Consider the following 144,179-nt stretch of genomic DNA (forward strand, 5'->3'; position numbering starts at 1 on the left):
TTTTCCATTTTATTTTCCATTGCATTGTTTATGGTGCTCCATTCAATATTGCTTCTCTTCTGTTCAATTCAGTTCAGAATATATAGTTGGTATTTTCTTGAATAGGTGAGTGGAAATGGATGATTTAATTTTCTTTTATGTGTAATGTAGGATAAGCATATAGAAGCACATTCAAGCTTCACTTTATAGATATATAAAATAAGGAGTCTTTTTATTCAGAAAAGCAACACATCATTCATGGCTAACTTTTAAACCCCACATAAAGCCATGTGGATCCTGCTGTGGTGGGTGTCCTGCCCTCCCTACCTGAGAAGTCACTGTGCCCATCTGTGTCTTGTACAGGACACCCAGAATCTTCTTCAGAGTCTCTTTTTCCATCAAGGAGGACTGAAATCTCCCTGTGCTCAGGCCAAGCAGGGAGTGTGCAGCATGCAGAGGAGCCCAACACTTCCTCCCTTACACCCTTTTCCACCACCGCATCCATGCTGCAGCCCTGCAGGCCCAATAAGGCAGAACCATGAGGGTGCAGCAAAGACTCTGCCACATCAGCCCCAGGGGCCTCAACTCCTGGGTCATGGCCTCAGCCTCCACCAGGTTCCAGGCTCTGCCATGGATTGGACATTCATAGTGGACCAGACACTCCTTCAGTGCCTTTGGGCAAAGTCCATTTTCCACAGCGACACTTCCATTCTGCAAATTTTGATTCTTTCCTTTGTAAATGAGGCTGAGACATTGGAGACAAAACCCCACACATTGGCATTACTTTTTGTTTTTCTTTCTTTTCCTTCTTCTTTTTCTACTCCTTCTCCTTCTCCTTCTCCTTTTCTTCTTCTTCTTCTTCTTCTTCTTCTTCTTCTTCTTCTTCTTCTTCTTCTTCTTCTTCTTCTTCTTCTTCTTCTTCTTCTTCTTCTTCTTCTTCTTCTTCTTCTTCTTCTTCTTCTTCTTCTTCTTCTTCTTCTTCTTCTTCTTCTTCTTCTTCTTCTTCTTCCTCTTCTCCTTCTTCTTCTTCTCCTTCTGCTTCTTCTTGTTCTTCTTGTTCTTGTTCTTCTTGTTCTTCTTGTTCTTGTTCTTCTTGTTCTTGTTCTTCTTGTTCTTGTTCTTCTTGTTCTTGTTCTTCTTCTTCTTCTTCTTCTTCTTCTTCTTCTTCTTCTTCTTCTTCTTCTTCTTCTTCTTCTTCCTCTTCATCTTTGTCTTCTTCTTGGTTTCTTTGATGCTTTAAGGATATATTTAGAGGTGTATTTTGCCAAAAAGCTTTCCTTGTCTTTTCATTCCCCAGTTAACTGAAATTTTTACAGATTTCTACTGCAGTTCATACCCTATGTGTTTGAACACTCAGAATCCATTTTGCAGCTTAGTAGAAAGAGTGAACCAAAGCAGAAACTGAACTTGGGGACATTACTGTGCCTTCCAATACCCCAACTCATATCTTTTTTTACCTCAAAATTATGGGCTTCAGGAGCAGCTGAGGCTGTCACAGACAAAATGAATTTCCTGCATTTATATCAAACAATCTCAATTCCTCTCAAGCACATTGTATCAGGTTTCTTATGGCCAAACTTGAAAAATTCTTTCCAGTACATGCGAGGCTGCCACTGGTCCTGAAATCATGATGGAACTTTCTTGTAAACACATAGTCTGATTTACACCCTGGGGGCAGAATCTAAGAGAAGCACAGATGGCTGGCACAGATAGAAACACCTCAAAGTTGTCAAATAATAGCAGCAAAAAGCAAGAACCAAGTTGTTGAGCTTTCACAATTGCGTGATGGAATCATGTGGTGGATTTTGCCCTGGGTTTACTGAAGAAGCTCAGTAAACCTAGGTGCTGCCTGGATCCCCCTTCCTTCAGTGCAATACAAACAGAAAGTCACATACATGCATCATTTATTTGCAATTTTTCTATTGCAGCTATGAAATCTGTATTCATGAGAGTCCACATTTCTGCTATAGCAGACCCACCCAGGGGAATTACCACCATGTCTTGTAAAGGGTCAGTTTATTTCTACAAAATGCTGAGTAAAGTTCTTGGCCTTGATTTTCCAGATGTGTGCATTTTCAGTCATTTCTAGAAGGGAAGCTAAATGATTTAGTTTGAGTAAACTTAAAGTGTGTTGCTGTGCTTCTGTGTGACGTCCTTGATGCCAGAGCTGACAAAGGCAATGAGTAGGATTGCTGGAGATTTAGCTGCAGAGGGACACACTTTGAACAGCTGTGCCAGGTAGGGCAGCCCCTCACCTGACTGGCCACCCAGGCATCCAAATGCCCTTTCCCAGTGTTGTCCCTGGCTTTGGGAGGTGCCAGATTGGAGATGCCCAGAGCACTGGCTGGCCCTGGGGAAAAGTTGTTGTGCCATGAGTTTGTCATTCTTAGCCCTGCACCTCTGTGGGTCTGGGGCCAGGGCAGGGTTTCACCCAGCTGCGGTGAACAGCATCCTCCAGACAGCTCTCCTGTGCATGCTTTAAATGGAGTCTAGGGAGGGTCCCAGTTCCTTCCTGCTTCAGACAGGACTGTGAATCAAACACTTGAATATTTTTGCAGCATTCTGTGGCCGGAAACTCTATTCTTCGTCCTAGGTGTTCTAGGGAAGTCTGTGTAGAGCTCTGATGGGAGCTGCAGGACAGGACTGTGTTCAGCCCCCCATATTCTCCCCATTTTTGTTCAGCACCTGCCTTAAAAGATTCCAGTGGATGGGGAAAAAGCACATCTCATGGATGTGTGTCTGCATGAATCAAGTTTGGGAGGCTCAGTGTTTTCTGTGCTTGTTAGTCATGTCTGGTGATTCTCTGAGTTAGAAAAATTTGTCATTTCCCTCACAAAATGGACTCATGAGACCTCTTTCACACTTGTAATAGAAACCATTTATGTGACTATTGGTTGTAAAGAAAAGTTTCCTGTTGTGGTTTTTGCATTATTGTTGTTTTTCAAATGCAATGAATCAGCCCTTGGTAGCTCCCTTTGTATCACTGAAATCATGGAAAACTTTTTCTGACATGAAAAGATGAATACATACACAATGGTCTCTAAGTTTTTCCTGTAGACTTTGTTTCTCTAGTATTTTCTCTTCTATCAAAGAGAAATAGCAGGCAGTCTCCTCCAGGAATGTTTGGCCAAACAGAATCTGATGCACTGATATGAAAGACCCAGGGTAGTAAATCACAGTGAGAGAAAGGTGAGCAGGGTGGTGACTAGCAGGAGAGAACAGGGGTATGGATGGGTCCAACACTGAGCAGAAAGCTGGAACTCGACAAATGTGAAGACTGTACCAGTTGATGATGTGCTTATGTGTGACTCAACTGAACATGTGGAAAGTAATGAAATCTTAACTTAAAATTAAAATTATCTTAGAATTTAATGTTTCAAAGAACTATAGATTTAAGAGTAGAAATGAAAACTGAGAGAAATAGAAGAGGTAAAGGGAAGGGGAAGTGAAGGGCAGGTGCTTTGCAGGACTGGAGCCCTAAGTGGAGCTAAGGACACCTTCCATGAGCCAGGAACAGGCCTGCCTTAGAATTCCACCAGACAGGGTATCTGCCCTTGATTTTCAGGTTGATCCCAGAGCTAGTGAGGTCATTGGAGGTGGAGCTGGCACAAGATCTCTAAGTAGACCTTGAGCTCAGTTCAGTACCAGCCCTGCTTTAGAAAAATCACCAACCATCCTTGCTCCTTGCAGGCCGCAAAACCTCCCAGGGCCTGTCAGGGACAGCTCTGTGCACAGTGCACCCCAGGAAAGCTTCCCATTCTCCCTCACCCCACTCTTCTGCATGCCTCTGGGTTGCAGGAGTCCCCAAGTCTGAGAGTCTTTCTCCCTTTAAAGTGCCCCATGTCCTCCTCAGAAACCAACAGACCCAGACCAATTCCTTCTCACTGTAGTTCTCATTTTCAGTGAGCTATGCTTGGCTCAACTCAATCAGATTAGGCTGGGCTGTTTTTCACACCTTGCTCAGCAGCACCTGCCAGGAGCGAAGAAAGGAAACTCTGATCCCAAAGAGGACAAGTGTAAGCAGCACTACAGGTCTGTCCTCCCTCCCAAACTGTCCTCCCAGGGTATCCTGTGCGCTAACCATAATCAGCCCTCACTTGCTGTCCGAGGTCCTTAGACAGTGCTGTGACCACCTGTCCTCCACTCTGCAAGAAGCCTGAAATGCATCTCCCTTTTCCACCCTTGTGGCCTGTTGCCTCTGTGAGAATGAGAGTGGAGTCTGCAGTGTTACTCTAATCATGGGTGCTCCAAAGGGTGCTGCTCTATAACTATCTGAGATGTGAGTGGACAGTGGGAGTGCATCCTGCCTGCCTTTCCTCCACCTTCAGTTCATATACTGATGCATCACCCCATTCTGTGAGCCTCTGTGAGTCTCCCTTTCCCCTACTTATGTCCCTGGGTACAGAGGCCAAGAAGTTAGGCACATTCACCATAATGTGGGTAGTACCTGGTCTGATCTCCAGGGTGACTGTGTGGACTTCATAACATGGAAGCACAAGAGACCAGTGTTTGTATCTGCTCTGGTAATTGCATCATGTTCAATGCCTGATGATTTAAGGTACCCACCAGCTCCCTCCATGATGTCTGTGTGGAACTATGTCATCTGGCATCCCCCAGAGATTATTGCTCTGGATACCATGGAAGCACATGGAATGACTGCCCAGTGTCCTTCAGAGTAAAGACAGCCACTCCACCCAAGTGATGGATCCTTGGCAGGAGGCAAAGCTTCCCCATGGGAAAGGAAAAACTGCAATTAAGCCAGAGTCCCCGGTCTGAGAAGACCTAGTTTTAGACCCAACTCCTCCTTCTTACTTCCCTTGTAAACTTAGAAAAGACACCATGCCTCTCAGGTCCTTTCCAGTGTGTCCCCCTGAACTATGGAAGTCATATTGGCATCTGCTTCCTAGGGACATCATCAGAGGTGAGAGATGACACTTTTAAAGCTTGTGAGCTAGTGTCATATGTACACAGTGTACAGAATAAGAGGTGAAATCCATGAAGGGTTGGGAGGGAGGTGAACACATTGCACACAGGCCTAGATCTTGCTGTATGGTGGTGTAAATGACACTCACCTCCTGGACATGTTTCCCTGGTGGCATTATGTGGGGGCAAAAGTTTGTCAGATCAGCCATCATTATGTTCCCTAAGCATCTCAATTTCTTCTATGAATTGGTGCTGTGGCCTCAGACCTCACACAGTCCAAGCAAGCACTATGGATGCAGATGCACTCCCAAATCTACCAGCACTGTGCCTACATTCACACCTGTGTGAGTCACTACACCCATGGCAAGGGTGCTCAACTGCTGACAGCTCACCTTCTCATGGCCACCTCCTGAGTAGCCCATTCCTTGAGCATGGGTCACACATAGTGATTTTGATCTGGTTTGTATTAGCCAGGCTGAAATTGAGCCCATGTCCTCATGCATAGTAGGCAAGTGCTCTATCCTGAGCTCTCTCCCCAATTCCTTACTTGTTCTTAATAACAGAACATGGCAGACATGATGGGATGTGACTATCAAGATTCACACATAAAATGACTGACTAATCTCCTGCTCTCTTCCTCCTCTGTTCTTCCTTCCTTCCTCTCTGTTTTGTTCTGTCTTCCTCTCCAAATCTCTGAGTGTCTCTGCATCTTCCCTGAGGAGAGGCTCACTCTTTGCAGAGAAAAAGGGTAACAGACAGAGCAGACATCAGACCTCCATCTTAACTGTTCCTGCCTGTTAGTGAGAGAGCCTGAGAACAGATGCTGCCACAGTTGTGCTTCCACTGAGCCTGCAGCCTGGTCAGAAGAAACTATGGTGGGTCCTCCAGCAGCACCTCCTTAATTCCTAACCCATAGAACCTGAGAGAACTGAAGTTTACCTGTTGTACCTAAGTTTGCAGCCATGCATTCATCAATGGTCACTGATGTGCTATAGCAGATATGAGGTTCTGCCCCCACCCCTGCCCCTCCCTCACTCCTCCCCTCCCTTATTCTCCCCAGGACCTCTGTTCTTGCTTCTCATCTCATTCTTGACTAAGAAAAATTTGACTTTGAATCTCTAAATTGTTGGTCCTCTCTCTTCTGCCACACAGACTCAACTCTGTACAGCATCAGGGCCTGCATGTCTCAGGTTCAGGCATCTGTTCCATCTCAGTGAGGCTGTTCGGATGCCCCCATGTAGTGACCTTGACCTCTGTGTGCCCTTGCTTTATTGGGATATAGTGCTGGGTCTTCTCTTCCACTGCATTCTGCAGTGATTTGTCCCTCTGCACCAGCCTTCCACCTTCTGGGTGGCCAGTGAAATATTGTCCTTTTCTGTGTTGGTGCCAGCCTAGTTCAGCCCAGGAATAAGGTGAGAATTTGAGGCATGTAGCTTGAATAAATCAGATCACTTTTCCTCTGAGCAACCCAGTGGGTGCCCATGGGATCACTGTTTGTTCGTGTCTGTGTGTCTGTGTGTGTGTGTGTGTGTGTGTGTGTGTGTGCACAAGTGTGTGTATCCCTTGGGATGCTGCTTGAAATCAGTCCCACATGTTTAGGCTCAGGTCCCAGGATCCTGGGGGCTGCTTTTCTAATGCCTCTAGGAATGGGCTGGGTCCTGTGCTAGGAGGACATTTTCCTTTGGATTTCTCCCCCATCCTCTTCACTCCACCCATGTCCTGTGCCTTGGGACTGGCATTGTCCCTCTCTGGGCACTGGTTCTCAAATGTCCATCTGGAATGGAATAACACGCATAGTCCTTTACTGTGGAGATTCTAGCATTCTTGGGGATGAGGCAATAGAGGGTCACGTGGACATGGGATTTTCTTCATCTGGACACTGTCCCCATCCACGCCTGCCTGTAATTTGATACCATCTCTACTAAGGCCATTATCTTCAGGTTACCTCACTTTGCCATTTTCACATGCAGTTCATTGGGCAGGGCAAGGCCTGGACTTAGAACTCACCACTCACTGCCCCCGATACCTTGCCCCAAACCTGTGTCTCTTTATAGGCTCACTTGGTTCAAAGACCATGGGAAAACTTTCTATCATCCATAGAATTCAGGAGCCACAACTTAGCTCACACTGGGGCATCCACATGCTGAGCTATTTCTTTGTGGGAAAGCTAGTGGCTGCTGAATCAGTGACCTAACCTCTCCTGCTGCCCAGCCCCCAGTGGCAGCACAGTGCAGCCAGGCCTTGAGATAATAACTTCAGCCTGGAGCATTTATAGCGTGGAGCAACCAATCAGCTGGCCTCTGTGAAGCCTGCAGGGGTTTACACCATGTCACAGGAGACCTGTGATTGAAGACTGCACCCCAGCTCCTGAGGAGTCATGGAGAGCTCTTGGGTCTCCCCATCTACCCCAGCCCTGCCAGGATCCTGGTGGATTCGAGTTCTGGGCTGGTTTTTACTACCTGAGACCTGATGTCACTGCTGTTTCCCAGTGCTCATTTCTCCCACTTGTTTGCCTCCTTGACCATTATGTTTCTTTTCTTATGTACACAAGGCCTCATTATTCTTAATTGGGCTTGTGTTCATGTGTCTTGTTCTTTGACTGAACTATTGGATAAGAACTGAAATTTGTAGATGGTGACATGTTGACCCAGACTTTATGCAAATTTACTCTGTCTAGAGAATAGGACATAGGCAGCCGTATTCATGACATTTTGTGGAAATAAACCACAGGGGAATTCAATGGACATGCTGCCTGCGACACTGCAGTTTCTATACTGGGTTATAGACTTGCCTTGGAACACACAGTGCCTCACATTTTAATGGTTGTATTACAACTACAATACTTTACTTTTGTGATTTTTTTTCCTGTTAAGCCCTCATAAATTAAAATTAATAATTTATCATTAAAAATATCTAAAGCATAAACATGAGTGTGACTCTCCCATGGTGCTGCTCTGTAACAAAAGAAAATGTGTTAATTTCCTTCATATGAAATAGACATGAAATGACCTACATGTAATTAAACGTGGAGCAGTTTTGATGTCTATACATCTATAAAGCCAGGAACATAATTAAGAAAACAAAGAATCCTAAGAATTACAAAAAATTCCTGAATTCTTTTTCTATGCCGTGCCAAGAGTCCATGAATACACGAATGAGAAATTGATGCAGTCTGTCTGGATTTTCCCTTCTCAGACAAGGCGAGAATAAACAGTTACTTACAGCAGGGTATGGCAGAGGAGAAACACAACTGCAGTGAGGTGGAAAAGGTAGCAAAGGTAAATTACAAGGACATTGGATGAGTGGTGGCCAGGATCTAGTAGGAAGGAAAGTAAAAGAAAATATATTTTGGTAGTTGAAAGGGTTTGGGCCCAGATAGGATACTGTAGCCAGGAAAGCCACAAATGGAAGCAGGGAGCCCCAATTTCCCCTGCCTCTAGAAAGTTACCTGTGATGCCATCTTCCCGCCCCTGGAAATTTACATATGGTGCCAAACCTAGGACCAATGGGCTACCTGTGCATCCCTAATGCCCGCCTTAGGTTCCACCCCAAACCGAGGTTATTTACAGGCCCCCACACCACGTGTCCGCCTGAGCGATCGCTAGACACCAGCCGTGGGGGTGCCAGTCATCTCTCTCCATGTTCTCAGAATAAAGGCTGCTTTTTATTTTATACTTCTCATCTTTTGGAAATATTTTTCATGTTTTGGAAATAATCCTAAGAGTAGTGAGTTGATGAAAATGTTCTGGAAGAAGACACTGGTGAAGATTTCACAATATGGAGAATGCACTAAATCGTACCAAACTCATCAACTGAAACAAGAATAAACCCTTGAATTTCATTTGCAATGATTCTATCACTGGCAGCCCAGAAGAGAATAATAATAAATAGAATCATAAGTAAGTCTGGAAGAGAGGGGAATGACAGGAGTGGGTCAATAGCTACCTGCAGGTAGATGTCAAGAGATGACTTCTGCTGGGGAGCCACGAGGAGATCCAGCTCTGCAGCTGGTGGAGAAAGGAAAACATGTGTCTGCTCTTGCTGTGGGGCCAGAGCTGGTGAGGGAGCTGCAGGTGGAGCTTGCACGAGCTCTACGGGTGCAAATTCAGCATGCACTGGAATTGCCTCTGCAGTTGCAGGAGAAGAAAACATCACTGACTTTCCAGGGACTTCACAGGGCCAAACCTTCCCACTGTCTGTCAGAGGCAGCTCTGTGCATGAACACAGCCCCAGTAAAGCCTCCCAGACTGCATCCCCACACTGACTGCTGAGGGGATCATGTTCCTGTGTCTCCCATCATCTGGGCACATTGCTGAGTTCCCTAGCACATTCCATCCTCTCAAGGCCACAACCCACATCCCAGGGCTCCTTACCCTGAGACTTAGGTGCCATGGATTTAGTAGGGTCAAGCTGGTCCATGAGAAGCTTGGGATGGAGATAGACCTTGGAGTTCAGCTCCAGTGAGGACAGGAGATGAGGTCCTTGAGCAAACAGGGAGGTAGCAAAGCCAGAGGTCTGGCCTCTCTTCTAACACTACCTACACAGGTTACCTTAGGGGGGGCACATGGGTCTCTAGCCCAGCAAGTTCAATGTCCACTCTCACCCTCTCCCAACTACAGTGTGGTAACGTGGGCCTTGGGATCCCTGAGAGGCTGACAGAATGCTCTGTTGGGGGCAGTCCTTGCTTAGTGGTATGACACCACTCCCTTTTTAGGGAAGCATGACACAGTTTCTCCCTGCCCTTCCCCACTGCAGGTCAGCTCAACAAAGGCAAAGACTTATATCTGCCATGTATTTGCACTCAAGGGCTCAGGGCTGGTGCTCCATGAATACGTGAGAAGTGAAGAGTCATTGATGTCTATCCCACCATTTTGCAATGTCTAAGTCAGGCAAAGATCTGCTGCCCACTTCTCTTGGTCTCTGTAGAACTCCTCCTAGATGGTCTATAACCACTTCTAAGGGAGGCCATGCACATAGAAAGACTTCCTTGAGGTGAACTATATCTGTTCTACTGCCAATGCTGACTCTGTGCCCTGCAAAGAGCATCAAAACTCAAAAGGGCAGTGGTTGCCCTTGTTCTGCTTACAAAATCATAGACAATACTCAGAAAAGTGTCTTCACACAGGGCATCTTCATGTGTATTTTGGCTTGATGACACCCACCCCTTTTGCAGTGATACCTGCAAAAGGGTATCAAGGGTACCATGGACACTTTACCATCCTTAAGAATTCCTGCCCTGAGCATACCCTGAAACCCCTAGAGTGACTCCCCAATCTGCTTTCCAAAGAACAGAACAGTTTTTACCATGTGTGTGTTAGTGAGGGGGGTGGAAGGTGATCCTTGAGAATCAGGACAGCCTCTGTAGCACGTCTTCATGGGGCCAAGGACATGGCTAATGCCTTGCCATGGATCCACCATTTCATCCTCAGTGACCCTGCACTCTGGATCCACTCAGCACCCCACAGTTCAGTGTTGTAAAATGAGACTGAGGTGCTTGCACATGGCCAGGACTTCAATACACAGGTGGCCAAGTCCCATGCGGCTGCTCAATTGAGAACTTAACTTCCCTGTATCTGAACTAGCCCTGGACTCAGTGTCTCTGAGTGGCTGGTGGTTGAGCCTAGGGATGTGTGTTCTGGGCTTCCTCTTATCTCTGTGTGCCTCTGGGTGCCTCGGTGTACCAGTGAGTCAGCATGAGCTGCTGACAGCTGGGTGTTTCCAGTTGAGCTTCCTGAAGCATCTGGACCAAGTGAACCATCCTCTCCATATGTTCCCACGTGGTTCCCTGACACAGGGTCCTGATGCTGGGGCCACTAGCCCTGGGAAAGCAGCGTAGCATGTTCCTTGTTTACTCTCTCAAGCCAGCCATCTATGTAGGGCCACTATCACCAGATCACAGTGCCTGGTGATCAGAGCCTTCAGAGTTCTGTTTGGACTTATCACCAAGGAAGTGTGGTCATCTGCTGGGGTCCACACTTGAGGCTGCCCCTCTGATGCCTCCTTTGTTTTTATTGTGATCTAATCTGTGTCCTCCTTAGAAACAGTAAGTTAAAAAACTAGCAGTAAAGTTTAAAAAAAGTTTAAAAAGTTAAAAAAGTAAAAAACAGTAAGTTAAAAAATGTGTGTGTTTTTAGACTTTTTCATCCATAAGATCCTTTCCCTTGAGGATGAGGTGCACAGTTTCTTCATTTAGAGATTTCTCAAATTTTATTTTGACTGTCTTTTCTGGACTTATGTTAGTTTCATTTCATTATCATTAAGAGCATAGAGATGTTCCCAGAATTCCCATAATAGTTTTCCTTGAAGGATATGAAATGTTTCATGTTATAAGGCCCATGTGTCCAGGAAAGGAGGATTCATAGCAAGTTTTACTCTCACATGTCTATTAATGATCATTTATTCATCCTTAGAAGTTTACCTCAGCCACACACTGTAGTGCTCTGTACTCTGACCTCCTTTGAGGGGGGTGGTGAGGGCCAGGGGAGGCTTTGCAAGGCTGTGGACATCATCACCCTGTGCTGATGAAGGACATATGGGCATCAGTCCTGGGGAATTTGTCTCCTAATCACTGTTTTCACTTCTTGTTCTCCCATCCCAAGCAGACCATGGGTTGGTTAGTTTGCCTTTCCTAGAGGTGATGGCACTGAGCCTGTTCAGTCTCGATGCTCTTGGTTGGTCTCCTTCAAGCAGCATCTCTGTGCTTGGCTCTCCACATACTGCTGCTAATTGGTGGTGGAGCCACCACACACACTCATGGGGCTGAACCCACCAACTGCAACTTGTTCATGCATCTGCCACCCATCTACTGATCCCATTTGCTCTGTTTCTGGATTGGCCCTGGAAAGCCAGCTGCCACCGCCATTCTTATACATGGTCTTGAGTGAACATAAACTTTTATTTCAGAGAAAAAGTACTTAGATATGAAATTGCCAGATTATATGTCTTATGTGTGATTAGCTTACAAACTGTTAAGGTACACTTGGAAGCATTTTTTTAAAATCAGAGTTAGGTGGTTGTTTTCTTCTTGATACTGAGTATTGAACTTATGACCTCAGGTTTGGGCACTTATACTGCTGAACTAAACCTCCAACCCTGTTTTCTTATTTTGTTTTGCTTTGTTTTATCCTGTTTTTTATGCTATAATATGTTGTTATGTTATGTTATGTTATGTTATGTTACACTATGTTTAGTGTTGGTGAGGATTTTGAGTCTCCTTCAGTGCATTTACAGTGCTTTCTGATTTCATTTTGTAAAACTCGCCTGATAAACTATGACATACCACATAATCCTAGGCAATTTAATTTTGGAAAAAAATTAAAAAGTAAACGAGAGCCAGGTTTGGTAGTAAACATCTCTAATGACAGAAGTTACAAGGCTGAGGCAATAATATTGCTGTGAGTTGAGGTCAGCCTGGGCTACAATGTGAGTTCAATGAAAGCCTAAACTTCTTAGCAAAATCCTGTCTCAAAAATAAATAAATCAAAATAAAAAATACATTTAAAAGGTTTAGAAAGACACAAAAATCATCTATAAATCAACAAATCAAATCTTGGTGAATTTTTCTTACATACATACTTTAGTCAGCACACTGAGCATTAGGTTTACCATGAGGTAGACATTGATGTACTGCCATGAAGTTGAACCGTTTCAACTTTTTTGACCTTTTAACTGAGATGAATGTAGTATATGCTACTGAGTATACACTCAGGATTTGCAGAGCATAGTATAAAGAGAATTTGATGGTTCTTTTTATTTTTGTACTAACTTTATATATGGAAGTAGGATTTGAGCAAAGGATTACTGTTTTTTGAAAAGCCTTTCCTGTCTTATTTTAATGTAACTCTAGTACATATTAATAAGGACCACATAAAAGATGTTATTGTTAAGTCTATAAAAGGATAAAATACAGAAGAATAATGACAGAATAACATTGGCTACTGTATTGTGCACAATGATTTCTTAATGAGCTATATTTTCTTACATTTGTAAAATGTGTTAATTTTTTTTTTACAAATATTAAAGCATGATCTCACTAAGATGGTGAGTTTCCCAGGTCAGGCTTAAACCTTTCCTTCTTCAATCTCCCTCCCTCTCCCAGAGTGCTAGGATTGCAGGTATTATCTTGAGTTGGTGATCAGCAGTAATTCTATGCATTCATAGAATGAAATATTGGGCTTTGATCTTTAGACACTTTGCAGAGAGAGTGGATCTAGTTAAGCTATGTACCAACTTCCTAACTGGCAGTTTTTTCAAATAAGTAGGATTGAAAATCCCATTAACACTGTTTGTAGATTCTCTGTTTTGAAACTGTGGTCATCATGTGCTTCAGAATATCACTGCAAAAGCCTTCTGCACTGGGACTGAGGCTTGGTGTCCTTGAAGCACATTCTGCTTTTTTTTTTAATCCCTTATGGAATTTGACGATTGTTTGAAGTCAAACCACAAGAAAAGTGTGAAAGCTAATGCCACTTGGGGACACTACCCTCCAGAAGGCCAGGACAGTGTAAAATATTATTATTTTTTCAACAGTTGGACTTTCCAAGTTTTTTTGTTTTGCACTCAGTTTCTATGGATTGAATACTGAGATTTGCACTTAGCTCCATGGCTTTCCACGTTTAAAATTCTTTTTATTTTCATTCAGGTTCTGGATAAGTGGTTGCATTACTGAGGCTGTCCTTGAATTTCTGGTGTTGCTGCCACAGCCTTCCAGACTGCTGACACTACAAGACACACCACCAGACCTGATTGCATCATAGTGTTGTTAAAAAGTCATTGGCTGAGCATGGAATGTTGAAAATGCCTGCAATGCCTGCACTCAGGAGGCTGAGGCAGCAGGATTCCTGGGAGTTCCAGACAAGCCTGCAACACACTCTGAGTTCAGCTTAAGCCAGAGATACACAGGAAGAACTTGACCAAAAACTGAAAAAGAAAAAGAAAGAAAACTAAAGGAAAGGGAAATGAAGGAAAACGGAACAGGAGGGGGAGGGGAGTGAAAGGAAGGAAAAAGGAGAAACAAAACAAAATTCCTGGTGACTGTATGACTTGGTCTCTACTGGACTGGCCTTTTTAGACTGTGGTCCAGTTCTTGCAGTATAGGACCCTTTTGACTGTTGTCACTTTATTATATATCAGAAAACTCTCTATTCTGTTGCTTCTAACTTTAATATATTTTCCATGGCTATAGGATAGACTCTTTGTCCTTCCATTTGAATTTTCATATTGTTTTTTCTATTTCTAGTAAAATGGCACTGACATTTTTACAGGAATGGCATTTAAACACCTGGTTGCTCTGGGTAGCATGTACATTTTAACAACATGAATTCTTCTTATCCACAATGACAATGTGTCTTTTCTTCTTAGTGCCACTACACTCATTGTTTCAATATCTACAATTTTCCAAGAACAGGTGAATTTGGTTTAAATTTTACATAAGTATTAACTCTTTTTGAAGAGTTATGAAATGAATTATGTTCCTACTATTTCGGCCTGCAGTTTGCTTGAAGCACATAGATATGAATTGATTATGACATATGGACATTGTACCTTGAAACTGAAGTTATTTGTCCATTTATTCTAAAAGTTTTTCAGTGGAGTTTTACGTTTCTTATATGAAACGTTGTGTCCTCAGGAAACAGAGACACCTCTTAATTCTTCCTTTCTGATTTGGTAAACATTTGGGTTCTTATTGTTGACATTTCTTTTTGTTGTTATTTTTTTCTGGCTTCCTTGTTTATGTAAGGATATATTTAGAACTGCATTTTGCCAAAAAACATTTCCTTGTGTTTTCACTTTCTAGTTAACAGAACTTTTTACAGATTTCTACTGTAGTTCAAACCCTATGTGCTTGAATGCTGAGAATCCACTCTTAAGATGGTAGAATGAGGGAAGCAAAGCAGAAACTGAACTTGGGGACACTGCTGTGCCTTCCTGCATTTTGTACAGCAAACACTGAATCATGCCTGTTTACCCATAGCATATGGGCTTCAGTACCAAGTGAATCTGCCACTGACAAATGAGTTTCTTACATTTGCTTCACACAATCTCATTTCCCCTCAAATTGCTAAGCACATGGTCTAAGGATTCTTATACCCAAACTTCAAAAATGATTTCCAGTGAAAAAGAGACTCCTTCTGAAATCATGATGGGATTTTATGTAAAGACATAGTCTGATCCAGACCCAGGCAATCATGAGCTGACAGGGGCGGAGATTGCTTGTGCTGATAGAAACACCTTGAAATTGTCAACCAGCAGCAGCATCAAGCAGGGGAGCACAGCATTGAACCCTCACATTTCAGTGACGGAATCATCTGGTGGGTTTTGCCTTGGGTTTACTGAGGTGGCTCAGTAAATCTAGGTTGCTACAGTGCAGTGCCAAAGGGACGTCATGTCCATGTTGCATTTATTTGGGGTTATTCTTTTGCAATTGTGAAACCTGTATGCATGAGGTTTCACACCTCTGCCATTGCAGACTCACCCACAGGGATTATTTCCATGACATGTAAAGGGTCAGTTTATTTACACAACATGCAGAATGCTGTTCTCAGCCTTGTATTTCTCACAATTGTACGTTTTCAATCATTTCTTCAAAAGGAAGCTAAATGATTTTGTTTGAGCAAACTTCAATTGTGTTGATGTGCTTCTGTGTGATGTCCTTGCTGACAGACCTGAAAAGGAAGTGAGGTGGACCTGCTGGGGGTTCAGCTCCAGAGGGATACTCTGCTTAGCTGTGTCAGTCAGAGCTGCCCCTCACCTGACTGGCCACTCTGAAATCCAAATGCCCTTGCTCGGGGTTGCCCCTGGTGTTGGGAAGCACTGGTTTGCAGTGTAGACTCCTAGCGCACTTGTTAGCCCATGAAAAAGCTTGCTGTGCTATGAGTTTTTCACCCCTAGACCTGCACCTCTATGGCCCTGGCCAGAGTTCCCTCCAACAATCATGCATGGCATCCTCCAAGCAGCTTTCCTGTGCATGCCCTACGTGAAGGCTAGGGAGGGTCCCAGTTCCTTCCTGCTTCAAAAAGTACTGTGAATCAAACTCTTGAAAAGAAATCTTGAAAATTTTTGTAGCATTCTGTGTTGGAGAAACCTTTCTTTTAGTCCTGTGAGGTCTAAGGATGGCTCCGAATATAGCTGTGATGGGAACTGCAGGACGGGACTCTGCTCTGTCCCCAATATTATCTCCCGTGCTGTTCAGCTCCTGCCTTAAAATATGCCATTGGATGGGGACACAGCACATCTCAGTGATTTGTGCCTGCATGAATCAACTTTGGGAGGCTGAATGTTTTCTGCAGCTGTTGGCCACAGGTGGTGGTTTTGAATTACAAGACTTTCTCACTTCTCTCACAAAATGGACTGGTGAGACCTCTTTTAATTGGGTAATTCAAACCCTGGGAAGGTGACGCTATTTCATCATCAATCACAGCACTAAACAATGAACCAATCACAGATGCTAGGTTTAGCTGCCTCTGTGAATTCATGAGGCTTTCGGGGACACCCAGATACAAACCATAACACCTTTGAAAGTAAATCCTCTGAAGATGCCCATGCTCTGGACTAGAAGATAATTCCTTGCCTTAGTCCAGGGTTTAATCTTATTTTATTTTATTAATTTGTTTTTTGAGACTCTCACTGTGTAGTTCAGGCTGGGCTTCAATTCACTATGTAAATTAGGCTGACCTAGAACTTGCAAAAATCCTCCTGCCTCAGCTTCCTAAGTGCCAGGATTACCTACATGTACCATCACACCCAGCTATTGTTTGTTAAGCTGTATTTATTGATTTACTGGAGACTATTCAATTTAGTTACATTTGTTATACTTCAGTATACAAAAATGCTAAGAAATGTAATAAAATTTCAGCCCAATGTAAACAACTTAGCAACTTAGCAAGGCCCTGTCTCGGAATAAATTATGATTAAAAGAGCAAGGAACTGGATTCAGTCTTCAGCGCAGCAAAAAATAAATAAATCTATAAATAAGTAAAACTTCTTATAAAATAATCTATAAATAAATACAACTGCTTAAAAATAAATCTATAAATAAACACAATTGCTTATTAATAAATCTATAGGTAAATAAATCTTTTGTGGGTAGCTCAGATGAGAAGTGTTTTAAAAGCAAATTTATTTCATTGTATTGACATACAATGAACTTACAGGTTTATACTACAAAATTTGATGAATCTTGACATGGACCAGGGATATAGCTCAGTGGCAAAGTGCTCCCTGGCAAGCACAGAGTCCTGAATTTGGTTCCTGGTACCAAAATAAACAAAAGTAAACCTAAAAACTAACAAAAAAATCCTCTAGGAATCTTGTCATACATGAGCCCCTTGAAAATAGTCACCAAAGTGGTGATGTATACATCACCTTCACATATTCCTTATGGCTCCTTATAATTGCTTCCTTCCATCCTAAGCAATGTGTCTGCTTTTTGTCTCAGGGAAACACTTTTTATTTCCCAGAGGTGACAGGTCTGTAATCACACAGGAGGCAGGGTGTTTTGTTTTTGTTTTTGTTTTGTGGGGAGCTGGTAGGTTTTATTCAATCCTCATAGCCATGTTAGTTTTCCTAAGTGCTGCTCCTTGTCAGTGGCTGAGCCATCCCATCCCACTGTGTGGATGAACCACAGATCCTCACGTGTCCATCAGCTGAGGCCCTTTTTGGTGTTTCCAGTTTTGATCTCAGAAATAAAGTTTCTGTAGTCATTCTTGTGTTTGTATAGCTATAGCACTGATTTCCAAGGGGAAGATACTTAGTGTGAGGTTGAATATTTCAAGTCTTGCATATTTAACTCAGAAATTGTTTAACTGTCTTTCAAGTAGTTGTTCAAAGCAAAGTAAAGATTTCTGGCTCTTCCTGTGAGTATTTTTATACCCTGTTCTTTTTAAAACTCTTGTTCATTTATTTCTCAGTCATTTTCAGTTCATTTTATAAAATTTACCTAAGGAAAGTTTATTTCTATAACATAAAATTCAGCATTTTTTGACTTTGGATAGAATTTTAAAGGTGGAAAATACCCAAAAAACTGTATATATGCACGTGTGTAAATCACCTATAATTTTAACATCACAATACTTCTGCTATGTGATGATTATTATTTTCAACTTTATGGGCTTGAGAGCTGTCCAAGAGATTAGTAAAGTGTATTTCTGGGTTTGTTGTACTCTAAGAAAATAGCTTCGTTATATGTGTATTATTACAAACCTGTAAAGTGGCTTACTAAATGTGTTTTTTTATCCTTTTTCCCTAACTAATATGTTAAGTGATCTAATTGATATGTTTAGCAATACTCTCCTCTGTAAATAATTGCAAGAATTTCACTTAATTGAGATGTTAACCAGAGCGGCTCTCTACAAACAAGAAGAGTGGTGTTAAAACAAACTAACTAGGGTTATTAATCACTGTTAGGCGCCTCTACTCTTCACTAAGGAGCTAAAGAAGACTAGGAGACCCACTAATTTACACATTGTTTAAAGTAACCTGCTTGTGTGTAGAGAGATTTGCGTATGAGTTTAACCCTTTACCCTGACCTTGACACATAACCGCCGTTTTCTGTTCTGTATGGCGCCTTATTGCCTTCCTCTCCCCTCACCTATCTATCTAGGCCATGAAGAATTTGGGTTTCTGGTGACCTCTCCCCGACCCGGTGATGATCTGTCATAAAATGAGCCTGCCCCAATTTTAAGAACTGCTTGGCTTAAAAGAAATTACTAGGTAATACTATGGCCCAAACCCCGATCGGTGCTTTCCTTTTGTTCTGTATGTATCAAATGAGTTAGATATCAGATCTTTGTAAAACTCAAGTTCCAGTGTCTCATAACTCGTGACTCCTTTGCACTCACTAGTGAAGATGAACTGTCCTGAGATCATTAACTTCCCCACTTTCTTCTCCAAATATTGCTGCAGATGTGCCACTCCGAGATAATGTCAGTCTGTAGGATGGGAGTAATTTGAGAAACACCAGGGAACTCCCGAGATTGTCAGAGCTAAGTGGACAGCAATACAGATTCCAGACTCGGGTCAACAAGTTTGATGGCTCTGCAGGTTTCTTTGTCTCCCCCAATCCTTTTCCTCCAGCCTCTTTTCAAAGTCCTCCCTTCAGTCTCTGGGGGACAGTCTCCAAATTGGCTCTCGGAGACTGGTCGCCAGGCCTGGAAATAAAGCCTTTGCCACCTAAGTTTTCGGTCTTTTGCCTCCTTGGATTTTATACAGGGGCCCAAGTTATAATAGGTTCATCTGTATGGGTCATGAAGGAATGACGCTAGGTACTCCATCTGGTATTTAGCTCCTTCCTCCCTGGCACTGTCCCTCTACTCTGCTGGCCACCATGGACTGCTTAGAGCACTATACAAGAATGTAAATATGAGATAACAAACTGTAAGAATTATACAACAAAAACAGTGGTTCTCTACTCTGCTCCACACTGACTACCACTGTTGCTGATGTCTTGAACATGTACATTCTCTAACCTTGGGACATCATCCAAAAAAATCTTCCTTGAGTTCCCAAAGCAAGGCAACAAGTGTTCGCACAGTGCCTATGAACAGCCCATGTAACATTCAGCCAATTCTTCTGCATTTCCAAGGAGAACATGGCCCTTTTGTGTTCTCCCCATGACTCTACAGATGGCCATTCTAATCCTACTTTATAAATTCTTTATGTGAGACACATACACACATACACAAATTAAATCTGACCTTCTGGTGAACCCTGACACAAATTGCCTCTACCTACCTGTGCAACCTCCCATGAACAATTTCATGCCTCACTCGTGTGAAAAATCCATGTAGCAGTGCTGTGCAAAGCATGGGTTAGTTAAGAGAGGTGTTGATATGAGGCCCACTGGGTTAAAATTCTGTCAACTCGTTTGTCTCTGGAAAAGGCATTAAATGTTGGTGTCTTGGCTTGCACAGCTATGAAAATGAAGATAATTCCTAACTCCTACTCTTGTAAGAGTTAACATATGTAAAGCACCTCAGAGAGGCCCTAGCCTTACACCTGTAAGTGTTACATATGCTTGTTAGTATGTTTATATTAACATGTAAACATATATTTAAGTTATGAAGACATCAGATGACTGGTACCGAAAGCACTCATTTCTCTGTAATAAAAGAAGGGCAACAGCACAAATAACAATGGCATCTGAGCACTTGCTATATGGTAGGAAACATGGGAAAACTCTGCAGGGTTTTCATTGAATCTTCACAACAGTGCCAAGAGATGAGTATTGCCATTCATCACAGTTTGTTTTTTTAATGGAAAAAACCACCCAATATTTCAAAGCAAAATAATAGAATAACAATAATGGAAATTGAGGCTCCCAGAAGAGAAGCAGTGTACCTAAGGTGTCAGGCCCAGGAAGATTTGAGTCCAGACATCTATAAATTCCAAGCTTCAGACTCAGTCCACTCCTCTGCTTCCTCTCACAGCAAGCCTGGGGCTCAGTCTCCCAGAAGCTCAACCTGCAGCCACACCCAGCATCAGAGAAACCCTAACCCCCACTGCCATGCCCACCGCCTCATTCCTGCCTCCTGGAAGGCTCTGCACCTCCTGGGTCCCAGCTTCTGGCCCCGCCACTCACATCGCTTGGCCCCACCCCCTGGCTGCAAGTGAAGATTACACTCCACCCAGCCCAACCTGGGTGGCACGCGCCCAGGGATGGTCCCCAGCCACTGGCCTTCGCTTCCCACTCAGTCCCACCCCACCCCCGGCCTCGCTTCACAGTGGATGCACTGAGTGGCCATTATGCCGATAGCGACCCCTTCTGGAGACCTGAGCACTCTTCCTTCTTCGGCCAAGGCTGTGGCTGGGCTGGGACTGGGGTCTGGGCCAGGTAGGTGGGCAGCAGCTGGTGTTGAGTGGCAGCGCGGCCCCGTGGCCCCGACTTTAGTGGCGCAGGTGCCCTTGATTGGCTTTCCAGAGAAGCAGCGGGCGTGTCACTGGGGCGACCTAGCCTCAAGTCTTCAAGGCTCTCTCTCCTTTCCTCCCTTCTCTCTGTTGGTGTCCCGGCCTGGCATGTAGCCAGGTATCCTTACGGCGCGCCCCCCCCCCAGGTGCTGTTGAGAGCCCAGCCCTGGTGTGGGACCTGTGGCAGGGCGGCTCAGGGTCTCACATGGCCTCTGCTGTCAGTGAGCAGTGGACATTTACCCAAATAGGACGATTTTATTCCACTTGGAGCTCCTCACTGCAGAGATTGAGAGAGGACCTAGATGTTAAACTAAGACAGCAGTTATTATTCTACCTGCACATGCTTTGTCTCTGGTCCACTCCATTGATAAGGGCTTTCTGCTTGTTTTAATATTGTCGCCTCTTGTGTGTTTAAGCTTTGTGAAGAGTCTGAATGTGGCATGGGGCTTTGAGGAATGAGGAAATGTGATCAGAAGTTTAAAAATTTAAATCCACAAATAAAAATAATTCACCCACATTGTTGAACCAGCTGCAGAATACCCATCTTGTCCGTATTCAGCTGTCTCTAACCATACCCCACAGTTCTGCTCACATCTTTTGTGTATTTGCGTACAGTTGAATATTTATATTATATGCATAGGTAGAGTTTTACTTAGTTATCCTGTGATTGACCATGTACACAAGTCTAGTTCCTCTTAGAAAAACTGCATTGAGCGTATATCTTTTTTTCTTGGGATAAATTCCAGACATTGGAAATAGTAAATCAAAGTTCTGTGTTCTTTCCCTGGTACTTGATATGAATTGCTTCTTAGACAAGACATGTTAACAATAGACACCTTGCAAAATTTAGGTATTCTCCCAATTATCTGGAGAAATTTGGAGTTCAGCAAGGTGTTGAGTCATTTTCTATACCAGCTGAGATGCCACACAATCTACTGTTGGATTTTATTTTTAACTGATGTACCATGATCGTCCTTTTGATTTGATTCACTCTATTCTGTTTTATTTCATTTGGTTTTATCCTCTTATCTTGGTTGCCAGCTGTTCCGAATGTCACAAAGACTGAGTATATGGATGGAATGTGTTGTTATTTATCCTTGACTTGATAGTCTTATTATTTAGAAATGACATTATTAGGATGAATAAACAATGTCCCTTAGGACTGAGATTGCTGGAGAAGGCTCTCTGATTGATAAATCTTAAACTAGCTGCCGGGTAACATTTTTAACGAGTGCTTGTTTATTGATCAAACACCTCAAAGATCTCCATAGTCTTATAGGAGACACGTTAACTAAAGTTATGAAATGTACCCCAAAATGTTCACATTCGTCACTATCAAAAGAATTAATACTTTTTTTGCATTGAAGATGCCTATGTAAAGGTTTCACATGGTTATGACAGTTTATTGTTGTCAAATTGATGATGTATTTGATATATTCACATTTCTGGAAGCATAGGCCTCCAAGATTGTAAAATGGGGATTACTTATGGTAGCAGAATTTTTTTCCATGTTCATACCTCTCCTAATACCAAAGACTTGTGAGATTCACATTCCACTAACATCAATAAATTGGTCAATGATACATAAGAGACTTCTTGGGTATTTGATAAGGGTGCTTGACTAAAATGGATATTTTATGTCAAAAGAGAAATTCAGATTATTGCAAGGATGTCATAATACAATAATATATACGGTTCTGATTTCTGATTTACTATGTAAAATTGTCACAAGTATCAATACTGTAGGTATTCAGATGTTAAAAATATCCATGGATAGTAGAAAACACATTTCACTTAATGTTCTAAGGTGTTTCAATGTTTAGATAAAAAAGTAATGTTAAGCTTACTGCATCTAAGGTATTGTATTGTGATCAATCTTTTCTTCTGGATGTCCAACAGCTAAGGTTTAGGACCAAAAATGAGAGACGCGGATGGGCTAAATGGATAGCCAATATTTTGTCCACAGCACTTCAAGCTTGGAGGAGACTCAGGATGTAAAAGAAAACCGGCTTTCTTCATCAGAAGATATCCAGTGAGTACCTAGTATCTTGATCAGGAAGATGATGAGCCCACAGAGGAAAGTGACCTTTGATGCAAGGTGTGCCTAAAGAGAGTCACAAGTCACCAGAAAAATCTCCTAAGTTTTCACAGAAATCAACATGGTCAAGCAATGGCCATGACTCTTCCAGGTGGCAGACACTGACAGAAGAGATATGAGGAGCTATGCATGGTTATAAGAACTGCCCTTGATAGGAAGTAACCAACCAATTGTCCTTAGTGTAATCCTTATGTTAGCTTGATCTTGAACCTTCTGCAGAAAAGTCTGGACTCCGGAGGTACTGTGCAATTCTAAAATATTGTCTGTGGGTGAATCTCGCATCACTAACATTATCAGAAAATTGCTATCTATGCTGGTAACTGACTACCATTATGGATGGATGGACTGTTCAGTGGTGGGAGCTCTAACACAACTTCTACATCTTCAGCTGGTCATCCATCTGTGTATCAACCAAACAAAAAGAAGGAATATGTTGGAGTCATTGAAGCTGAATACTCATGCAGGGCTGTGATGTGGCACAGGCATGATTGAACTGAGAATCAAGAGATGCCTCAAATGGCAAGATAGGCCACAGCTGAGGCCACCTAGACACTTTCTGTGGGATAGTTCTCTGCAGTTACCATTGTCTGTTGCTTGGAGTGGGTCTTGAACCTCTCCCAAGATCCTGTTCAGGTTTCCTCCATTGTGCACTCAACTCCTGCCTGCATGAGGTTGGCCAGCTGGCTAGCAGAGTGATGAGCTCTACCAAGGATCTCTCTCCTCCAGCAGCCCTGAAGACCATGCTTTTTTTCTCATTTCTTAGAGCCTTTTTGGTACACCTTTTTGGAATCCTGGTTTCTAGGAAAAGACCTCAACATGAAACATAAAATGTATCTGTTTTAAAGACTTAGCACTGAAATCTGGTATTGTTGGATGATGACAGGAACAAGTATCAAACCTGTTTAAGACAATTCACATATACAAAAGCTGTTATATTCCCCTGTGTCGGGAGTGTCTAGTGCACTCTGGACTCCGGGAAGAGGCCCACATACACACCAAGTCGGGACATGGGGGGTGCAGCACAAGGAAAAGAAGGAGAAACACGGCAATTGCAACTTCACCACACTGCACTGCACGCCCAGTCTTTATTCTAGGATTCTTATATAGTAAACCGGATCAATTCACAGAGCACAGACAATTAACTAGTGAAAAAGCATTCCTTGTGACAAGCTACAATGTGACAGACTACAATGTTTATCTAAGTTAATTAACATCAATTCTTCTAGCCCCTCTAGCCCAGGAGGAAATTCATTAGCCCAAGAATGTTGTTAATTATGTTGTTGCTAATGTCACAAAAGGTGGCGGGCCACTTCCTCATGACTCTGTAAACAAAGCCAGGTCACACAGCATGGTTTCAGAGGGTGATAAGAACTTCACTGAGAACAGGCATTCCTGTCCCGCCTCTGTCTCGCATACTGGGGGCTATTGTTTACTGCAGGTCCAAGGGGGCTAGGGTCTTCAAAGTGACTCCTCATCCCCCACACCCCTGTATTTTTTTGGTTCACCAATACCAAATCCTCCTACATGACACAACTTTCCTCAAGGCAATTATTTCCACTCTAATCAATGACCCACATATGAATTATTTTCTGTAGGACACAAACGCAGATATGCAGGTTTTATGATATGTCTCCACTAAGACATCCTCAAAAAAATTAACAATCCAGAGCCATTCCAGGCCTGATAGGAGAAATAGAAAACTAATATGCCCTTGCTGTGAGCTAGTGGATGTCATATGGAGAATGGTATGGTAAACTAACCAATGTGCCCATGTTTTGATTCTGTGGAAGCTATTCTGGTTCTCTGAAAAAAAAAAAAAAACAAGAAAGTAACTTACACTTCCTGTGAGCTAGCCATTGCATTAGCTGGGAGATGAGCACCACAGTCACCTCCTCCCACCACCAACAGTCTGACTGGTTTAGAGCATGTGCTGAGTTGATAGCAATGGAGGTATAAAAAAATTAATCCTTGTATTACTTGACTGGCTTTGCAGCCTAAGGCTAGTATTCTTAAGCATGTATTTAAAGTGGGAAATAATGGTAAAAGAAGTTGCAAAAACTGCATAACTATATGGAAATTAAATAACACTCTTCTAGACAACCAAGGGGTGACAGATTAAATAAAGGAAGAAATTTAAAAACACTTACAACCTAACAAGAACATAGATGCAAAATCCTGTATCTTATGCGATTCAATGAAAGAAATCCAAACAGGAAAATTTATAGTAGTCAAATCTTACATCAGGGAATAGAAAGAACACAAACAAATAATGTAATGTTGCATCTCATTCTTCCAGAAGAAGAATGGGAAGACAAACACAAATACCATACAAGGGAGGAAATTATAAAACCAGGCAAGAAATTCATGCAATGCAGAACAAGAAAATGATACAAATAGTTAATGAATCAAAGAGGTGGTTCAATGAAAGAATAAACAAAATTGATAAACCCTTGGAAAACCATATCATAAAAGAAAAAAGTAAAGACTGAAAACCATGCACTGAGGAATCAGAAGGATAAAATAATTAAAGATCCTGTGAAAATTCAGAAGATCATCAATATTTACTTGAAAAGCTTATACTTTCACAGATTAGAAAATATAGAAATGCACTGATTCCTAGAAACATATGAAATGCCAAATCTTATTCAAGAAGATATAAAAATTCTAGAAAATACAGTATCAGTAAATGTGAATGAAGATCTAATTAAAAATGTATCAGCTGCTGGGCGTGGTGGTGCATTCCTGTAATCCCAGAACTTGGGAGGCTGAGGTACAAGGATTGTTGTGAGTTCGAGAATAACAGCACTACAAAGTGAGCTCAAGGCCAACCTGAACTGAATAATGAGAGCCTATCTCATGAGCACATTAAAAAAAAGAAAAACAATGACAACAGAATAGCAAATGACCAACATAAAAAAGTCTAGGTCCTGATGGATTTACTGCTGAATTCTACAATAAACATAGAAAAAAATTTAAGGCCACTGCTGTTTAGTGACATTGAAAGAGAAGCTGTTCTCCCTAACTCATTCCTGGAGGCAAGTATTACCCTGATACTAACACCAGAGAAACACGCAACCAGAAAAAGTAAACTATAAGACAGTTTTCCTAATGAACAAGAAGCAAAAATCTTTAAGAATATACTAGCAAAGTGAGTGTTGCAAATCGTCAAGAAGATTTTAAAATCTGATCAAGTTGCATTGATCCTAGGAAGTCAGGGATGTTTCAGTACATGCAAATCAACAAATTTAAATGTCATATCAACACAGTCAAAAACAAAATTCACATGGTAATCATCTCAATAAATGCACAATAAGCTTTTTATAAAATCAAGCACTGATTTGTGATATAAACTCTACAGTAAATAACAACAGATGACCTTTACCTCAAGCTGATAAAATCAAACAATGACATGGCTGGGGATTTAGCTCAGTGGCATACGCACCTGCCGTGCAATTGTGTGGTCGTCAGTTCGATCACCAGTACTGATAAAAAAGAAAAAGACAAAAATATCAGACAATGACAAAGAAAATTCCAGCATCCTACTAAATAGAGAACAACTGAAAACTTTCATTTTACAGTTATCAAAAGGACATGGATCACTATTATGACCACTCCCATTCAATATAGCTCTGGAAACATTAGGAAGACCAATCAGACAAAAGAGAGAAATAAGAAAACATATATAATAGAAAGTAATAAAACTATCCTTATTCACAGATGATATGATATTCTAAATAGAAGATACCAATGACTCCACCAAAACAGTCCTAGAATTAATAACCAAATTCAATAATGTAGCAGGAGACATAGTTAAGAATCAAAAATCAATAGCATTCCTGTACACAATCAACAAACTCACCAAGAGAGAAGTTACAGAAACCACAGCCTTTACAGATAGCCTCCCAGAAAACAAAATACTTGGAAAGAACCTAACGAAGAAAGTAAAGGACTTACGTATTGAAAATTATAGTACTTTGGAAAAGGATATTGAACAGATTATCATAAATAGAGAGATATTCCTTGCCCATTCTGGGCATTGTCTTTTCACTCTGTTAGTGATTTCTTTTGATGTAGAAATATTTTTTAATAAGATAGGGTCCCAGTGGTTGATTCTTTCAAATTTGTATTTCGTTCATGAAGCCTCATTAGTGTTTCTGTTTTAATATTTAGATCTTTAACTAGTTTGACTTTTGTTTGTTTCATAGTGATAGACATGTCTCCAGTTTAAGTCTTCAGTATGAGAAAAGTCATTTTCTTCAGCACCATTTATTGAAGAGGCTATCTCTCTTCCAGTGAACATGTTTGGCTCCTTTGTCAAACACAAAGTAGCAGTGTGTTTGTAGTTCTATTTGCATCTTCTAGTCTTTTTGGTTGATTCTCAGGTCTGTTTTTCTGCCAGAACTATGCTGATTTTCTAATAGTAGCTTTCTAGTATAATAGCAAGTCAGAAATTGTGATGCTTCCTGAGTTGCCTTTGTTGCCCAGCAATGTCTTTGGTAATCGAGAGCATTTCTCTTTCCAGATGAATTTTAGAAATGTTCTCTCTACATTGTGAGCTATCCTAATGGTATTTTGGTGGGCAGTGCATTACATCTATATGACAGTTTGCAATAAGATTTTTTGAGTTTTCTCCATATCCTTGAAGGTAGTTTTACTGGTCTCTTATACTCAATAGATGAAACATAATAGGTATGATCTTAAGAGTTTCAAACTTTTGAGTTCTTCTTCCCAAGGATATCCACAATAATAGGATTTTTTTTTCTGTTTGTTTGAGACAGGATTTCCTCAAGCAGTTTAGACTGATTGTGGACTCACTTCCTAGTCCAGTCAATTCACACTGATTATCCTACCTCAGCCTCCCAAGTTCTGGGTTTACAGGTGTGCACATAAAACTTGAAACAATTCCTGGTGTTATTTGAAACCTGAAGAAACAGTCATAAGATACACATGTATTCATTAACTGCCATTCCCTTAAAGGAAAAGTGTCCAATATAACACATAACATCATTGGAGTGTAGGGAATCAGAAGATGTGTTTCTATCTCTTATGAGCCCAGGATACCAGGATAGACTACTGCAGAAAAAGGAGATGTCACAGGTAGGAATATGAATCAAATGTGAGCATTAGTATTAAGAATTCAGAGAGTATTATATTTAAGGATGATGAGAAAAAGACCAGTGGAAAGCAATGAGAGTCCTGGTGAGCTTGGCATGACCTGCCTCTACATCACGCTTCACTATAAGGATGAACATCATAAACAGTGAAATATTCAAACATTATGTGCTTTTGACCCTATAAAATATTGAGGCTTGGCACTGTAGCTCAGCTGTATTGTAGCCTGGCATAACAGATGCCATCTCGCACCCTGCATTTATCTAGTGCCCTATATTTGATCCAGGAAAATGAAAAATCACTCAGGGTATATGTTCCATGAGAAAAGCAAAAGGAGCTGTACCCAAGTAAAAAAGTAACCTGCTAAAAAAAAGAAGCAGGATACAGGTGTCAACCAAAAATTAATTTAAGATTATAGCTAAATTGTTTCCAATGGGATGTCTTCTGTGATTCTGTTTTCAAAAATGCCTAACTTTCCAGTTCAGAGCCAATTGTTTAGATTCTGAAATGGGGAAGGGGGTCTGTATAAAAGTCTGTATATTGAGCTCAAATATTTAAATTCCAAATTTATCCTCTGGATGCTTGTATTCCTATACTGTTGTTCACAAACTCACCTCAAGATGCAGAAAGATTATTGACAGAAGCAAACCTCTGGATTAAATGTCAGTGTCCCTGAAATGAAAGAATAATGCTGAAAAGGAGGGAAGAAAATGATAACACCATGTGTTATGATGCCCACTTGTTTTCCACAGCTTTAATGAGGCTGAAACAGGAGAATGGCCATTTATTCAAGGACAGTCTAACCTATGCAGTGAGTGGAAGTCCAGCCAGAACTACAAAGTGAGATTACATCTTTAAAAACAAAAAAATAAAAATGAAAAAAGTAAAAAACCAAGGGAGAGAGAAAGACTATTAAAGGTAAACAAAAATAATAGAGTTGAATGAAAGCTGACCTAAATAGGCAATTATGGAATGATGTTGCAGCGGACAGCTAGCCATGTAGTGGCATCCTGGCAGCTGTGACAAATACAGAGTTAGGAATGGTACCTATTGTGCTATAGCACAACAGTGACCTCCTTCCTCCAATAAATCTGTAATTTGCTAGAATGAAGAGGTCCAAAAACTCATTGAAATCTTAAACTCAGAGCAAGCACATAGCTTCATGCAAAGGCTTTGGAACACTGCTTTGAACACTAAACTCAAAACCCAGCCCAAGATCTTCAGATTCTATATATGACAATTACCAATGTTTAATTTACCATTGACATATTTAATTAAAACTCTTGTTAATCTACATCTTCACAAATGAAGCTATTTTCTTTCATTGCAGTTTAAAACACTGTTTTCTTTAGGTATGGGGGATCAAACTCACAACTTAGCACTTCCCAGGCAGGTGCTTCTGCCTGCTGAACTAAACCCCTGGCCTCTATTGAATAATATTTTATTAAATGTATAAGCATCATGTTATCCAGTCAAATGGTATTGTGATTTAACTACAGAGGTCAAGGTACAGAAAAATTGATATATAGTCAGAGAGGAATAGGAACCTCAAAGGAGTCAACATAAAAAACTAAACACAACAATCCCTCTACAGGCTCAGCTGAAGAAAGCCAGACATAAAGGTGAAGATTCAGTGACCATGTCTATATGCCTCCTGAGGAGAAAAACAATAGCTTGACATGTACTACAGTTACCACTACTTCCTCTAGGAAGTCCAAATAAGCATCAATTACCATACTCAATGACCAGAACAACTGGACCATTGTTCCCACAAAATGCCTTTGCTCTTTCAACATACTTTTTCTGGGTGACTTCTTTCCAGGTTAAATAATATTAGGTAAGCCACTCACTACGAGCTTATAGGTTGATTGTAGTTTGAGACTTACACTGTAGCCACATTGTGACTTTGCTACATAAATGACCCCTGACAATAGGTCTGTGACTTAAACACCGAAGAGCACTCCTGAAAATCCAGGGCTATTCTTCTCTCTTTTATCCCAGAAAACTTTTTGAACTTCATTCCTTAATGTTGTGAGCCAACAAACTTGGTTCATTTGACATCAAACAGAGCAAGATTATATTTGTCCTATTTCCATTTGAATATCAAACATCTGCTAAATGTTCCAAAACCTTTGCATGAAGCTACTTGCTTCATCTGCATTTTTAAAAACATATTTTGTCTTGAGGCCTGGCCCATAACAAGAGGTATCTGTCTCCCCCATAGCTTCAAGGTGTCTGGGCTTCTGCACAAGCCACTTCTAGGACCTGATCCTGTCTGCCTGGCTATATATTTCTAACTAACTCAGCTGCCTGTAACAACAGGGCTGGGCCCTCAAAGGAGCCAGAAAATAAGTTCAGATTGCTTGTAGCCCTGGAAGAGACAATCACCTCCTGCTGTGGCCAAATCTCAAAAGAAAAGGCAAGGAAATACAACCAAGTGCTAAGAAACAACAGTCCAAGTAGTTCTCTGATCACCCTGAGGAACTCAAGAGTCACCATCCCAACCCCCTACAGGAAGTGTCCCTGCTCTTAAACAGGCCCACTTAGTATGTGACTTGCTCTCCCATTTGCTTCCAATTTAATCAGTTTTACCTGAGCAACCTTATTGGTTGATGACAGTCTTATCCTGCCTTATGCTAATCATGAAAATTCCTATTTTTCCCCTCCTGTGAACCATCTGACCTCATGATTTAACTCTGTACAAGCTCCTCAAAAAGACAGAATCTTTGGCAACCCACTCAGGACCCCTTCTGTCTCTCAGAAGCTTTCCTTCTCCCAATAAATGCGTTCCATTCTTAAACTCCATCATTCCTAAAATTCATTCTTCAAATTTAGAGAACACAAACTCATACCGGACATATAGTAGGTAAGGAGTTTCATTACCCTATACCATTAACATGAGCCAAATTAACATGACTATACTTATATAATGTCTGAAATTTGCTCCTTCTCCTGCAGTTTTAAGTGATTAATATAAATCACAGTGATTGTAGTCCTGGGAATATCTAAAATTGTATACATCAGTCATTATAAATGTAAAATAATTGGTTTGAGTGTATTATTTAGCAAGAACTAGACATTGCTATTGCAGTAGGTTATATCTTATTAAAGAGAAGATTCATCTATAATTGTTCAGAAAAGTTTCTACATTATTGGCTGCTTGAACAAATTTTCATTAGAAAAATTGTGTATTTTTGTCAGTTTCTAGAAGGCTTCTATTATATTATTGAAAGCTGTCTGTAGGTCTCTAGGACCTTGGCTGTATTTTGATGCATATTTGTGTTTTGAAATTTATATGAAGATTTATTTTTATCTTAGGATTAAACTTACTGCATTGACACTGATAGAATGAAGCAACAGCCCACTGCATTAATTTCAACTGGGTCGTTGTGGCATTTAGCATGATAATTACTGAAGAGGTAAATTAGCTTCATACATACACAAGAATCAGTACTGTTACAGAAAGAGTTTTGGCCTTGACAGGCCATTGTAGCCAGTGATTTAGAACCAAGGAGCTCCTATCTCCCCCACCCCTAGGAATTTACCTGTGACTCCAACTTCACTGCACCTAGGAATTTACCTATGGTGCCAGACAAAGACCAATGGACTACTTGTGCATCCCTAATGCGCCCTCAGGTTCAACCCCAAACCTAGGTTGCTTATATGGCCCCTTGCCATGAGTCCATGAGAGAGAATGCCAGACGCCAGTGTCAGGGGGTTTTTGTTTTCTCTCTCCGCATTCTCAGAATAAAGGCCTCTTTTGTTTTATACTTCTCATCTTTTGGATGTACTATATAATCATATCAGTTAGGATTTTGTGGCCCAATAGAGAAGCAGAATATAAGAAAAAGTAAAAGTGTCCTTTCTATTTAAATAATGTAGAGGGGAGCCTACAGCCACCAAGGGTTTGCCTTGTTTTCTGACTGATTATGGGATTATGGGTTATATGTGAAATTTTGCTCTATGTGGTGCCTGGCACTGACATTGATGTCATGCAAGGAGCTGATAGAAATTTTCTTTGGGCCCCTGGGAAAGGAAAGAGGAAATTGCATTCAGGGAAAAAAAGAGGAAGTAGCTATATGGGTAAGCATGGCTGATTTGAACTTTAACCCTGATGAACTACTACCATGATGTCCTATAATTTATTCTAGGGCAAAACTCTTTCAAGTACATACTTCAGTTTGAATTACAAAATGAAAATAAAGAATGTTTGCTATGTGTCTTCTTCCACAGTTAGTGGTAAACAATTCACAACAAAAGTTTTTAGTCATTTCCTTAATGCATTGTACAAGTAAACAAAACTACAGATCAGTTCACTTTCAGAAAACAGAAGCAGCATTTAAAGGCAAGGATAAAACCTCTCAGTGCAAGTGTCCCTTAAGAGGTGTGATCAACATTTAAGAATACAATCATCTACTGATTTCTCTGACTTCAAGAAAAAGAAAAATTTATAGTGGTATTGCTATAGGGGAATAAAACTCCCATTCTACTATGCTGGTATGAGTTTTGTTATAACTAGGGCCCTGGTATAAAATCCAAGGAAGCAAGAGACCAAAAATTTAGGTAGCAAAGGCTTTATTTCCAGGTCTGGCAACGAGTCTCTGGGAGCCAATTTGGAGACTGCCACCAGAGGCTGAACAGAGGACTTTAAAAAGAGGCTGGAGGAAAAGGTGGGGGGGGGACAAAGAAACCTGCAGAGCCATCAAACTTGTTGACCCAAATCTGGAAACTATTGCTGTCCACTTAGCTCTGACAATCTCAGGAGTTCCTGGTGTTTCTCAAATTACTCCCATCCTACAGACTGACATTATCTTAGAGTGGCACATCTGCAGCAATATTTGGAGAAGAAAGTGGAGAGTTAATAATCCCAGAACAGCTCATTTTCACTAGTGGGTGCGAAGGGGTCAAGAGTTACAAGAAGCTGAAACTTAAGTTTTACAAAGATCTGATATATAACTCATTTGATGCATACAGAACAAAAGGAAAGCACCAATTGGGGTTTGGGCCATAGTATTTCCCAGTAATTTCTTTGAAGCTAAACAGTTCTTAAAATTGGGATGGCTCATTTTATGACAGATCATCACCGGGTTGGAAAGAGGTCACCAGAAATCCAAATTCTTTATGGTCTAGCCTAGATAGATAGGTAAGGGGAGAGGGAGGCAATAAGGCATCATACAGAACAGAAAATGGCAGTTATGTTTTTTATTTTTTTATTTCTGGGAAGGGAATCAAGGTCAGGTAAAGAGTTAAATTCATACACAATTCTCCCTGCACACAAGCAAGTTACTTTAAACAAGTGTAAATTAGTGGGCCATCCTAGTTTTCTTTAGCTCTTTAGCGGAGAATAGAGGCACCTAACAGTGATTAACAACCCTTGTTAGCTTGTTTTAGCACAACTTCTGTAGTTTGTAGAAGACAACAATGGTTAACATATCAATTAAGTGAGATTCCTGCAATTCTTTACAGAGGAGAGTGTTGCTCAACATATCAATTACATCACTTAACATATCAGTTAGGGAAAAAGGATAAAAAAACACATTTAGTAACCCACGTTGCAGTTTGCTATAATACAAATATAATGAAGCTATTTATTTAGAGTAAAATAAATTTGTGTTCTCTGAAGTCAAAAAATGAATTTTAGAAACAACAAAAGCCAAGATAAGACACTTATTTGGATAAAGACAGCTGTGGAAGAGAGCGAATTCATCCTGAGTGGGTTGGCAAAGACCGTCTTTTCCAAGGACTTTTTAGAGTAAAATCATGTGGTGAGATGGGCTTAAGTTGGAGAAAACTGGGAACTAAAAATGCAGATGGGCATAAGATGAGACATAATATCTATGCTTGCCAATAAGACAAACAGTTCAGGTAAAGTTAATTAAATTGGGAACAAATGGGGAAGGGAGTCACAGAGAAAGCAGGCATTCTTAGGCAGCAGTGAATCTTCCCTTAGGAGGTTGGGAGGGTGACTCTTGATAGGAACTAATTACAATATCAGTCTTTAGGATATGGAGACATTTATTTGAATGGTGACTCCTGACTTTCTCAGAGTGCTAGGGAACTATTTAGAATATCAGACCTTAGAGTATGGATAAATTTGTTGATTTTCTGTCTTGAGGCTTGGCCCATAGCAGGAGCTGTCCATTGTTGTAACCTAGTTCTAACCAATGTACCCCCTTTCTGTTCTCTATGTGCCATTTCAATAGAGATTAAAATTCCATCTCCAGTAAAGACTTAAGTTTCAGCTCCTTGTAAATTCCCCTCCCCTCCCTATTCTTTTTAGATTAAGTAAACTTTAATTTTCAGTTTCTTGTAATCCCCTCAACCCCCTTCAGCCTATCTGCAATACAATGTGCTGTCTTTCAGAAAAGTTGAACTACAAGTAAGTTATCAAACAGAGTCAAAGTTTGCAACATTCCTGTGGTTTTTGGCTTTAAAACCCAACCTTTTTAGCTGTAAGGCTGGCAGTCTCCAAATTGGCTCCTGGAGATTGCATTTTCAGGCCTGGCCTAAAATAAAGCCTTTGCTCCCCAAATTTTAATTTCTTGTTTCCTTGGGTTTTATTCCATGAGTCCAAACTATCACATCCATCTTCTCAATAGGTGCAAGGTATTTGGGTTTCTGCATGGGATCCCTGGAGGACCTAGGCCTGTCTTACTGCCAATAGTATTTAACTAACTCAGCTTCCCATAACAGTATTTTTCTGAAAATTGAATACAGATGTCTCTTGTGCTCTGGGTGAATGATCTGGGGATGAAAGTGTACAATGTATATAACAGTGTTGGCCCATTATTCACATGTTCTGAGATTTAGTTTTAGTTTAGTTTTTCTATTTATCCTTGAAATAAAATGGATTTGGAAATGAAAAGCCTGAAGTAAAGCCCTTTGGTACACATATTCCTCTGTGTAGCTGAGATCAACACTGTAGAAGACAGCCAGCTACAGAAATCTTTGGCTACAGTCTATCATTTTGGATCCTCTTTTGCAGGAGGGAGTTCCTTTCCCAGTTTATTTTTGACTCAGAAGGAGGGCAGTAGAGCAGCAGCCAATCAGTGATGAAGAGGCAGGCTATATAAAATATCCAATTAGGCAAGCCATGACAGGCGGTCTCTTGGATCTCTTGCATTGTCTAGGCATTATTTACCGGTTTGGAGCACAAAACTGGGAGCAGAATACTTGCTGCATCTCATTTCCTGGTTTCAAAGTCCTGTGGCCTGATTAGCAAAGAACTTGGGAGACCCTCTAGGCACGGAATGGTGAGGCTTTGGATGGGAGGCCAGAAATAGGTTGGAATTGGGAGAAACCAGTTACAAGTGTTTAGAAGCAGTTCTGGTGTCTGCAGACACAGGTATTTAGAGAACTTCAGCTCCTGATGTATTCTAGCATTGGCTTTGGGTCATCCACTGTCCCTTTTTACTCCTGCTGGGAGTAAGCATGATTTTGTGACCCCAGAACCCTGACCTAACTATGATAGCAGCAGACTGTAGTATCATCTTTGAAAATCTCTACTACCCTGGCACCTCCATTATAGGAGGCAGAGGAAGGAGCTTGGGGAGACCCTGACTCTGATGCATTTTGCAGCTGGAGCAGCAGTACTGAGCTTGGTTTCTGTTCTCATTCAAGTTAGCAGCAATCTTTAGGTTCTAAAGTTTATAAATATCTGTAATGCAGGGCCTCATATCCACAACGGCTCTCCTTAAACTTGTGCTTTTTTGTATTTATAGGGATTGCCTAAATTTATGGTATATTCCCACAGTTCCATCCTCATGACAGGTGTTGGCAAAAGTCCTCATAATTCAGAGATGTGTAGTGATGCGCCTCAGTGGAGAAAGGCTTCCCAAACACCTGGTGAACTCCTGTGAATTACACAGAACAATGCAAAGAATTTCTGAACATACTTTTTGTTACCCACCTGCTCATAGACTATGTTTGTGAGAACAGTGATAGAAGTTTGAATTCTGACAAAAATGAAACCAATTTAAAAGTCTTATCAAGGGCAGAGTAAAGTGTGCTTGCTAAGGACAAATTCCCAAAAGGGCTGCCTATTAGATCCTTATTGAAAAATTCCTAAATTTAGTCATTTGCACGAACATATACAGGTGATATCATTCTGAATGGAAAGGAATATGGGTGTCATCTCTGAATTAACAGTTTATTTAATAGCTTGGTTGATCAGAGACATTGTTTAAATATGGAAGTGCTTTGCAACAGTCTTTACTAAGTCATGTGAAGAAGATGTCCTAAATTGAAATTGTGCAGGGATATCAATAGTTTAGGCATGAAGGGTTTTCTGCTTAGGGTGGATCAGAAGAGCAGGGAAAGGATGTGGAAGTGTCTGGCAGGACACAGTGTGCAAATAGCAGGACATACAACAGAGAGCGTCCTCACTAAAAATCAGGTATTCTTAGGGTAAGCATGAAGTTAAAGGTGGCTTATTGTTTCTTCCTTGAAGTGAATAACAACAGCTCTGGTAACAATCATTATTCTACATCTCTGTAAACCCATGAATTCTGTGTTCTTCACTTGAGATCCAATTGTGATTATCTCTAATTATGACCCAGGGTCATGAAAGTGAAAGTTGAATTTTTTTGTACCAAGGATTGAACTCATGATCTCAAGCTTGCCAGTTAGGTTTTCATGCTGCTGAGCTAAATACCCAGCTCTGAAAGTGTTTTCTCTATAATATGAATGATATCAACATTATTCCTCAGAAAATGTTGAATATTGTGGAATTTTTCTATATTTCATGGCTATAATTTTTTAAAACAAACCAAATGTGTCTTATGCAGTCACTTTTTAAGTTTCACATTGTCTGCGAGGTGTCTCAGTCAGGGTTTCTTTATTTGAGACAGCTCTGTAACTTAGGCTAGCCCCAAACTCAAGGCAGTTCTCCTGCATCTGCCTCCCAAGATATATTTATTATATCTGAATATAAACTGATCTCTTGGTGACACTGAGCTATACTTTGAAGCTTGTACCTTGTTTCATTGTTTATACATTTTTTACATATAGCAGTTTTCCATGAGCATTTGAGTTATTATTTATGTACCATATTTGATGTTATTTATGTTTTGTTCTATGAAAACAAATTCAAATATCAAAATGCTGCTTATGTATATTAAGAACAAAGGACTCAGTGGCCTAAATGAGATTTGAAGAGATATCATTGGTAGTACATCAAAGTGATTGATGAGATATTTGTCTGTCTCTGTGCTTTATGGATGTTGATCCTACAGGCTCCCACTATAAGCTCTGCTTTAGAGACAGTGAATAGGGACTCTTGCATTGACTCAGCACAAGAATGAGTGCTCCTATTTGGCTGTAGCATTAGCAGTGAGTTTCAATCTAGTATTAAATTTGCTGTCTCAAAAAATGTGTATATACAAAAAACTAATGACTGAGACATGGAATTAAGATTTGAAGGAATCAGTCTCCATTCAGCTGTTTTGTTTGGATTTATTTGTTTAGTTTAGTTTTGTTTTATTGAGACAAGTTTTCTGTATGTATATCAGCTAGATTTGAACCCCTTAGAGAGCACAGAATTGCCCTAAGCTCAAAGCAGCACTCCTGTTTCAGCCTCTTAAGTGTGGGGATTATAGATACGTTATCTTTACCCCAGAAAATATTGAGGCTTGTAACTTAGCCATGTTGTAGCTTGGCATGATAGATGAAATTTTGAGCTTTGCATTTAAATGGTGCCCTGTATTTCACCCAGTAAAATGGAAAATCACTCAGGGTAGAGGTCCCAGGAGAAAAGCAAAATGAGCTGTACCCAATGAAAAAAAAAATTAACCTGCTCAACAAAAGAAGTGCAATACAGTTGTCATCCAAAAATTATTATAAGATTTTAGCTCAATGATTTCCAACAGGATATTTTGTGATTCTATCTTTTAAAACATCTGTAACTTTCCAGTTCAGAGCCTCTTGTTTAGATCCTGAAATGGGGGTGGGGGTTCTGTATACAATTGGTCCTGAGACCAGCTAATGAAATTCCACATTTCTCAGTTGGGTTGCTTGGCTTCCTATAACTCAACTCAAGCTGCAGAAACGTTTACTGACACAAGCAAACACCACAATTAAAAGGCAGTGCCACTGAAATGAAAGAAAAATAATGAAAAGGAGAGGAGAAAAAAGACAAATGCCATGTGTTATAATTCCTACCTCTTCTCCACAGCAATGAAGAGGCTGAAACAAGAGAATGGCCATATACTCCAGGACAGCCTAACCTACAAGTGAGTGCAAGGCTGCCCAGAACTCAAAAGTGAGACTATGTCTTTAAATCAAAAAACTAAAATGAAAAAAATAAACAACCAAGGAGAGAGAAAGACTATTAAAAAACAACAACAACAGCAATAGAGCTGTGTGAAAGTTGACTTCTCTAAAATGGGAATTATTGCATGATGCTGCAGAGGAAAGAAATCCACCTCGTGGCATCCAGGAGGCTGTGAGCAACACAGACATAGGAATGGCACCTATTGTGCTACAGTACAACAGTGATTCCTTCCTGCATTACACCTGCAATTCACTAGACTGAGGACTTCTAAAAGCTCATGGAAATATTAAAGCCATGGCAAACAAGCAGCTGGAAATCCAGGTTTGCAACATGGCCTTTAGCAGACATCTCATATTCAAACTGAAATAAGAGAAATATAATACTGCCCTGTTTGATGTCAAATGCACCAAGTTTAATGGCTCACAACATTGAGAAAGGAAGTCACAAACCAAAAGAAGTTCAAAATTTTTCTGAGAAATAAAGAGAGAAGTATAGCCCTGAATTTTCAGGAGTGGTCTTCAGTGTTTGGCCACAGACCTATTGTCAGGAGTCATTTATACAGGAAAGTCACATTGTGGATACAGTGTGGGTCTCAAACTAGAATCAAAATATAAGCTTAATGCTGCTTAACTAATATTATTCAGGAGGGGAACAAGTCAGCCAGAAAATGTATGTGGAAAGAGCCAAGGCATTTTGTGAGAACAATAGGCCAGTTGTTCTGGTCATTGAGTATGGTAATTGAGGCCTATCTGAACTTCCTGGAGGAGGTGATGGTAAACTTTAGTACATTTCAAGCTATTGTTTTTCTCTTCAGGAGCATGAAGACATGGTCACTGCATCTTCTCCTTCAGGTCTGGCTTTCTTCACCTGTGCCTGTAGCAGTGATTGCTGTATTTAGTTTTTTGCATTGACTCTTTTTTTAAAATTTTGTTTACGGAGAAAAAAAAAGCAGAGAAAGGATACAAATTATACAGTTTTACAGAAAAAATAAACAGTAGGAAATCACTAGTTAATGGATTACATACTGTCATCTTAGAAATAATTGTTCAAGTCACAAAATTAAAGCTTATAAAGTGGACATTCCAACAGTGAGACTGCAAACAGTTCTGTTCAATGATCCAACAAAACTCAGTGATATCATTATCTATCTTATACACTTATATACACATGCGGTTATATCATTTAGAGCGCTTTCTTTTCCTCTCTTTTGTACAATGACAATTACACATTTTGGGTTTTGTTGCTCCCACAGTTCTTATTACTTTTTTGGAAGGGAGTAGAACCAAATGTGACATAACAGAACAGAGTCAATCAAATCAAAAGGGTGGACATAATAGATAATGTAAAAGCATAGTATAAGATGATCAACAATGGTTACCATAATGCCTCCCGCTATCTCTAATAGAATTGCCTATATCATCAGTTATAATAAAATTGAACAAAACAGTAAAGAACAAAACCGACAAAACCAAAACATTGGAGACATTATAGGTCTTCAAAAGTAGATAATAGTCAATGAGAATGGGTGTTATAATGAAACTCACTATTTGCATTGACTCTTTTAGGTTGCATTTCCTCTGATTGTATATCAATTTCTGTCTACATTGACATCCTTTGCTAAAATCACAATACTATGTGAATGAATAAAGTGATGTTTATACATTTAAAAATATTCATTAATACAGGCCAGGGATTCAGCTCAGCAGGCAGAAACACCTGCCTGGAAAGTGCTAGGTTGTAATTTGATCCCCAGTACCTAAAAATAAAGTAATTTAAACTGCAAGGAAAGAAAATAATTTCATTTATGAAAATGTAGGTTTAAAATTTTATAACTAAATATGTAAATGGAAAATTAATCATTGTTAATAGTCATATTTAGTATCTAAAGTAGTTGGGGTTGGGGACTGAGCTCAGTGATACAATGAGCTGCCTGGAGAGCACAAGGTCATGAGTTCAATCCCTCATAGGAAAAAATAATTCACAGTTGTCAATGATGCAGTGCTATGAGGACATTTACTGAGACTGATACTTATTAATTAATAGGCTCAATGTTTCTTTTGTGGTCTATGAAATACCTGCAGATTACATGGCAATTACAGTGCATGATATACTGTCCCCTATAGGATTTCTATTTTCTGAGTTGGTTTTATTTTTTGTTTTCCCACATACTTGAAAGTTGAAAATGTTGGTTGGTGTTAGGTAGAAAAACTGTGATAATCATTTTTTCAATTTAATGGTATATTTCCCTATATTCATTAAGAACATTTTATTTGCTACAATTATTCCAAATGAAATTGATAAACAATTCTTAAAGTTACAGGCAGCTGAGTTAGGTAGATATACAGGCTGCCACACCTTGTTATAGTAGAATGAAATTCCTGACCTTCTATGTCTGGTATGACTTTGTGTTCTCTAAAATGGAAGAATGAATTTTAGGAACAAGAGAGGTGAAGAGCAGAATATATATATTGAGAGAAAGAAGGTGAAAGAATTTTGCCCTAAATAGGATATTTTGGCAGTGGAATGAGGATCCAGGAAACTTTTATCTTGAGATCACTTCCCTTCCCCTATGCAACTTACCTGTGTCCAGAAAAGGTCTCAATCAGGCACCTGCATACACCAATGCCACCTTTAAGCACCACCCAAATCAAAAACTATATGTGTGCCCCACACATTTCCAGAAGAAAAAGCCAGAACCCCAGTGGTCATAGGGTTCGCTCCCTGATTTTAGAATAAAGGCCTTTTTGACTTTACATTCTCTTCTTTACTCCACCAAAAATCCTATTGGAAAGCCTCTGTCTGAGAGAAAGAGGAGGGGTTCTGAGCAGGTAGCAAAGGGCTCTGTCTTTTCTAGGGACTTTATAGAATAAAATCATGTGGTGAGATAGGTATAAAGTGGGTTAGATTACTGAGGTTAGTGAGGAAGTAAATTAGCACAATAGAGAAGCAGAATATAAGAAATGGAAAGGTGAACTTTTATTCAAAGAATGTGGAGACATTCCCACAGCCACCAAGTGTTTGGCTTTTTTTTCTGACTGACTATGGGGTTATGGGTATATGTCACTTTTGACTGGATGGGTGCTTGAAGGGACATTGATTTCATGCAAGGAGCTGAATGAAATTTCCTTTAGGCCCCTGGGAAAGAAAGAGGAAGTTGTAATAAAGGAGAAAAGAGGAAGTGGCCAAATGAGTAAGCATCCCTGATTTCACCTTCTTCCACCTGGGACTACAACCATGAGGTCCTGTAATTGTTTCCAGGGTAAAACACTTTGAAGTACATCCTTCGGTTTGAATGAAGAAATCAAAAAAAGAATTTTTGCTATCTGTCTTCCTCCATGGCTGTTGGTAAACCATTCATAAGAAATATTTTGAGTCATTTCCTTAATGCATTTTTGATACCATAATCAAAATTACAGATCAGTTCACTTTCAGAAAACAGAAGCAGCACTTGAGGCAGGGATAAAGCACTTCAATGCAAGTATCACTGGAATGGTGACATCAACATTGTAGAATACAAACTACTGCTGATTTCTCTGACTTCAAGAAAGAGAAAATTTTATACTGATATTGCTATAGGGGAATGAATCTCCTGGTCTACTATGTCTGATATGAATTCGTGTTCTCCCAGGTAAAAGAATGAATTTTAGGAACAAAAGAGATTAAGGGAGAAATACACTTATTGAGAGAAATAAAGCTGCTTGAGAGAGAGAATTGTTTCTGAGCAGGTTGCCAAACACTGTTCCTTCTATGGACTTTATAGAGTAAAATCATGTGGGGAAATGAGTTTAAGGTGGGGAAAACTAGGAACTCACAATGCAGATGGGCATGAGATGGGACAGAGCTATGGTAGCCAATAAGATTATAAGTTCAGGTAAAGTTGATTAAATTGGGAACAAAGGGGGAAAGGAGTTACAAAGAAAGCAGGCATTCTTAGGCAGCTGTGACTCTTCCCTTAGGGGTTTGGGAGGGTGACTCCTGAGTTGATCAGGATGATAGGAACTATTTAGAATGTCAGCATTTAAGATAAGGATACATTTCTTTGAATGGTGACTCTTGACTTCCTCAGAGGTCTATGGAACTATTTAGAATATCAGTCCTAGGATAGGCATGTATTTGCTTATCATTTGTCTTGAAACCAAATTTATATTTCAAAATACTGCTTAATTATATTAAGAACAAAGTACTCAAATGAGATTTGAAAAGACATCATCTGTAGTCTATCAAAGGGATTGATGAGAATTTTTTTTATTTTTTTTTTAATTTTGAAAGTGGTAAAATACAACAGAACAAGACAGAATAAGGCCACCTAAGATTATACAGTGAAATTGGTACAGAACTTGACAGCAGGTTAGTAGGATAATAATAATAAGTATCACAGTATATTTCATTATCTTTATAATAGTTGTTCTTTCAATCACATATATCCAAATGAGATGAAATACAGAGCATTATAGAACTTATCAAAACAAAATATTGAATAGAGCACTACCATTAATCAGAATAGAGCAAAACAGTAATAAAAATATTTGCCTTCCATGAGATAGTAGAAGGAAGTCCCCCTTATTTGCTTTGGTCAGCTTCCCAGGAGACGCTCAGTTTTCTGATTCCCATTTGCTAACAGGAGGATGATAGGAGAAGAGGGGTAGGGAAAGTGGGATATTTAATTCTAGGCTGTGAATCAGTAGGTCCACTACTGCTTAGCAGGGAGGCAGGCTGGTTGTTTGGTTTCACAATGTCCTAAGTTCCAAAAGGGTGTGGATCTCAGGAGCTGCTGTTGGTACTCCCCCTGAAGGGCCACAGTGTGCCAAACCACCACTGCTTACCAGGGATGGCAGGTACTTGCTTGGCTTCCCAGTGTCCTAAGTTCCAATATGGCATGGATCTCAGGAGCTGCTGATAGTTCTCCCCCTGGAAGGGCTGCAGTCTGCCAGACTGCCACCACTTACCAGGGAGGGGATGTGCTTGCTTGGTTTCCCAGTTGATTGATGAGATATTTATCTCCCTCTGTACTTTGTGAATGCTGATCCTTCAGGCTTCTCACTGTGAGCTCTGCTTTAGAGACAGTACACAGGGAATCTTGCAGTGACTGAGCACAAGAATCAGTGGTCCTATTTGGCTCTTAAATTAGCAGTGAGTTGCAATCTAGCATCAAACTTGCTGTCTCCAAATTGTGTATATACACAAAATTAATGACCCAGACATGGAATTAAGATTTGAATAAATCAGTCGCCATTCAGCTGTTCTGTTTGGAATTATTTGTTTAGGTTAGTTTTGTTTTATAGAGACAAGCATTCTGTATGTATATCAGCTGGATTTGTACCCTGTATGGAGCCTAGAATTCTCCTGACCTCACCAAAGCCCTCCTGCCTCAGCCTTGTGAGTGCTCGAATTATAGATATACACCACCACATTTTGCTTTTGATTCAGATTTGTAGGAGAGAATTTAAGATACCCCAAACCTGGAGTCTCAACCTTCTTTGAGGAATATATGTATGATCCTTTAGGAGGTGGTGACCTTTGAGGATGTGGCTGTGAACTTCAGCAATGAGGAGTGGACTATGCGGAGTCTATCCCAAAAGAACCTCTACAGAGATGTGATGGACGAAATCTTTAGGAACTTGACTGTGATAGGCAAGCATGACATCTTTTTGTCACTCATGTAGTTAGAATGTTTGTTGCTCATCAGTGCTGTTCCATTAAAAGCAATGTGAAAGTATTTTGAAAAATAGCTCAGACCTAGTTACATTACATCATAAATCTAAAAAAAATCTATTAATTTGTATTTATTACTCTAATGAATCCTGGAATTTCCATGTCTACAATTCAGGAGGACTTGAGGATATCCAGGAAGCTGAAAAAGAATGCAAAATTTACTGGAGATGCTTAAGGTAATTCACACTCACAAGGGGAAGGAATGTTCCTGAGTAATTAGTTTGTGAGCAGAAAAATGAGAGCCAAAGAAATGAGGCACCATTCAATTTAATGTCAGCAATATTCTCCCAAGATGTATAAGCCAGGGTATGTATAATGAGGGAATTAAATCATAAAAATGTATGACATTGCATATAGATGTGTACAAAAGGTACACACTTTGAGTTATGACATTCTGCCTCCAGTTTTTCTATATATATATATATATATATATATATATATATATATACTTGCAAATACAACACTTTCAGTATCTAACAGTTGCTAATGAAGGACCAGAAATTTAAAGGTTAAAAAACAAGATGCTGTTTCTCAGCTAGAAGCAGCACTGGGCCTCATGACTTAGTCCAGACTCAGCTCCAAGGGAGGATCAAAGAGAAAACATCTGTGGCTGTGATATTCTTGGGCTGTGCTGTGCCAGGGAACTCAGAGATAAAGCCTGCCATTACCTAATCAGGGTTGTAAAAACATGTCAAACTTGAGCCGTACAGAAACCAGGTGTCTTAAAGATAAGTTGTGCAGAACAAGACAGTTAATTAACTCTGACCCGCTGGTCACCCCTTATGAGCTGACCAGCCACAAATAAGTAAACTGCTGACTATTCCACTCTAACTGCTGTGATTGGCTTCTGTAAAAAAAAAAATGCTTGCTTTGCAATTTTTTTCCCTTAAAAGCACCTGCCTCACCTATGCTCAGGGCCATCTGTTCCCGCTTGTACGAAGGACCCCGTGCGCACGGACCAATAAAGACCCCTTTGTTCTTGCATGAGAGTGGAGCCCTTGGAGTCTCCTTTGTGACACCAGTCATACACTAAGATTGCAATAGAATTTGAAATAAAACTGAGTGCTCATGTTTCCAAGCCATGCTATAGAGAATCAGCCATTCTGAATAAAATTCTAAGAAGGCTGGTCGAATGTTAAGTGTGTTCATTCTCAATATCATTATGCAGGTATCTCTAGAAGTTGATCCCATCATACTTGTCCTGGATATATTTTTAAAAACTCAAAATCCACATAAAATACAGATACATGCTTACTCATATACAAAGCAGATCAAGTTATAAGAGATCAGGCCTTGAAGCAGCTTAGCAATCTATAACTGGATTTGTGGAGAAGGAAAATGTTAATAGACTCTCTGTGACTGTGCATTCTTGTAAACCCAGCACCCTAGGAATCAGATTTTGCAGAATGGCAAATTCAAGTTCATACTTCACAGCTTAATAATCAGTGAAAATCTCTTAAAATAAATATAAAAGCTAGAGATTTTATTCTAATACCTGTTGTTCATTCCCAGCATGGAAAACAAAAACATGTTATATAATGTCAAAAAATAAGTAATATAATGTCATTTGCGATAAGAAATGTGTGAGTCTTTCTCCCATCAATTCAGTGAAATAGCTCAGATATAAAGCCTAAAAGGTCACAGGGTTTCCTTTAGATTAGAAACCAAAATATTAATTGTGGAATGAAATGAAAGAGGATTGATAGAGAAAATTAACACTGACTGTTTGGAAAAGGGAATTACAGGTTAAGGACAGAAGGGACACTGTGACTGAGAAATGCATCAAAATGATTTGTCTGTGATACATATATATACCCCTGCCCAAAGTGAGGCTAAATAATCTGCATTTCAAAAGGTACCAAATTTTAAGATTTCCAAATGTGTACTACTGTTTTGGGAATGGTTGTTTTCAACATATATTACAAGGCCATTCTGTTGCTTCATTGTCAGAATTTTTTAGCAGGCATTAAAAGCAGAACTTGATGTTAATGGAGTCATTAACAGAGAGACCCATTTCACTGTGATTTTTAAAAATTTTATGTAAGGAAAGACTAAACAAAACAAAATAAGTAGAAATAATGCTACGTTCAAAGTGAAAATAAATGGTAAGAAATAACTAGTTGATGATTTCATATGGTGCTCATAGAAATAGTTAATCAAGATACAAAAGTGAAACATATGAAGTGGGGATTCAAACAGCGAGACTGCACACAGTTTTGTTCAACTGTCCAACAAAAACTTAGTAATATGTATATCGAACGTATATGTGATTTTTTTTTACAGAAATGAAAAGCTAGGGAAATCCTATGGACATACATCTTGGAATCAGTGTAAAGAAGTATTCCTTTTTACTGCAGAAGGTAATTGGAATGTGAAAGAAACAGAAACACACCACAATGTTCAGATCCATAAAAAATATTGCAGTGGAGGGAAACCCTATGTATGCAAGCAATGCAGGAAAGGTTTTACCTCACATGGAATTTGTAAGAAACATGGAAGAATTCACAGAGGAGAGAGACCCTACATATGTAAGGAGTGTGGGAAAGCTTTTACAACATGTACATATTGTTAATTACATAAAAGTCTTCACTCTGGATAAAAACGTTATAAATGTAAGCATTGTGAGAAAGCTTTCAGCACACGTACTTATTGTGTAATCCATGAAAAATTTCACATTAGGCAGAAATCGTATATATGTAAGAAATGTGGGAAAGCTTTTAGCAGTAACATTCATTGTCAAATACATGAAAGAATTCACACTGGAGAGAAACCCTATGTATGTAAGCAATGTGGAAAAGGTTTCACCCAACCTGGAAATTGTAAGCAGCATGATAGAATTCACACTGGAGAGAAACCTTACGTATGTAAGGACTGTGGAAAACCTTTTACCACACGTGGAGGGTATAAACAACATGAAAGAACCCACACTGGAGAGAAACGTTATGTATGTAACAATGTGGGACAGGTTTTCCCACACGTAGACAGTGCAAGGGACATGAAATAACTCACACAGGAAAGAAACCCTATGTATGCAAGCAACGTGGAAAAGCTTTTACCACAGATGGAAATTATAAGAAACATGAAAGAATTCACACTGGAGGGAATCCTTTTGTATGTAAGCAATGTGGGAAAGCTTTTACCACACATGGACAATGTAAGAAGCAGGAAAGAATTCACACTGGACAGAAATGCTATGTCTGTAAGCAATGTGGAAAAGGTTTCACCCAACCTGGAAATGGTAAGCAACATGAAAGAATTCACACTGGAGAGAAACCCTACATGGGTAAGCAATGTGGGAAAGTTTTTACCCAACATGGACATTGTAAGCAACATGAAAGTTCACACTCAAGATAAATCCAGTGTATATAAGCATCATGAGAATGGTTTGAGCACATGTACATATTGCATAATGCATGAATTCTTCACACTGGGCAGAAAAGTTATATATGTAAGGAATGTGGGAATGGTTTCAGCAGAAATGCTCATTGACCAATAAATGAAAAAATTTACACTGTTGAGAAACCCTGTGTATGTGAAGAACATGGGAAAGTTTTCACCCACGTGGATATTTTAAAAGACATCAATGACTTCACATTGGTGAGAAACCCTATGTATATAACAATGTGGCAAGTTTTTAATGCATACCGTCATTGCAAAACATGTGAAAGAATTCACACTGGGAAGAACCACTGGCTATGTAAGCAAGTGGAGACACTTTCAGCAGCCAGAGCTATGTATTTCACTTACCTGAAGAAACTCACACAAGCGATAAATCCTATGTGTTATGGGAATACTCTCAGCACACATTATCATTGTTACATAGCTGAAAGAGCTCACTGAGCTGAGATCCTATGTGGATTAGCAATGTGCGACATATTAGCAATCCATATTTGTTGTTAAATATCTATTAAAAGCATCACTGGCCAGACAATTTAGATCTAAGTTTACTTTAAAAATCCCTAGGAGACCTGAAGAAATAGTCACAAATTTTCCAGAAATGACAAATCTGAGGTGGAGCTCTCCTCAAGTGCACATGTTGTATGGTTTTCAGTTAATCACTTGTACCTCTCTAGATTTTTTAAAGTGTCTTCGTGCTTCAACATGGCATCTTGCAATTAAACATGTTAAACTGAAATGTGCTTTTCACTTTCAAGTATGGATAATGACTGTTGTAATCATGGGTGTGCACAGAGAACAACTGAATCAAGACAAATGTTTATAATATTACTTTTATAATAGTCACTGGGAGTTAAAACAGGAAACTGCAGGAAGTCTATCCGCAACACCAAAGACATAGATTATTTAGTCAATAGCCTAATCCCCACAGCAATGTTCCACATGAGTCCAGATAAAAATCCAGAGCTCAGGATAATGCCTACTATTAGTCCAACTGGAGGTCCAGAGCACACAAGGAGGATTCATGGAGACTCTTTTATGAATCCATGGTGGAAAGACTCAAGGGTCAGCGGTGAAAGCTAGAAAGTCTATGCCAGCTGGATGATGGAGCTGTGCTAGTGGGATGAGTGCTCTATGTGGAGCTGAGAAGTCACACTCACAACAAAGAACAGGTCTATCCTGAAAGGCACCACAGCTGTCCGCAGTGACACAGAGGCCTGGAGCTCCTCTGATGAGAAGCACAGTCGAGTACATGCCCAGAAGCAGTGTGATGAGCTCATTCTGGAGACGAAGCAGCACATGTCTTCCCATCCAAGCCCTTCGCAGCCAAGAAGCAATGCTCAGTATGAGGACCAAGGCTTCTTCAGGAGAACCAACAGCTCAGACAGCAACTCGTAGGACAACCCACAATGCTTCCTTAAAGCCTCAACACTCATCACCTCCCTTCTTCTCCACGTATTTATTCTGGCAACTTCCCTCAGGTGGAACATCTTTGCTCAATGCCATGCTGATGTAATCCAGCTGATGTTGAGTTGACCACCAGTTCTTAATGCAAAACAGTATCTATGTACTTAATATTTTGTCTTTAAAACTTAATTTTCATATTTTTTGGTGAATTGTAATGTTTTTTTATTTAAAGAGAAAAAACAGAAAAAAGGTAGAAATAACACAGAATTTCAAAAAAACAAATAGTAAGAAATCACCAGTTGATAAGTTGCATATTGTCATCTTAGAAATAGTTGTTCAAGTTAAAAAATCAAAGGGTACAAAGTGGGATTCAAATAATGACACTGTGAAAAGTGCTGCTCAATGATCCAATAAAAACTTAGTAATATGCTTATCTGTCCTACATACTTATTTTTTAATCTTAAAGAGTGTAAGATTAAACATGATGAAACAGTACAGAACAGTTCATAAGAAAACAAGTTAAAGAAACACAGATTTCAAAGCAATTCCACTGGAGATGTTTACTGTTTATCTTACTGTCTCTAGTTTTCTTTTAAATAGTTGTTCCCATCTTCACACGCATTGAATATATACTGAACATTATAGAACTAATCAAATAATTAGAGGATGATGCAGGCCTTTTTGGTCTTCAAGAACTGATTTTGGGGACATTGATAACAATTACAATAAGGTCTTTCATTCTCTTGGTAGTAGCTGTCTTTATCTTTATGTATGATGAAATTCAACATACAAGACTAGACTACTGTCTTAGTTACATTTTACTCGTCGCTGAGACAAAATACCTGAAGCCCAAAGTTGGGAAAGGAAAGGTTTATTTCATACAGTTCTTTGAGGTTTCAGTCAATACTAGTTGGCTCCAAGACAGGCGGGCATGGCTGGACCGCAGTTCATAGCAGCTGCCAACAGCAAGCTCAAACCAGAAAAGAGAAAGAGACACCTTCCTGCCATTATATCACATCCTGGATCCACCCCTTTGTGGGTGGAGCACTGACACCATTAATCCAAGCACTAGACACTGAATGGATAACAAATGCACAATTCAAATTTATGAGGCCTGGGGGGACACAGACAGAAACCATGACAACTAATCACTCTGGCCAGTGAATAATAGTATCCTGAGAAGGAGAAAGGTGAGGAATTGCCTAAAAAAAGAAGGCACAGGACATTGTTAAAAATGTATCAGGATTTAAAAGCTACAGTAGTCTTATTGGTCTGTTTAGTGTGATTATATTTTGTTCTGGTCTCTCTACTCATATTAGATTTGAGGACACAGACATAAAACCCAAAAATATTAGGTTATACCATGGTAACTACCCTTAATTTCTTATTAACTTAAACTGAAACCCTATATTACTTACATTGTCTTACTATGACTGATCTTATTTGAAGCTGGTTTGTCTGCATGCTATTTGGCCTTGACTGATTTTACTCACATTTGGTATGCTTGCTGGTATCAAGTCTAAGAGTAGAGGCAATTACTCTGAAGATGACAAGATGTAAAACATATGCATTGGGGGCCTGGGGAGTTAGATCAGTGGCTTAAGCACCTGTCTGGCAAGTGTGAGATTGTGAGTTTGATCTCCAGTACCAAAAAATAAATAAGTAAAAGGTATCCATTCCAGGTTTGATTATTAACTGCTTTCACATCCTACAATGTCTTCAAAGTTGCTTTTATAAAAATAGCTTGCAATCTTATGCTTAACTATATAATGCGTGATAGTGTGGAAAATTCTATTGATAATAACAAGAGAAAGCATAGTAAATACTAGTAAATACATAGTAAATGGTATTATGTTTTGAAAAAATGTGGTGTCATGAAAACACAAGTGAACATTTCATTAAATACCCCTAATCCAGTGGAGATAGTAAATATTTTACATCACCCAATATTGTGATCTTATATATCTTTTTCATATCATGATTTTATACGAATTTGTTTTGTTGTCTTGTTTTGATCTGTATTTCCCAATAATACAGAAAGGATTGTTACATACATAGAGATTTGTACCTGGGAAGAATTTCTAACCTATTTATGGGAACAAGTTATATAATAAACGATGTAATGAACAGATACTCTGAAGAAGAGACACTAAGAAGCCCAATGCAAATTCTGTAGCACTGTGATATAAAATTGAGCAATACTGTTAATTAGCCTAGTCACTTATTTTTTGGTGAACTGTAATTTTAACACTGCATTTGCTTTAATCTTTTGATGCACATGCTTCATTTTCTCTTTCATAAATGATGTTTCTGAAGTGGATGCAATATTTGGCAATAAGATATACATTTATAAGCCTTGGAGCATGTGGTTTTGACAAAGTTGTGTTCTTTTCACATAACTTGCACATTAATGAATGTTATGTTTTCCATGTTGTGATGGGACAAGATATCTGCTGATTCCCTAACATCACTGGACATCATACCATGTACATTATGTTGCCTGATTTTCTTTCTCAGTGGTGCCAATATTTGTCATTTAACTAAACTGTTGTTTTTCTATCCATCAGAATTTTAGCTGTTATGCTTATATTTCATCTTTACTTTGCCAGTAATGTTTCTCCACATGTATCAAAGTAGACCATAGTACTGTGAATTTCTGATTGCCCCATACTGACATAAGCATAACTTGTCACTAATGGCACATCACAAAATATATGAACATCTCCAGAAATTATAAAATTGGGCATGTTTTATGAGTAACCATACTTTGAAACCAATTTTTCTTAAATGTGAAGTTGTTTTGGGGGAAAACATTGCTATTGGATGTATCATGCAAATGCCTTTATTTTAGTCCTTGATGCTGTGAATGCATTATATATTTTGTAATTATTACAGCTTTTTCCTAAAACATTGAAGTAATGGCATGAAGGGAAACCTAAATTTTGAGCTGTCAACACAGTAAAAAGTAAATTTGCTAAATTAAGATTCAGATTGTGTTCTGTTTTACTGAATTATGAATTTATACAATGACATATCTCTTTATTTATAAGGACCAGTGCCTGATGATTGTGGTGTGTGCCAATTATCTTTAAACACATACACTGGGACATGAGTCCCAGTTGGTTTCCTGTGGCCTGTGGTTTTCACTTCCATTTTACATTCATGTAATTTGTAAAGTGTTTAATGCACTGTTGTTGAATTCAAAATCTGCTTAGGTTCCAATGGTATTATGTTTTGAAAAAATGTGGTGCCATGAAAACACAAGTGAGCATTTCATTAAATACCCCTAATCCAGTGGAGATAGCTTGCCCAAGTCTCAATTATCCTTGGAAGAATACATTACTCACCTGCTGTGTAATCACCACTAAAACTATACCTATTTTGTACCTAAAGTACCTGACATAATTCATAAACTAAAAGACACTGTAAACTACATTGTTAGCCTGTATTACTACAGCATGTGGCCACATTCCCTGCATCACATTTCTGCTTACCATCAATGGGAAAATTTGGAGTTTGTATTACAGCTAATAATAGAAGACTGAATCTATAATACATATATCCTGAGTACATGCACTTTCTCATTTTATCATGAAAGTAAATCTTACTGGTCTTGTTGATGCATACTTGTAATCCTAGCACCTAACAGAACTTAAATTAGTGGAGGAGGAATTTGAGTCTAACCCACACAATTAGTGTGGCCCTGTCTCAAAATTTATCTTCAAGTTCTGCAGATCTAGCTTAATGCTTTAGATCTCCTCCCTTTCCTCCACAGCGTCAACATTTTTTAATACTCACAATTACACATCAATAGTTGTCCTTTTATCACTTGGCCACTTAGCAGTTATTCCCAAGAATCACTTGGGAAGCCCATTTGTTTATGCAGTGACCATCCTGAGCATCATTGGGGCAGTTGTCAATTTAACCCATTCATTATTGTATAGTAGAAATGTCACTTTTATATTGCTTGTTATTTTATAAAAACTAAGAAAAAGTATGCAATTTTTGATCATTTTGTATTTAAATAATTGCATTGGTAAGGAGTTACCGATAAAGATTGGCTAATGGCGATTTCTTAAGTCCCAGCATCAGGAGAGAATGAGACGGGATGATCATGGTTTTGAAGCTGACTTTGTGTGGCAACCACTAGATGATTTAGCAGAGTGTGAAGCAGTTGTTTTTATCCCTGCATTTGAAGTTTAAGGAAACAAGTAAGTTGAGGTCAATAATAAAATTGTATGATAGAACAAAAGAATCACTACTGCAAATTGTGATTTTTCTTTCACTCAGGAAATGTACTTTTTATCATAATTTGTGCAACACTATCAAATATGCCTCTATTAGAGTAAAACATAGTGAAACATGAAAGAGCTAGGCATTCCATGTTCTGTATGTACAGGTATTGAAAACATTTTTTCTTAATGCTATTGCTGCTGTTTTGTGTAGAAAATAAGATAGGGTGACAAAACAAGCAAAAAGGACTTTGTAAGGTTTTAATCCTCCTGCGTAAACATAGAAGCCCCAAAAATCAAACAAAATAACAAAATAAACTACAGAATGAGAGAAATTTTACTGTTACTCCCTGATAGCTAACATGTAACACCAATAGGAACGTCAAAGCAACACACATTTTTCAGAACATGTACAACTTGCCAAGAAATACCTGAAGAACTATTGAGCATTTTTGCATAATAGGGAAATTCAATAGGGACATCATCTCATTGCAGAGAAAACAAATCACCACAAGATCTAAGGAACATACATGAGACTGCGGGAGTAAAGAAACTATTTAAACTTGGTGGAAATGTACGTAAGTAGTTCAACTACTACTGAGGTCAGTTTGTAAAGTATTCAAAAGACTAAAATTAGTAATTCTCATTAGTGCAGTGCTTCCTTTAGTGGGTCTCTTCCTCAAAGAGTTAAGGACATATTGCAGTGATGCATGCAGATTCCTGTTACTGCAGCAATAGTCATTTTTCTGTGGAGAGAAGCAGCAAGCACTGCTCCATCACCAGCAAATATCAATGATGAACAATAAATACTCACCAGTGTACTCCATTTGGTAAATGGTGTGATATTTTTTTGTGAAATGGGCTGTAGCTTAGGTTTTCCTAGTAGACTATAGGTCAGTATAAACATGATAGTCATGCTAATGTCACAAGGCCATCACTAGTACACTATTATATTCATTAGATTTGATATATTCATCATTTTGAGTAAGCATGTTGCTATGAAGTCCAGGCTGGCTTTGAGATCACTTTATAAACCAGAGTGGTCTCAACAAGTCTCCTTCCTCAGTATCTCAAGTAATGATCTTCATGAATGAGCCACCAGGCCTAGTTTAGATTTGGTATATTCAGTGGATTCAGTATATTTTACTTCAACGGTTTTTGTTGTTAAAGTATTTCCACTATTTTACCTCCAGCATCTGTAGAAACTTCGGCCTTATTGAGGTGGTGATGTGCATACCACCAGCCTCGTGACTTTCTCTCCTGGGTTCAGTGCTGTCAGTGTACTGCAGTGAAACATAGGTGTACATAACTGTTTCTTTTTATACATTCCTTGAAAAGATTTTTAAAATTTCCATGGATAATCAGAGGGTCAATAACCCTGACTATAGTTTCATTCAAATGCCCACAGTTAGGTAGTGTGTAGGACACACAGATAGAAACATATCACATAGTTCCAATGAGAGGTTTGTCAAAGCAGATGTGAAGACTACTTTGTGAAGGTTTGTGTTCCTGATTTTTTCATTAGAATGAGCTTCAGGTTTTCTCACTTTTGTTTATGTGAAGCAGACCAGATGACTACTTTAATGTATGAAGTGATATAAAGCCTGTTTGGATTTTAAGTATCTAAAGAATTGCTCTGGTGCTGTGGCCTGCTTAGTAATGGTCAAATTGGATTACCCAGTGAATGAAGTCATCATCTTTTTGGGACAGAACATGCATTGATGGATTGTTTAAAACAGCATGAAAGGAGAACTAGAGGGAAAGGAGCTGGGCTGTTGATTCTCATGGAGAAGCTGGTAGCACTGGTTTTCCAGATATGAACTCAGCCATCATCATCATCATCAAAGAAGCTCAGGTCCTCATTATTGCTGTGCATGGCTACTGTTCTCTTTTGCAGATCTCTGGCACTTATCTTGAGCTTCATGCCTTGGCTCCAGTAATGATCACTCAACTTTCTGGCATAGATTCTAGGACCAAAGGAACAGAGTTTCTAGCTTCCAACAATGAACTTTGAGCTTCCTTGTGTACAGCCTTAACAGAGACTTTCATGACACATTGTAAGTGCCTCTAAGTCTCCAGGTACACTTTTGATTGTCCTTGCCATGGGCTCAAATTCTTCAGCTGTACTTGTGCTGGATATTGTCATAGCATTCAAGTACTCAGTTGGATTTTTTGGTCTGTAGTATCTGAAAAGCTCTACATCTCTCTAAATCTGACATTCTGGGATAAATATTTTTAAATTATCTTATCAATTATAAGTTCCATGTTGTCTCTTTCCTCACAACCCCTGACTACAACAGATTGGAAAGGATAAGATGTGACATTTTTGAGACAGGAGAAATTTCTTTAGTTACCTAATGTTATATGTCACTTTTCTCTTGGAGAGAAACCCAGCTATATCAATAGCTTGATTTTCAGGACTGTTGATAGCTTCTCCAGCACTATCAAGCCATTACATTTTGTGTTGCATGGGCAAGAAGTAAGTGTGTTAGGAACCTACATGGTGCTTCCAGTCACCTTAACATGAGCCTTTGCAGCTTATGCTGTCTGTCCTCTGTGTACCTAAATTTTCACTAAAGGATGCACTCACAGAGGCAGTAATTTTTCATTGGAAAATAATTTTCAAGTCTCTCAGGTCTTTTACTGATGTTCTGATGTGAAGAAAAATGTAGGATGCACAACCTGAGTTCCCAAAAATGATTATGATAGCAGTATATACCTATCTGAACTCAATTAAATACAAAAATGCAAACCCAGACTACAAAAATGCTTTGAAAGATGTTTCTATGAAACCTGACACTACTTTGGAAATCCCTGGTAAGTTGTATAAGGTCCCTACTACTTTTCATGATCCCCTACCTCCTGGGACAGCTGGCTTGGTTGTTTCCTGTTCACATGCATCAAAAATAGCCATTTTTGTGATTCTTGATGTCATTGATGCTGCTTATACAGGCATATTGTTGATTCAATTGTGATCTGTCTTACCCATTCAATTAAATGTTTCTGAATCTGTAGCTCAACTAAATGTCTTGTCTTATTTCTCCTCTAAAGCTTGTCATGTTATTTGGGGAAATCAAGAATTTGACTGCAATTTGTTGTCTGCTGCTATTCCCATAGGAGATGCATGGTGAAGCCTTTCTTTAACTATTTTTTTTACCAGTTATAATATTTTTTAAATTTTATTTAAGAGGAAAAGGAGAAAAACACAAAACAAAACAAAGTGGTGTAAGGTTACACATAATACAGAACTACAAAAAAAACATAACAGTCAGAAATCACCTATTAATAGATTACATATTATCATCTTGGAAATAGTTGCTCACATCACAGTATCAAAGTATACAAAGTAGACATTCAAACAGAGACACTGCAAACAGCTGTGACAACCTTTCCTTTTCATGTTTGCTACTGAAGCTGATGTTTCTCTTTTACTTCACTAACTTGGTGATATTTCATTTCCATAGTCAATGCTATTCCCTCTCATCTCTTGAGATGTACTGAACACTTATAGTCCTTAGAATTGATTTAATCACTACTATCTTGCCATTTACCAAGGCTTACTTTTCCTTTTTGCTGTCCTCTGCTGTTCCCTCTGCAAACACAGGTCTGTAGAATTAGCTCAGTGGCATGAATGCCTGCCTTGCAAGTGCACAGTCATGATTTTGATCCATTGCTCTGTGAATCCCCACTTTTAAAAAAATTATTTAAAAAGGAAAAAGAGAAAAAACAAAACAAAGTGTTGTAAGGGTACAAGTAATATAGACTACAAAAAAAAAAAACAGTAAGAAATCACCAGTTAATAGATTACACATTATCATCTTAGAGACAGTTGCTCAAGTGACAGTATCAAAGCATACAAAGTGGACATTCAAACAGTGAGACTGTAAACAGTTGTCTTCAATGATCCAACCAAAAATATTAATACGGTCATCTATTTAACATCCCTGAACACACTTGCAGTTGTATCCTTTAGACCACTTTTTTCCCTCTCTTTTTACAACACAATTTACACATTTTGGGTTTTATTACTCCTTAGTTCTTATTACTTTTTTTTGGAAGAGAATAAAGTCAAATATAGCAAAACAAAGCTATCAGTCAAAACCAAGGATAGACATAGCCCATGATGTAAAAACAGAGTAAAAGATTATCAACAATTGTTACCATAATGCCTCTTGCTTCCTTAAAAAGAATTGTCTATCTCATTAGGTATTACAAAGTTGAACTAAACAGTAGAGAATAAGACCAATAAAACCTAAACATTGTAAACATTACATAACTTCCAAAGGAGATAATAGTCAAATCAGAATGGGCATCTTAGTGAATCTTATTGCCTTCTAAGTAGTTGCCTATACTCTTAAACTTGATACTATCATACAGAATGGAACAGAGTCTAATCAGTCAAAACAAGATAGTGGGAGTATTATAGGACTTCAGATCAAGTTAATAGGAAATCAAAAAATTACTATAATATATCCTGCTAATTTCTTTTAATTTTTCACCTTAATTGAAAATCTTAAAAAATAACTAAATAATATTTTTAATGAAAAAGGGAGAGATTGAGATGAAAGAGAACATAACAACATAACAATACAGGTCAAAGCATGACAATTTCAGCAACCTAGTGCTTCACACAAATAACCCGACTTAATAGTATTTACCATAGTGTCTGTCTTTTTCCTTGAAATATTTGAATATAATTTAATATACTATAGCTTCAAATATTTCCATATCAAGCATCCCAGAATAAAGCCATTCCAATTAATAAGTGAAAATTTTGTAAGGCTTCAAGGCCACATAATGGGGAATCACGTGAATCCCCATTTTATATAATCCACTCTTGTATCTTGAACACTTATTTGTAAGAGAACAATATGTAAACATCAACCAGTGATTTTTTATAGTTTAGTTTGTCTTTGAAAGCATATATCTTTTCTACCTGTTTTCTGTTTTGTTTAGTCTATTTTAAATAGAAAATAAGAAAAGAATATCTCCTCTCTTTAAACAATTAAAAAAGAAAAATGCACTTCCTGCACAGGTTTTACTATTCTCTTCATGGCGCTATTTACTTTAGGTCAGTTGTCTGTCTCAATGAGGCTGTTTTCTTCCCTGATTCAAATACATTCTTGCCAGTATATACCTCTGACAAACGCTTTTGTATGATACAAAACTCCCCAAGACCCATGTGGGCTAGAGCTGATGCCTCTATTGATCTGGGGAAGGGACATCCTCTGTGTTTTTGCTAAGGTCTTGTCTGGATTTCTGCTAATTGTGTTTGCCTTGTATGGAATGAGTTGGCATCACAGGCTACAAAATGCAATTCCACCATTTCAAATCTCCCTGAATCAGGCCTTTGATCCTTTTCATAAGATCTCTACTAGTTGGTCTAAAGCAAATCCATTTGGTTGATTCATAGTTGTAGATTTGAAATTTGTAAGAAGGTATTGTAATTTGGCTTGATTAAGGATATGCTTGAGTGCACTCCGATTTCATAAGATGTTTATCAATCTGTCCATATATCAGTTGCCTGTTTGTCCAGTCCATTTTTAAGCAGTTGCTGGGAATTGCTGAGCTAGTCATTGTTCATACCTGTAAAGCAGAAAGCAAAAATACACATACAGGCACAGAACATCTGGGAAACATGCTGAGGGCATGGAATGCTTGAGGTGAACAGGTGTTCCAGCACTGGGAGCATGGGGTTTAAGAGGGCAGCTAGTTTAACAAAGAGGCATGGTACAAGTACATAAATGGCCTTTGGGGAACTTAAATATTCTCACAGACCCCGACAAGTTGTGTGCTGATTTCTGTGCTTGTTTGAATCCACACTGATCATCTGTCTGTTTGTCCCTTTGTCCACTCTGCAAACAGCTGTTCCTTTCATTTTAAGCTCAGTAACTTTTCTTTTTTTCAAAGTTTGCATTGTTTGATCAAAGACATGTTTGGGTTGTGAATTTATGAGGCATGGATTCACATTGGTTGCCAGCTGCTCGAAATGTCACAAAGATTGGGTATATGAATGCAATATGTTGTTATTCAACACTGATTTATAGTCTCATTATTTAGAAATTATATTATTACGATGAATAAACAAAGTCCTGGTGGAGAAAAGATGGTGGATAGGTAACAGCAGGCTACAGAGACTCTCTGAGATGTTAACTTAGATTCCAAAAATAATACAGCATAGTGAGACCCAGGCAGAGGGAGATAGACCCTCCCAAGCCTGGAATAAATTAAGCTGAGAGAAACCATTTAAAAATACTGTCCCAGTGCTTCTCCTGAAACAGCTACAGTCTCGGAGCTGCCACTTGAACTTGCTGCCACTCCTACACTTGATCTCATGCAGCCAAGATTTATGGAACTACACAAAAGCTCATAATTTTAATCTTACTGGAGATGCATTTGCACTGAGGATGGGAGCCGGTGATCTTAAATGACAAGCTGAGATGGCAGGGAACCCTGCATCGACCTGTGGTGAGTGAGGGGAATAAACCCCTTACATAGAGCTCCAAGAGATGACATTCTGGGATGGGGCAAATTGGCCAGAACAAGGGGCTGAAGTGACTTCAGTCAGCTTCTCCCTTCTCAAGTGGGATTGATGGAAAGCACCTGACCTGTGTCATGCCTCAGGCTGAGACCAATAGGCTAGCCCATACCAGTCCTGATGCCTGTCAGTTCACCCTAATGCCATGAAGCCTTCAGCAGGCTGATTAATCCAGAGGGGTGGGCCCAGCATAGACTTCCCTGGTCTGTATCTACATAGTACACTGCACTGGGTGGGAACATACAATCAGCACTTCAGACAAACTGTAACCAACAAAGAAAGAACCTGGACCTCCCATATACACCTGTATGGAAGGAATAAAAAATAATAAGAGGAAGCAACAAGAAAGGGTTCCCATTCCCCAATCATGAGAACATGGATCCAGCAAAGGAGAATAAGAGCAATAAACATGCAATATCAGACATGGGCCCAGTAAACATAAAGCAATATCTTCAGGAACGCATAGATAATTTGAAAGGTGAAGTATTTAACCAAGGAAAGCAAGATATAAATAGAATAATTTTAAAAATGCTAAGCACTTCTCAACAAAAAACATGGAAAAAGGGAAGAAAACAAAAAAAGGGGACAATTGTTTCATGAGGAAAATAGAGAAAAGATAGAAGAAAGGAAGTTGGTTCAAAGAGACAACCATGAATTTAAAAGCTCCTTTGAAAGCTGGCAAAATTAATTGCAAGAAACTAAGGATAGATTATTCAAACTAGAGGACAGGTTTGCACTGTGGGACCATGAAAGGAAAAATTTCTTAAAAATAACAAGGAAACAAGTAGTAAAAATACAAAGGGTAGATGATGACAAAAGTATGTATAACTTAAGAATAACGAATGTAAATGAAGAAGCAGGAGTACAAACAAAGGATCTACAAAGGCTATTCACAAAAATAAGGAAAACATCCCAAGCATTGGAAAAGGAAAAGATACTCTGGTGTATGAGGTGTACAGAACTCCAGCCACCTAAACCAAAACTGAACTACACATAGGCATATAATAATCAAGATCCCAGAAATCCAATAAAAGAACAGAATATTAAAATCTGTCAGAGACAAGAAACAGATCATTTACAAGGGCAAGTCCATCAGAATTACATCAGACTTCTCGGCACAAACTGTCAAATCGAGAAGAAAATGGAGTGAATCATTCCAAGTTGTGAAAGAAAATAACATATGGCCCAGATTGATGTATCCTGATAAATTTTCCTAAAAATTAATGGAGAAACAAGATGCTTCCAAGATAAAGAGGAACTGGGAGAATTCACAACCATCAATCCAACCCTACTGAGAATACTATAGGACATTCTAAAGAGAAAGAAATTCACCAGTATTTCAGGAACAGTGGTAGAGAGGCCACAATGAATGGAGCAAAAAGCAAAGTGAAGAAGACAAATAGACAACTGATGACAGAAAAAGAGAACAACAGAAATGAGACAGGGAAGGTTGGATATAATTTCTAATGCAGATGTTCTATATACACTAAATTAAGGAAAAAAAGAGAAAATCACAGGCAGAGTGGATCAAAAAATAGGGCCAACTGAGATGCTCTTTATAAGAATGATAATTGACCTGAAGAAGGGTATTTGGACCAAAATTGAATATAAGAAAATAGAACTCAATGTGATAGGGAATGAGAGAGTAATAGGGGCAACTGGACCAGTATTTATTGGTAGGTTGGAAAGACAGGCTTTAGTAAGTAAAGAAATACAACTAGAGATCAAGGCCAGGAGTGAGAAAGTTCAGAAACATTTAGATAAATAGCAGGTTGCCCCCCACAATATAAAAACAAGGGTGTTGGGGAGGCCCAAAAATACACAGTACACCCTGGGGAGTGAAAGAGGAAGAATAGTCTTTAAAAAGACAGAAGGAGATATTGTTATAAGTGTATCAGGAATTAAAACCCATATTACTTGTACCACTCTGCTTAGATAGAACTTATTCCCTCCCAGTTTTTATATAAGCACTAGATCTTAGGGCACAGATAGCTATCCCAAAAATATCAGGATATACCACAGTAATCAACTTTAATTTCCTGTTAACTTAAACCAGATCCCTCTATAACTTATACTGTTATATCATTACTGCTTTTAGTTAAATCTGATTTGTTTGACTGCTTCTTGTTATTGACTATTTTATTCAAAACCGTTAGGTTGATAGTATCATCAGAGTGTAGACAACTATATTGAATATAGCAATGATTCACTATAATACCCATTCTGATTTGATAAATATCTGTTTTTGTAGCTCTACACTGTCTACAAAGTTCTATTTCTATTAATACTGTTATGCACTGATATATTCAATTATACTTTATCTGATGATATAGCCATTTTTATTGATGGTAACAAGAGACAACACAATAACCATGGTAGAACTCCTTGTACAGCAGTTTTATATGTCTTTTTAGTTTTATGTGTCTCTAGGATTATGTTTCACTCTGTCCTGCTTTGTTCTGTTTCTCCTTCTAATATAGAAAGAATAGTAACACATGTTAAGATGCACGCTTCCATAAAACCTATCAACAATTTACAAGAACTGATCTTATGACACATGATGAAATAAACAAATACTTTGAAGGAGAACAAAGGGGACTACAGTACCCAGTGCTGATTCCATAGGGTCATGATGTGAAATCAAGCAATATGATTAATCTTCAATTAGAGTGATTTTAATCTGCTTTGGTTTGTTTAAACTCAACATAAATGAATATATGGATAAATACATACATGTTTAAATGTATAGGATTGATTGCCATATTACTTAGTTTTTATTAGATAGTTGAACAGAACTATTTGCAGTCTCCCTGTTTGAATTCCCATTTATATGTTGCATTTTGTATCTTGAACAATTATTTGTAAGAGGACAATATGTAAACATAAACTAGTGATTTATTACTGTTTATTCTTTTCTTTAAATGTATGTACTATTTATGCCTTCTTTCTGTTTTGTTTTGTCTTTCTTTAAATAATAATAAATTTTAAATGATAAATAAATAAACAAAGTCCCTTAGCAGCGAGATTAGTGGACCAAGCTCTGATTGATAAATAAGAAAGCAGCTGTCTGGTAACATTTTTAACCAGTTTTTGTCCATTGATTAGAGACCTCAATCATCTCCAGAGCATTATAGGAGACACCTCACATAAATTTATGAAATGTATTCCTAAATGTTCACATTGGTCATTATCAAATGAAGTAATACATATTTTTGGTTTGATGATGCTTCTATAAATGTTTCACATGGTTATGACAGTTGATTGTAATCAACTATATGATGTATTGCATATATTCATAATTCTGGATGCATAAGACTCCATGATTGTAAAATGGGGATTACTTATTGTAACAGATTTTTGTCTCATGTGCACACCTTTGCTGATAACAAAGACTTGTGAGATTCACATTCAACTAAAGATCAACAAGTTGTTCAATAATACATAAAAAAAGTCGTTGTGTATTAGATGAGGGTGATTGACTAAAAGGGATATTTTATGTCAAAACAGAAATTTAGATTATTACAAGAATCTCATGATTGTCATGATGCAATACTATGTATGGTTCTGATTCCTGATATATTATGTAAAATATGCAACTGTTAATACTGTAGGTATTCAAATGCTAAAATGTCCTTGGAGAAAAGAAAATAGGATTCATTTAATGTTCTAAGTTGTTTCATGTTTAGATAAAATAGTAATGTTAAACTTACTGCCTCTAATATACTCTATTGTTACCAAAATCTTCTTTTGGATGTTTGACAGGTAAGGATTGGAAGCCAAAACTTAGAGAAACAGATGGGCTAAATATATAGCCAATATATTGGCCCCAGCCCTTCAAGGGTGGTGGAGACCCAGGATATAAAATAACCTCTGATTGCATCATCCTAAGATATTCAGTGAATCCCTGGTTGTCTCATCAAGAAGATGATGAGACCACAAAAGAAAGTCACCTTCAATGCAAGGTGTGCCTAAGAAGAGTCACCAGGAGAAAAATCTCCCAAGTTTTCACAGAGAGCAATGTGGTCAAACAATGGCTGTGACTCTAAGTGGCTGACACTGACAGAAGAGCCATGAGGTGTTATGCATGGTTCTAAGATAACTCCTGAGAAGACCTAAGTGACCTTGGTAGGAAGTAAGTAACTGACTGTAGTTGTCATGGTTTATGCATGTGTCCCGCAGGCCTCATAAGTTTGCATTGTGCATTTGTGATGATTCATTGTCTAGTGCTTGGACTGATGGTGTCAGTGCTAAACCCACATGGGGGTGGAGCCAGGATGTAATTCAATGGCAGGAAGAAGGTGTGTCTTGCTTTTTGCTGGTTCCTGCTTGCTGTTTGCAGCCTCCATGAACTGTGGCCCAGACATACCTGCCTGTCTTGGAGCCAACTGAGTGTGATCTGAAACCTGCAAAAACTGTAAGAAATAAACCTTTCCTTTCTCAAATTGCGCATCAGGTATTTTGTCTCAACAACAAGTAAAAAGTAATGAAGACAGAATTTGGTACCTAGGAGTGGGGTCATTTGCTGTGACTATACTTGACCATGTTTTTCGAGAGGCTTTGGAAATGGCTTGTGGGCAGAGTTTGGAAAGGTTTGGACATGTCGCCTGGATGTGTAGAGCTGGAACAGATTAGGCTGTTCTGTAGAGGGGATTCTGGTCAGAGCTCAGGAGACCAGAAGGCTGATAGAGGGCCTGATGGTAAAGACCAGGCTTGGGAGGTTTCTGTTGGGAAGAAGGACTGCATTGGTTGTTGGACTCCACATAATATGTGTTATGGCTTGGCAGAAGGTTTGACTGCTTTTTGCTCCTGCCCAGAGATTTCCTGAGACTGAGACAAAGGGCAATGGACTGATTAATCTTGAAAAAGAAATTAAAAAGCAATCAAACCTTGAGGCTGTGGCATGGCTATTGTTGGGGGCTTTTAGCCAGATTTATGTTGCATATCAAAAGCAAAGAGATCAGCAGGATAGTGTACAATGCTGTGAGTTTCGCCAGAAGGAAAATTCCAGGAAGACTGTGGATTGCAAAGACAGAGTTGAGATTTTGATTCCTGAGGAGAAACAGAGAGATAAGAAAGATGGCCCCGGGACATCATAGAAAGGCGGTCCCCACCCTGTGCAGCCTCACTGCAAAAGTGAAAGAATTTGCTCAGAGGGAAAAGCTGCAGAGTGCCATGTTCCAGAATGATGACAGAGGCCACTTGAGGTTCCAGAAGGGTGGCAACTTAGATAAGCTTTTCCTCACAATCAGGTAAACAGAGCCCTGCAATCCAGGCAACTGAGCCCTATAGCCAAAAGACAGAAAATCCTAGGTACTGCTCCAGTCAGCAGCAAACCTTGGTGGCATCCACAAGGTGCTGATTTTAGATGCAAGGAAAATGCACAAATTCTGAGTCAAGATGGCATCCACCTCAATTGCAAAGTGCCTGGGAGGCCAAAAAGTGTGCCCCTGAGGGGGCAATTTGTGAAGACGTAAGGGTGAAGCCAAAGGTGTGGTGGAGACTGCAGAAGTTTGGAAAAGGCAGGAATGTGGATGCTCCAAGGGAAGGTGAAAAAAGTGTGATAGAAGATTTAAGAGAAAAGCTGCGGGAGTTAATATCACTGGAAGTGTCATGGGGGTGGAACTACCCAAGCCTTTTGGAGTTTGTAACCAGATTGCTTCTGATGTTGAACATGGAATTCGAGGACTTAATGTTCACCCTGCTGGACTTTTGTTTCCAATGCTTTATATTCCCCTTCTTGTAACTTTTGAAATGGTAATGTTTACCTTGTGCCTTTGCATTTGAGAAATGTTTAACCTTGTTTCATTTGTACAGGGGTTACAGTTAAGAGTTTGCCTTAGATCTTGGAGGAGACTTGGGAATTAGACTGCTCAGCAATGCTGAAATCTAGGACGTTTGCAACTATTGGAAGTGGAATAAATGTCTTTTGTATAATGGATGTACATGAGTCCTGGGGGCCATGGCTGGAATGTCATGGTTATGCCTGTGTCCCCCAGGCTTCATGAGTTTGCATTGTGCATTTGTGATGGTTCATTGTGTAGTACATGGATTGATGGTGTTAGTGCTACACCCACATAGGGGTGGAGCCAGGATGTAATATAATGGCAGGAAGAAAGTGTGTCTTGCTTTTTGCTGGTTCCTGCTTGCTGTTTGCACCTGCCATGAACTGAGGCCCAGCCATGCCCACCTGCCTTGGAGCCAACTGAGTGTGGACTGAAACCTCCACAAACTGAAGAAATGCACCTTTTCTTTCTCGATTTGGGCTTCAGGTATTTTGTCTCAGAAACAAGTAAAAAATAACTAAGACAGTAGTTAATGCAGGTCTCATGTTAGCTTGGCTTTGGACGTCCTGTAGGAAAGTCTGGCCTCTGGAAGATATAGTGCAATATAAATGCTTGGCTGTGGGGGAAGCTAGGATCACTAACATCCTCTGACAATTGCTGGCTATACTGTTAAATGACTACTGTTATGAACTGATGGACTATGATGAGTTTAAATTGGAGTTCTCCTCAATGCTTCCCCACCTTAAGCTGGCTACCCATCCTGGGAGTCAACAAAACAAAATAAGAGAGAGTTGTTGGAAAGGGTTGAAGATGAATACATGTGCAGGGCTGTGGTGTGGCCTGGGCATGATTGAATTGAGAATGAGGAGACACTGCAAGGAACAAGATAGGCCACAGCCAAGGCCACCTGGAGACTTCTTGGATAGTTTTTCTTAATTAGAATCTTTTGTTGCTCTGTGGGTTCCTTGAACCTCTCCCAGGGGCCTGCTCAGGTTTTTACCATTATCCACTCACTTCCTTGCTTGTTCTGATTAAATATGGGCTGCCTAGTGACAGGTGGCTGGCTAGTTAGCAGAGTTATGAGTTCTGAAGATTTCACTCTTCCTGTTGCCCTCAAGACAATGCCACTTTTCTCACTGTTTTGGTCCTTTGCTATGCACTTTTTGGGGGGCTAGATATTTAGGCATAGGCCCCAACAGAAAATTAACTTCCAGATAGGATAACTGTAAGTTTCCTAAAAATTTTGTTTCATTTAAATTTTCTTTACTTGTAGATGGAAGGGTTATTATCAACAAATATATTGCTAACTTAACATATGCTCCCTTATTAACATATTGAGGAGTATTATAGTGATTTCTCAGAAACCATGATTATACACCTCTATACATCATTGTGAGCATTCTGCATAACTTTTCTAAGTCAGTACTTATAAGTGAAATTGGTAGATAATAAAGGAGGCCTCCATCCACTTGCTAAGTACTATGTAACATGAGTCTCGGTGTTTCTAGCAGTTCATTTGTTTTAACCATGAATTCCTCACCAGATGACACTTATGCCTGCTTGGCAGAGAATGGATTGTACAGGAAATTAAGTGGTTTTGATCTCCAAAGAATTGCTGGAGTCAAACTTAAACAGGTAAATGCTAAAAAATTGTCAGGGTTTTCATAGATTAAAAACTCATTTACATAATTAGTTGAAGAATGAGTTGATGCATTTGGAAGATTATTCAGAACATACAGCTAACTGAATTATATTAGATATTTATTTCTTTACTGTTATACAGGTACAAAATACCTGACTTACAGAATTTAATATAAATATATTCTTAATCTCATTTTTTCCATGAGGGAAGTTTTGTTTTCACTATTTCTAAAGCATAAATATCTTGCAAAAAAGTAAAAAGGGAAAGGTAACTTTTTTATGAGGTCAAGGAGCCAGAGAGCATTTTCAGAACCTGAGAGAAAGGATCCAGGAACCAGATTTGGTTCATGGGTTCCAACACACATGGATGCAGTGTATACATATAGAAGTGATCGTAGTAATATCCTACACATTTCTGCAGCCAAAAAGGTGTTAACAAATGGATCACCAGGCTTTAGGAAATATATGACTTCTAGGAATATTAAAATCCTGAAGAGCTAAGTGCCAATTAGTGACACAGGAACTATTCGGCAAGGAGAATTTAGAGTGTGAAGTCCTTGGTGTCCCTGCCTCATCAGAAGGAAATGATTAATTGGATTAGGAATTTGGTTCCATTTCAGCAATAATTGTCACCCCCATGCTGGGCAATATGATCACTTTCAGAATTCAGCATTTTTATGAGTCGGAATGAGTAGCAAGCTTGTCTTGGAGAATTGATGCTTGCTTTTATTTCATCTTTACTTTGTTGCAGACAATTACTATCGTTTAAATGTAATGTCTTCACTTTACACAGTAACTGTGCTCCTCTTGTGTTCACATACTGGGTTTCTAGGTGGAAAATTAATAGAAATGAGTGAAAATCATGAAAATGAAGTCTGCTGCCTCTAACACAGACTTCCGACTCTCTGTTCTGTTGTGTCCTGTCCTGGCCTGTTCTCAGAATATTTTCTGACATCAGTGGATTTTTTATTTCTGGAGGATTGAACCTGAATCCTGAAAACATTTGCAGCCCATTATGGAATGAGTCCACTGATCCTTGAAATAAAGCAGGGGTAGCCATGAAATGGCAGGCATAAATAAGAAATTTAGAGAAGAGCTAACACCACCACTTTTCAAAATTTAATGAAATCGAATGGGAAATGGTACTTCTCAATTCATTCCTGGAAGCAAGCATTACCCTGATACCAAAACCAGAGAACAATCCAAATAGGAAAGAGAATTACAGACCATTCTGCCTAGTGAACATTGAAGCAAAAATCCTCAATAAGATACTGGCAAACAGACTGCAGAATATCATTAAGAAGATTTTACACCACAATCAAGTGGAATTATTCCCTGGGATGCAGGGGTGGTTTAACATATATAAAACCATACATATAATACATGGTATTGACAAATCCAAAAGCAAAAATCATTTGATCATTTCAATACATGCAGAGATTTTGCCAAAGTCCCTCACCTATTCATAATAAAAAACCTACAAAAATTGGGAGAGATGATCTTTATCTCAATCTGATAAAAGCCTTTTATTACAAACCAACAGTCAACCCCATACACTGTGGACAAAAACTGAAAGCTTTCACTCTAAAATCAGGAACAAAACAAGGATGTCTACTGTCTCCACTCTTATTCAATATAGTCCTGGAAACTAGCTGGAGCAATTAGGCAAGAGAAAGAAATAAAAGGAATAAAGATAGGAAAGGAAATATTAAACTATCATTATTTGCAGAAGACATGATACTCTACTTAGAAGACCCTAAAAATTCCACCAAAAGACTTCTAGTTTGAGAAGCAAATTCAGTAATATAGCTGGTTATAAAGGCAACACTCAACAATCAATCGACTTCATAAACAAGCATAAAAAACTCATGGAAAGAGAAATCAAGGAAACAATAACTTTTACAATAGCATCCAACAAAATGAAATACTTAGGAATCAGTCTAACAAAGGATGTAAATGACCTCTACACTATAAACTACAGTTGTTTCAACAAGGAGATTGAAGAAAATATTCTAAAATGAAGAGCTATCCCATAGTCTTGAATAGGGAAATTCAATATAATGAAAATGACCATACTTCCAAAGCTATTGTACAGATTCAGTGCAATCCCAATCAAAACCCCATAGCATATCTCAAAGAATTACACAAAATAAATCCTAAAATTCATCTGGAACCAGAAGGGACATAGAGTAGCAAAGGTGATCCTGGCCAACAAAGAAAAGAGAGGGTTCATCAAAATCCCTGACTTGAAATTGTACTATAAAGGTATTGTGATTTTAAAAAAAAAGGTGTGGTACTGACAAAAAACCAAACAAACCCAGACCGAAAGATCAAAGGAACAAATTAGAAGATGGAGAAACAACCCCAGACCACTAAATCATCTTATCTTTGACAAAGGCGCCAAACAGAGTCATTGGGAAAAAAGCAGCCTCTTTACTGAATGGTGCTGCAAAAACTGGCTCTATACATTCTGAATATTATCTTTCAATGTGTATTAAGCTAAGATCAGAATAGATGAAAGATCTTATATTAAAACAGAATCATTAAATCTGCTGCAAGATAGAGTAAGTAAAACTCTTGAAGACATTGATGTAAGCAAAGAGTTTATGAAGAAAACATGGAGTGAACAGCAAAAATCAAAGAGAATTAATTGAGAATCTCACCCTACTGAAAAACGTTTTAACAGCAAGAGAAATCACTAACAGAGTGAAGAGACAACCCACAATGTGGGAGAAAATATTTGCCAACTCTTCCTCAGACAAAGTATTACTATTGAGAGCACGGAAAACTAAAAAATTTCAGTCTTCCCAGATTTAAAGAACCAATCCAAAAATGTGCATCTGAGGTGAGATACACAGTTCTCAGATGAAGAAATAGAAACAGCAAATAAGTATGTGACAAAGTGTTCTGCATCACTCGTCATTTAACAATTGCAAATTAAATAACACTGATATGTCACCTTGCCCCAGAAAAAATGCCTACTGTCAAGAAATCAAGCAATAACGAATGCTGGAGGGGTTGTGGGGGGGAAAGCAACCCTTCTCCATTGTTGGTGGTATTTTTTAACTTTTAACTTTTTAACTTTCAAATAAAATGGGTTTTGGGAGAAAAAACAAGGACTGAGGTAAAGACTTCCAGCGCAAATACTCATCAGACGAGCTGAGGTCAACATTCCAGAAAACAGCCAGGTCCAGAAGCCTCCACCATGTTTCATTGGGGACCCACAGTTACAGGGTGGGTTTATTTTCTGTAATTATTCTTGGTGGGGAAGACAGACGGGGGGGGGGGGGGGCGGCGGCAGGAGCCAATCAGTGATGAAGAGACTGGGGCTGTAAGAACTGTCCAATCAGGCGGGCCAAGGTAGGCAGTCTCTTCCAGTGTCATGGTGTCAATTGCAAGACCAGGGCAAAAAAGAAAGCGCTAGATGTTTGCTAGACCACTATTTTTTGCTTCTATTCTCTGTGGACTGCTTAGAAAGAACCTGGGAGACCTCCAAACTACGCAATGGTGATGTTATGGGATGGGAGCAGTGAAATGGGGTGGAATCTGGTTGAGACTAGTTAGAAGTGGTGAGAAGGGGCCAGGGGGTTTACCTCAGCGGCATGAGCGCCTACCTTAAAAGCAGGAAGTCATGAGTTCGATCCCCGGTACCGATACAAAGGAAAAAGACAAAAAAAAAAAAAAAAAAAAAAAAAAAAAAGAAGTGGTAAGAAGCAGTTGTGCTGTCTAGAGCCTGTGTGCTTAGCCTCAGATCCTGAAATCCTCTAGTGCTAGCAGTGAGTCATCCTCTGTCCCTTTTACCTCTCGCTGGTGCCAGGACAGTTCTGGGTCCCTAGAACACTGTCGCCACTGTGATACCACCAGGCCACAATGCCATTTTTGAAATCGCCTGCTGCCCTTGCTCCTCCAACAGTCTGGGCCCAGAAAGGGGCATGAGGAGACCCTGATTCCAATGTGGTTTCAAGCTGGGTGCAGGTGTAATAAGCTGGGTCTCTGCCCTCATTCCTGTCAGCAACAGATCTGAAAGCCAGAAGTTTATAAATGTCTGTGCTGCAGGACCTGACAGCCACAACTGCTCTCCTTAAACTTATGCAGTTATGTATTTTGTGATCGCCTAAATTTATACTATGTTCTCGTATTTCCATGAAAATGAAAGGTGGAGGCAAAGGTTCTGAGAATTGAAAGATGTGTAGTGATGTGCCTCAGTGGAGGAAGGCTTCCCAAACACTGGATGAACTGCTGTGTATTATAAAGAACAATGCAAAGAATTTCTGCACATACATTATGTGACACATGTGCTCATAGACGACATTTGGGAGAACAGCCATAGAGGTTTAAATTTTAAGAAGAATGAAGCAGATATAAATGTGTCATCAAGGGCAGAGTAAAGTGTGTTTGCTAAGGACAAATTCCAGAAAGGGCTGCCTGTTAAATTCTCTTTGAAAAATGCCTAAATTTAGTCGTTTGCATGAACATATATGCGTGATATCCTTCTGAATGGAAAGGAATATGGGTGTCATCTCTGAATGAAGAGGTGATTTAAAACTTGGTTGATCATATGCATTGTTTAGACATGGAAATGCTCTGCAGTGGACTTTACTAAGTGGTGTAAAGGAGATGCCATAAATTGAAATTGTGCAGGGATATCAATAGCTTAGTCGTGAAGCATTTTCTGCTTAGGGTGGATCAGAGAAGCATGGAAAGGATGTGGAAGTGACTGGCAGGACACAGTGTGCCAATAGCAGGACATACAACAGAGAGGGTCTTCCCTGAAAGTCAGGTAGTTCTTAGGGTAAGCATGAATTTAAAGTTGTATTTTGATTTCTTCCTTGAGGTGAAAAACACCCGCTCTGGTATGAATCAGTATTCCACATCCTTGTCAACCCATGAATTCTGTGTTCTTCACTTGAGGTCTAATTTTGATTATCTCTAATTATGATCCAGTGTCATGAAGGTGAAATTTGAATTTTTTTTGTAACAGAGATCGAACTCATGATCTCAAGCTTGCTAGGTAGGTGTTCATGCTGCTGAGCTAAACACCCAGGTTTGAAATTGTATTCTGTGTACTGTGTATGATATCAACATTGTTCCTCAGAAAATGTTGAATATTGTGGAATTTTTCTATATTATGTGGATATAATTTTTAAAGCAAACCAAAGGTGTCGTATGCAGTCACTTTTCAAGTTTCACATTGTCTGTGGGGTGTCTCAGTCAGGGTTTCTCTATTTCAGACAGCTCTGTAACTTAGGCCATCCCCAAAACAAAGGAAGTTCTCCTGCATCAGCCACCGAAGATATATTTCTTATATCTGAATGGAGAGTGATCACTTGGTGGCACTGAGCTCTAATTTGAAACTTGTACCTGGTTTCATTGTTTATACATTTTTTACATACAGCAGTTTTCCATGAACATTTGAGTTATTATTTATGTATCATATTTGATGTTATGTTTTGTTCTATGAAACCAAATTTAAATATCAAAATGCTGCTTAAGTATATTAAGAACAAAGGACTCAGTGGCCTAAATGAGATTTGAAGAGATATCATTGTTAGTACATCAAAGTGATTCATGAGATATTTGTCTGCCTCTGTGCTTTATGGATGCTGGTCCTGCAGGCTCTCACTTTGTGCTCTGCTTTAGAGACAGTGTACAGGGACTCTTGCAGTGACAGCATAAGAATCATTGCTCTTATTTGGCTGTTACATTAGCTGTGAGTTGCAATAGAGCATTAAATTTGCTGTCTCAAAAAATGTGTATATACCAAAAATTAATCCCCAAGATGTGGAATTAAGATTGGAAGAAATCAGTGTCCATTCAGCTGTTTTATTTGGTTTTATTTGTTTAGTTTAGTTTTGTTTTATTGAGACAAGTTTTCTCTATGCATATCAGCTAGATTTTAACCCTATTTGGAGAACAGAATTGCCCTAACCTCAAAGCAGCACTCCTGCCTCAGCCTCTTGAGTGTTCAGATTATAGATATGTGTGTTTTTACCCTAGAAAATATTGAGGCTTGTAACTTAGCTGTGTTGTAGGTTGACATAATAGATGCCATCTTGAGCTTTGCATTTAACTAGTACCCTGTATTTCACTCAGAAAAATGGAAAATCACACAGGGTATAAGTCCCAGGAGAAAAACAAAATGAACTGTACCTAAAGAAAAAAATTAACCTGCTCAACAAAAGAAGCAGAATACGTTTGTCATCCAAAAATTATTATAAGATTCTAGCTAAATGATTTCCAACAGGATCTTTTTGTGATTTTATCTTTTAAAACATCTCTAACTTTCCAGTTCAGAGCGTCTTTTTTAGATACTGAAATTGGGTAGGGGTTCTGTATACAAGTGGTCCTGAGAACTGCTAATGAAATTCCACATTTCTCAACTGGGTTGCTTGGTTTCCTATATTATTGTTCACAAACTCACCTCAGGCTGCAGAAACCTTACTGACACAAGCAGACACTAGGATTAAATGACAGTGGCACTGAAATGAAAGAATAGTAGTGAAAAGGAGAGGAGAAAAAAGACAAATGCCATGTGCTATAATGCCCACCTCTTTTCCCCAGCAATGAAGAAGCAATGAAAAAGGAGAGTGGCCATCTCTTCAAAGACGCCTAACCTACATAGTCAGTGCAAGGCTGGCCAGAACTCCAAAGAGAGACTATGTCTTTAAATAAAAAATTAAATAAAAAAATTAAACAACCAAGGAGACAGAAAAAGTATTTTAAAAAAACAATAATAGAGCTGAGTGAAAGTTGATTCATGTAAAATGAGAATTATTGAATGATGCTGCAGAGGAAAGAAGGCCATGTACAGGTATCCAGGAGACAGTGACAAACACAGACTTAGGAATGGCACCTATTGTGCTACAGGACAACAGTGACCTCCTTCCTCCAAAACATTTGCAGTTCACTAGACTGAGGACTTCTAAAAGCTCATGGAAATGTGAAACTCATGGCAAACAAGCAGCTTAAAATTCAGGCTTTGGAACATGGCCTTTAGCAGACATTTCATATTTAAATTGAAATAAGAGAAATATAGCCCTGCCCTGTTTACTGTCAAATGAGCAATATTGAGAAATGAAGTCACAAAATGAAGTTCAAAAATTTTCTTAGAAAAAAAGAGAGAAGAATAGCCCTGAATTTTCTGGAGTGTTCTTTAGGGTTTGGCCACAGACCTATTGTCAGGGGAATTATACAGGAAAGTCCCAATGTGGGTACAGTGTGGGTCTCAGACTACAATCAACCTATAAAGTTATAGCTGCTTAACTAATATTATTCATCAGGAGAACAAGTCAGCCAGAAAAGGTATGTGGAAAGAGCCAAGGCATTTTGTGGGAACAATAGTCCAGTTGTTCTGCTCATTGAGTATGGTAATTGAGGCCTATCAGGACTTCCTGGAGCAGGTGGTGGAAACTGCAGTACATTTCAAACTATTGTTTTTCTCTTCAGGAGCATGTAGACATTGTCACTGCATCTTCACCTTCAGTTCTGGTTTTCTTCAGTTGTGCCTGTAGCAGTGATTGTTGTGTTTAGTTTTTTGCATTGACTCTTTGAGGTTCCAGTTCTTCTCTGATTGTATATCAATTTCTGTCTACATTGACATCCTTTGCTAAAATCACAATAGTATTTGAATGAATAAAGTGATGTTTATACATTTAAAAATATTCATTAATACAGGCCAGGGATTTAAGCTCAGCAGGCAGAAATGTCTGCCTGTAAGTGCTAGGTTGTAACATTGATCGCCAGTACCTATAAACAAAAGTAATTTGAAGTGCAAGGAAATAAAATCATTTCATTTGCAAAAATGTAGGATTACAAAATTTATAACTAAATATGTCAATGGCAAATTAAACATTGTTAATAGTCATATTTAATATCTAAAGTTGTTGATTCTGGGGATGGAATTCAGTGATACAAGAAGCTGCCTGGAGCGCACAAGGACATGAGTTCAATCTCTCATACAAAAAAAAGAAATCACAGTTTTCAGTGATGCAGTGCTATGAGCACATTTATTGAAACTGATACTTGTTAATTAATAGGCTTAATGTTTCCTTTGTGGTCTATGAAATACCTGCACATAACATGGCAATTACAGCAAGTGATGTACTGTCCCCTATAGGATTGGTATTTTCTGAGTTGTTTTTATTTTTTGTTTTCCCACATACTTGAAAGTTGAAAATGTTGGCTGTTGCTAGCTAGAAAAACTGTCATAATCATTTTTTTTCAATTTAGTGATATATTTCCCTATATCCATTAAGAACATTTTATTTGCTACAATTACCCCAAGTCAAATTGATAAACAATTCTTAAAGTTACAGGCAGCTGCGTTAGTTAGAAATACAGGCAACCATACCGTGATAAAGTGGAATGAAATTTCTGAACTTCTATGTCTGGTATGAGTTTGTGTTCTCTAAAGTGCAAAAATGAATTTTAGGAACCACAGAGTTGAAGAGCAGAATATATTTATTGAGAGATAGAAAGTGAATGTATTTTGCTCTAAATAGGATATTTTGGAATTGGGAGGTGGAACCAGGGGACTTTTACCTTGAAGTCACTTTCCTCTCCCCTATTCAACCTACATGTGGCCAGAAAAGAATCTCAATCAGTTACTTGCATATCAGCAATGCCATCTTTAATTAAGCACCACCCAAGTCAAAAACTATATGTATGCCACACACATACTTCCAGAAGAAAAAGCAAGACCCCCCAGTGGTCGTGGGGTTCTCCCCATATTCTTAGAATAAAGGCCATTTTGACTTTGTATTCTCTTCTTTACTACACCAAAAATCCTATCTGAAAGCTTCTATCTGAGAAAAACAGGAGAGATTCTGAACCTGTAGCAAAAGACTCTGTCTTTTCTAGAGACCTTACAGAATAAAATCATGTGATGAGATAGGTTTAAAGTAGGTTAGATTACTGAGATTACTGAGGAGGTAAATTAGCACAATAGAGAAGCAGAATATAAGAAATGTAAAAGTGGCCTTTTATTTAAAGAATGTGGAGAGGAGCCCACACCCACCAAGGGTTGGGGCCCCCCCCCAATGACTATGGGGTTATGGGGTATATGTGACTTTTGACTGGATGTGGTGCTTGGAGGGGACATTGATGTCATGCAAGGAGCTGATGGGAATTTTCTTTCGGCCCCTGGGAAAGAAAGAGGAAGTTGTATTCAAGGAGAAAAGAGGAAGTGGCCTTATGAGTAAGTATCCCTGATTTCATATTCTTCCACCTTGAACTACAACCATGAGGTCCTGTAATTGTTTGAAGGGCAAAGCTCTTTCAAGTACATCCTTTGGTTTGAATGAAGAAATCAAAACAAAGAATTTTTGCTATCTGTCTTCCTCCATGGCTGTTGGTAAACCATTCATAAGAAATATTTTGAGTCAGTTCCTTAATGCATTTTCAATACCATAACCAAAATTACAGATCACTTCAGTTTCACAAAAAGAAGCAGCACTTAAAGGCAGGGATAAAAGCCTTCAATGCAAATATCCATGGCATGGTGAGATCAACAATGTGTGATACACACTACTGGATTTCTCTGACTTCAGGAAAGAGAAAAGTTTATACTGATATTGATATACTGGAATGAATCTCCCTGTCTACTATGTCTGATATTAGGTTTTTGTCCTGTAAAGTCCAAGAATGAATTTTAGGAACAACAGAAATTAAGAGAAGAATATACTTATTGAGAGAAAAAATGTTGCCTGAGAGAGAGAAGGTATCCTGAGCAGGTTGCCAAACACTGTGCATTCTAGGGACCTTTATAGAGTAAAATCATGTGGTGAAGTGAGTTTAAGGTGGGGGAAACTAAGAACTCACAATGCAGATGGGCATAAGATGGGACAGAGTTATGGTAGCCAATAAGATTATAAGTTCAGGTAAAGTTGATTAAATTGGGAACAAAGGGGGAAGGGAGTCACATGGAAAGCAGGCATTCTTAGGCAGCTGTATCTCTTCCCTTAGAGGTTTGGGAGGGTGACTCCTGAGTTCCTCAGGATGATAGGAACTATTTAGAATGTCAGTCTTTAGGATAAGGATACATTTCTTTAAATGGTGACTCCTGACTTCCTCAGAGTGCTAGGGAACTATTTAGAATATCAATCCTTAGGATATGGATGAATTTGCTTATCATTTGTCTTGAGCCTTGGCCCATAGCATGAGGTGTCAGTCTTCCCCATAGTTGCAAGGTATCTGGTCTCCTGCATGGGCTCCTTGGGGGACCTAGCCATGTCTCATGCCAATAGTATTTAAATAACTCACGTCCCTGTAACAGTACTGTTTGGAAAATTGAGTACAGATGTCTTGTGCTCTGGGTGAATGATCTGGGGATGACAATGTGCAATGTATATACCATTGTTGCCCCCCTGATTGATATGTTTTGAAATTTAATTTTAGTTGATGTGTTCTTTTTTCCTTGAAATAAAATGGATTTAAAAGTTAAAAGTCTGAGGTAAAGCTCTTCAATACAAACACTCCTCTGTCGAGCTGAGTTCACCACTGTAAAAGAATGGCAGCTCCAGAAGTCTCTGCACTACAGTCTATCTTTTGGGATCCTCTCTTGCAGGGAGGGGTTCCTTTCCCTGTTTATTCTTGACTCAGAAGGAGCGCAGTAGAGCAGGAGTCAATCAGTGATGAAGGGGCAGGCTATATGAACTGTTCAATAAGGTGGGCCATTGCTGGCTGTGACTTCTGTCTGTTCTGGTGTCTCAGCATGATTTACCTGTTCTGAGTACAACACTGGTAGCAAAATGCTTGCTGGATCTCATTTAATGCTTTTGATGTCCTGTGGCCTGATTAGCAAAGAACCTGAGAGATCCTGGATCCATGGAATAGTGAGGTTGTGGATAGTAGCCCAGAAATAGGATGGATTGGGCGGAACCAGTTCCAAGTGTTTAGGAGTAGTTCTGGTGTTGGTAGCCTCAGGTATTTAGTTATCTTCAGCTCCTGAGGTCCTCCAGCTTTGGCCATGGGTCATTCACTATCCCTTTTGCCTCTTGCCGTTGGCAAGGGTAATTTGGGGTCACCAGAACCCTGGCTTCACTATGATAGCAGCAGACACAAGTATCATCTTTGAAATTCACTGCTAGCCTGGTAAGTCCACCATCTTAGGCACTGGGAGGAGCTTGGGAAGACCCTGACTATGATGCTTTTGTAGCTTGTAGAGCAGTAATGAGCTAGGTCTATGCTCTCTTTCCTCAGAGCAGCTGATCTGGAATGTCCAGAGTTTATTAATGTATGTAATGCAGGGCCTCATAGCCACAATGGCTCAACTTAAACTTGGGCTTTTTTGTATTTATAGTGATCTCCTAAATTTATAGTATGTTCTCCTATTTCTATCCTCATGACAGGTAGTGACAAAGGTCCTGAGAATTCAGAGATATGTAGTAGTGTGCCTCAGTGGAGAAAGGCTTCCCAAACAATTGGTGAACTCCTGTGTATTCTTGAACATTTCAAAATAATTTCTGAACATACTTAGTTATTTAGGTGTCACCCATACTCACAGACTACGTTTGTGAAAACAGCCATAGAGTTTTGAAGTCTGAGAAAAATGAAGCAAATATGAAAGTGTTATCAAGGAGAGGGTAAAAATTTGTGAAGGAGAAATTCCAGAAAGGGCTACCTGTTAAATTCTCATCGGAAAATGCCAAAATTTAGGCATTTTCATGGACATATACATGTGATATCCTTCTGAATGGAAAGGAATAGAGGTGTCATCTCTGAATTAAGAGCTGGTTTAGTAGCTTGGGTGTTAATAGACAGTTTAAATATGGAAATTCTCTACAATGAACATATCAAACTGGTGTAAATGAGAAGCCCCAAATAGAAATTTTGCAATGATATCAATAGTTAGGCCTGAAGTGTTTTCTGTTTGGATGGATCAGAGGAGTGTGGAAAAGATGTGGAAGTGACTGACAGGATGCAGGCAGCAAATAGCAGGACATACAACAGAGACCGTCTTCACTGAAAGTCAGGTAGTTTTTAGAGTAAGTATGAAGTAAAGTTGGGTTCTGATTGCTTCATTGAGGTGATCAACACCAGCTCTGGCAACAATCAGTATTCCACATCCCTGTCAACACATGATTTTTGTATTCCATACTTGAGATCTAATTTGATTATCTCTAATTATGCCCCAGTGTCATGAAGGTGAAATTTTCAATTTTTTTGTACCAAGGATCAAATGCATGACCTATGCTTTCCAGGTAGTCCTTCATGCCACTGAGCTCAATACCCAACTAGGAAAGTGTTTTCTGTGTAGTATGGAAGAGATCCACATTGTTTCTCAGAAAGTGTTGAATATTGTTGCAATTTTTCTGTATTGTATGGCTATAATTTTTTAAAAACAAACCAAAGGTGTCTTATGCAGTCTCTTTTTAAGTTTCACTTTGTCTGTTCGGTGTCTCAATCAGGGTTTGTCTATTTTAGACAGGTCTGTAACTTAGGATAGCCCCAAATTCAAGGAAGAAATCCTTCACCAGCATCCCAAGATAGATTTCTTATATTTGAATTGAAAGTGATCACTTGGTGACAGTGTGGTATAATTTACAGCTTGGGCCTGGTTTCATTTTATATACATATTTTTAAAATACAGCTGTTTTTCCCTAACACTTGAGTTATTATTTATATACCATATTTGATGTTATTTATGTTTTGTTCTATGAATCCAAATTAATCTTTCAAAATGCTGCTTAAGTATATTAAGAACAAAGTACTCATTGGCCTAAATGAGATTTGAAGAGACATCATCTGTAGTCTATCAAAGTGATTGATTAGATTTTTAATTTAATTTTGAAATTGGTAAAATACAACAGAACCAGGCAGCATAAGGTCAACTAAGGTCATACAGTGAAGTTGGTACACAACTTCACAACGGGTTACTGGGATAACAGTAATAGGTATCACAGTATATTTTGTTATCTTTGTAATAGTTGTTCCTTAATCACATATATCAAAATGAGATGAAATACAGAACATTATAGAACTTATCAAAACAAAATATTGAATAGAGCAATACTATTAATCAGAATAGAGTGAAACAATAATAAAACCATTTTCCTTCAAAGAGATAGTAGAAGGAAGTCCCCCTTATTTGCTATGGTTTATTTCCCAGGAGGCACTTAGATTTCTGGTTCCAATTTGCTAATGGGGGGTGACAGAAGAAGACGGGTAGGGAAGTGGGATGTTTGATTCTAAGTGGTGCATCAGTAGGTTCACTATTGCTTAGTAGGGAGACAGGCTGGTTGTTTCGTTTCACAGCATCCTAAGTTCCAACATAGCATGGATCTCAGAAGCTGCTGTTGGTTCTCCCCCTGGAAGGGCTGCAGTCTGACAGACTGCCACTGCTTACCAGGGAGAAGTGGTGCTTGACTGGCTTCCCAGTGTCCTAAATTCCAGCATGGGATGGATCTCAGGAGCTTCTGCTTGTTTTCCCCTTGGAAGGGCTTCAATTTGCCAAACCACCACCGCTGACCTGGGAGGGAAGGTGCTTGCTTGGCATTCCAGTCAATTGGTGGGATATTTATCTGCCTCTGTGCTTTGTGGTTGCTGGTCTTGTAGGCTTGTTACTGTGAGCTCTGCTTTAGAGACAGTGCACAAGGAATCTTGCCATGATTCAGCACAAGAATCAGTGTTCCTATTTGGCTGTTACATTTGCAGAGAGTTGCAATCTAGCATCAAATTTGCTGTCTTCAAAAATGTGTATATACACAAAATTACTGACCAAGACATGGATTAAAATTTGAAGAAATCAGTCTTCATTCAGCTGTTTTGTTTGGTTTTAGTTGTTTAGTTTAGTTTTGTTTTATTGAGACAAGCTTTCTGTATGTATATCAGGTGGATTTGAACACCCTATGGAGCCTAGAATTGCCCTGACCTCATTGATGCCATCCTGTCTCAGCCTTTTGAGTGCTGGGATTATAGATATGCACCACCACACTTTGCTTTTGATTCAGATTTCTAGGAGAGAATTTAAGATATCCCAAACCTGGGGTCTCAACCTTCCATTGAGAAATATATATATGATCCTTTAGGAGTTGGTGACCTTTGAGGATGTGGCTGTGAACTTCAGCAATGAGGAGTGGACTTTGCTGATTCCATCCCAAAAGAAGCTCTACAGAGATGTGATGGGTGAAACCTTTAGGAACATGACTATGATAGGTAAGGATGCAATCTTTTTGTCACTCATGCTGTCAGAATATTGTTTGTTGCTCATTAGTGCTGTTTCATGAAAAAGAATATGAAAACATTTTAAAAAATATCTCACACCTGGACAGATTATATCGTAAATCTAAACAAAACCTATTAATTTGTATGTATTACTTTAAGAGTCCTGGTATTTCTATGTCTACAATTCAGGTGGACTCGGGGATATCCAGGAAGCTGAAAAAGAAGACAAAATTTACTGGAGTTACTTAAGGTAATTCATACACACAAGTATAGGAATGAGTAATTAGTGAGTCAGCAGAAAAATGACCGCCAAAGAAATGAGGCACCATTCAATTTAGTGTCAGTAATATTCTCCGAAGATGTATAAGCTGGTGTATATATGAGGGAATTAAATCATGAAAATGTATGACATTGCATATAGATGAGTATGAAAAGAATACATTTTGAGTTATTACATTCTGCCTTCAGTTTTTCTACCCATGACTACATGTGAATATAACACATTCATTATCTAACAATTGCTAAGTTTGCAATAGAATTTGAAATAAAACTGAGTGCTCATGTTTCCCAGCCATTCTCTAGAGAATCAGCCATTCTGATTAATATTCTTAGTAGGCTGGTGGAATGTTAGTGCACTCATTTTGAATATCAATATGCAGTTGTCTCTAGAAATTGATCCCCTCGTACTTGTCCTGGATATTTTTAAAATCTCAAATCTGCATAAAATACTGATACATACTTACTCATATACAAAGCAGATCAAGTTATAACAGATCAGGCCTTGTTGCTTAGCTATCTATCACTGGATTTGTGGAGAAGGAAAATGTTAATAGACTCTCTGTGATTATGCATTTCTGTAAACCCAACACACTAGGAATCGGATTTTGCAGAATGGCAAATTCAAGTTCAAACTTCACAGCTTAATGATCAGTGAGAATCTCTTATATAGATTTTTAAAAAGCTACAGATTTTATGCTAATACGTGTTGTTAATTCCCAGCCCAGAAAAGAAAAAAATGTGTTATATAATGTCAAAAAATAAATAATATAATGTCATTTGCCATAAGAAATAGATGGGTCTTTCACCCATCAATTCAGTGAAATAGCTCAGCTATAAAACCTAAAAGGTCACAGGGTTTCTTTTAGATGAGACACCAAAATATAAATTGTGGAATGAAATGAAAGACAGTTTATAGATAAAAGTAAGACTGAACATATGGAAAAGGGAACTACAGGTTAAGGACAGAAGGGAGATTGGAATGGGGAAACATATCAGAATAATCCATATGTGATACACATATGTGCCCATGCCCAAAGTGAAGCTAAAGATTCTGCATTTCAAAGTACCAACTTTTAGGATTTCTAAATGTGTGCCAGTCTTTTGGGAATGGTTGTTTTCAACATATCTTACAAGGCCATTCTGTTGCTTCATAGTCAGACTTTCTTAGCAGGCATTAAAAACAGAACTTGACATTAATGCAGTCATTAAACAGAGACCCATTTCACTGTGAATTTTTCTTTTTTAAATTTATATAAGGAAAGTTTAAACAAAACAAAATAAGTAGAAATAATGCTACTTTCAAAGTGAAAATAAGCAGTGAGAAATCGCAAGATGATGATTACATATGCTGCTCATGGAAATAGTTATGAAATACAAAAGTGAAACATATGAAGTGGGGATTCAAACAGCGAGATTGCAAAAACTTAGTAATATGGTTATAAATATTATATGTGATTTGTTTCTTTACAGAAAGCTAGGGAAATCCTATGGACATACATCTTGGAATCAGTGTAAAGAAGTCTTCCTTGGTACTGAAGAAGGTAATGTGAATGTGAAAGAAACAGAAACACATGACAATGTTCAGATTCATGAAAAATATTGCAGTGGAGGGAAACCCTATGTATGCAAGCAATGTGGGAAAGGTTTTACCACACATGGAATTTGTAAGAAACATGAAAGAATTCACAGAGGAAAGAGACCCTACATATGTGATCAGTGTGGGAAAGCTTTTACAGCACGTACATATTGTCAAGTACATGAAAGACTTCACTCTGGAGAAAAACATTATGAATGTAAGCACTGTGAGAAAGCTTTCAGCACATGTACTTATTGTGTAATCCATGAAAAAATTCACACTGGGCAGAAATCGCATATATGTAAGAAATGTGGGAAAGCTTTTAGCAGGAAAATTCATTTTCAAATACATGAAAATGTTCACACTGGAGAGAAACCCTATGTGTGTAAGCAATGTGGAAAAGGTTTCACCCAAGTTGGACATTGTAAGGAACATGAAAGAATTCACACTGGAGAGAAACCTTATGTATGTAAGCAATGTGGGAAAGCTTTTAAAACACAGGGAGATTGTAAGAAACATGAAAGAATTCACACTGGAGAGAAACCATATGTATGTAAGCAATGTGGGAAAGCTTTTAACAGACGGGAAGTTTGTAAGAGACATGAAAGAATTCACACTGGAGAGAAACCATATGTATGTAAGCAATGTGGGAAAGCTTTTACCACTCATGCAAATTGTAACGAACACGAAAGAATTCACACAGGAGAGAAACGATATGTGTGTAAGCAATGTGGGAAAGCTTTTAAAACACGTGCATATTTTAAGGTTCATGAAAGAATTCACACTGGAAAGAAACCATATGTATGTAAGCAATGTGGGAAAGCTTTTAAAACACAGGGATATTGTAAGAAACATGAAAGAATTCACACTGGAGAGAAACCATATGTATGTAAGCAATGTGGGAAAGCTTTTAACAGACGGGAAGGTTGTAAGAGACATGAAAGAATTCACACTGGAGAGAAACCATATGTATGTAAGCAATGTGGGAAAGCTTTTACCACTCATGCAAATTGTAACGAACACGAAAGAATTCACACAGGAGAGAAACCATATGTGTGTAAGCAATGTGGGAAAGCTTTTAAAACACGTGCATATTTTAAGGTTCATGAAAGAATTCACACTGGAGAGAAACCCTATGTATATACGCAATGTGGGAAAGCTTTTAGCACATGGGGAGATTGTAAGAAACATGAAAGAATTCACACTGGAGACAAACTCTTATGTATGTAAATAATGTGGGAAAGCTTTTAAAATGTAGTGAGATTGTAAGAAACATGAAAGAATTCACAATGGAGAGAAACCCTATGTATGTAAGCAATATGGGAAAGGTTTTACCAACTCTGGACATTGTAAGCAACATGAAAGAATTCACACTGGAGAGAAACCATATGTATGTAAGCAATGTGGGAAAGTTTTTACCCAACATGGACATTGTAAGCAACATGAAAGTTCACACTCAAGATAAAACCAGTGTATATAAGAATCATGAGAATGGTTTGAGCACACGTATATATTGCATAATGTAAGAAAATCTTCACACTGGGCAGAAAACTTATATATGTAAGGAATGTGGGGTAGGTTTCAGCAGAAATGCTCATCGTGCAATACATTATAAAATTTAGACTGTTGAGAAACCATGTGTACATGAAGAATGTGGGAAAGCTTTCACCAAACATGGATATTGTAAAATACATCCATGACTTCACATTGGTGAGAAACCCTATTTATATAACAATGTGGCAAAGCTTTTACCACATACAGTCACTGTAAAACACATGAAAGAATTCACACTGGGAAAAACCACTGGCTATGTAAGCAAGTGGAGATACTTTCAGCAGCCAGACTATAAGTGAAATACATGAAAAAACTCACACAAGAGATAAATCTTATGTGTTATGGGAATACTCTCATCATACTTGATCATTGTTACATATCTGAAAGCGCTCACTGGGCAGAGATCCTATGTGGATTAACAATGTGAGAAATATGGCAATCCATGTTTCTTGTTAAATACATAGATAAAGTGTCACTGTTCAGACAGTTTAGATCTAAATTTACTTTAAAAATCACAGGTAGACCTGAAGAAATAATCAATACAGAAGTTAGATGTCAATATATCTTCACAAATATTCCAGAAATGACAAACCTGAGGTGGAGCTCTCCTTAGGTGCACATGTTGTATGGTTCTCAGTTAATCACTTGTACCTCTCTAGATTTTTTAAAGTGTCTTTGTGTTTCAACATGGCATCTTTAATTAAACATGCTAAACTGAAATGGGCTTTTCACTTTCAAGTATGGATAGTGTCTATGTACTTAATATTTTTCTGTAAAACTTAAATTTTATATTTTTTGGTGAATTGTAATGTTGTTTATTTAAAGAGAAAAAAGAAAACGTGTAGAAATAATACAGAATTTCAGAAAAATAAACCATAAGAAATCACTAGTTGATTAGTTAAATATTGTCATCTTACAAGTAGTTGTTCAAGTAACAAAATTAAAGCATACAAAGTGATATTCAAATAATGACACTGTCAACAGTTCACCTCAATGATCCAACAAAAAGTTGTTAATATGCTTATCTGTCCTACACAATTTTTGTTCTTAAAGAGGGTAAGATTTTTTTTTTGGTCTTTTTTCATTTTTATCGGTACCAGGGATCGAACTCATGACCGCCTGCTTGCAAGGCAGGTGCTTATGCCACTGAGCTAAACCCCCAGCCCCTAAAGAGGGTAAGATTAAACATGACAAAACAGAACAGAACAGTTCATAAGGAAACAAGTTAAGCAAACAGATTTCAAAGCAAGTCCACTGTAGATGTTCACTGTCTATGTTACTGTCTCTAGTTTTCTTCCAAATAGTTGTTCCCATCTTCACACACATTGAATATATACCAAACATTATAGAACTAATCAAATAGTTACAGGGTGATGCAGGCTTTTTCGGTCTTCAAAACTGATTTTGGGGAAATCGGTAATGACTACCATAATGTCTCTTATTCTCTTCATAGTAGCTGTCATTATCTTTATGTATGCTGAAATTTAACATAAGAGACTAGACTAATATCACTGAACAGTGAATAATAGTATCCTGAGAAGGAGAAAGGTGAGGAATTTTCTAAAAAAAGAAGGCAGAGGACATTGATAAAAGTGTATCAGGATTTAAAATATACAGTAGTCTTGTTGCTCTATTTTGTTTGGTTATATCTTGTTCTGGTCTGTCTACACACATTAGATTTGAGGGCACAGAGAGATAACCCAAAAATAGCAGGTTATACCATGGTAACTATCCTTAATTTTCTATTAACTAAAACTGAAACCCTATATTACTTACATTGTCTTCTATGACTGATCTTTGAAGCTGGTTTGTTTGAATGTTATTTGGCCTTGACTGATTTTATTCACCTTTGGTATGCTTGCTAGTATCAAGTTCAAGAGAAGAGGCAACTACTGTAAAGATGACAAGATGTAAAAGATATCCATTGGTGGGCTGGGGATTTAGCTCAGTGGCTTAAGCACCTGCCTGGCAAGTATGAGGTCATGAGTTTGATCTCCAGTGCCAAATAAATAAATAAATAAATAAATAAATGAAAGATATCCATTCCAGGTTTGATTAATTTTTAATTAAAGAGAACAAAGATAGGAAATAAAAAACAAAGCAGTAAAAGGGTACAAGTAATACAGAATTTCAAGAAAAAATTCAATAAGAAATCACTAGTTAATAGGTTACATCTTGTCATCTTAGAAGCAGTTGTCAAATTATAAAATTAAAGAGGGTAAGATTAAACATGACAAAACAAGCAAGTCCACTGTAGATGTTCACTGTCTATGTTACTGTCTCTAGTTTTCTTCCAAATAGTTGTTCCCATCTTCACACACATTGAATATATAAAGTGGACATTCATACAGTGAGATTGCAGAAAGTTCTGTTCAATGATCCAACAAAAGCTCAGTAATACGGTTTTCCATCCTACACACTCAAGCATGCAGTTATATCCCTTAGACCACCTTCCTTTCCTGTTTTTTACAATAACAATTACACTTTTTGAGTTTTTTTACTCCCACAGTTCTTATTACATTTTTTTGAAGATAATAAATCCTAACATGACTAAATAAAACAGAGTCAGTTAGAACAGAAGGGTGGGCATAGGACATGATGCAAAAATACAGTATCAGATGATCAAAAATGGTTACCATTGTTCCTCTTGCTATTTTTAAAAAGAGTTGCCTATAATAGAATGGATCAAAACAGTACAGAACAAGACCTCTTTTTCAGAGTCTCTTTTTCCAGCAAGGAGCACTTGAATCTTCCTGTGCTCAGGCCAAGCAGGGAGTGTGCAGCATGCAGAGGAGCCAGCACCTCCTGCCTTACACCCTTTTCCACCACCGCATCCATGCTGCAGCCCTGCAGGCCCAATAAGGCAGAGCCATGAGGATGCAGAAAATACTCTGCCACCTCAGCCCCAGGGGCCTCAACTCATGTGTCCTGGCCTCAGCCTCCAACAGGGTCCAGGCTCTGCCATGGATTAGACATTCATAGTGGGCCAGACACACCATCAGTGCCTTGGGGCAAAGTCCATTTTCCACAGTGACCCTTCCATTTCTGCAAATTTTGACCCTTTTCTTTCTAAATGAGGCAGAGGCATTGGAGACAAAACACACATTGGCATTACTTTTTGGTTTTCTTTCTTTTCTTTCTTCTTCTTCTCCTCCTCCTCCTCCTCCTCCTCCTTCTTCTTCCTCTTCATCTTTGTCTTCTTGGTTTCTTTGATGCTTCAAATACATATTTAGAGGTGTATTTTGCCAAAAAACATTTCTTGTCTTTTTACACCCTAGTTAACTGAAGTTTTTACAGACTTCTACTGCAATTCACACGCTATGTGTTTGAACAGTCAGAATCCATTCTGCAGCTTAGTAGAATGAGTGAAGCAAAGCAGAAAGTGAACTTGGGGATGTTACTGTGCCTTCCAACACTCGGACTCATATCTTTTTACCTCAAAAATATGGGCTTCTGGAGCAGCTGAGTCTGGCACAGACAAAATGAGTTTCCTGCATTTATATCAGATAATTTCATTTCCTCTCAAGCACATTGTATCAGGTTTCTTATGGCCAAACTTGAAGAATTATTTCCAGTACATGAGAGGCTGCCACTGGTCCTGAAATCATGATGGAACTTTTTGTAAACACTTAGCCTGATCTACACCCTGGGGATAGAAGCTAAGAGACGCAGAGATGGCTGGCACAGATAGAAACACCTCAAAATTGTCAACCAACAGCAGCAGCAAGCAGGAACCAAGTTGCTGAGCTTTCACAATTGGGTGATGGAATCATGTGGTGGATTGCTCCCTGGGTTTACTGAGGCAACTCAGTACATCTAGGTTGCTGCTTCCATCCCCTTTCCTTCAGTGCAATACAAACAGAAAGTCATGCACATGCATCATTTATTTGCAAATTTTCTATTCCAGGAACAAAAACTGTATTCATGAGAGTCCACATCTCTGCCATAGCAGACCCACCCACGGGCATTACCACAATGTCTTGTAAAGGATCACTTTATTTATACAAAACGCAGAGCAATGCTCCCAGCCTTGATTTTTCCAGACTGGTGCATTTTCAGTCATTTCTTGAAGGGAAGCTAAACGATTTAGTTTGAGTAAACCAAGTGTGTTGCTGTGCTTCTGTGTGACATCCTTGCTGCCAGACCTGATGAAGGCAATGAGTGGGATCCGCTGGAAGTTTAGCTCCAGAGGGACATACTTAGCACAGCTGTGTCAGGCAGTGCTGCCCCTCACCTGACTGGCCACCCAGGTTTTCAAATGCCCTTGCAAGCCCCAAAGCCTCCCAGGGCCTGTCAGGGACAGCTTTGTGTACAAATGCACCCCAGGAAAGCTTCCTATTTTGCCTCACCCCACTCACTTCTGCATGCCTCTGTGTTGCCGGAGGTCCCAAGTCTGTCTTTCTCCCTGTAAAGTGCCCCATGTCCTCCTCAGAAACCAACAGACCCAGGCAAATTCCTTCTCACTGTAGTTCTCATTTACAGTGAGCTAGGCTTGCGCCAACTCAGATTAGGTTGGCTGGCTGTCCCACCTTCCTCGGCAGCACCTGCCTGGTGCCAAGAAGGGAAACTCTGATCCCGAGGAGTACAGGTGTAAGCAGCACTACAGGTCTGGCCTCCCTCCCCAACGGCCTTCCCAGGGTATCCTGTGTGCTAAACATAATCAGCCTTCACTTGCTCACAAAGTTCCCTGGACAGTGCTGTGACCACCTGTCCTCCACTCTGCAGGAAGCCTGAAATGCAACTCCCTTTTCCACCCTTGTGGCATATTGCCTCTGTGAGAAAGAGAGTGGAGTCTGCAGTGTTACTCTTATCATGGGTGCTCAACAGGGTGCTGCTCTATAACTATCTGAAAACTGAGTGGATAGTGGGAGTGCTTCCTGCCTGCCTTCCCTCCACCTTCAGTTCATATACTGATGCATCACCCCATTCTGTGTGCCTTTGTGAGTCTCCCATTCCCCTATTTTATGTCCATGTGTACAGAGGCCAAGAATTAGGGACACTCACCATAATGTGGGTAGTACCTGGTCAGCTCTGCAGGGTGAATTTGTGGCCTTCATAATATGGAAGCACAAGAGACCAGTGTTTGCTTCTGCTCTGGTCATTGCATCATGGTCAATGCCTGGTACATTGATGATTTAAGGCCCTCACCAGCTTCCTCCATGATGTCTGTGTGGAACTGGGTCATCTGGCATCCCCCAGAGATTCTTGCTCTGGATACCATGGAAACACATGGAATGACTGTCCAGTGTCCTTCAGAGTGAAGACAACAGCTCCACCCAAGTGATGGATCCTTGGCAAGAGGCAAAGCTTTCCCACAGGAAAGGAAAAACCACAATAAAGCCAGGATCCCTGGTCTGAGCAGACCTAGTTTTAGACCCAACTCCTCCTTTCCACTTACCTTGTCAACTTTGACAAGACACAATGCCTCTCAGCTCCTTTCCAGTGTGTCCCCCTGAACTATGGCATCTGCTTCCTAGGGACATCATCTGAAGCGAGAGGTGACACTTTTAAACCTTATGGGCTGGTGTCATGTATACACAGTATACAGAATTAGAGGTGAATTCCATGAAGGGGTTGAAGGGAGGTGAACACAGTGCACACAGGCCTGGTTCCTGCTGTATGGTGGTGGAAATTACACTCTCCTCCTATACATGTTTCCCTGGTGGCATAATGAGGGGGCAGAAGTTCTTCAGATCAGCCATCATTATGTCCCCTAAGCATCTCAATTTCTTCTATGTATTGGTGTTGTGGCCTCAAGTCAGGACTTCACACAGGCTAAGTAAGCACTATGGATGTAGATGCACCCTCAAATCTACCAGCACTATGCCTACATTCACACCTGTGTGAGTCACCACACCCATGGCAAGGGTGCTCAACTGCTGACAGCTCACCTTCTGATGGCCACCTCCTGAGTAGCTCATTCCTTGAGTGTGGGTCACACGTAGTGAATTTTGTACTGGTTTGCATTAGCCAGGCTGAAATTGAGCCCAGGTCCTCAGGCATGTTAGGCAAGTGCTGTATCTTGAGCTCTCTCCCCAATTCCTTACTTGTTCTTAATAACACAACATGGCAGATGTAATGGGATGTGACTCTCAAGGTTCACACAGAAAATGACTGTGACCAACCTCCTGCTCTCTCTCTCCTCTGTTCTTCCTTCCTCTCTGTTTCATTCTGTCTTCCTCTCTAAATCTCTGATTATCTCTGCATTTTCCCTGAGGAGAAGCTGACTCTTTGCAGAGAAAAAGGTTAACAGACTGGGAAGTCATCAGACCTCCATCCTAACTGAGTTCCTGCCTCTTAGCAAGAGAGAGAGCCTGAGAACAGATTCTGCCACAGCAGTGTTTCCACTGAGCCTGCAACCTGGTCAGGAGAAACTATGGTGGATCCCCCAGCAGCACCTCCTGAATGCCTGACCCATAGAACCTGAGAGAACTGAAGTTTACCTGTCGTACCTAAGTTTGCAGCAATGCAATCATCAGTGGTCACTGATGCACTATAACAGATGTGAGGTTCTGCCCCCACCACTGTCCCTCACCAGGCCTTCTGTTCTCGCTTCTCATCTCTTTCTTGACTAAAAAAGTTGACTTTGAATCTCTAAATGGTTGGTCCTCTATCTTTTGTCACACAGACTCAACTCTGTACAGCATTAGGGCCTGCATGTCTCAGGTTCAGGCATCAGTTCCATCTCAGTTAGGCTGTTCAGATGCCCCCATGTAGTGACCTTGACCTCTGTGTGCCCTTGCTTTATTGGGATATAGCTCTGGGTCTTCTCTTCCACTATAATCTGCAGTGCTTTATCCCTCTCCTTCAGCCTTCCAGCTTCTGGGTGGCCAGTGACATATTGTACTGTTCTGTGTTGGTGCCAGCCTAGCTCAGCCCAGGAATAAGGTGAGAATTTGAGGCATGTAGATTGAATGAATCAGATCCCTTTTCCTCTGAGCTACCCAGTGGGCGCCCATGGCATCATTGTGTATTCATGTGTGTGTGTGTGTGTGTTTGTGTGTGTGTGTGTGTGTGTGTGTGTGTGTGTGTGTGTGTGTGCATGTGTGTGTATCCCTTGGGATGCTGCTTGATATCAGTCCCATATGTTTAGGCTCAGGTCCCAGGAGCTTGAGGGCTGCTTTTCTGATGCATTTGGGAGTGGGATGGGTCCTGTGCTAGGAGGTTTTTCTCTTTTGGACTTCTCCCCCATCCTCTTCACTCTGCCCATGTCCTGTGCCTTGGGCCTGGCATTGTCCCTCTCTGGGCACTGGTTCTGAAATGTCCACTGGGAATGGAATAACACACATAGTCCTTTACTGTGGAGATTCTATCATGCTTGGGGGTGAGGCACTAGAGGGTCACATGGGGTTCTCTTCACCTGCCCACTGTCCCCATCCACACCTGCCTGTAATTTGATATCATCCCTACAAAGACCATCATCTTCAGGTTACCTCACATTGCCATTGTCACATGCAGTCCATTGGATAGAGCAAGGCCTGGACTTCGAACTCACCACTCACTGTCACTGATGCCTTGCCCCAAGCCTATGACACATTATAGGCCTACTTGGTTCAAAGACCATGGGAAAACTTTCTATCGTCCATCGAATTCAGGAACTACACCTTAGGTCATACTGGGGCACCCACGTGCTCAGCTATTTCTTTGTGGGAATCCTAGTGGCTGCTGAATGAGTGACCTAACCTCTCCTGCTGCCCAGCCCCCAGTGGCAGCACAGTGTAGCCAGGACTTGGGGGAATAACTTCAGCCTGGAGCATTTATAGCTTGGAGCATCCAATCAGCTGGCCTCTGTGAAGGCTGCAGGGGTTTACACCATGACACAGCAGATCTGTGATTGAAGGCCACACCCCAGCCCTGAGGAGTCATGGAGAACTCTTGGGTCCCCACCATCTACCCCAGCCTGGCCATGAGCCTGGTGGATTCGAGTTCTGGTCTGGTTTTTTCTACCTGGGACTTGATTCCTCTGCTGTTTCCCAGTGCTCATTTCTCCAGCTTGTTTGCCTCCTTGACCATTATGTTTCTTTTCTTATGAACACAGCCCATTTTTAATTGGGCTGTGTTCATGTGTCTTGTTTATTGACTGAACTACTGGTTAAGAACTAAAACTTATAGGTGGTGACATGCTGAGACAGATTTTATGTAAATTTACTCTGTCCAGAGAAGGGGACATAGGCAGCCATATTCATGACACTGCATGGAGATAAACCACAGGGGAATTCAATGGACATGCTGCCTGTGACACTGCATTTTCTATACTGGGTTATAGACTTGCCTTGGAACACACAGTGCCTCACATTTTAATGGTTGTATTACAACTACAAAACTTTACTTTTGTGATTTTTTTCAAATTAAGCACTCATAAATTAAAATTAATAATTTATCATTGGAAATATCTAAAGAATATACATGGGTGTGACACTCCCATGGTGCTGCTCTGTAACAAAAGAAAGTGTGTTAGCCTCTTTCATATGAAATGGATATGAAATGACCTACATGTAATTAAACATGGAGCAGTTTTGATGTGTATATATCTATAAAGCCAGGAACATAATTAACAAAACACAGAATCCTAAGAATTACAAAAAAATTCCTGTATTCTTTTTCTATGCCCTGCCAAGAGTCCATGAATACATGCATGAAAAATTGATGCAATCTGTCTGGATTTTCCCTTCTCAGACAAGGCAAGATTAAACAGTTACTTACAGCAGGGTAAGGCAGAGGAGAAACATAACTGCAGTGATGCAGAAAAGGTAGGAAACCTGAATTACAAGGACATAGGATGAGTGTTGGCCAGGATCTAGTAGGAAGGAAAATAAAAGAAAATATATTTGTGTAATGAGTTGATGAAAATGTTCTGGAAGAGGACACTGGTGAAGGTTTCACAATATGGAGAATGCACTAAATCGTACCAACCTCATCAACTGAAACAAGAATAAACCCTTAAATTTCATTTACAATAATTCTATCACTCACATCCCAGAATAGAATAATAATAAATAGAATGATATGTAAATCTGGAAGAGAGGGGAATGGCAGGTGTGGGTCAAGAGCTGCCTGCAGGTAGAGGTCAAGAGATGATTCCTGCTGGGGAGCCACCAGGAGATCCAGCTCTGCAGCTGGTAGAGAAAAGAAACATGTGCCTGCTTTTACTGTGGGGTCAGCGCTGGTGATGGAGCAGCAGGTGGAGCTGGCACGAGCTCTGCGGGTGCAAATTCAGCATGCACTGGAATTGCCTCTGCAGTTGCAGGAGAAGAAAACATCACTGACTTTCCAGGGACTTCTCAGGAACAAACCTCCCACTGCCTGTCAGAGGCAGCTGTGTGAATGAAAACAGCCCCATTAAAGCCTCCCAGACTGCATCCCCACACTGACTGCTGAGGTGATCATGTTCCTGTGTCTCCCAACATCTGGGCACATTGCTGAGTTCCCTAGCACATTCCTCCTCTCAGAGCCACAACCCACATTCCAGGGCTCCTTACCCTGTGACTTAGGCACCAGGGACTTAGGAGGCTCAAGCTGGTCCATGAGAAGCTTGGCCTGGGAAGCCACCTTGCAGTTCATCTCCAGTGAGGAGTCAAGGACAGGAGATGCGGACCTGGAGCAAACAGGGCAGTAGCAAAGGGAGAGTTCTGGCCTCTCTTCTAAACACTACCTACACAGGTTACCTTAGCGAGGGGCACATGGGTCTCTAGTCTAGCAAGTTCAGTGTCCACTCCCAACCTCTTCCAACTACAGTGTGGCAGTGTGGGCCTTGGGATCCCTGAGAGGCTGACAGAATGCTCCGTTTGAGGCAGTCCTTGCTTAGTGATGTGATACCACTCCCTTCTTTAGGGAAGCATGACACAGATTCTCCCTGCCCTTCCCCACTGCAGGTCAGCTCAACAAAGGCAAAGACTGATATCTGCCATGTCCTTGCACTCAAGGACTCAGGGCTGATGCTCCATGAATATCTGAGAAGTGAGGAATCATCAATGTCTATCCTGCCTTTCTGCAGTGTATAGGTCAGGCAAAGATCTGCTGCCCAGGTCTCTTAGTCTCTGTAGAACTCCTCCTACATGATCTGTAACCACTTCTAAGGTTGGCCTTGGACATAGAAAGACTTCCTTGAGGTGAACAATATCTGTTCTGCTGCCAATGCTGACTCTGTGGCCTTCAAAGAATGTCAAAACCCAAAAGGGCAGTGGTTGCACCTGTTCTGCTTACAAGATCATGGACAATACTCAGAAAAGTGTCTTCACACAGGGTGTCTTCATGTGTATTTTGGCTTGATGACAACCACCCACTTCCAAGTGATGCCTGGGGCCCATGGACACTTTTCCATTCCTAAGAATTCCTGCCCTGAGCATACCTTGAAACCCGTAGAGTGACTCTCCTATCTCCTTTCCAAAGAACAGAACAGTTTTCCCATGTGTGTGAGTCAGTGAGGTGGGTGGAAGGTCATCCCTGGGAATCAGGACAGCCTCCTTAGCAGGTCTTCATGGGGCCAAGGCAACAGCTAATCCCTTGCCATGGAGTCCCCATTTCATACTCAGTGACCCTGCACTCTGGATCCACTCAGCACACCACAGTTCAGTGTTGTAAAATGAGAAGGAGGTGCTTGCACATGGCCAGGACTTGAATACACAGGTGGCCAAGTCTTACGGGGCTGCTCAGGTGAGAACTTAACTTGCCTGTATCTGAACTACTCCTGGACTCAGTGTCTCTGAATGGCTGGTGGTTGAGCCTAGGGATGTGTGTTCTGGGCTTCCTCTTGTCTCTGGGTGCCTCTGGGCACCTCTGTGTGCCAATGAGTCCTGGCCTGGGTTGCTGACAGCTGGGTGTTTCCAGTTGAGCTTCCTGAAGCATCTGGACCAAGTGAACCATCCTCTCCATATGTTCCCACGTGGTTCCCTGACACGGGGTCCGTATGCTTGGGCCACTAGCCCTGGGAAAGCAGCATAGCATGTTCCTTGTTCACTCCCTTGAGCCAGCCATCTATGAAGGCCAACTATCACCAGACCACAGTGCCTGGTGACCAGAGTCTTCAGAGTTCTGTTTGGACATATCACCAAGGAAGTGAGGTCATATGCTGGGGTCCACAGTTGAGGCTCCCCCTCTGATGCCTCCTTTCTTTTTATTGTGAGCTAATCTGTGTCCTCCTTAGAAACAGCAAGTTAAAAAACTAGCGCAATGTGTGTATTTTTAGACCTTTCCATTCAAAAGATCCTTTCCCTTGAGGATGAGGTTCACAGTTTCTTCATTTAGAGATTTCTCAAATTTAATTTTGACTGTCTTTTATGGACTTATGTTAGTTTCATTTCATTATCATTAAGGAGCATAGAGATGTTCCCATAATGCCCACAATAATTTTCCTTAAAGGACATGAAATGTTTCATGTTATAACACCCATGTGTCTAGGAAAGGAGGATCCATAGCAAGTTTTACTTATGTTTACCTCAGCCATACAATGTAGTGCTCCATACTCTGACCTCCTTTGATTAGGGACAGCAGGTGGTGAGGGCAAGGGGAGACTTTGCAAGGCCATGGACATCTTCACCCCGTGCTGATGAGGACACGTGGGATTCCCTCCTGGGGAATTTGTGTCCTAGTCACTGTTTTCACTTCCTGTTCTCCTATCCCAAAGCGACCATGGGCTTTGTGTCCCTGCTGGGTAGTTTGCCTGTCCTAGAGGTGATGGTGCTGAGCCTGTTCACTTTCAATGCTCTTGGTTGGTCTCCTTCAAGCAGCGTCTTTGTGCTGGGCTCTCCACATACTGCTGCTTATTGGTAGTGGAGCCACCACACAGTCTCATGGGCCTGAACCCGCCAACTACAACTTGTTCATGCATCTGTCACCCATCTACTGATCCCATTTGTTTTGTTTCTGGGTTGGACCTGGAAAGCCAGCTGCCACAGCCATTCTTATACATGGTCTTGAGTGGACATAGACTTTTATTTCAAAGAAAAAGTACTTAGATGTGAAATTGTCAGATTATATGTCTTGTTTATGATTAGCTTACAAGCTGTTAAGGTACACTTGCAAGCATTTTTTAAAATCAGAGTTAGGTGGCTGTTTTCTTTTTGGTTCTGAGGATTGAACTTATGACCTCAAGTTTGCCAAGAGGGTACTTATACTACTGAACTAAATCTCCAACCCTGTTTTCTTACTTTGTTTTGCTTTTTTTATTGTGTTTTTTATGCTATAATATGTTATGTTATGTTATGTTATGTTATGTTATGTTATGTTACACTATGTTTACTGTTGGGGAGGATTTTGAGTCTCCTTCAGTGCATTTTTAGTGCTTTCTGATTTCATTTTGTATAACTCACCTGATAAACTATGACATATCACATAATCTTGGGTAATTTAATTTTGGAAAAAATTTAAAAAGTAAATGAGAACCAGGTTTGGTAGTAAACATCTATAATGCCAGAAGTTACAAGGCTGAGGCAGTAAGATTGCTGTGAGTTGACATCAGCCTGTGCTACAATGTGATTTCAATGAAAGCCTAAACTTCATAGAAAAATCCTGTCTCAAAACTAAATAAATAAATTGAAATAAATAATACATTAAAAAAGGGTTTAAAAGACACAAAAATCACCTATAAATCGACAATTCAAATCTTGAATTTTTCTTACATATGTACTTTAGTCAGCACACTGAACATTAGGTTTACCATGAGGTAGACATTGATCTACTGCCAAGAATTTGAACTGTTTCAACTTTTTTGACCTTTTCACTGAGATGAATGTAGATATGCTACTGAATATATACTCTTAGGTTTTGGAGAGCATCGTATAAAGAGAATTGATGGTACTTTTTTATTTTAGTAGTAACTTTATACATGGAAGTAGGATTTAAGCAAAGGATTACTGTTTTTGGAAAGACTTTCTTGTCTTATTTTAATGTAACTCAAGTACATATTAATAAGGTCCACATAAAAGATGGTATTGTGAAGTCTGTAAAAGAATAAAATGCAGAAGAATAATGAGAGAATACATTGGCTACTGTATTGTGCGCAAAGATTTCTTAATGATCCATATTTTCATGCATTTGTAAAATTTGTTAATCTTTTTACAAATTTTAAGGCATGATCCCACTAAGATTGTAAGTTTCCCAGGTGAGGCTTAAACCTTTCCTTATTCAATCTCCCTCCCTCTCCCAGAGTGCTACGATTGCAAATGTACATTATCTTGAGTTTGTAATAAGCAGTAATTTTGTGCATTCATAGAATGAAATATTTGGCTCTGATCTTTAGACATTTTGCAGTAAGAGTGGATCTAGTTAAGCTATACATCAACCTCCTAAATGGCAGTTTTTTCAAAGTAACTAAGATTGAAAATCCCATTAACACTGTAGATTCTCTGTTTTGTATCTGTGGTCATCATGTGCTTCAGAATATCACTGCAAATGCCTTTAGCACTGGGACTGAGACTTGATATCCTTGAAGCAATTTCTGTTTATTTTTTTATCCCTCATGGATTTTGATGATTTTTTGAATTCAAACCACACAAAAAGTGTGAAAGCTAATGCCACTTGGGGTACACTGCCCTCCAGAAAGCCAGGACAGTGTAAAATACTGTTTTTTCTACTGTTGGACTTCCTAAGTTTTTTTGTTTTGCATTGTTTTTTTTTTTTTTTTTTTTGTCTTTTTCCTTTTTGTCAGTACCAGGGATCGAACTCATGACTGCCTGCTTGCAAGGCAGGCGCTTATGCCACTGAGCTAAATCCCCAGCCCCCTTGCATTCAGTTTCTATGGATTGAATACAGAGATTTGCCCTTAGCTCCATGGCCTTCCAAATTTAAAATTCTTTTTATTTTCTTCCAGGTTATGGAGAAGTGGCTATAGTGCTGAGGCTCTCCTTAAATTTGCGATATTGCTGCCTCAGCCTTCCAGAATGCTGGCATTACCAGACACTCCACCAGACCTGGTTTCATCATAGTGTTGTTAAAAACTCATTGGCTGAGCATGGAATGTTGAAAATGCCTGCAATGCCTGCACTCAGGAGGCTGAGGCAGCAGGATTCCTGGGAGTTCCAGACAAGCCTGCAACACACTCTGAGTTCAGCTTAGGCCGGAGGAAAAACTTGACCAAAAACTGAAAAAGAAAAAGAAAGAAAACTAAAGGAAAGGGAAATGAATGAAAGTGGAAGGGGAGGGGGAAGGGAGGGAAGGAAAGGGAAAAGGAGAAACAAAACAAAATTCCTGGTGACTGTATGAGTTTTTCTATACTGAGCTGGCCTTTTTAATCTGTGGTCCAGTTCTTGCAGTATAGGACCCTTTTGACTGTTGTCACTTTATTATATACCAGGAAATTATGTATTTTGTTGCTTCTACTTTAATGTTTTTTTCCATGGCTATAGGATGACTCTTTGTCCTTCCCTGTGCATTTTCACTTTGTTTTTCTATCTCTAAGAAAATGGTACTGATATTTTGACAGGAATGGCATTTAAACACCTGGTTGCTCTGGGTAGCATGTACATTATAACAACATGAATTCTTCCCATCCACCATCACAATCTGTCTTTTCTTCTCTTAGTGCCACTTCACTCATTGCTTCAATTTCTACAATTTTCCAAGAACAGGTGAGTTTGTTTTAAATTTTACATAAGTATTAATTCTTTTGGAAGAATTATGAAATGAATTGTGTTCCTTGTATTTGGGGCTGCAGTTTGTTTGAAGCACATAGATATGAACTGATTATGACATATGGATATTGTACCTTGAAACTGAAGTTATTTTTCCATTTGTTCTAAGAGTTTTTTGGTGTAGGTTTAAGTTTCTTATATGAAATGTTGTGTCCTCAGAAAACAGAGACACCTCTTAATTCTTCCTTTCTGATTTGGTAAACTTTTGGGTTCTTATTGTTGACTCAATTCTAGGACTAGGACTTCAAGTAGTGTGTTGAAAAGAGTCCAAAGCCTGGTCTTGTTCCTGACCTGACAAGCCAATCTTGCAGCTTGTCAGCCTCTGAGCATGATGTCAGTGATGCGCTTGTCATATCTGTTCTTTGCTGTGCTGAGATTCATTCCTCCTGCACATGGTGTGTGAATGGTTCTTATCATGAAATGATGGTGAACTTTTGAATTTCTCAATGTGATTTTTCCAAATCTCTTGAGGGGTTAGCTGTGCCTCATGTTGTGAATGTGGCAAGTGACACTGAATGATTTGTGCAAGTGGAACCATTCTAGCACCACTGAGGGTGAACCCAGTGTTTATTGTGGTATTTAAATTTTGCAAGTGCTGGTGAATTTAGCTGATGAGCATTTAGTTGAATATTTTTGTGTATGTTCATTAAGAATATTGGCCATTAGAGCATTACCATTTTTTTGAGCATTATGGTCTGGCTTCATTTTCAGGGTGACTTCATCGTCTGAAAGGAATTGGTGGTGGTTCCCTTCCCTTGAAAGACATGAAAACTGATTAGTATTTATTCTTTTTCAAAATTTTATTTTGAAGATAGTAAAATACAACAGAGCAAACAGAACAAAGCACATCAAGACAATGCAGTGAAATTGGTACAGAATTTCACAGCATGGTCCGTGATAACAGTAATAGGTACCATAGTATATCTCATCTTCACGATTCGTTTCCATTCAATTAGTTATTGTTAAATCCAAACAAACACAGAACATTTTAAAACCAGTCAAAAGATAATATTGAATAGAGCAAAACAATTAATCAGAACGCAGCAAAAAATTAAAGACAACATTTGTTTTCAAACACAAGATAAATGGAAATCCCCCATATTTTCTATATTACACACAGTCATCTTCCCAAGAGATGCTCAGAATTCTGCCTCTCCTTGCTAACCAAGGGTGGTCAAGTGAGATGTATGCCTCTCAGTCCATGCACCACTAGGCTCACTGGAAATGCTGACTGGTTCTCCTCCTGGCTTGCATCAGGGGTGCTTTCCAGGAAGGCAGGAGAATTGTTTTCTTGTTCAGCTGCCAGATTCAGTATTTATTCTTTACTATACGCTTCATACCAGTCAGCTGGGCATTTATCATAATCTGGCATTTGATGTTGTTATTAAGCAGTTATGATTGTTGACTCATTGCCCGTGTTTGTTAATGCTATGTGAAATGGTGTGTTTTTTTCTGAGGGTGTGGGTCAGGGACACCATAGGAGATCATGTACTGATTAATGACCACGTTACATTTTACTTAGGGATGTAGCAATTTGCTTTTGTATATTCAAACTTGCCCTACAGTATATATTTTTGTGAGTACTCTGTTAAGTTATTTAGTCTTTTAAAGTACATTGTTGCAGGTGCACTTACTCCTGAAGAACACTGGGGAAGGGTACGGCCAGGTCTCTTATTTCAGGCTATGTACCCTTACCTGCCTGCAGTGTTCCCACCTCCTGACCTGCTGCCTGTAAACACCTGTCTTGCTCCACAGCTGTGGTGAATTCACATGTGGTGGTTGAGATCTCACCTGGGAAGAAGACATTCAGTCAAGGTAGGCTCTGAAATATGCTGATCTTCTTGTACAGAGTTCCTGTGAGTGAGACATGGGGACTCATGACTGCAGGTATGAACTTGGACAGCAGGGCCACAACAGCCCTCGCTTTTCCTGCATGAAGTGTAGGCTGTTTGCTGAGAAGCTGACTGATGGATGAGGAATCCTGACCTAAGACTTTCTTCCCCATGGTACACTACTAGATGCTGTGGTGTCCTCCACATCTGCATGGTCCATCTTCCTCCAACTTCGAATTTCCACAGAGATCTGAGGAGCCCTGGGCTTCCCCTTCAAGGCTCCAACTCTATGGTGAGTTTTAGTGTGAATTTTATGATCAAGAAATTCAATTTATATACATTTAACCTGGAAATTCCACTTCTATGGCCTCATTATAAAAATGAGATTGAGAGATACCCGTGATCTCTTCTTATTCAGTTATGAGTGTGGATAGTTAGAAACCATGAATGTACCACAGCAGAGCTTCTCAGTCAATTATACAATTATACTCACAGAAAATGCTGAAAGAAGGCCATGTCCTAGGCCATGTCCTGGATGCTACCTTAGATGATAGAAGAGCTCATAGCCTGGCCCTCTCTCCACCCAGCAATTAAAAGACCCAGGCCTGAATAGCAGGTGAGGACAGAAGAGAGGAGCTCCTGGAGAGCAGAGCACTGAACCTGAGGGGAAGCCTTTTTGGTGTTTTTTCCATTTTTCCATTCCAATGCATTATTTATGGTGTTCTATTCAATATTCCTTTTATTCAAATAAGTTAATATTTAATTGTGGCTAATTTCTTGAATAGGTATGTGAACATGGATGATTTAATTTCATTATATATACTGAAAGTTATGCACAATACAGACACTTCAAATATCACTGTAAATATAAAATAAGGAGGATTGGTATTCAGCAAGCCAACACATCGCTCACAACTAACTTCTAAAAATTACAATACATAAAGCCATGAGGATCCTGCTGTGGTGGGTGTCCCTGCCCTTCCTACCATAAAAGCCACCGTGCTGACCTGTGTCTGCTACTGCCATAGGACAACAAGTGATTTGCTTCAGTGTCTATTTTTCCAGCAAGGAAGACCTGAATCTTCCTGCTTTCAGGCAGCACAGGGAGTGTGCAGCTTGCACAGGAGCCTAGCACTGCCTGCCTTTCACCCTTTTCCCCCACCTCATCCATGCTGCAGCCCTGCAGGCAAGGGAAGGCAGAGCAGCCAGGACACAGCAAAAACTCTGATTCCGCAGCCCTGGGGGCCTCAGTTCCTGGGTCCTGGTCTCAGCCTCCACCAGGATTCAGGTGCTATCCTGAATTCATCTGGCTTAGAGGGCAGGGCACCAAATATGCACCTCTGGGGATCAAGACCATGAAGACCACTGTCTTCAGTGACGCTTCTACTCTGCAAATTTTGCTCCTATCTTTGAGACTGAGGCAGTGCCACTGGAACAAAACACAATATTTTCATTACATTTCTCTTTGTTGTTGTTTTTCTGGCTTCTTTGTTTATTTAAGAATATATTTAGAACTGCATTTTGCCAAAAAACATTTCTTTGTCTTTTCACTCCCCAGTTAACAGAAGTTTTTACAGATTTCTACTATAGTTCAAACCCTATGTGCTTGAATGCTGAGAATCCACTCTCAAGCTTGGTAGAATGAGGGAAGCAAACCAGAAACTGAACTTGGGGACACTGCTGTGCCTTCCAGCACTTTGTACAGCAAACCCTGACTCATTCCTGTTTACCCATAACATATGGGCTTCAATACCAACTGAATCTGCCACTGACAAATGAGTTTCCTATATTTACTTCAAACAATCTCATTTCCCCTCAACTTGCTAAGCACATGGTCTAAGGATGCTTACACCCAAACTTCAAAAAGAATTTCCAGTAAACAAGAGACTGCTATCCATCCTGAAATCATGGTGGGGTTTTAAGTAAAGAAATAGTCTGATCCACATCCAGGCAATCATTAGCTGAGAGGGGTGAAGATGGGTTGTTCAGATAGAAACACCTTGAAATTGTCAACCAGCAGCAGCATCAAGCATGAAGCAGAGCTCCTGAACCCTCATATTTGGGTAATGGTATCATCTGGTGTGTTTTCCCTTGGGTTTACTGGGGTGGCTCAGTAAATCTAGCTTGCTACAGTGCAGTCCCAAAGGGAAGTCATGTCCATGTAGCATTTATTTGGAGTTATTCTTTTGCAATTGTGAAACCTGCATGCATGAGTTTGCACACCTCTGCCATTGCAGACTCACCCACAGGCATTATTTCCATGACTTGTAAAGGGTCAGTTTATTTACACAACATGCAGAATGCTGTTCTCAGCCTTGTATTTCTCAGACTTGTGCATTTTCAATCATTTCTTCAAAAGGAAACTAAATAATTTAGTTTGAGTAAACTTCAATTGTATTGCCGTGCTCCTGTGTGATGTCCTTGCTGACAGACCTGAAAAGGAAGTGAGGTGGACCTGCTGGGGGTTCAGCTCCAGAGGGATACTCTTCTCAGGTGTGTCAGTCAGGGCTGACCCTCACCTGACTGGCCACTCTGGCATCCAAATGCCCTTGCTCATTGTTGTCCCTCGTGTTGGGAAGCACTGGTTTGCAGTGTAGACTCCCAGCGCACTGGTTAGCCCATGAAAAAGCTTGCTGTGCTATTAGTTTTTCACCCCTAGACCTGCACCTCTATGGCCCTGGCCAGAGTTCCCTCCAACAATCATGCATGGCATTCTTCAAACAGCTCTCCTATGCATGCTCTATGTGAAGGCTAGGGAGGGTCCCAGTTCCTTCCTGCTTCAAACAGTACTGTGAATCAAACTCTTGAAAAGAAATCTTGAAAATTTGTGCAGTATTCTCTGTTGGAGAAACCTCTCTTCTTAGTCCTGTGAGGCCAAAGATGGTTGTGATGTAGCTGTGATGGGAGCTATGGGACAGGACTCTGCTCTATCCCCCATGTTCTCTCCAGTGCTGTTCAGCTCCTGCCTTAAAAGGTGCCATTGGATGGGGACACAGCACATCTCAGTGATTTGTGCCTGGGTGAATCAACTTTGGGAGGCTGAATGTTTTCTGCACCTGTTGGCCACAGGTGGTGATTTCCTTTTGAATTACAAGACTTTCTCACTTCTCTCACAAAATGAACTGGTGAGACTTCTTTTACTCCGATAATTTAAACCCCGGGAAGGTGAAGCACTTTCATCACCAATCACAGCACTAAACAATGAACCAATCACAGATGCTAGGTTTAGCTGCCTCTGTGACTTCATGAGGCTTTGGTGGGGACACCCAGATACAAACAATATCACCTTTGAAAGTAAATCCTCTGAAGATGCCCATGCTTTGGACTAGAAGATAATTCCTTGCCTTAGTCCAGGGTTTATCTTATTTTATTTTATTAATTTAATTTTTAAGACTCTCACTGTGTAGTTCAGGCTGGCCTTGAATTTCACTATGTAAATTAGTCTTATCTAGAACTTGCAATGATCCTCCTTTCTCAGCTTCCTAAGTGCCAGGAATACAGGCATGTACCATCACACCCAGCTACTGTTTGTTAATCTGTATTTATTGATTTACTTGAGACTACTCAATTTAGTTACCTTTGTTATACTTCAGTACAAAAAAATGCTAATAAGTGTAATAAAATTCCAGCCCAATGTAAACAACTTAGCAATTTAGCAAGGCCCTGTCTGGAAATAAATTATGATAAAAGGACCAAGGCACTGGACTCAATCTTCAGCACAGCAAAATTAAATAAATCTATAAATAAACAGACTTTGTATAAAATAATCTATAAATAAACAATACTGCTTAGAAATAAATCTATAAATAACAAAATTTCTTGTCAGTAAATCTATAAGTAAATAAAGCTTTTGTGGATAGCTCAGATGAGAAGTGTTTTAAAAGCAATTTTATTTCATTATAATTTACATACAATGAACTAACAGGTTTAAATACAAAATTGGATGAAACTTGACATGGGCCCGGGGTGTATCTCAGTGGCAAAGTGCTCCCTGGCAAGCACAGGGTCCTGAATTTGGTTCCTGGTACCAAAAATAAACAAAACTGAAACTAAAAACAAACAAAAAATCCTCTAGGAATCTTGTCATACATGAGTCCCTTGAAAATCATCACCGAAGTGGTGATGTATACGTCACCTTCATATTTTACTTATGGCTCCTTAAAATTGTTTCCCTCCATCCTAAGCAATGTGTCTGCTTTTTGTCTCTGGGAAACACTTTGTATTTTCTATAGGTGACAGGTCTGTAACCACACAGGATGCAGAAGGTTTTTATTTTTGTTTTGGAGGGAGCTGGTAGGGTTTATTCAATCCTCATAACCATGTTAGGTTTTCCAAGTGCTGCTCCTTGTCAGTGGCTGAGCCATCACACCCCATTGTGTGGATGAACCACAGATCCTCATGTGTCCATCAGCTGAGGCCCTTTTTGGTGTTTCCAGTTTTGAGCTCAAAACTAAAGTTGCTGTAGTCATTCTTGTGTTTGTATAGCTGTAGCACTGATTTCCAAGGGGAAGATACTCAGTGTGCAGTTGAATATTTCAGGTCTTGCTTGTTTAACACAGAAATTTTTTAACTGTCTTTCAAGTAGTTGTTTCTTTTTAAACTCTTGTTCATTTATTTTTCAGTCTTTTTCAGTTCATTTTGTAAAATTTACCTAAGGAAATGTTATTTCTAATATATAAAATTCAGCATTTTTTGACTTTGGATAGAATTTTAAAGGTGGAAAAAACCAAAAATACAATATATATATATATATATGCACATATGTAAATCACCTATAATTTTAACCTCACAAAACTTCTGCTATGTGATGATTGATTTCATTGTCAATTGATGGGCTTGAGAGCTGTCCAAGGGATTAGTAAAGTATACTTCTGGGCTCATCTGTAGGGGTTATGGAGGAATGACACTAGGTGCTCCATCTGGTCTCTGGCTCCTTCTTCCCTGGTGCTGTCCCTCTACTCTGCTTCCTGGCCACCATGGACTGCTTAGAGCACTATATAAGAATATAAATATGCGATAGAAAACTGTAAGAATTATACAACAAAAACAGTGGTTCTCTGCTCTGCTCCACACTGACTACCACTGTTGCTGATGTCTTGAACATGTACATTCTCTGACCTTGGGACCTCACCCCAGAAAATCTTTCTTGAGTTCCCAAAGCAGGCCAACAAATGTTCACACAGTGCTCACGAACAGTCCATTTTACCTTCAGCCAATTCTTCTGCATCTTCAAGGAGAACAAGGCCCTTTTGTGTTCTCCCCATGAGTCTGCAGAAGGCATTCTAATCCTACTTTATAAATCCATTATGTGTCACACACACACACACACACACACACACACACTCACAAATTAAATCTGATCCTCTAGTGAACCCTGACACAACCTGCCTCTTAATACCTGTGCAACCTCCCATGAACAATTTGATGCCTCACTCATGTGAAAAATCCAAAGAAGAACTGTAACATTGCTGTGCAAAGTATGGGTTAGTTAACGGAGGTGTTGGTATGAGGCCCACTGGGTTAAAATTCTGTCCACACGTTTGTCATTGGAAAAGGTATTAAGTGTTGGTGTCTCGGCTCACTCAGCTATGAAAATAAAAATAATTCCTAACCCCTACTCTTGTAAGAATTAACATATGTAAAGCACCTCAGGGAGGCCCTGACCTTACACCTGTAAGTGTTACATATGCTTGTTAGTGTGCTATATTAACATGTAAACATATTTTTAGTTATGAAGACATCAGATGACGGATACCGAAAGCACTCATTTATCTTTAATAAAAGAAGGGCAACAACGCAAATAACAATGGCATCTGAGCACTTGTTATATGGTAGGAACCATGGGAAGAACTCTGCAGGGTTTTTGTTGGATCTTCACAACACTGCCAAGAGATGAGTATTGCCATTCATCACAGTTTTTTTTTTAATAGAAAAAAACCACACAATATTTCAAAGCAAAATAATACGAGAATAAGAATAGTTTAAATTGAGGCTCTCAGAAGAGCAATGTACCTAAGGTGTCAGGCCCAGGAAGATTTGAGTCCAGACATCTATAAATTCCAAGCCTCAGACTCAGTCCACTCCTCTGCTTCCTCTCACAGCAGGCCTGGGGCTCAGTCTCCCAGAAGCTCAACCTGCAGCCACACCCAGCGTCAGAGAAACCCTTACTCCCACTGCCACACCCATTGCCTCATTCTTGCCTCATTCTTGCCCCCTGGAGGGCTCTGCACCTCCTGGGTCCCAGCTTCTGGCCGCGCCACTCACTTCTCTTGGCCCCATCCCCTAGCCGCGAGCTGAGATTACACTCCACCCAGCCCAACCTGGGCGGTCCCTAGCCACTGGCCTCTGCATCCCACTCAGTCCCGCCCCACCCCGGCCTCCCTTCACACTGGATGCAACAGAGTGGCCATTTTGCCGCTAGCGACCCCTTCTGGAGACCTGAGCACTCTTCCTTCCTCGGCCTAGGCTGTGGCTGGCCTGGGACTGGGGTCTGGGCCAGGTAGGCGGGCAGCAGCCCGTGTTGAGTGGCGGCTCAAGCCGGTGGCCCCGATGTTAGCAGCGCAGGTGCCCTTGGTCGGGGTCGGGGAGGCTGCGGGTGCGGCACTGGGGCGACCTAGCCTCAGGTCTTCAGGGCCCTCCTTTCCTCCCTCCTTTCTGTTGGGGTCCACCTGGCACGGGGCCCGGGATCCTTGCCCCCCCCCCCAGGTGCTGTTGGGAGCCCAGCCCTGGTGTGGGACCTGTGGCAGGGCGGCTGGGGGTCTCACATGGCCTCTACTCTCAGTGAGCCTGGCCCTCCTGAGCTGCGGACATTTACCCCAATAGGATGATTTTATTCCACTTGGAGCTTCTCCCTGCAGACTGAGACAGGACCTAGATGTTATACTAAGACAGCAGTTATTTTTCTACCTGCACATGCTTTGTCTCCAGTCCATTCCATTGATAAGGGCTTTCTGCTTGTTTTAATATTGGTGTCTCTTGGGTGTTTAAGCTTTGTGAGGAGTCTGAATGTGGCATGGGGCTTTGAGGGATGAGAAAGTGTGATCAGCAGTTTAAAAATTTAAATCCACAAAAAAACCAGTTCACCCACATTGTTGAACCTGCTGCAGAATACCCATCTTGTCCTTATTCCGCTGTCTTTAACCATACTCCCCAGTTCTGCTCACATCATTTATGTATTTGCATAGTGTTGAATATTTATATTATATGCATAAGTAGAGTTTTACTTAGTTATCCTGTTATTGACCATGTACACAAGTCTAGTTCCTCTTAGAAAAACTGCATTGAGCATATATCTTTTTTTCTTGGGATAAATTCCAGACATTGGAAATAGTAAATCAAAGTTCTGTGTTCTTTCCCTGGTACTTGATATGAATTTCTTCTTAGACAAGACATGTTAACAATAGACACCTTGCAAAATTTAGGTATTTGCCCAATTATCTGGAGAAATTTGGAGTTCAGCAAGGTGTTGACTCATTTTCTGTGCCAGCTGAGAGGCCATACAGATTTTATTTTTAACTGATGTACCATGATCATCCTTTTGTTTTGATTCACTCTATTCTGTTTTATTTCATTTGGTTTTATCCTCTTGACAATTAAAAAAAAAACACTTTCTTGCAAGGCATGGTGGTGCATGCCTGTAATCCCAGCACATGTGAGGGTTAGACTCGAGGATCACAGAGAGTTCAAGGACAGCCTGAAATACTTGTTGAGTCAAGGTCAGCCTGCAGTACATAGGAATACCTTGTCTCAAAGGAAAATAAAACAAACAAACAAACAAACATTTTTTTCTTCTTTTTTGTTTTAATGTAGCACAGGTAGATATTAATAAAGTATGAAAACACTTTTATAAATAGATTAATTTTTTTCATAACAGAATAACGGTTAATACACTGTGTTCAATGATCACAGGGATTTCTATATGAGCTATATGCCCATGCATTTTAAAACTTTGTTTTTTTTTTTTAAATTTTTGAGATAATCTCTAAATAATTTACTCAGCTCTCCAAGTTGGGTTTAAACTTGTGGTCCTCCTTCCTTACTCTCCCTGAGTGCTGGGAGTACAGGTATAGGATATCTTCCTTTGGTAATTCACAAAAATTATGAATGTTTGTGGGGTAACATGTGCTTTTGATCTATGTCCCCTTTGTAGAAAGAATCAATCCAGGTAATGTGTCTACCATGTGTCTACCACGTTACTAACCTACAAATACTTTCACAGTGACTACAACTGCAAATCCCATTGTTTAGCAGTTTTGAAAGCTATCCTTCTTATTAACAGTGGTCACCATGCAGTTTAGTTATAGTTGAAAATTTCTTCTCCATTGTTAGTGACAATTTGTATTCTTGGATGAAAATCCTGCTTTCCCCATCCCTCATGGAACTGATCATTCTTGAAAATCAAAGTGCCCAAAAAAGATGTGGAGGCTCAAGCTGCTTGGGGCACACTGCTCTCCAGAAAGACCAGGTGATGGTGTTCTGCAGCCCTTCATCTTGCTCCCAATTTTTTTCCTTAACTCCATTCTGGGAATTGAATGTAGGCCCTTGCACTGAACTACAGTAAATTCTGTTTTCAAATTTCTTTTTTATTTTGAGTCAGGGTTTGCATAAGTAAGTACACTGCTGAGACATCAATCTTGGCCATAGATTCTTACATGTCTGTGTGTGAACACACATTGATGTCAGAGACCTTTCATTTTCAAAACCAAGATCTTCCATGCACACATCCTTCTCTCATCAGTGTATTACTTCGTGATCAGATTCTTTTTCCTCTTCCCTTGTGGGCAGAGAGAGACTGAGCTCAGCATCCCTGCAGCTTTCCCTGGTGCTTGTGACCCACTCTGATGCCTTGAACTCTCTATGTGGAGTGTAGCAACTTCCCAGTTTCCTCCTGCTTCAATTAGTGCTGTGAACCACAGTCTTAAACAGAAAGCTTGAAAAGTTATGCGGATCTCTGTGTGGGATAAATCTCTATTGTGAGCATTGCAAGGTCTGGGGACACCTGTGTAGAGCTGTGATGGGAGCTACTGGACAGGGCTCTTCTCTGCACACCATGTTCTCCCTAGTGATGTTCAGCACTTGCCTTAAAACCTGCCAATCAGATGGGGACACAGCAAATGTCAGGGATGTGTGCTTGCATGAATCAACTTTGGGAAGCTCAGCATTTTCTACATTTGTTTACATGTGGTGATTCTCTTTTGAATTACAAGAATTTTTCATCTCTCACAGAATGGACTCATTACACCTCTTTGTCACTTCTAATACAAACTATTTATCTGCCTGCTGCTTGTAAGCAAAGATTTCTTATTGTGGATTCTACATTATTCTTGGTTCTGTTTTTCAAATGTAAAGAATCAGATCTTTCTCTCTCCCTTGTACCACTGAAATCATGGGAAAACTTTTCCAACATGAAAAGATGAGTAGATAAACAATAGTCTTCACATTTTATCTGTACACTTTGGTCTATCTGGGGTTTTCTCTTCTATTGAAGAGCAATAGCAGCCAGTCTCCTCTAGGAATATTTGGCCAAACATAATCTGATGCATCAATATTTAAGACCCGCTGTACTAAATTAGAGGGATAAAATTTCAGAGTGGGTGGGGAGTAGCAAGAGAGAACAAGGATATGGAAGTTCCCAAACTGAACAGAGTGCTAGAACTCAATGGATGTGGAAATTGTACAAATTAGTGATGTGATGACGTGCTACTGAATTGAATATGTTGAAATGCATGATATCTTAACTTTTAATTAAAATTACCTTAGAATTTGATGTTGAGAATAATTATAGACTTAGGAGTAAACATCAAAACTGAAAGAAATACAAGGGGATGGGTTACAAGGGGATGGGAAGGGAAAAGCAGGTGCTTTGCAGGACTTGCCCCTAAGTAGAGTTCAAGACACCTGTCATGGTGCGGTAAAAGTGCCAGTTATGGAATTCCTTCACAGAGTGCCTGACCTTAGTTTTCACTTTGATCCCAGAGCTAGTGAAGTCACTGGAGGTGCAGATGACCAAAGCTCTACAATTTGGATCTGAGGTTAGTCAGGTACCAGCCCTGCATCAGCAGAAGGAGAACAATCACCAACTGTCCTTGCTCCTTGCAGGCCCCAGAACTTCCCAGTGCCCATCACAGACAACTCTGTGCACAAATCCACCCCAGCAAATTTTCTCATTCAGCTTTGACCAACTCATTTCTGCATGCCTCAGGGTTGCAGGTCCCAATACTGGCAGTCTTTTTCCGTGTCAAGTGTTCCATGCACTCCCCAAAGGCTCACAGGCCAAAGCCAAAATTTTCTGAAGGCAGTGCTCAGGTTCAGTGAGCTCAGGTTGGTCCAATTCAGCTGGGACATCTTGTAGAATTCGACACCAGCCTCGTGATCCAATTGCAGAGAGGCCTGCCCAGCCTTCTCTCTGCCTTGAATGAGACAGTGCTGGTCCAAGAAGCCTTCCCCTGCTCATCATGGTCCCTAAGAGTGCTGTGACCACCTGGCCTCCTTCTTTAGGAAAGCATCAAATCCATCTTCCTTTCCCACCTTCGTGGTGTTGTCTCTGTGAGAAAGAGAATAGTGTCTGCAGTGTTACTATCCTTGTGCTTACTCTACAGGGTTGGTGCACTGTAAATATCTGTGAAGTGAGTGATCAGAGGGAGTGTGTTCTGCCTGCTATTCCTTCCTGTTCACTTCATATCAGGATGCATCCTTCCATTCTGTGTGCCTTCTGGGGACACCCCTCCCCCTATTATGTGTTCATATATACAGAGGCCAGGAAGTTAGGCAAATTCACAGTAATGTGGGTAGAACCTGATCTGTTCTTAGAGGGACTTGTGTCCTGGATAACATGGAATCACAAGAGAACAGTGGCTACATTTGGTCTGGTCATTTCGTCATGGTCACAGTCTAGTAAATTGCTGGTTAAAGGCACTCACCAGCTCCTTTTATTATGTCTGTGTGAACCTGTGTCCTATGGTATCACCTAGAGATTCCTGCTCTGGATACCTTGGAGGCCCATGGAACGACTCTCTGGTGTCCTTCACAATGAAGAGAATTGCTTCACCCAAGTGACAGATCCATGGTAGGAGGCAAGGCTTCTCCAAGGCTAAGAAAACCCAGCAGTGCTGACAGGGAAACAGCTCTGAAGAGAAAGATCTGAGTTTAGACCCAAATCCTCCTCTTGTCTTCCTACGTAAACCTAGACAAGACACTCTCCCTCAGGTCTTTCACAGAGTGTCCCCAAGCACTATAGAGGTCATCCTGGCATCTACATCCTAAGGACATTATCACCATTCTGAGATGACAATTGTAATGCCTGTTAGCTGGTGTCTTGTGTACATAGTATACAGAATTAGAGGTTAAATCCAGGAATGGGTGCAATGAACGTGGAATACAGTGCTGCCTGATGGTAGAAATGACACTGACCTCCTGGACATATTCCCTGGTGGCATTGTGAGGGGGCAGACGTTCTTCAATTCAATCATCTTTATGTTCCCTAAGCATCACAATCTCTGCTATGTACTGGTGCCATGGCCTCGAGTCAGGAACTCACACAGGTTATGCAAGCACTATGGATGGAATTGCACACCCAAATCTTCTGGCATTGCTTCTACACTCACACATTTGTAAATTAGCACTCCCATGACCTTACTCCTACTCAATAGCTGACAGCTGACCTTCTGATGCAAAAAGCTGAGTAGCCCATTCCCTACATTATGGGCCTCACTTAGTGAATTATTATTATTATAATTATTATTATTATTATTATTAGTGTTGTTATTTTGCATTAGCAGTGCTGAAATTGAGCCCAGGGCCTCATGCATGGTAAGCAAGTACTCTATGCTGAGCTCTCTCCCCAGCTCCTGACTCACTGTTAAATAACTGACAATGGCAGACATCATGTGATGCGAATACTAAGGTTCACGCATTAAAATAACTGTTATACATCTTCTGTTCTTTCTGTGTTAGGTTCTCTCTTACATTTTAATATTCATTTTTCTCCCTCTCTGGATCTCTGGCTGTGGGGAAGTCACTGCTCTCTCTGGCTTGCAAGAGGAGAGGCTGATGAGCTTTCAGTGAGAAAAGGGAAAACAGTCCAAAAGGAATCAGGCTTTTGCCTTGAGTCCTGCCTGTAAGCAAGGGACAGAGCCTGAGAGCAAATTTTGCCCTAGTGCCATCTCTCCTGAGCCTTTCTTCACAGAGATATGATGGTAGCAGACCCAGCAAAACATCCTGGATTCCTGATACACAGCAACTCTAAGAGAACAGAGTATATCTCTTGTATGATCTGACCTGTCTTCTATCACACGTGTCTTGTCATATTTTGAAAATGTATGTAATGAGTGGACAGAATTTGACCTCTCAGCCTTCTTTCACCAATCATACTCATTAATGATTATGTACAGTGAGATTACTGTACAGTGTTTTCCTATGGATTTTCTTTAGTAGGTTCTCACTTCATGGTTTGCTGTGGTTTGTTTATTCATTCAAATGTTATTGGATATTCACATTGAAATTTTCAGTTGTTGGAAACAAAGTTGAAGTGAATATCTTATAAAATTCTCTTCCTGACGTAGAGGATTGTACGCACAAAATCCTAAGATACTCAGATGAGTTAACCTGAAATTAACTGCCAAAATGGCATCTGAAGTGAATGTACCACAAGCAAGACAGAAGAAATTTCCTTCATGCACTTCCTCACCAATAGCAGTGTGTTTTGAACAAAAATGAAAACCTCCTTTGTGCTCTTCAAAACATAAACAGGGTTTCTCTTGTGAGATGAATATTCACTTATCTGATAATTGAGAATGATAGGAGGCATGTAGAAACTGGAAAGTGTTCACGTGACTGCCAAGGGCATGTTGAAGGCTTTAGAAGTGATAGAATTGTGAGTCCATTGGAGGACTTGGAATCACAGCTGACTCCTGTGGAAGTCACACTGCATGACCCAGGGAGTATTGACTTCTCCTGAAGTTAAGGCCCCATGACTAGGACAGTTCTTGTGAGAGTTCCCTGGTATTGCGTGACAGGCCTATGACTTGACAGAAGATGGAGTTAGAGGAGCCCCTAGCCCAAGCAGAGGGACTGAGGGGACTGTTCCTCTCTACACAATCTAGACAGCTTTGGAATATGGGAGCGGCCAAAAGAGCTAAAGCAAAATGTCAGTGAAACAGTCCCACCATGGATGTTATACCTATGGGAAAATAACAAAAAGAAAAGGCAAAATGCAATCTCAAACATCTAGTCCATCAGGAGCAAGACCAACTGACATTGAAACAGAGGACTTTAAAAGTCATAAATCACAAACTTCAAAAGATAGCAAATGAAGTGAAGAAACAGATCCATGAAGCTATAGAGGAAATCAAATTAGAAATAATGTCTCATGTAAAGAAATAACGGAAGTAACAAGTGTAGTAAACAAGTTTCTCAACATAGCTAGAGAAGAAACAGATAAAACAAAAAATACAGGAGCATGGTAAATTGAAACTATGAATGAACAATGTAGAAAACAAGCAGAATCTATGAAACATATGCAAAGAGATATTCAAGCAACAAAAAAAATATTGAAAGCTGGAAAAACCATTTAAATGAAGCGGAGGATAGAATTTTATAATTTGAGGACAGTATTGCAGGGAGTGATCATGAAAGTGTAGAACATATAAAAATAGCAAAGCATCATGAAATGACAATCCAGCAGCTTCAACATGATGCCAAGAGAAGCAATGTAAGACTAATAGACATCAGTGAAGATGCAGGAGTCAATGCAAATGACATAACTAAGCTATTCACATAAAAAGTAACAGAAAATTTTCCAAACATGAAGAAAATTCTGATATACAATAAAGTGAGACACACAAAGTGCAAAACAGTCACAACAAACATAAGTCTATGGTCAAACATATAATAATTAAGACCCCAGACATACAGCTTAAAAAGAGAATACTAAAACTGTTAGAGAAAAGACACAACTCACCTGTCCAGGCAAGACTATGATTACTATTAAGGCAAACTTTTCAGCACAAACATTCAGGTTAAGATGAGATTGGTGTGAACAATTTCAAGCCCTAACAGAAAACAAATTTCAACCTAGACTGATGTACCAAGAAAAAAGTGTCTTTCAAATTTAATGGAGAAACAAGATACTTCGATGACAAAGAACAACTGAAGAAATTCATGTCCACCAAACCAACCCTAGAAGGATTACTGAGAGACATGCTAGATAGAGATAAAAATGACCACAATCTCCTGAACAACAGAAGGAAATGACCAGGCTGGGCAAGAAATTGAACAAGGGAGAAAAGAAGGAAATCAACAACAGGAATACAACATGGCAAAGTCAAGCCAGTACATATCAGTGATATCCATAAAGGTAAATGGGCATAACTCACCTATAAAAAGAAACAGGTTGACAGAATGGATGAAGAAACAGGACCCCTCAATATGCTCTATACAACAAACACAGCCTACTCAAAATACATAGATTAAAAAGACAAAGGATGGAAAACAGTTTTCCATGAAACAGGAACCCAGCAAAAAGCAGGGTAGCTATTGTGTTTGTGGAAAATGTGAACTTTAAACCTAAAATGTTTAAAGGAGATAAAGAAGGCAACTACATACATGTAAGTGAGAAACTGCAAAAGGAAGAATTACAAATATATATGCACCAAATACAGGATCACCTAACTATATAAGGCAAATACTAATGCACATGAAAAACCAAACACAAGCACATAATTGCAATAGGAGACTTTAACACCCCACTGTTAGAAATAGACCAACAAGACAAAAAGTCAGCAAAGAAATAACAGCACTGAATAATACCTGTGAGCAAATGGACTTGAAGGATGTTTACAGAGGCTTCCACCAAACTACATCATAATTTATATTAGAATACACATTCTTCTTAGCTCTACATGGACCTTCTCCAAAATAGATCATATATTAACCAATACAGCATGCTTAACTAAATGCAAAAGAAACAAAATTATCCCATGCATAATATCAGACCATATCTCAATAAAATTGGAAATCAATGGCAAAAAAGTGCAAAGCCTTCAAATACATGGAAATTAAATAACAACTTTCTGAATAACCGGTGTGTTACAGATGAAATTAAAGGGCAAACAAACAATACTTACAATAGAATGAAAACACAGATACAACATACTGTAACCTATGGAATGCAATGAAAGCAGTCCTCAGCCTTTGAACCTCCACTGGGCAGGCAGGGCAGGAAAGTAGAGGAAGACAAGGGGCTTTCTCTGCCAAGAGAGAAAATATATAAGGACAAGGGGCCCATCCAGCTGTAAGTGTTACACCCATTTCTGAGCCTGTATCCTGAGGCCAGAGAGGAGGCAGCTATTTTGATCACTTTGCTAGAAATCAGGAGTCTGAGCAGAGCTACAAAGGCTGGACTTGGGAGCCCAACTGAGGGATCCTCCAGAAGATTTGCCTGCATTTTGTTTTCACTTTCTGTTCCATGACTTAGTCGTCACCAGCTGTTAGCAGTGTGGGTTCACGTGGCTTCCCAAGTGAGCTGCTTCTGAGGATCTTGTATAGTCAGCACACAGTGAGATGTCTATGTGTCTCTGTTAGGTTTTGCATAGAGCAAAGTACAAAAGTGCAGTTCCCATGATAGTAAGGTTGGCCCCAAAATTCCATTAGTGACGTCTTAGTTTGAAGAGAGCTGAGGCTTTGATCTTCAGGTTTGCATGTGCGTGAAGGGCTCAGTGCTGGCCAAAAAGTGTGTGTCCTTCCTGCGTGATGTTTTTCATCAGTTCTGCTTTTATTCCCACATATCAGAAATAGATTTTCTTGCTGTGTGTTTTGCTTATAAATTATCATATTTTTATTACTACTTATTTACAGTGTTTACTGATTATATTTTTGATTAGGTCAATGGCACATGTGATGCAAAGAATGGAAATTACACCCTATCTTGTGCCCAGTGGTGCAGTCCATCAACTTGTGACTGTTCTCAATGTTGCGGGCATTGAGAACCTAGCTCAGGGCCAAGCCATTGCCAGCACAAAGCACTTCTTTGTCTGGATTGTTCTTTCTTTATGATCATTGCAGTGGGTATGATGCAATATTTGGAAGCTTAGTCCAGCCCTAACCCTCACTCTAACCTGAACCCCGAATCTAACCAACCCTAAAAGTAACTACCAGCATTCTCTGGGCAAAGAAAACTTGATGGCATTGATGTGGGAAATGTAACATCAGTTAATTATAAGGACATAAGATCACTGGTGGCTGGGGTGGAGCAGCAGGAGAAAGTAAAAAAAAAGCATTGTGTAAAAACTTGAAGAGCATTCTGGAATTTGACAGTGGGGGAATCCTCACAACATTGAGAATACACTGAATGCCAGCAAGCTGATTACTTTAAACTTCATTAAAATGTTAAATTTTATTTATTTTGTTCTGTCACTAACAAATCTCTGAGAAATAAGAGTAGTGATGAATACAATGATCAACAAAACTGGAAGAGACGGGAATGGCAGGTGTGGGTCAAGAGCTTCCCACAGGTAGAACTCAAGAGATGACTCCTGCTGTGGAGCACCCAGGAGGTCCAGCTCTGCAGCTTATGGACAAGGGAATCCAGGTGCTGGCTCTTGTTCTGGGGCCAGAGCTGGTGAGGTAGCTGCAGGTGGAGCTGGCACAAGGTCAGTAAGTGCAACTTATGCATGGACTGAAACTGGTCCTGTAATTTCAGGAAGAGAAAATATCACCAACTGTCCATGGATTTCTTGGGGCAAACCCTTCCCACTCCCTGTCCAAGGCAGCTGTGTGCACCAGCTCAGCCCTAGCAAAGCTTCCCAGACTACATCCTCCACATTGACTGCTGAGGATCTCATGCTCCTGGGTCACACAGCATTTGGGCACTTTGCTGAGTTCCAAGGCATATCCCCTGCCCACAAGCCCATAAACTCTGGAGCTTAGGCCTGGGAGGTTCAGGGTGCTCTAGCTGTTCCTGGAGAAGCTTAGCCTGGGGATCTACATGGAAGTACAGTTCAAATGAAGACTCAAGCACAGAAGATGTGGATCTGGGGCAGAAGGGAGCCAGCTGAGTGAGAGGCCTGATATACATGGGGAACTCATCTGTGGGAGGGGTGTAGGCTTTTTGCCCAGTCTGTACAGCATCCAGACACAGCCTCTCCCACAACAGTGGGGCACTTTGGGCCCAAGGAGCCGTTAGAGGCTGAAGAAGTCTCTGTGAGAGAGAGAGACCTTGCATAGTTGTATCACACTTGTACTTTCTGACACTTTGACTCCTTGCCCCTCCCCAGTGCAGTCAGTTTGGTGAAGGCAGTGACTGCTATATGCCATTTCATTGCACTCAATGGATCAGGGCTGCTGCTCCAGGAATATCTGAGAAGTGAGAGGTCAGTCGGTATCTGTCTTGCCTCTCTGCAGTCTCTAGCTTAAGCTATGATCCATTGCTTACCCACTTATGCATGTTCTGTACCCACACTGAGGGAGGCCTGGGGTCCAGAAAAACGGCTTTTAGGTGAGCAATATCTGTTCTGCTGCAAATGGTGACTCTTGGCCTCCAAAGAACATTGTAACTCAAACGGGCAGGAGTTGCATCTGCTCTTCTTACAAGGTCACGGCTAATACCCAGAAATGTGTCTGCACACAGTGTGTCTTCATGTGTATTTGTAGCATAATTAAACCTATTTGCTCTTCCATGACATCTGACAGTCATGGATTCTTTGAGGTACTCAGGGTTTCCTGTGTTGAACAAACCCTGAGGCCCATATGGTGACACTCCAATCTCCTTTCCAAAGAATAGAAAGCTTCCCCCAAGTGTTGGTCACTAAGGGGATGGAAGATTATTCATGGGAATCAGCACAGCCTCTACTGTAGGTCTTCATGGGGCCAAGGCCACAGCTAACCACTTTGCATGGAGCCCCCATTTCATCCCCAGTGACCTGAGTTCTCAATGCACTCAGCACCTCATCGTTCAGCATTGTAAAGTGGGATTGAGTGATCAACTTGCACATGGCCAGGACCTGAATCTGCAGGTGCCAGGTCTCGCTGGGTTGCTAAGGTAAGAAGTCACCTTCTCAGCTTTGGTGCCTGAAGGGCTGAGATGTCAGCCATGGAGGAAGCCAGAGAGGAAAGGCTGGACCTTGGGCAGCTGTTCAGGAAGGCTAAGTCTGGAGTCTCCTTCAGGCTGTGAGGTCCATCTGCCTGCACGTGGCTTGGTGTACAGACATCTTCCAGGGTCTCTGCTGGCTGACTTCCAATCTGTTATGAGACAGTGGGGAGACCTGGAATTGGTGTCATGCACATGACTTCTCAGAAGGGTTGGACCTGAAGCAAAGCTCACACTCTAAATTGTCCACAGAGCCTTGTGCTACAGGACTCACTAAGGAATACTACCATGCTCACATCACCTTGATAGAGGAGAATAGAAGTCTATGCATTAACAAAAACTATGAATCTTAAGATGGCCTCCAATTTTAGAGATGAGAAAATGGAGGATCATTCTAGATGTCCAGATCAATTAATGAGGCCCCACAGAATCTTCTATCAGTTTCCTGATAGAATGTCCACAGGAAGGAATTAAGCTACTCTTCCATAGCCATGGTAGGTGAGCAGCTGTGTTAACTTTTCTTTTCTTGTTCTCATTTAGCCCTGAGACTCCTATGAAAGGAAATGCAGTGCCTGAAAAATTCCTGTAAGACAAGCGCCAGAGAAATGGACAGAGTGGACTGACATTTGAGGTGAGCACATCTCTGGTGAATTGATGATGAGTAAGAGCTGGGGATAGGGTGGAGAGGCAGAAAGCTAATGGTCCATGGACACCAGGCCTAGGGCTGAAAATGAGATACAAGGGCAGAATGCAATCATGCCAAGAAATGAAGTGACTATGTGTTTGTGTCCCATTTCCCCTTCTCCACCAATGTGTGTACAATGACCTTGCCTGTGACAAGGTAGACGCTGAGTAGAGAGCATATGGTATTTGAGCACTTGGAGTCTAGATTCCTTGAGAGCAGGACCACAGGCGCAGTATTTGACAAGTCCTGGATGGATGTACTTAAACGGTTAATCTGACCCTAAATTCCGCTCAGTACTCTATGGGCCGATTTACAGTCCCTTTGGTTGACACACCCTACACCAGGGCAGATATCTATTGTTATTCTGGGTACCATTTCTGGAGCAGGGACATGTCACACAGGGCCCAGGGGCCAGCTCCATGCCCATGTCCTGTGTATAGCTCTGTTGGGTCAGAGCCCCGAAGCCTGGAGAAAGCCTGAGGCTCTGAGAAACCACAGGATTTACTCTGTTAAACAACATAAAATTATGTTCCTCAAAGACAAAAAGCACTATCCCAGACTTCTACCCAGGAGGGCAGGAGATGACTCTGGAGGCTGTGGATAAACATGGCCACTGCCCTTCTCCTCCTGCCAGCCCTGTCCTAGATGGGAATGTGAACATGACAGTGACCCAGGCTCAGTTTCCCTGTCCCTGCCCAGGAGCATCTGCCATCAGTGCCTGTCCTCAGACCCCCTCACACTGATGACCTAGGGAGGGAATTGTTTATGCAGACTTACTGTGGTGGCCAGGCCTAAATAGCCTTGTTCTGGAGTCTGTGTCTCTGAGTGGCTGGTGGCAGAGCCTAGGGACATCTGGCCTAGACTTCCCTCTTCTCTCTGGGTGCCTGGGGACTGGGCCTGGTGAATTCTGTCCTGTGCTGCCTTTGATGGTTGGGCAGTTCCCGGTGAGCATCCTGAAGTATCTTGGCTGAATGAACCATCCTCTTACTTGTTCCCAGGTAGTTTTCCCATGGCGAGTCCTGAGGCTGGTGTTTTGAGGCCTGGGAAAGCAGCATAACATATTGACTGATCACTCTCTCTAGCCAAGTGCCTGTGAAAGGCCAACTGTCACCAGACCAAGGTGCTTGGTGACCAGATCCTTCAGAGTTCTGTTTAGATCTGTTGCCAAGCAAATGAGGTCACATGCTAGGGTCCATAGCTGGGCTGCCACCTCTAATGCCCTATTTATTTTTATAAATCTGTTCTCTTTAGAAAGAACATGTGAAAAACTGGAAAACTGAGTGTGGTTTTACACTTTGCTACACTTTGAAAATTTAAATGCAGCAAACATGTAGATGCTTCAGATGTGGCAGGCATGGTGCCAAGCACACAATTCCATCCAAAGTGTCCCTTGTCTCTGAAGATGAGGTGTTTAGTGTCTTCACTTAGAGATATGTCACATTTTCAGGTGACTTCCTTTCCTGGGAATATGGTAGTTTCATTTCAATTCTGTTAGGGAGCATGGAGATGTTCCCAGATTGCCCTTAATATTTTTCCTTGAAGGATGTGAATGTTTCATGTTAAAACTTCCGCATGTCCGGGGGAGGAGGATTCCTAGCAAGTCTTCCTCTCACATGCCTATGAATGATTACTTATGACTCCTTGGATGTTTACCTCAGCCACACACTGCAGTGCTCCATACTTTGACAGCCTGTGAGGGGGGACAGCAGGTGGTGAGAGCAAGGGAAGGCTTTGCAAGGCCATGAACAACATTGCCCCATTTGGATGAAGGACACGTGTGTGTCACTCATGGGGAACTTGTCTGCTAGCAGCTGCTATCACTTCCTGTCCTCCAATCCCAAAAAGACCATGAGCTTTGTGTCCCTCCTGGGTAGTTTGCCCTTCCTGTAGGTGATGGTGCTGAGCCTCTTTAGTGGCAATGCTCTTTGCTTGGTATACTTCAAGCAGTGTCTCCGTGCTGGGCTCCTCCTATGCTGTCACCACCTGCTATTATGGGGCTGAACCAAACAACTACAACTCGTTCATGCATGTGTTATCTATGTGCTGATGGGGATTTGTTCTGTTTATGGCTTGGTTCTTTAAAGCAGGGTACCACAGCCATTTTTATTCATGTTCTTGTGTGTATATATGCTTTTATTTCAAATAAAAGTGCTTGAATGTGAAATTACTGGATCATATTTCTGTTGTATGGCTACCTTAGAAATTCTTAAAGTATATTTGGAAGCAGTTGATTCGAGCAGAGTTAAATGGTTGGTTTTTGTTTTGTTTTGTTTTATTATGCTATACTATGCCATGCTATGTTATGTTCCACTATGTTATGTGTTGGTTAGGATTTTGAAACTCCTTCAGCATGTTTTCAGTGCTTTCTGATTTGACTTTGAATAATCAACCTGAGAAAATATGAGGATATAACATAATCTGACTAATTTTGCTTTGGAGAAAATTTAAAAAGGCAAACCCAGTCAGGGATGTTGGTGCACACCTCTCATTCCAGTACTCAGAAGGTTGAGGCAGGGGGATTGTAGTGAGTTTGAGGTCATCCTGGGCTACAAGATAAGATGAAGACCAGCCTGAACTGCATAGCAAAACCCTTTCTAAAAACAAAATCAAAGAAACAAAGAAAGACAAAATAATATAACAATGAAAAGTCAAAAGTCACCTGTCAATTGAGAAACCAAATCTTTGTGAGGTTTTCTTGAATATGTGTTTTAGTCTACACAACTAGCATCAGATTTACCATCATGTAGGCATTGATGTTCTGCCTGGTGTTTGCATTGTTTTAATTTTTTAAAGTTTGTACTGAAATGAATGCAGACATGCTACTGAATATACCCTCTTAGGATATGAGTAGCTCAGTATGAAGAGAATTTGATCATTGTTATTTTTTCTGTCCTAAATTTATAGTTTGAACAAGAATTTGATAAAGGGATTACTACCTTTTTTGAAATAATAAGCATCTTATAAAGATACTCTTTTTGAGTGTATAAAATCATAAAAATTATTATAGATTAATAGTGGTTAACGTACCTTGCACTGGGATTTCTGGAATTTCTAAATGATGAATATTTTCAACATTTGTAAAATTAATTACAAATTTTAACACATGGTCTCACTAATTTTCTAAGTTTCCCAGGCTAGGCTTAAATCTTTCCTCATTCTTCCTCACCCTTCCAGAGTACTGGGATTACAGGTGCATATTATCCTGCATTGGCAATTGATAGCAATGTTTTGTATTCATGGAGTAAAATGTTCAGCTTTGGTTTTTAGACACTTTGCAGAAAGAGTCGATCTACTTAATCTATCTGCTACCTTCCTAGCCTGCAGTTTCTTTCACAGAATAAGACTGAAAATCCCATTAACAGTGTTTTAGATTCTCTGCTTTTTAACTGTGGTCAGCATGTGCTTCAGAGCATCAGCATAATTGCCTTCTGCACTGGGACTGAGGTTTGGTGTCCTTGAAGCACATTCTCTTTTTATTTGATCCTTCCCAGAATTTGATTATTGTTTGAATTCAGACCCCCCAGAAAGGTGTGAAAGTTAAAGCTACTTGGGCCACGCTGTCCTCCAGAAGGCCAGGCCAGTGTAAAATATAATTTTCCCTGCAGGCCTACTTTCCAAGGGTTTGTTTTGGTTTTTGGATATTGATTTTTGTTTCTAATTTTTGCTCTGTTCATCAGTGTGTCTGTCTCTGATGTCTGTGGGCCAGTGACATCAAAGGAAAGAACACATTCGTTAAGGGTCATATTTCATTTTACTTAGAGATGCAGCCATTTTCTTTGGTATCCTCAAACTAACCCTACAGTGTATATTCTTGTGAGTAACTACTTTCAGTTATTTAGTCTTTTAAGCAAAATATTCTCATCATGCTGCTTCTACTGAATTAAACTGTAGCAGTCATGAGCCTGTCTCTTATTTCAGGCTCCATACCTTGACCAGCCTGCGGTGTCCCCATTTTCTGAACTGCTCCACAGCTTTGGTGAGTCCACATGCGGCAGTTGAAATCTGCACCTGAGTGGAAGACTTTCTGTCAAATTGGGCTCTGTAACAGGATGACCTTCTTGAACAAAGGTCCCCTGAGGGAGATAAGGGGCCACAGACCTGAAAGGAGGAGCTCTGGCAGCAGGACCATTCCAGGCATCTCCTGTCCAGCCTGCAAGCTGTGCTGCTTTGCTGAGAAGCTCACTCATAGATCAGCAGGCTTGAATCTGGGCCTTTCTTGCCATGATTCCGGCTAGGTGTCATGGTGTTCAGCACCCCACCTTCAGATCTCAACAGAGAACTGCACAGCTTTGAGCTTCCTCTTCCAGGCTGCAACTCTATGTAGAAACTACAGGTGTGAAATCTGTGACTATGAAACTCAACCTGTATACATTTAACCTGGAAATTCAACATCTAAGGCTTCATTATGAAGAATGAGGCTGACAACAACTTAGGTTAGCTTTAAATAGTTAGAAACCACTGAATGTACCACAGCAGAGCTGCTGCATCAATTATAAAATTACAGCCACTGAAAATGCAGCAAGAAGGCCATGTCTCAGGCCATGTCCCCGGTGTTACCTGAGATGACAGAGAGTTTATGGCCTGGCCCTCTCTCTACCCAGCAGTGAAGACACAGGGGCCCATGCAGCAGGTAAGGACAGGAGAGAGGGGCTCATTGATGGCAGACCATGATCCTGGGGGTATGCCTATTTCTTTTTTGTCCATTTTCTTATACCATTGAGTTAATTATAGTGCTCTATTCAATATTACTTCTATTCAGTTTAGTTAACAACAAATAGTGGCTAATATCTTGAATAGGTAAGTGAAAATGGATGATTTAATTACATTATATACAATGAAATTTACAGTACATACTTCAAATATCTATCTGTGTGTGTGTGTGTGTGTGTGTGTGTGTGTGTAAAGGAATCTTGATATTCAGAAAGGCAAAACTCTGTTTATCACTATCTCTAACACATGAGGTCATGCAGTGCTCTTCCACGGTGCAGTGGTGCTAGAAGCCACCCTAGAAGCCACCGTGCACATCTGTGCCTGCTACTGCTAGAGGACAGCAAGAGATTTGGTTCAGTGTTTGTTCTTCCAGCAAGAAGTCCTGAATCATCCTGCTTCCAGGCAGCTCAGAGAGTGAGCAGCATGCAGAGGAGCCCAGCACTGCCTGCCTCACACCCCTTTCCCCCACTGTATCCATGCTGCAGCCCTGCCAGGGTGCAGCCAAGACTCTGCCTCCTCAGCCCCAGGGTCCTCAGTTCCTGAGTCCTGGCCTCAGCCTCCACCAGGCTTCAGGTGCTGCCATGTGTTCAGCTGGCATAGTGGGTGGTGCACACTCTCAGCCCCACATACACAAAGATCACTGACTACACTGACCCTTCCTGTCTGCAAATTTTGACTGATGCTTTGGCATTGGAACAATACACAAAATTGTCATTATCTTTTCTTTTTGTTCTTTTTTTTAGTGGTTTCTTTCTTTATTTAAACATATATTTAGAATTTCATTTTGCAAAAATCCTTTGTCTGTCTTTTCATGCCCCAGTTAACTAAGCTCTTACAAATTTCTACTGCACTTCAAACCCATAAGCTTGAACGCTCAGAATCCAATCTGCAGCTTTGTAGCATGGTGTAAACAAAGCAGAAACTGAATTTGGGGATATTACTTTGCCTTCTAGCACCTTGAACAGAAAACCTTGACTCATGTGTTTTTACCTCCAAAATATAGGCTTCAGTACCAACTGAATCTGCCACTGACAAAATGAGTTTCCTGCATTTATTTCAAACAATCTCACTTCCCCTCAACTGGATAAGCACATTGTCTAAGATTTCTTTTGCCCAAACTTGAAAAATAAGTTCCAGTAGACAAGAGGCTGCTACCCATCCTGAAATTGTTGTGGGATTTTATGTAAACATATAGTCCAGCCCATACCCTGGCAGTCATGAGCTGAGAGAGGGGCAGATGGCTTGTGCAGATAGAAACACCTAGAAATAGTCAACCAGCAGCTGCAACAAGCAGGGAGCACAGCTGCTGAGCCTTCACTGCTAGGTGATGGAATGTTGTGGTAGGTTTTGCCCTGGGTTTACTGATGTGGCTTGGTAAATCCAGGTTGTTGCGGGGATTAGCCTTCAGTGGGATACTGTGCATTTTGTACATTTGTTGTCCATATGAGGAGATTCCCTTTTGCATTGCAAGTATTTGTCTCTTACCTCACAAAACAAATGGAGAAGCAATTCCAACCTCAAAGATGAATGTATTTAAGTTTTATTTATAAACTGGGATCTATTTGGGACTGTCACCTTTATTCTCTTCCATTAATGCTTGGCCAAATAGAGCTGTGATGCACTGATGTGAAAACCTAGAGTACTAAATCACAGAGGCAGAAAGATCAGTGGTGGCTGGGGCTGGCAGGGAAGAGAGGGAAATGTGTCCAAATGGGAATGAAGTTGTGGGAAATGTTCTGGAACTGGGCAAAACTGATTGTTCATATTGAGAATGTGTGCATGCCACTGCACTGAGTATGCTAATTAAAGTGAATGACATCCTATCATTTGTTTAAAATTAATTTATGCCATAATATTTAAAAGGAGTATAGAGATAAGGCCAAGAAAATGGAAAAAAATAGTGGAGGAGATGGGAAACTCAAGTTTTCAGGAGGAGCTGGCCTCAAGGGAGTTGAGGACCTGCCACCTGCTGTGGAGACCCTGTTAGTCATACCTCTGAGCTGACAGATGGGCTTCCTGGTGCTGGCTCTTCCTGTGGTCCCAGAGCTGGTGAAGGCACTGGAGATGGATCAGGTGCAGACTCTGCAGATGGTCCATGAGCTTGGTGTGCAGCTGACCCTTCAACAGCAAAAGGGAAAAAGATCACCAATTTCCCATGTTCCTTGCAGTGCAAACAAATTTCCCAGTGCCTTTCAGAGACAGCTCTGTGCACAAATCCACTATCCAGAAGTTTCTCACACTGCGTTCACCCACTGATTCCTGTGTGTCTCAGAGCTACAGGGTGGTCCCTTAGCCTTGTCCTCCTCTCATACCCACAGACCTTACCAGTCCTCCTCACCCTTGTTTCTGCCTCAGTGTGTTCACAATGCTCAAGCTCAGCAAGGTGAAGCTGCATTGGAGGGTTCATGTGGGTTTGCAGCTGCTGCTTAGAGCTAAGAAGCAGGGCTGTGGTTCTGGAGGAGACAGGTGTGGGGAGCTGAGTGTGAGGTCTAGTCCTCAATCCCAAACTGCTTGCCCAAGGCAACCTGCTGAGTTAGACACCTGCCTGCTGCTCCAGCTGTGGAGAGCCCAGTTCCACTCTATCTCCACCACCAGTGAATCAGTCTTGTTCCAGACAGCCCTGAGAGACTGAGAGATGACTCCATGGAGAGTCTGTGTACACTGGTGTGACCATCTCTCCCTTCTTCAGGGAAGCTTTACACACATCTGTCTAGTGCTCTCCACTGGCATGTTGCCTTCATGGGGGATGGAAAACTGTCTGCTATGGTATAAGGGTTGTCTTCCATAAGTATGTTAGAAGTGAGAGCACAGAGAGATGTGTCCTGTTTCACCTTTCCTCAGTCTTTAGATTGCTCAGTGACTTGCCACCCAGTACTCTGTGCTTCCTCTGGGCTTCTCTTTCACTGTTGTGCATCCATGCCTAGGGAATCCAAGAGGGGGTCTTATGTACTATAATGTCAGTGATACATGATCTGCCATCCAGGATAGCCCCCACTAATGTGGAAGGTCAAGAGGGGAGTACATATATCTTTCCTGGTCATTGGATCATGGTCAGTGCCTGGAATGTGTCTGTGCATGGTGTGGCTCTATGTATATTCATGTACACATGGTACCAACTGGTTCCTGCCCTGATGTCTGAATGTTCCTGATGCCTCTGCCAGTCCCCAGAGAATATGGCTCTGAATAATACATCTGAAAGCCCATAGAGCAACTCTCCAATCTCCTCTACAATGAAGAGAGAATGTTTACTCAGGGTAGGGATTAGTGAGGGAGAAAAAACCTTTCCCATGGAGAGGGCAGCTCAATGGAGAAGAAACACAGCTACTCCGGCAGGCCTTCTATCGAGCCTTGGTTGGTGTCAGCAATTGCCTGGAAACCCCATTTTGTACCATATAGACCCTATAAGCTTGTCCATATGTACAATTCACTGTTCTGAGAATTGCCCTATTACTGGATATAATTCTCAGTTCTCAGTGAAGTGAGGCTAAGAGATGTAAGCACATTTCAAAGACTCAGCTTTTGGTGGCCGAGTCACACTGTGCAGCTCAGAGCAAACTCACTATCCCAGCATTGGGGCCTGTGGGGTGCAAATGTTGGCCCTTGAGGGACCTGGGAAGGAAGAGCTGTTGATAGGGCAGCTGTGCAGAAAGTCCTGTTCCAGGGGCTCCATCAGGCTGTGCAGCCCTTCTGCCTGTGCCACCCTCACTGTGCAGACCACTGCCAAGTTCTACACTGAGTGATTTGCAGTCTGTGGTTGAGACAGTAGGAAGCCTAGAGTTAGTGGCCCAGCCATGCCCCACTGTGAGTGCTGGAAGCTGCAGTGATACTCAAAGGTTAAATTTCATAAGGAGCATTTAGAAATGATAGCATTTTCAGATCAGTTTGTTAGCAAATAAGTCATAAACTCCCTACATGAAGAGTATCATCCCATGTGTCCTGTGACAAAAACACATTCTAGAGATGAGAAAACAGGCTTGTCCTGGGTGTGGGAATGGGGACCTGTATGTGATGACTCACAGGGTACTTCCCGGTGGTGCTGCTGAAAAAATTTGGTCCAGTTTTCTTAGCCTTGAAAGGCTGAGTGGCTGTATTCACTGTTTCCTGGTACAATGTAATTTAGCCTGGTGGGCCCCTAACCTCTGACCTGAGGGGCTGGATATTTACCCTGAGACATGGACAAAGTAGCAAGGGCCTAGGTTTTGGATGAGTGCACCTCTTCTGATGTGATGATGTGTCAGAGCGGGGGATATGGTAGACACACAGTCATGCCACTGCCAAAGGGATAGCTGGGCCCAGGAGTTACAGTGAACTAAAACAGCAGAAGTAAATCATGACAGGAAGTGAAGTGACTTAGTGTCCATGTCTCTATTTTGATGCTCCCACTAATGTGTGGAGAGTGACCTGGCACTTGGCCGAATTAGTGGCTGAGCAGAGAGGATGTGATAGTTGAAGACATAGACCCCAGGTTCCTTTGGAGGCAGTACCACTGGGCTGCTATTTACTATACACTGGAGGGAGGTACTGAAGGTGAATTTCTGATCCTGAAGATCCCCTGTCCTCCTGTGGGTTCATTACAGAGTTCCCTCAGCTCACACTCTCCCCCTGCTGGCATCTGTTGTTATTGGGAGGCCCCACAGTGGTACATCTATGTGTATTGCAGCCCTGCAGGGACCTGCTCCAAGCTGATGTTTGGGGCAGCACAGTTAGTGCAGTGCCCAGTAGTAGGTGAGAAGCTTCTGAGATCTCAGACCAGCAGAGAAGGGGGCCATCAGGACTCCCACAAAGCCTCGCAGATATGTCAATACAGCACAGTTACCTGGCAGCTTCTGGAAGCACAGGCTGCACATAGAGCTGCAGGGTCAGCCATGCACAGTGAGCTTGGAGGGGCCACATCCTGTCTCATAACCCTGCTCCCCCATGGTATGAATGGTAGGGACACCCAGACCCACTGAGCAGGTTGTCACTAAGAGGTGTTCGCTAGCATTTATGATCCAGGAAGCCCTCAAAGCCACCAGCCAGCCAGGCAGCAGACCAGGAGGTCTCACTTTGTCTCCTTTGGGATTGCCTAAGTGGGAAAGGGTTCACTTTTCTAGTGACAGCACAAAAGCCACCAGGCATATGATGAACCAGGTCCTTTATTGCAGTTCCCCATGGCAACCTTTCAGATAGCACCTGGGGCTTGCTGGAATGGTGGGTAAGCCAGGCTGGGTCCTTCTGGAAGTGGATCTCCTCCATCTTCTCCTCCCAATCTAGAATTTATACTTACATTGTGGTTCCCAAACCCTGGACCAGCCCAGGCTCACTTATCAGACCCCATGTGGCCTTCCTCAGAGCCCTAGTGAGATTCCCTCTACCTGGGTTGCCTGGCCTCTGCTCTGCATCTAAAGCCTGAAACACCACCATCTCTATTCCTGTTTCTTGCTGGTGACTCATGGCCGCCTGAGTGGGCTCTTGGGCAGCAGACCTTCTTATGTACACAGGATGGTTCTTGAGGTATTAAGCAGTGAGTACCTAGATTCTGGATTGAAGTCCCTGCTTTAGAGCCAGGTCAAAAGGCTATACCATCTCTCACTGGCAGTATATATATTGCACATGTTACATTTTGTGTCTGAGTGTACCCCCAAAGCCTCATGTCACAGGAGCATGGTTTTTCCAGAAGTCACTGAAACTGAGTTTGTGATGGATTCATGGTCTAATGCTGAGATTAAGGGTGTTTGTGGCACACCTGCCCTAGGGTTAGTACCTGCTTACATTGTAAGGGATGAAAGGAGACTTCCTCTGCCCTCCTCACCTGTTGTTTTTACCATTTCCCACTGCCTTGGTCTGTTGCCCTCCGCCATGTCCCACCCTGCCTTGAAGCGAGCAGGTAATGGACTGAAACCTCTCCAAACTGTTAAATAAATAAACCCTCCCCTTTTAAAATCTGGGTGTCTGTTATTTTGTCTCACCAGCAAGAGAAAAGTAACTAAGACAGCACACAACAGACCAAATCTGCTATATGGTCCCAATGCTCTCAGCCTCAGGAATTCTTGCTCACATTGCTGAATTCAGCTGAGTGTAACCCATTTCCCATGTAGACCATGCATCTGATTCCCAGAGCAGTGCTGACCCTGTGTAAATAGAGACCTGCAATAGACCTTGTGTCTCACAGGTCACCTTTCAAGCCTTGTACTGTCTGATACCAGGCCTTTGACTTGTGAGATCATGGGGAACCTTGACTGACAAAACACCACACTGAAAAGATCAAGGCTCAGGGATGCTCAGCCCCAAAGAATAAGCCTCTGTCAAAGTCAGACTCCTGATGTGCTTGGAGTTTATTATTAGTAGGAAAAGTCCATTCAGAGAGTGGGCTTCATGCTCCATGGGAGCTATGCAGAGCAACAAAGAACACCATGATGGCAGTCTGCAGCCAGGAGCTGGGCAGTGGCTTCTTTCCCACAAGGCTCTGTCTACACAGGAAGGAAGCCCCCCTCCTCCTGGGTGCACAGAATAGAGTGTTGGGGTCAGTGACCCAGACACTGTGTGTGGTCCTCTCAACCCATGCTCTCTATGGCTGCTCAAACCTATGACCTAGCACTTGGTCATGGCCAAGGCCATGACTGTCTGTGTTGAAGCTGCCTCACAGTCTCAGAATAACAGAGCAGTAGGTAATAAACATTCCAAAATGGGAGGGGTGGACCTGGGCCCCATCTATGGAAGCTGTGCTCATTGGGAACCATACCCTAGGAGACCATATTCTGTCACCTGGAGCATGAACCCCATGTCAGGCAAGGTATGGTGGGTCCCAGGCACATGATACTGTGGATTTCAGTATGTGGTCAATGTTTGGGTAGAAGGTAGAGTGTCTGCCCAGGGAGGGTACTCTGCACCCTTTCACTTCCTGCCAGGATCCCATGGACAGGCAGAGTGACCTGGAAGATGTTGGGGAACCTCCCTTTCTGTTCTGTGAGCCTCAGGCCACAGACAAGGGAGGCCCCTGAAACCCACACCATGCTCTTCCAGAGGGCATTAATTTCATGGACTAGTGGCTAAATGACCTCCTGAGTGGTAAGTATTTGACTGAAAGCAGAATCATCATTGGTTGGCATCTGCCTGCGTCTTCAGAAATTCAGGCTGCCAGTTGCCTTCCTTGCACCCAGCCATCAACCTAGTTGGTTGATTGTTCCCAGCCCAAGAGGCAGGATTATGGGAGGCTCATGCTTCAAAAGAGTCTTGACAATTGTTCAGTAATCTATATCTCTGGCCCCTTTGTTTTGCTGACACAGTTTCATAACTACTAAAGGAACAGCATTGGGGTTGAACCCTGCAGAGTTCAATGCCAAAAGCATACACTGCCAGAGAATAGCAGAGTGAAGACAGATCTGTGACTATTGGCAATTGAAGAGAGCTGTTGGGGTAACTGTCAAAACTGCCTCCCCAACACAAGGGCAGCTGGATTGTACTGGGGAGACCTATCACACCCATGTGGGGAGGTCTGGTCCTCTCCTCTAGAGGGAGACACTTTCCTGTTCTCCTGGAATCACATTATAGATCATGCTTTTGCATCAAAACTGGTGGTTTAGGTGGCTCTTCTCTTTGAGCACCCACACTCCATGCTTGAGTGTATTTTGTGTCTCTCTCTAGCAAAATTTTCTAAAGCCTGTGTTTTAAAAAAAAATACTGGAAGCTGGACATGGTGGTGCACACCTGTAATCCTAGCACTCAAGAGGCTGAGTCAGGATTCTTGAAAGTTAGAGACCAACCTAAGCTACACAGTGAGCTCAAGTCTAGTCTGAACTGCAAAGTGAAACCTTGTTTCAAAAAGACAAAGCTAAACTAAACAAATGGTGGATTAGAACACTTCTGAGTGAACAACTAGATATTATAATGTGTGCATAGCTTTTTTCTGTTTAACATCTCTCTCTCTCTGTCTCTCTCTGTCTCTCTCTGTCTCTCTGTCTCTCTCTCTCTCTCTCTCTCTCTCTCTCTCTCTCTCTCTCTCTCTCTCTCTCTCTCTCTCTCTTGAGTCTCCATATTCTTCAGCCTCGGTTTGAACTTCTGATGTTCCTGTCTCAGATTCCTACAGTATGGGAATTGCAGTTGTGCATAACTATGCCAGTTTCAAAGGTGATTTTAACAAGCACTGTTTACTCTAAATGACTTACAAATGTGTGTGTGTGCTGTTTTGTTTGGTTTAATGTACTTTCTCATTTTTTGTTTTTGTTTCTTTGGTAGCATGGATCAAACTAGCAACCTTGAATTTTCTAGGCAGTTGCTGAAGCTGCTGAGTGAAGTCCTCAGCCTAAAGCAATGACTTCTGTGGTTCTCATTACCTTGAGGATATCATCTGAAATAAGTAGACAATTTAAAGGGGTGTTTGCAATTACTAGTAGTATTTTCCTTAACCCTCACCTTCCCAAACAATGAATGCTTAACCCTATCCCCTAACTGCTTTATGAATGTCTCCTCCTGGGCCATCAGTAAACTGGGAGGGTTGGAGGTTGTTCTTGACTGAATTGTCCATTGAGGCAACTTCATTCTCTTTGGTCATTGTTACCAAGTGCCTGCAAGGACTGTCATATCTCAGACACACTGAACAAACCCAAATGCCCTGTGCCCTGATCCATGGCATTGATGACTAACTAAAGCCCAAATTCCTGGTGAGTACACCTTTTGAGAGGAGACTGAGTTTCATTCTTCTTCCCTGGCATCATTTCCTAAGCCCTGTGATGGACATTTGCCTCACTTCCATCCTGCCCCTGTGCTGCACAGGTTACTGAGGGTCTCAGCTGTCCTGACCTCTACTGGTACATGGTTCTCCAAGCAGCAGATGTGCCATTCCCCTGCTTGCTGTTCTGACCACCTTCAGATGGGCATCATTCCCGGGCTGCAAGTCTAGGGCAATAGCATCTCTTGGCCCCACTTTCACGTGTCAGCAATATAACTGGGAGTGTGAACTCCCTTACTCCCTGAGCCTGAGGTGAGTCACTTGAACTGGTATTGTGCACAGCAAGCTGAAGCACAGGACCAGTGCCAGGTAGCATGGAAAAACCCAGGCCCCTCTGTGTGGCACCATGTGGGAGCTGATCACCATGAGGGAGGGCACAAAACAAGGGCAGGAGCAGGTGCTGTGGAAACCACAGAGGTGGGCAGCCCTTCTCTGATGTGTGGACCCCAGTGCCTTTGAGGGCATCAGGATGGGCCTCTTGCATTGAACAAGGGAGTTCCTGGCCTGCTATTTCTGGGTCAGTGTGGCAGTAGACATTGGCTCTGTATGGCAGTGAATTTGCACAACACAGATTGTGTGACTGCTTGACTTTTTCTACCCAGGCCCTTCCTTGTCCACCCCAGTCTTCTCTGAATCTTTCAGTGGAGCCACAAGAGGGGACACTGCATGTGTAGCTGCCCAAAATATAGCTGGTGCAGTTTGGTGCTGTCAGCTAAAAGGTATGATGGGTGACAAAATGAAGTACCAACCACTGTGCAGCTCAAGGACTTCTTAGCCTTTTTTTTTCCAGCTTCCATTCTCTCTTTCCCCAGGTATCCCTCCATCCTCCTCTTATACACACTTTTCCTCTAAAGAGCACACATCTGGGCTTGTGCTAGCCCTGGCTGGATTGGGAGCTGCTCTGCACTCCCCCAGAAGAGAGAATCAAGTACCCACAGGTATGGCTGATTTGTTGTCACCCACAACAAACTGGAACCAAAATGTGTTGTCCTTGATTCACAACATGGGACTGAGGCTACCAGGAATTCTATTCTTGGTTCTAAGCTCTAGAGTTCTCCTCAGGACATGGTGGTCAGAACTGGGGGATCAAAATCAATATGATAGTGGAGCAACCCAGGACCTGACCTAAGGTTTGGGTCCCTGTGTGATGCATGTGTTCCTAGATATGTGGGGAGGCAATTATAGATGCTCCTGTCTGGCAGAATCCAGGTAGATACATTATCTTTGAAATGGCTCATATGATATGGGCAGAATTGTATCTACTCAGGGAACAAAGGCTGGGTGCACCAGACCGTGAAGCAGGACCCTCAGATATGTGCTACACTTTTGAATAAAGGCAAATAAGTGTGCACCAGCCCAAATATGTCTGTGTGCAAATTCATGCCCCCTGGGCTCATGCATTTTGGTACTCTCCTAAGAGCAATAGAAGGTATTATAAGGTGTTGCAGTGCGGTCAGCCTTCTAATGGCATGGCTCTGGGCCCCTCAGGAACTGGACAGCACCTGGACAGGAGACAGGCGGAAGGCTCACTTGTGTACAATGTGACCTTGTCTCAGTCAGTGACCATCCTCAGGATATGGCCACCATCAATGCTTATTTTGTTTTGGTTGCCTAGTTGCCAGGCTGCCATTGTGTTCTCACCTGAATCACAGCAGAATTTATTTCCCAAGTCCAGCTGCACAGTGATGTTGTAGGCCAGTGTGCTGGTGTGAGTCAAGAACCTGTGCCACCAGCAATAGGTCTTCTGTGTTGTGAAAAGCTGTGGATTGTGGCAAGAACCCTATGTGTTTTGATCCCCACCACATTGTTGCTGGAGTCATGATGTACAGAGCAAGATTCCTGCCATTCAGATGTCACTTTTTACTATAACTTTCCTTCCCGTGATAAGTTACTCAGAAGCTGTGTGAAAGATAGACATATGTTCAAGGCCCTGCTAAGCGTCTCCACCCAGAGTGTCTGGTAGCAGCTCAGCCTTCAAAGCTGGGTGGGAGAGGCAGGGAGGGAGGTGGAGAAGGACAAGTGGCTTTGTCCTCCAAGACAGCAGCTACAGAGGGGCAGGGGACACCTTCAGCTGTCACTGTTACATCCACTTCTGTGCCTGTAGCCTGTGGTCAGAGAGGAGACAACAGTTTTGAACACTTTGCTAGAATCAGTGATCTGAACAGAGCTACAAAGGCAGGACATTGGAGCCATACTGAGGACTCCTCCAGAAGATTTGCCTGCTTTTCATTTTCACTTTCTGTTCCATGATTCAGTCATCACCAGATATTGGTGGTGTGGATTCACTTGTCTCCAAATAAATGGGCTGTTTCTGGGGAGTGGGCAGTCAGCACACAGTGAGATCTCCATGTGTCTCTGTTAGGTTGTTTATACAACAAAGTATAAATGTGCATGTTCCTATGATAAAAAGATTGGTCTCAGAAATTCCATTAGCGAGTTCTTAACTTGAGGATTGTTGATGCTTTGTTGTTGAGCCTGCATTTGCATGAAGGACCCCTTGCCTGATGCAATATACACTTCTTTGCAGTGTATATTGATTACACTGATGATAGGCACATGGTTTGTTTATTAATGAGAATGCATATTAGATCCTATGTGGTGTATGACAGTGCACTCCATCAACTAGAGACTGTTCTCAAAATTGTTTTCATTGATCACCCAGAATTGAAAAAAAAGTGGAAAGGTTTACAGAGAAAATCTTTCAGATACAAAAACATACTTTAAATCAAATATATTAGAGAACACACAAATAAAATAATAGATGAACATAGGAAAACAATGAAAAACAATGGCTGCCCAACATAGCAAAGAAATGGAATATATGAAAGAGATCCAAACAAGAGTTCAACAAGTTCAATGCTATATGAAAGATATAAAACCTATAAGAGAATAAAATTATATGCACAGACTGAACAAAAGTTAGGTTTAGAATTTCAGATCTTGAAGATGAAATTGTAGCTAGTTGTCATGAAAACAATGCTATCTTAAAAGTAGCAAGGGACTATGAGAGATCAATCCAACAGGTACAAAATGCATCAAATAAGAATTGCATGAGATTGATTGGGGTCAATGAGAAAGCCAGAGACAACACAAATACCATAAAAATACTTCACAAAATAGTGGAATAAAACTTCCCAAGCATGATTAAAGAACTTGCCATACAAATAAGTGAAGCATATAGAACTCCAAACAGACATTACCCAAATAAAACTACACCAAGATATATAATATTCAAGATTCCAGAAATACAGCACAAGATCACAGTATAAAGTGCTGTTAAGGAAAAGTCACAGATCACTTATAATTGAAAGCACATCATATTCCTAGCAGTCTTTGTTGTAGCTTGGCATATCTGACATCATCTTGAGCCCTGCTTTAACTGGTGCCCTATATTTAACCCAAGAGAATGGAAAATGACTCAGAGTACAAGTCCTGTGAGAAAAGCAGAATGATCTGCATCACCTGGAGAAAAATTACCCTGCTCAACAAATGAAACATGATACAGGTGTCAACTAAAAATTAATGTAAGATTCTAGGTCATTTTTTTCCGTTAGGATGTCACTTTGTGGTTCTCTGTTTAAAAGCTTTGTAAGTCTCCAGTTCAGCCACTTGTTTGGACTCTGAAATTGGCAGGTAATCTATATGAGTGGTCCTGAACTCTATTAAGCAAATTCAAAATTTATCAATTTGTATGCTTTGATTCCTTTAGTTTTGTTCATGAACCTACCTCAGTCTTCTCAACACAAATATCCAAGTAAAGAAGAAAGCTGTAGTTGAAACAGAAGAACAAGTCCTGAAGTTGGACAGAAGTACAAGTCCTGAAAGGAAAGAACATCCAATCCAGATTGATGTATCCTGCAAAACTTTCAAAATTAATGGGAACTCAAGATACTTCCATGACAAAGAAAAACTGAAGGGATATATGACTGCAAAACTGATCATAGAAAAAGTAATGAAAGTTATATTAGAGAGAGGTAAAAAATGGCAACAATTCCAAGAAAAACACAGAAACAACCAGGCAGCACAAGTAATTCAACAGAGGAGAAAAGCAGAGAATCAACAGCAGAACAATATTACCACAAAGACAAACCAATACATATCATTTTTAATGGTCACACCTCATCGACCAAAAGAAATAGATGGTGAAATGTATCAAGAATCAAGATACAAAAATATGCTGTATACAGAAAAAATATTTAATTCAAAAAGAAATTCAGAGACTGAAAGTCAAAGGACAGAAAACAATCTTCCATGCAACAGAGGCCCAGAAGAAAGCATGAGTAGATATTCTCTTTGGAGACAATATGAACTTCAAACTAAGAATGACCAAAAAGATAAAGAGCCTCACTGCATACATGTTAATGGAAAGTTTTTAAAAGGATAAGATAACAATCATAAATATGTGTGCATCTAATACAAGAGCACACAACAATATAACGCAATTGTTAAAGGACATGAAAATAATGCAAACAAAAAATAACACAATTGACCCAAGAGACTTCAATATCCCACTATCACAAATGCATGAACTAGACTAATAATCAGCAAAGAAATAAGAAAGTAGAACTGAATCTGTGAACAAATGAACTGAATAGATGTGTACCAAGTATATGACCCAACATATTCAGAATAAACATTCTTCTCAGCTCTGCATGGGATGTTCTCTAAAACATGCAATATAAAGTAGTCCACAGAACATGCTGAAGTAAATGCAAAGAACCCGAAGTAACCCCATGCATTTTACCTGACCATAATGCAATACAATTGGGAAATAATTGTAAAATAAGTTACAAAATCTTCATAAATATATGGAAATTAAGTAACACTCTGCCAAACAATCAATAGGTCATAGGTGAAATAAAGTAAGAAACCTGAAAGTATCTACAACACAACAAAAATATAGATGCAACTTTGGTTCTCATGGGATTCAATGAAAGCAGTTCAAAGTGGAAAATTAATAGTATTCAAATTTCACTTCAGGGAATAGAAAGAGCATAAATAAAGATATACTGTTGCACCTCACACTTCCAGAAAAAAAAAATGGCATGAAAACCCCAAAGCCAATAAAAGGGAGGAAACTAAAGAGATCAGAGAAGAAAGTAATGCAGTGCAGAACATAAAAACAATAAAAAGATTTAATGAATCAAAGAGTTGGTTCATTGAAAGAATAAATAAAATTGATAAATCTTTAGCCAACCACATCAAAAGAAGAAAAGAACCACTCAAAACCATTCATTGAGGAATGAAAACAGTAAGATAACTACAGATCTTGTGAAAATTAAGATCATCAGTATCTACTTCAAAAACTCATGCTTCCCTAGGTTGCATAACATAGAAATGAATCAATTCCTAGATTCACATGAATTGCCAAAGCTGACTCAAGAAGATATAAAAATTCTATATAATGCAGTATCTGTCAATCTAGATCTAATTAAACTTAGTACTGGTTGGGTGGTGCATGCCTGTAACCCCAGAACTCAGGCATCTGAGGTAGAAGGCTTGTTGTGAGTTTGAAACTAACCAGGGCTACAATGTGAGCTCAAGGGCACTCCAGTGCATAGTAAGACCCTCTGCAAAATACATTAAAATGAAGCAAACAATCACAACAAAAAGGCAACTGACCAACATATAGAAGTCCAAGTCTTCAGGGATTTACTGCTGAATTTTAATAAGAAATGTATAGAAAATTGAAGGCCCCTACTCTTTAATGAAACTGAAAGAGAAGCAGTTCTCCCTATTTCTTTCCTGGAGGCCAGCATTACACTGATACTAATTCCAGAGAAAGACACAATCAGAAAAAGAGAACTACAGGGAAGTTTTCCTAATGAACATAGTTGCAAAAATCCTTAATAAGATACTAGCAAAGTGAATGTAGCAAATCATCAAGAAGATTTTAAAACCTGACAACTTGGATTCATCCCAGGAAAGCAGGGATGTTTCAGTACATGCAAATCAACAAGTTTAAATGTTATATCAACACACGCAAAAACAAAAGTCATATGGTCATCATCTCAATAAATGCATGATAAGCTTTTGATAAAATCAAGCACTGATTTGTAATAAAATCCTGCAGTATGTAACAATAGAGAGCCTTTACCTCAATCTGATAAAACAAGCAAGGACAAAAATACACCCAGAATCATACTAAATGGTGAAAAACTAAAAACTTTCACACTATAATTAAGGACAAGAAAAGGATGATTACTATCACCACTCATTCAATATAGCTCTGGAAACATTAGGCAGAACAATTAGAGATAAGGGACAAATAAGAATAATCATATAGAGATCTGGGGTGCCCTCACTGGCCTCTCTGCGTGTCTGGAGGACTCTGGATATCTGTGCCCAGACTGCTGGAGTTCCCTCAGGCTTCCAGGTGCAGTGAAGGAGAGAGGTGGGTTTGAGGCTTCCGCATCAGCCTCCCCATTCCCGGCTTCATTTGGAGACCTGCTGAGCTCCCGATAGGTGGGCTGGCCCACACTACCAGCCTAGCCCAGCCTGTTTAGCTGCCGCGCCTGGCCATAGGTCTGCAGAGGAGGAGCTGGGCAGATCTGGGGTGCCCTCACTGGCCTCTCTGCGTGTCTGGAGGACTCTGGATATCTGCGCCCAGACTGCTGGAGTTCCCTCAGGCTTCCAGGTGCAGTGAAGGAGAGAGGTGGGTTTGAGGCTTCCACATCAGCCTCCCCATTCCCGGCTTCATTTGGAGACCTGCTGAGCTCCCGATAGGTGGGCTGGCCCACACTACCAGCCTAGCCCAGCCTGTTTAGCTGCCGCGCCTGGCCATAGGTCTGCAGAGGAGGAGCTGGGCAGATCTGGGGTGCCCTCACCGGCCTCTCTGCATGTCTGGAGGACTCTGGATATCTGCACCCAGACTGCTGGAGTTCCCGCAGGGTTCCAGGTGCAGTGAAGGGGAGAGGTGGGTTTGAGGCTTCCACACCAGCCTCCCCATTCTGGCTTCACTAGGAGACCTGCTGAACTCCCGATAGGTGGGCTGGCCCACACTACCAGCCTAGCCCAGCCTGTTTAGCTGCCACGCCTGGCCATTGGTCTGCAGAGGAGGAGCTGGGCAGATTTGGGGTGCCTGCATCGGCCTCTCCATGTGTCTGGAGGACTGTGGATATCTCTGCAACCAGGGAGGGTCCACAGGTTCCTGAAGCACTGCGGCCTGTGGTGAGTACCCTAACCCGGCTGCGATTGAAGAACTGTGGAGCTTCCAAGGGGCAGGTGGGCGCACAGTGTCCCTGAGGCCCAGCTTGTCTGGAACTGTGGAGTTCTGAGCAGGCAGAGGAGGGCCACTGGTTCTGTAGGCCTAATGGCTTGGGGTAGCGCGGCGCCAGAGTCTCAGTAGCTCCAAATATAGAAGGGGATTTTCAACAGATCCTGAGGAAGCTTTCAAATAACACTTGAAACACAGAAATATAGGAAAATGACAAAACGAAAGACCAAATTACAACCTCAAACCTCCAGCCCATCTCAAGAAACCCTAGGAGCGATGTATATAGAAGAAAATATATCCCATCCACCTCATATATCGGACACAATAGCCACTGAAATTGACAAGCAACTCCAGGAAGCTTTAAAGAAATTCAAACTCGAAATAATCTCCCAGATAAAAGAAGAAATGATAAAAGAAATGAAAGAGATTCTAAATATATCTAAAGAAAACACAGATAAAAAATTGGAGGAACTAAACAAAAAGATAGAATCCCTAGACGAGCAATATAAGAAACAAACAGAATACATAATGCAGATGCACAGAGATATACAGGAAATAAAAAACTCCACAGAAAGTTGTAAAAACCGCCTTAATGAAAGTGAAGATAGAATTTCAGACCTTGAAGACAGGATTAAGTGAACAGGAAAGAAAAGATCTTTTGAAAATAACAAGGAACCAGGAAACAACAATTCAACAACTGCAAGACGATGCAAAGAAGAATAACATAAGAATGATAGGGATTAATGAAAGAGAGGGAGACAACATGAAGGATGTCAGGAGGATATTTAGAGAAGTAATAGCTGAAAATTTCCCAAGCATGAGATCAGAAACTGACATCAGGATCAGTGAAGCATATAGAACTCCAAACAGTCATAACCAAAATAAAACTACACCCAGACATATAATAATCACCATCCCAGAAATCCAACACAAGAATAGATAATTAAAAGCTGTCAGAGAGAAAAGACAGATCACTTATAAAGGAAAACCTATCAGAATCACAGCAGACTTCTCAGCACAAATGATAAAGTCAAGAAGAGCATGGAGTGAAGTATTCCAGATCCCAAAGCAAAATGATTTCCATCCGAGACTGATATATCCTGCAAAACTATCATTCAAAATAGATGGTGCAATACGATACTTCCATGACAAAGAACAGCTGAAGAACTTCATGAACACCAAACCAACCCTGCAAAAAATATTGAAAGACAGTTTAGATACACAAAGGAAAAAACCACTAAGCAAAGCAAATAATTAAACAAAACCGAAAGATAAAGATGCAACAGCAGAGAGATAACATTCCTACAATTAACCAGCATTTAACAGTAATAACCATTAATGTAAATGGTCTCAATGCACCAATCAAAAGAAACAGACTAGCAGAATGGATCAAGAAACAAAATCCAACCATATGCTGTTTACAGGAAACCCATCTAACCCAGAAAGATACTCACAGACTGAAAGTCAAAGGATGGAAAACAATTCTTCATGCAGCAGGAATCCAAAAAAAGGCAGGAGTAGCCATTCTGTTTGCAGACAACGTGAACTTTAAACCAACAATGACCATAAAGGACAAAGAAGGTCACTACATACTCGTAAGGGGAAAACTCCAACAGGAAGAGATAACTATCTTAAATATATACGCACCAAACTCCAGAGCACCCAGTTATATAAAACAATTATTAACAGAAATGAAAACTCAAATTATCAGTAACACAATTGTAACAGGAGACCTTAATACACCACTGACACCAAGGGACAGATCAACCAGACAGAAAATGAGCAAAGAAATAACAGAACTGAATCACACCTGTGAACAAATGGGTTTGATAGACATATACAGAATGTTCCACCCAACAACATCAGAATACACATTCTTCTCAGCAGTACATGGATCATTTTCTAAAATAGACCATATATTAGCTCACAGAACATATTTAAGCAAATGCAAAAGAGTTGAAATCATCCCTTACATATTATCGGATCATAGCTCTCTGAAATTAGAAATTAATGACAAAGGATACTGCAAAAATTAGGCAAACACATGGAAACTGAATAACACACTCTTGAGTAATCAGTGCGTCACAGAAGAAATTAAACAACACCTAAAAGAAAATGAAAATGCAGATACAACTTACCGGAATCTGTGGGATGCAATGAAAGCCGTTCTGAGAGGAAAATTTATTGCACTGAGTTCCCACATCAGGAAAACAGAACGAATACAAATAAATAACTTGATGCTACACCTCAAACAGCTAGAAAAAGAAGAGCAAGTCAAGCCCAAAGCCAAAAGAAGAGAGGAAATTATAAAAATCAGAGCAGAAATCAATGCAATAGAGACTAAGAAAACAATCCAAAGAATCAACGAATCAAAGAGTTGGTTCTTTGAAAGAATAAATAAAATCGATAAGCCCCTAGCCAACCTTATTAAAAAAAGGAAAGAAAAAGCTCAAATTCATGCAATAAGAAATGAAAATGGAGAAATCACTACAGACCCAATAGAAATACAGAGGATCATCAACACCTATTTCGAAAACCTCTACTATCAAAAGTTTGATAACACAGAAGAAATAGACAGATTCTTAGAAGCATATGAAGTACCAAAGCTAGATCAAGAGGATATAAAACTGTTGAATAACCCAATCTCTGCTAATGAAATTGAGAATGTAATTGGGTCCTTGCCCACCAAGAAGAGCCCAGGCCCAGATGGATTCACTGCAGAATTCTACAAGAAATATAAAGAAGACCTAATGCTGACACTCCTCAAACTATTCAATGAAATTGAAAGGGAAGCAATCCTTCCTATGTCATTCCTGGAAGCAAATATTACTCTAGTACCAAAACCTGAGAAAGACCCAACTATAAAAGAGAACTATAGACCGATCTACCTAATGAACACAGATGCAAAAATCCTCAATAAAATATTGGCAAATAGGATCCAGCAAATCATCAAGAAGATTATACACCATGACCAAGTGAGATTCATCCCAGGAATGCAAGGATGGTTCAACGTACGCAAATCAATAAATGTAATCCACCATATCAATAAAGCCAAAAATAAGAATCACATGATCATCTCTATAGATGCAGAAAAAGCCTTCGATAAGGTCCAACACTTATTCATGATAAGAACTTTACAGAAAATTGGAATAAATGGTCTTTACTTCAATATAATAAAGGCCATTTATGACAAACCAACAGCCAGCATCATACTAAATGGCCAAAAATTGAAAGCCTTTACTTTAAAATCGGGTACAAGACAAGGATGTCCTTTATCACCACTCCTATTTAATATAGTACTGGAAGTACTAGCCAGAGCAATTAGGCAAGAAAGAGAAATAAAAGGGGTAAAGATAGGAAAAGAAGAAGTTAAATTATCATTGTTTGCAGATGACATGATACTGTACATAGAAGACCCCCTAAACTCCATTGAAATGCTCTTAGATACAATAAAAAAATTCAGTAATGTGGCTGGATACAAAATCAATACTCAGAAATGAATAGCATTCCTATACACAAACAACAAAATTACAGAGAGGGAAATAAGAGAAACTGGACTATTCACATTAGCAAGCAAAAAAATGAAATATTTAGGAATTACTCTTATGAAAGAAGTGAAAGACTTATACAGTGAAAATTATAATACACTGAAAAAGGAAATTGAAGATGATCTCAGAAAATGGATAGACATCACTTGCTCATGGATAGGAAGAACAAACATTGTGAAAATGGCCATTCTCCCAAAACTGTTATA

At 40.4% G+C, this 144,179-nt stretch overlaps 1 protein-coding gene across 1 annotated transcript; it reads left to right on the forward strand.

The window, feature by feature from the left end:
- Window positions 1-20,643: 20,643 nt before the first annotated feature.
- Window positions 20,644-84,140, forward strand: LOC134474467 (zinc finger protein OZF-like; the record flags this gene model as incomplete). The annotated part of the gene is made up of 2 exons (XM_063242639.1): window positions 20,644-20,796; window positions 82,911-84,140. Coding segments are annotated over exons 1-2 (1,383 nt in total), but the record flags the coding sequence as incomplete, so codon positions are not given.
- Window positions 84,141-144,179: the final 60,039 nt, after the last annotated feature.

This window comes from Cavia porcellus, unplaced genomic scaffold (assembly GCF_034190915.1).
Source record: "Cavia porcellus strain 051 isolate PalLab524CR breed Dunkin Hartley unplaced genomic scaffold, mCavPor4.1 scaffold_32, whole genome shotgun sequence".
Taxonomy (NCBI): domain Eukaryota; kingdom Metazoa; phylum Chordata; class Mammalia; order Rodentia; family Caviidae; genus Cavia; species Cavia porcellus.